The sequence below is a fragment of the Dryas octopetala genome, chromosome 7 (assembly GCF_963921425.1).
Source record: "Dryas octopetala chromosome 7, drDryOcto1.1, whole genome shotgun sequence".
Lineage (NCBI taxonomy): Eukaryota > Viridiplantae > Streptophyta > Magnoliopsida > Rosales > Rosaceae > Dryas > Dryas octopetala.
Window position 1 is genome coordinate 14,435,119 of NC_141372.1, and position 119,537 is coordinate 14,554,655.

The 119,537-nt window shown below is 35.8% G+C and overlaps 4 protein-coding genes and 4 pseudogenes across 23 annotated transcripts; 7 read left to right on the plus strand and 1 right to left on the minus strand.

Annotated features, from left to right (window-relative positions):
- Positions 1 to 5,200: 5,200 nt before the first annotated feature.
- Positions 5,201 to 10,116, plus strand: LOC147279939 (RNA demethylase ALKBH9B-like). Its single transcript, XM_086251572.1, has 6 exons — positions 5,201 to 5,530; positions 6,011 to 6,376; positions 7,688 to 7,773; positions 7,864 to 8,174; positions 9,441 to 9,516; positions 9,625 to 10,116. Exons 1-6 carry the CDS (start codon positions 5,347 to 5,349, stop codon positions 9,652 to 9,654), a joined length of 1,053 nt encoding a protein of 350 aa, XP_086107698.1. The 5' UTR covers positions 5,201 to 5,346; the 3' UTR covers positions 9,655 to 10,116.
- Positions 10,117 to 23,315: 13,199 nt separating this feature from the next.
- Positions 23,316 to 26,774, plus strand: LOC147279940 (uncharacterized; annotated as a pseudogene).
- A 6,013-nt stretch (positions 26,775 to 32,787) lies between these two features.
- LOC147279941 (uncharacterized) lies at positions 32,788 to 36,453 on the plus strand. 6 transcript variants are annotated; one of them, XM_086249892.1, is made up of 3 exons: positions 32,788 to 33,703; positions 33,848 to 35,611; positions 35,863 to 36,453. In XM_086249892.1, exons 1-3 carry the CDS (start codon positions 32,788 to 32,790, stop codon positions 36,264 to 36,266), a joined length of 3,084 nt encoding a protein of 1,027 aa, XP_086106018.1. In that variant the 3' UTR covers positions 36,267 to 36,453. The 6 variants fall into 6 exon arrangements, with proteins under 6 accessions (XP_086106018.1, XP_086106016.1, XP_086106019.1 ...); XM_086249890.1 differs by having other exon boundaries at positions 32,788 to 33,641; positions 33,714 to 35,611; XM_086249893.1 differs by having other exon boundaries at positions 32,788 to 33,559.
- An 8,311-nt stretch (positions 36,454 to 44,764) lies between these two features.
- LOC147279942 (uncharacterized) lies at positions 44,765 to 51,356 on the plus strand. Of its 4 annotated transcripts, none has more exons than XM_086252657.1 (9): positions 44,765 to 44,925; positions 45,607 to 45,689; positions 45,796 to 46,184; positions 46,412 to 47,712; positions 48,013 to 48,081; positions 48,262 to 48,390; positions 48,679 to 48,729; positions 49,165 to 49,305; positions 49,499 to 51,356. In XM_086252657.1, exons 3-9 carry the CDS (start codon positions 46,004 to 46,006, stop codon positions 50,765 to 50,767), a joined length of 3,141 nt encoding a protein of 1,046 aa, XP_086108783.1. In that variant the 5' UTR covers positions 44,765 to 44,925; positions 45,607 to 45,689; positions 45,796 to 46,003; the 3' UTR covers positions 50,768 to 51,356. The 4 variants fall into 4 exon arrangements, with proteins under 4 accessions (XP_086108783.1, XP_086108785.1, XP_086108784.1 ...); XM_086252659.1 differs by having other exon boundaries at positions 45,807 to 46,184; XM_086252658.1 differs by having other exon boundaries at positions 45,812 to 46,184.
- Positions 51,357 to 65,068: 13,712 nt separating this feature from the next.
- Positions 65,069 to 77,208, plus strand: LOC147279943 (phosphatidylinositol 4-phosphate 5-kinase 8-like; annotated as a pseudogene). Its single transcript, XR_015123457.1, has 8 exons — positions 65,069 to 65,229; positions 65,337 to 65,402; positions 66,648 to 67,251; positions 68,408 to 68,551; positions 68,661 to 69,728; positions 70,445 to 70,613; positions 71,921 to 72,086; positions 77,143 to 77,208. The product of XR_015123457.1 is annotated as a phosphatidylinositol 4-phosphate 5-kinase 8-like (transcript).
- On the plus strand, positions 77,201 to 97,040 carry LOC147279944 (putative 2-oxoglutarate-dependent dioxygenase AOP1; annotated as a pseudogene).
- A 3,893-nt stretch (positions 97,041 to 100,933) lies between these two features.
- On the plus strand, positions 100,934 to 102,550 carry LOC147279945 (3-ketoacyl-CoA synthase 7 pseudogene; annotated as a pseudogene).
- Positions 102,551 to 103,338: 788 nt separating this feature from the next.
- On the minus strand, positions 103,339 to 110,348 carry LOC147279946 (pentatricopeptide repeat-containing protein At3g13150-like). 11 transcript variants are annotated; one of them, XM_086252614.1, is made up of 11 exons: positions 110,021 to 110,348; positions 109,608 to 109,863; positions 108,395 to 108,499; positions 107,509 to 107,524; positions 106,885 to 107,038; positions 106,709 to 106,775; positions 105,658 to 105,784; positions 105,382 to 105,547; positions 104,726 to 104,838; positions 103,772 to 103,862; positions 103,339 to 103,623 (listed from the first exon to the last, which is right to left on the minus strand). In XM_086252614.1, the coding sequence occupies exons 2-5, from the start codon at positions 109,725 to 109,727 to the stop codon at positions 106,959 to 106,961; spliced, it is 321 nt and encodes a 106-aa protein (XP_086108740.1). In that variant the 5' UTR covers positions 109,728 to 109,863; positions 110,021 to 110,348; the 3' UTR covers positions 103,339 to 103,623; positions 103,772 to 103,862; positions 104,726 to 104,838; positions 105,382 to 105,547; positions 105,658 to 105,784; positions 106,709 to 106,775; positions 106,885 to 106,958. The 11 variants fall into 11 exon arrangements, 6 of the variants coding, with proteins under 6 accessions (XP_086108740.1, XP_086108738.1, XP_086108739.1 ...); XR_015123630.1 differs by having other exon boundaries at positions 106,709 to 107,038; positions 107,509 to 107,610; positions 108,395 to 108,552; XR_015123632.1 differs by having other exon boundaries at positions 106,709 to 107,038; positions 107,509 to 107,572; positions 110,021 to 110,347.
- Positions 110,349 to 119,537: the final 9,189 nt, after the last annotated feature.

The window sequence follows — 119,537 nt, forward strand, 5'->3', positions numbered from 1 at the left end:
ACAATGACTATTCTCACTGTGCAAAAAAAAAAACCTAGAAACAACATACATATACAAATCTATGTATTTTTCTAACATAAACACATAAAAAACAAAAAAACTTAAACAAAAATCTTTGCTCTTCTTTTTTTCTTTTTGGCCAATGTGACTGCAATTCCGAAGCATTGAAGGTGTCCTATAGCCAATAATGACAGCCAACAACATGCATTTCTAAAACTCAAACCTGAAGAACAATACACATAGTAAATTCAGTAGGCAAATACACACAGTTTAATTCCACTGCACTTGGAATTAAACTAAATTCATAAAGTTATTACTCAATTCCTTATGCAACTAAATTAAAATAGTGATTAAACCCCAGTGGCCAATTAATCAATCAGACAATCATTAACTCAACCATAACATATGTCACCTAAAAAAAAACACCCTAATCTATACATACTTTAGACAAAAGATCTAAACTTTAGAAGAAAAAAGCTGACCCGCCTCTGAAATCTTGAGCACAAGTCTGTAAAATTAACCCGAAGATCTAAAACAAAAGTGAAAGAATCAAACGAAAAAAAAAAAAAGGAGAAATGGATGGCGGTCTTACTGATTGTTGTGGAGCGATTTCAAAGCTCTATGTTATCCAAGTGGATCTGCTTAAAGCCGATGACAACGACGTCAAGTAGAGAACAAAAAGGGATAGAGCAATTAAGCACGATGGCACCCATGGCCGTGCCCTCGCAGCGTCGTCGAGGTCTCTACAACATGCTTGGTGTTAAGAAATGGGTTTTGGCTTTTTGGTCTTTGTAGATCTGCTGCAGAACGGGGAGAGAAATGGAGAGATAGATGGAGATGGAAACGAGCAGAGAGAGACAGATAGAGAAGGAGGGAGACAGAGAGTGAGAGACAGAAGGAGGGAGACAGAGAAGGCAAGATAGAGAGAGAGAGACGGAGTGCAGACGGAGAATGATAAAAGACGGAAGAAAGGACCGGTTTGGTATAAACTGGGTCTCCTTCAAAAACCAAAAAAAGACTTGGGTTTTAAAAGTAGTGAAAGCTCAAAATTGGGTGTTATAATCATTAACTTAAAAAAATTTACAATTTATTTGCATATGGCATTGGCAAAGAGACACGTACCTTGAATTAATATATTAGAAGCATAACCAAATATATATGTGTTTAATAGAACAACAAAGCATTAAAACCAACAAGTTTTGTGCAAATTAATGGGTTTGAAAGGGCTAATATCATCAAATAATAAGTCCACACATCTAACAGAGAGCACCATTAATAATAAGCTTCAACTCAAATGCATATATTCAATTTCATGCAACCAATTATTTAGGTGAGGGGATAACCTCATCAACAAAAGCATGGTAGCTAGGGTCAGAAAGCCAGAGCTTAGCCAGATGAATGTGAGAAGTGAAACCTCTATGGATTGCTTCAACATCCCAGATGGTACTCTCAGCTTTCCTTGAGTGAATAAAGTTGTTCATTGGCTTCTCTTCATCCATAGTGCCAATTCTTAACTAATTAATCCCACTGCTTCACAAGAACATGAGTCATATAGTGCAATGGTTGATTATAAAATTGCTCCATGGACTTGACTAATGTATGCCAAGTGATGAAGATAGCCTTCAACCTGCGAAGCGATGGGACTGAAATCTGGTGCATGTGTTCTTGATAATCTTGTGCAAGATTCAGTACAACTTCTACATCAAAAAATCATTCTTGTTGTAAATTTCGTAGTAATGGAAGAACTAAAATTTGATAAAAGTTAAATGCATATATTTGGTTGCATTTGGAGGGAATTGAACACCAAACCTATCCTAATCCATTATCGTAGTTACATGTATTGCTTTGAGTTTGAGATATATATGGTTCATGTACTGTCTAATTTCCAATTTCCAATTTCCAAATCAATATAGTACTATTCCCTAGTCATAGTGCCTATTTCGAGTACTATACTGTGAGTCAACTAGTGAGATTCAATTGCATTATCAATTATTCAAGTTAATTTAAGTTGATTTCTAATCAATAGTATAGTTTGTGGGCTTCACAATCATCATTTCAAATAGACTTATTAGCGGCAATGTTTCTTGAAAATAATTTCGATTTTCACTTTGTTCCCTGAAACTTCATTAATTCCTCTCATTTTTCCCCACCCCAGCGAACTTTACAAACCCTTTCAATACATTCACCCTATTCCATCAAGTCCGTTATGAGCTTCGTAAAAAAAGATGACGTGATGCTTAGGTGGATGTGCATTTTGGTATATAAGACGCCAAGTGTACAAAAAATTAATGAAAAATGATTTTAAAACTTAAGACAAAAAAACAACCCAGATCCCCCACCTGCGAATCCTCTTCAGGGCCAACCACCCCACCCCACCAACCCAGCCACCAATCTGCCTCCCCGCTCTCTCTCTCTCTCTCTCTCTCTCTCTCTCTCTCTCTCTCTCTCTCTCTCTCGCTCCTTAAGACAAAAATTAAAACTTAATTTTTAATCAAATTAAAAAACAACCCAGATCCCCCACCCCAAACCCAGCCAGCTAGCGGCTCCCCACTGGCGAATCCTCTTCCGGGCCAACCACCGCACCCCATCAACCCAGCCACCAATCTGCCTCCCCGCTCTCTCTCTCCTTCCCTCTCTCCCTCCCTCTCCTTCCCTCTCTCCTTCTCTCTCTCATCTCTGCCCATATCAGAGTCGCCTACTGGAGGCCGGCGACTTACCCGAAGGTCAGCGCGCGACTTTGGGTTTCGACTTGGTATGGATATGCGCAAAGACGACAGAGAAAGAGAAGGAGAGAGGGGAAGAGAGAGAAGGAAGGAGAGGGAGAGAAGGAAAGAGAGAGGAAGGTGGCTGGGTGGGGTGGGGTGCTGCGCCGGAAAGAGGAGCCGCCGGCGGTGGGGCCAGCGGCCAAGTGGCCAGGTGGGGTGGGGTTTTCTTGTTTTTTTTTTTTTTTCTTTTTTTTGTATTTCCTTTTTTTTAGAAAGTATTTCTTTTTTCTTTTTAAATTTTAGTTTTTTAATTTAAGTGTAAAATATTTTTTTTAAGGGTTAATATATTTTTTAATTTATCTCATGGGCCGGCAAAATAGGAATCTACATTTTTTAATTAACTATTTATCCACATGGTATCTTTTTTTTTTTTTTTTTTGCCACTATCCTTATGACATCTTAAATAATATTAAAATGGCTCATCCATGCCCTTTAGGCGGCCACATTAGCTTTTTTACCTGAGCTATTGACGAACTTGACAGAATAGGGTGAATTGAAAGGGTTTGTAAAGTTCTTGGAACAAAGTGGGAGGAATGAAGTTTCAAGGGACAAAGTGAAAATCGAAGATACTTTCAGGGAGCATTGGCACTAATAAGCCTTTCAATGTATCATTTTGAAAAGAAGTATTTTCATGCTGCTTTCAAGACAAAAGTAAAGAATAAACTCTAGAATTGACTATTGATTGACCTGATGTAGTCATCATATATTTCACTTCTTTTTTTTTGTGCTTTTATTAAAATTTTATCATGTGTTAAAATCATATGAAATGAATGATATTGTATATGTAAAACTAAAGAGACAACAATTTGAGAAGTACTAGATACCAAATGAAAATTAGCATTTTCGAACTTGGATCTTCCTTCAATGCCTTTGCACTCCCACTATCATCTTCTTTGCTTTTTATCTTATTATTCCTCTCTTTTTTTTTTTTTTTTTTTTCTACTTTCCTTTACAACTAGCTTTCCCCGTTTATTGATACACCGAGTCTAAGCATGATAAATTTCACTCAAATCATCTGAATCGGTCTCTGAATCTAATACAAATAGATGTTGGTAGGTTAAAGAAGAGCGCCGCCGTAACATCTTATTAATCAGGGTAGGAGAACTTAAGGTGGGTAAAAGCTAGGGTACGTTTTACTTATATAGGATGTTAGTGATTGGTTTCAATAGCATTCAATAAACTAACAAAAAAAATTAGGAATGGGCAGTCCACATATATATATGCCCGGCCTTTCACATGATGTTCACGTGATGGGGTGATTATGAAAGGAGAAATGACATACACATTTTTTCTTTGAAAGACTTTCGCTTAGGGTCAATTTATCTATGCCCAGTTTTTGCAATGTTTTATTACTATTTATTTTTTTTTTTAATTTTTTTTTTTATAGAATTGTATTACTATTATTTCATATAGAATAATAATTGTGCAAAACATTAAATTGCATCTAACTCCTTCAAGTTTAGGCTTTTCGTTTTATAACACACAACTCTTTTTTATAATGTAAAAAATCTCCTAAATCCTCGTTGATTCACATCGTTAATAATAATTAGTTGTGTCCAGTAGAAAATTATATTCCAATTAAAAGACCATATTTGATCCTGGTCATTAGGCAAACTGCAAACATCACTTGAAGAGCCGTACAATAAAACTGTATAAAATTAAAAGATTACATGTCATTTAAACCAAAAAGCCTATTCATATATCAGTGCAAATGGTTTATGAATCAACCTCAAACAAAACCTTATTAGAAACGGGTAATAAGAGCAAATGGTGATTCTTTTTTTTTTTTTTCTTTCTTTCTATTTCAATCCCCAAAAAATTTCCCAAATAAAACCCAAAGAATAATGATAAAATTACTTTTTGACACAATCATAATCATAAACAAAAATCTTTCACCTTTTAGACACAATTAAAAAGAAACAGTTGATGATGAATAAGGTTGCTCTATATCTTTATTCTTTCTGATCATATCTATGTATATTTTCTACGATATGTAGATAACATATTATATGTTATTCATATGGCCAGCTAGTCTTGGCGCTTTATTAATCTTTTCATCTTTGAAAGCAAAATTGGTCTCTAGATAAGATTGAGAAGAAAGAAAGACTTGACAAGAACAAGATTTAATATGAGGCATCCAAGGCCCAGGGGTATTGTAGTCATATTACTTTTCTTACCAAAAAGAGAGAGAGACTTGAGTTTAACAAGTCTTGCAGAACACTGATAAGCCCATCAAAGGCCCAGACCCAGAGGCGCCCAAGTAACCACCTTGATGGCCTGACTAACTGATTGATTGAAAGACTTAAGACAGTTACTAAAGAAAGAAAGAGTTGACAAGAACAACTGAACAAAGATTTAATAGGAGGCATCCAAGGCCCAGGGGCATTGTAGTCAAATTATTTTTCTGACCAAAAAGAGAAAGACTTAATAAGTCTTGCAGAACACTGACAAGAACAACCTCAACTTCCCCAATTCCCAAGTCAATCCATCAGTCAACCATTCACTCATTCTGTCTTCCAAAACTGAAAACTGGCAAACATCTCATAAATGTCAACTCATCTCATGTAATTGTGAATTTGTAATGATGATGACTGGAGAGCATGGCAAGGAGGAGTACTTGCCGGAGTCCAGTGGCGGCGGCGGCGGCGGCTGGATGAGTTTGCTGAGGACTTTAGAACGTGACGAAATTTTGCAAGTTTTGTCAAATGGGTTTTGTCAGTGCTGCCAAGTCGTTTTGGAGGATCGAATTCACAGCTTCATGAACAGTAAGAAATCGATATACCATCTCTGCATTTTTTGTTTTGAATTTCGCATTAATTCCTGTGAGTGAGAATAACAGAATTATTGGTTGTTTTTCTTTTCTTAATTATTATTTCTTATGAACAAATTATGTTTTAAGTTTATTCCTTTCTTCAAGTAGCTGATATATTTTACTTTTTTTGCTTTTGCTGTGGCCTGTGGGGTTTTTACTGTTTGTTTCATACCTTACCTTTTAGTATAAAAATAGAAAAAACAAAAGAATGTTTTATATGCCCAATTCAGTATTTTTGGGTTTTCTAGCTAGCTGTCCCTTTTTCTCCAATTAGGGAAATGTTAAGGTGGTTAGTTACGTTAGTATATTTCATAAACTACTTTGTGTTTGTTATTGCACAGATATATATATATATATATATGTTATCATTAACCATTAATGCATTCTATCCTTTCCTTTTCTTTGTTTTTATTTTTTTTTTCCTTATAAGCAGAGAAAGTGGATGAGGTATCCTTTTCTAGTGATAACCACACAAGATATACACAAAAGATATCCTACCCATCAACACAAAGAGGACACAGAGGCAATTCATTTGAGCATTCAGGTTCTCAAAGATCACTCAATGGAAATTCCTCATCCATTCATGATGGGTTATCGGAGGATCCGAATGAGCATAACCGATTATTAGAAGTTCGCAGAAAGAAGGACTTCATTCACATTGAGAATATAAGTGGAAGAGCAACAAATGTGCTATTGGGCCTAGAGCTACATACTCGGGTTTTTAACTCGGGTGAGCAGAAGAAAATTGTTGAATGCATCTATAGTTTACAACGTATGGGGCAAAAGGGACAGCTGAGAGGTATAATTTATTTTGACAGCGCGCTATAGTAAATTCCACACATGTTTAATTTCCATTCAACTGTTTGGGTTCCTGGCCGGGTTGTGCTTAAGTGTGCAAAAAATGAGATAACACATCATTCAGATGTAAAAACAACCTATCTGCAAAGAGTAGAAGAAATGGAAGAGTTCTCTAGCAGTTGATAATGCTATAAATGATTAATTCGATATCTTCAACAAAACATTCTAGGAGGATCTTGGTTAGTCTGATCTATCTAGATTGGGAAGGAGTTTTGTTTTCATTTTGGGGGTTTTTTTTTTTGGTTTCTGTTCGGGTTCTTTAATGGTCATCTATTGTTTGTCATTTATCTTAGGCTTTATTGCATTTTACCGACTGGACTTTGAGGCCAATCTCACTTTATAACTTAATAAAATTAAAAACTGTGCTAATTTATCACCTTAATTAAAATTTTTTGCAATGTCAGACCTCGGGCAGATTTCGTCATACTTTCCGTCAAACATAAGCACGTGCGTCGTACGTGATCTCCTTTTAAGGGGGTTTATGGTCTTTTTATGTCTAATTTGAAGTGTATTTAGAAGTTTTTCATTGTAAAAAAAGAGGTTGTATGTAAAAGAAGCAAATCATCCTTATAGCTATTGCACTACTAATACTCCTAAATACAATAAAAATCTTTCGTACGCACTTCAAATTTGACATACAAAGACCAAAAAGCCCGGCCCCCTTAAAAGTGGGTCATGTGTGACGACACATGATTATTTTTAACGGAACTGTTATGAAATTTACCTGAGTTATGATATTGCAAAAAAAATTTAAATTTAGTAAATTGGTACAATTTGTTTATTAGGTGATAAAGTGAAATCGATCTCAAAACAAGGTAGATAAAGTGTTAAAAAGCCAATAATTTATGGTGGCTTGTTTACTGTAGATTGCTTGTAGTTCTTAAGATTTTGTGGACTGCTGGTCCACATTGATTGTTCTTCCCCTTTGTATACCATTAATATAAGCACTATGTTTCTTTTTTTAAAAAAGAAAATGTCCTGGGAATAATATGCATGGCTATTACAAATCATATTTCCTTAGTATAGGCCTCTATCTGATTAGACAATGTAAACTCTAACTTGCTATTTTGTTAGTAGCTATCGTTATAAAGATATCATGAAAACAATCATTAATTTATGGGTGGACTTCTTTCCGTCTCCTCATTTCCAAGCATGTGGGTTTGCCGTTTGCATAACATATATGTGAAATAAAATGAATCAGATATTTGTCGTTCCTTATTCCATTTGTAACTTTTGCTTGCATATCTTACAGAACGTACATATACTGAACCTAGAAAATGGATGCGTGGCAAAGGACGTGTAACAATACAGTTTGGTTGTTGCTACAATTATGCAGTGGTACCTCTATGTATTCTCTCTATGTACTATTAGTATTTAATTCAAATTACAATGTATATTAGCTTTATGTTATTTTGTGTGACATTACAGGATAAGAATGGGAACCCACCAGGTATAGTTAGAGATGAAGAAGTTGATGTGCTACCTCCTTTGTTCAAGCAAATGATAAGGAGAATGGTAAAGTGGCACGTATTACCTCCAACATGCATCCCTGACAGCTGCATTGTGAATATATATGATGAAGGAGATTGTATTCCTCCTCACATCGACCACCATGATTTTGTTAGACCTTTTTGCACAGTTTCCCTTTTGGCAGAGTGCAATATACTTTTTGGTTCAAATCTAAAGATTGTGGGTCCAGGAGAATTTTTAGGACCTGTTTCTATACCTTTGCCTCTCGGGTATGCTTTTTGGTCTGCTTCTCTTCTCAATTGATCACTTCTGTTTTAATTGTTTGATCACTACTTACCACTTACTTGAGCATTTCTTTAAAAACTGGTAACACAAAATCAAGTTTGTGATAACTTACTACATTCTTGATCGCTAGTTACCGCATTCTTGATTGTTTATTCAAGAACTGGTAATTCGAGATCAATTAAGTTTGTGGTAACTTACTACATTCTTGATCGCTAGTTACCATATTCTTGAGCGTTTATTCAAAAACTGGTAACTCCGAATCAAGTTTGTGGTAACTCTTCAAAAAAAGCATAACTAGATGAGTTACCATTTTCTTGATATCTCGCTCAAGTAATTGGTAATTTCGGATCAAGTTTTGGGTAACATACCATATTCTTGATCACTAGTTACCACATTTTTGAGCGTTTATTCAAGAACTGGTAACTTACAATATTCTTGAGCGTTAATTCAAGAACTAGTAACTCCGGATCAAATTTTTGGTAACTCTTAAAAAATGGGTCTATCTAGATGAGTTACCACTTCTTGATATCTCGCTCAAGAAATTAGTAATTCTGGATCAAGTTTTGGGTAACTTACCACATTCTTGATTGCTAGTTACCACATTCTTGAACGTTTATTCAAGAACTGGTAACTCCAGATCAAATTTTTGGTAACTTACCACATTCTTGATCGCTAGTTACCACTTACTTGAGCTGGTAAGTTACCACTATCTTGATCGTCAGTTACCACATTCTTGATCGTCAGTTACCACATTCTTGATCATTAGTTACCATATTCTTGATCGCTAGTTACCACATTCTTGATCGCTAGTTACCACATTCTTGGAGGCATTATATGCCCGCAGTCATTGTAGACGCTGTCTTTCTATTGTTTACAGTTGATATAATCAGCTCCTTATTATTGAAATGCATCCTCATTTTTCAATCAAATAGCGCATTCATGTTAGAGCTAGATAAAAATTTTATATAGAGTGTCAATGTATACCAAAGTGGCATTTCTTTTGAATGCTCTCTCTCTCTTTCGCATTTTCTTTTCCTACATTAATTATGTTCTAATAGAAAATGTTTAGCTATAACTAATAAATCAAATATTTCCTAGTTAACTCATAGCACTACTATTGGCCAAAAAAAACTCATAGCACTACTAAGATATATATATTTTTTTTTTTTCCTTCAAGAAAAAATATATGAGGAATGTATGCTGGATTTTGTAGTTAATTAATTGTTAATTGCTATACATATGATTTGCAGATCAGTGCTTATTCTAAATGGTAATGCAGCAGACATTGCTAAGCATTGTGTTCCTGGTGTTCGATCGAGCAAGAAGGTATCCTATATATCATGTTCCCCTTCAATACAATCACTTTTTCTTTTCGTCTTTTTAATTATTTTTTATTTTTATGTATTTCCTGAATATTTTCTGCAAGCACTGTAGGATTTCGATTACTTTTCGAAAAATGGATAATAGCAAACAACCATACCATTATTTTCCCGATCCCGAGCTTCAGGGAATTAGATCTGTCGCGTGTTCCCCCTTTGCCAAATTTCAAGTCCAGCAAGAACAACAAGAGAAGCCCTTTTCTCCTTTCAAGTCACATGTCCAAAAGAACCTCCATCAACGTGACAAATTTGACCGCGATAAATCCAACAATGTTAAGAAGAGGAATAGCAACTCTTTTCTTCTTGAGAAAGATGATTTCCCTCCAGGTTTAAATTATGAGAACAGCCGCATGGTCAAGAAAAGGTGAGTTATAATTTGATTTTTTTTTTTTTCTTTCTCTTAGTTGCATGTATCTGTAGGATTTGGTTTATTGTATCCTAAAACAATTGGCTGTTTTCATAAAGTCATTCTTCTGTATCCTTTAATAAACTCTTTGTATTTTTAGTGTTAATTTAATAAAAGTTTGTACTTAATCAGAGTGATGCATAGGAGAGTGGGGATAGACCTAAACTTGCATATCTGCTTTCTTTGTATAATGGCATGGTTTGACATCTTATGTTGTGTTCTGTTCTAGCCACAGTTAAACAAGTAAGTCGACCAATGAGAGAATTTTCTTTGGCCAGGTTTGTGAGAGAGCTAGATGTGAAAGTTTTTGGGTTTTGGTTATGGGAATCAAAACTACTCTTCATTGTTTCTTGTACGCATTATTCATTTGAAGGATAAGGTACGTACGTGTTAACCATAAGTAGATATTTGTGAAATCACCTCCAATCTGGCATAAACTGCTAACAATATACCCAAGTGTCATATACACAAAGGCTACAGAAGGATACAGCAACATATACAAACAAGAATTTGAGTTTGTATTACTCTTATAATATTTTGATTATGGGTTCTCAAAACCATGACCATATATGAAAGGCTTTTTATCATGTTACCCACCTGAACTTTAATCTGTTTTTCACTTTACCACATAATAAATTTTTTGACTCGGTGTATCACCTGAATTTTAAAAAATTTTCAATGTGAAACCTCCTTCCAATTCTGTCACATTTTCTGTTAAAAATAAGGCTATTTTGGTCTTTTTATCTTAATTTACTGTTCATCATCTTCAACCTCAAGCCTCATGTTTTTCAATTTTTATCTCAACTTCACCCCTACTTTTGACTCATCAAATTTCCACCAAATTCAACAAACTTATACTCATTTTAAAGCTATGCAACTCCTCTTTATAACCATACAAAGATCACTCAAAATAGACGGGTAAAATGCAAGATAATTGTTCTCAAAGGTAGGTACCCGAAATTGTCCAAAATTTGCAGATTTCCCAAAATTCATCCAAATTCAATTCTTTTTGATTCTCAACATCCAATTCGGTTCCTAAGGCTAAGGAATGATAAATTATAACTTATAGTTCAATTAAAATCATAGAAAACTCGATCAAAAGGAATGAAAATCAAAAACCCAAAACTGAAAATTTACTCTCTACACCCCAACTCGAAAATCACTTCAATTCTCCTTCAAACTCTAGGTTGTTTGTGATCCTATAAACATCTCTAACAATTATATAAACCTCACCAAAACAGATTTCATCACCAAATTCGAAATCAAAGAAAAACAGAGTGTATGCAATTGGAGTTTACCTCTTCTCCTTTCCAGCTTTCTCCTTTCTCTTTCTCTGTATTCCTCTCTTTGTCCCTTTCTCTCCTTCTTCTCCTCTCTCTCTGGTTTTTCCTTTCTTCTTCCTTTTTCTTTCTTTCTCTCGAGTTCTCTTTGGTTCTGCTAGGTTTGATGTTCTAAGTTGTGTTTAAAACCCCAGCCTTATACCACCAACACCACACCACACCACCACAAACACACACCTCACTTAAACCACCACCCAGCCACCTCTTAGAATAACCAATCAAAACTATACTCTAAAACAACAAAAGAAAATAGAGAAGTGTAGAAGCTACTATCTTCTACACGTCCAAATTTTTTTTTAAACATAAATATAAAAATAATTGCAACTAATTAGACAAAATTATTAGCTAATTTAATAAAAACTGAGTTATTTCATTTTACTTCTCTTGATTTTGACTTCTAAGTTTTGAGGTTTATGTTTTTTATGGGGATTTTGAAGGAAATTGAAGGAATTTGGAGTTGGGTGAAATTTGGGGTGATGAATTTGAAAGAAATTGAAGTTCGGTGAAATTTGAAAAATCTGCAATTTTTTTTAGATAATTTGGCAGTTTCGGGTAGCCTAGTTTGTGACCCATTATCTCGAGTTTCATAGCTTCTTTTTGAATTATTTTTATATGGTTGTAAAGAGGAGTTTCATGGTTTCAAAATCAGTATAAGATTGTTGATTTTGATGGAGATTTGATGAGTCAAAAGTAGGAGTGAAGTTGAGATAAAAATTAGAAAACATGAGGCTTGAGGTTGAAGATGATGAACAGTAAATTAACATAGAAAGACCAAAATAACCTTATTTTTAACAGAAAATGTGACGGAATTAGACGAAAGGTCTCACATTGAAAATATTTTAAAATTCAGGTGGCACATCGAGTCAAAAAATTTATTAAGTGGTGAAGTAAAAATCGGGTCAAAGTTCAGGTGAGTAACATGATAAAAAGCCTATATGAAAATTTCACATTGTCTTCTTAAATTTGGCTGATGCACACCAAATAAGAAAAAAAGAAAAGAGAAAGGGTCAAACAGGGAAACAAACCAATAGTCAAGAATGCTAAGCAAATGACTTATGAATCAATGAGTAGCCAAATTGAATGAACAGTTACACAAAATCAAACAGCCATATACAGGAGCATTTGATGAAGAACATGTCCATAAATTGATGACTCAATAAGAAATTATTGGGTATAACAGAAACATTGCCACGTAATATAACCAACTTATGTGTTATACATTGCCATGTCGTCCAACAATACCCTTACACGTTGGATTGGTTACACTACGTACGTGGTGGTGTATCAGTTATACTGTTACCCTAAAAAATCACGGCAGACTTAGCCGAGAAAATTGATTCACTGGTAGTCCTTATACTTTGTGCGCAGGCGTGCCACTGCATGGCCAGATGGGCGGATACAGAATGTATTATGATGCCTAGTTTGTTGTATTACACCGTGATTCAAACTCCCAATCAAACGAACGTGCGGCAGGATAAGGAACAAAAACCTCGCCTAGATTCAATCGCCTTGATCCTCAAGGATTTCTAATTACTTGGTGTGACTATAACAGTGTGCTCGAAAGTAAAGATGCGATTAATGGGTGCTTGAGTAATTGGATGCAACGATAAATTATGAACTTTGATGTAAAAAGTATAGACAATCTGATTGTCTTGAAACGAGTAACAATTGTAGTTCTAATAACAAATCTCATGATGAAAAGACATGAAAACCCAGGATTAAGACAAAAGAAATCGATACTAAGAACAATGAGATCCTAGTAGAGCTAAAACAAAAGGAACAATTTGCTTGAGAGCTTAAAGAACTTGAAAAATCGAGATGCTTGATCTGAGATTTGAGTTGAGTTGTGTTGAATGTGTTGGAGAGAGCTCTTCTTCTTGTCAATGCTTCATTTATATAGTGATCAATCCTTTAGGGTTTTAGGAAACCCTTTCCTATACAAACTCTATTTCCTCTTTCCTTCACGCTCAAGACGTACTTACCATTCTGGATTGATTTAAATCTCCTAATTCACCAAGGACTCTCGACGCAACTAGGTTTCTTCATAAAAACACATTCTGATTTGGATTTTGGTTTTGGAGCATCCTTGCCGTGGACTTGGGCTTTAACTGTCATCAAGCTTAAACTCTTCTTATGAATTTTTGGGCTTAATTGGTCGTGCTTTCGGCCCAATTCTGAAATAGGGTGTAAACATATACCCAATAATTTTCCACACACATGGGCTAGTAGTGATGTCATGACTCATGTATAGCCACTACTCCACCAAACACCTGGGCTTTAACTGTCAGTGGGCTTAAACTCTCCTTATGAATTTTTGGGCTTAGCCGTGCTTTCGGTCCAACTCTGAAATAGGGTGTAAACATATACCTAATAATTTTTCCACACACCTGGGTCAGTAGTGATGTCATAACTCATAGCCACTACTCCACCAGACACCTCATCCCTTATTACTTTATGAACATGCTCAAACCCCGGTTATGCGACAGAGGCACCCTTCCTGAGTATCCCAAGAGATTAATGTCAAACCACTGACCTTAATCCCCCAAGACACTCGGGGACGATCAGAGTACTCATTACACAATAGGATCTTTAAAGGAATAATAAAATCAAAATAAATAGTAATCAAAATAAAGATTAACCAACCCGTTAGGGTGAAATAGTTAAATCAGCACCCCAAAAAGAGAATTACCAAAGTATAAGTAAAACCCAAAAGTTACAAAATGAGTAAACAAAATAACATTGTTTCAAAATGGGTTCCCAATATAAAACACACATGGGAAAGCAAGATCCGCTACTATAGCAAAAGACATGATAACAGAGACCTTGAGACACCCGACAAGAGAATCCAAGCTACGCACCCTTTCAGTCAAGATCTCCTCCAAGAGGTAAATCTGCATAAGCAATGGGGTAGAAACAAAACAAACAAACAAAGTAGGGTAAGCATCTCATACGATCATAGCTTCCCTCAAGGGACCCTGCTAGGTTTGAAAAACCTTTAAAACCATTTCCTTGTGAAAGATTGATTCCAAAATCCCAAAACATTTCCACAAAATCGATTTAACACCTCAGCTGCTGCAGTATATGGTAAACATGCATAAAAACCCATAAATAACAATAACTCAGATGATCGATACACATTAGGTACAACTATGGCCAGCTATAATAAAAAAAAAAAAAATAGCATTCATAGCGAGAGTGCTCTGTAAACAGAAAATAGGAACTTATAATTGAGAAACCGTATCACTGCCACTTAATCAATCATGGGTCTCCGTTTCGCACAAACACACGTAGCCACGTGTTAGCCTGGCTAAACTCCCCATAATGTACAGATCAATTCTTCTAGAAGGTTTAAGAATTTGAACCCAAGGTCCCATACTAAGCTACCCAAACTCTCAGACCAAACACAATAATAATAATAGCATATTATCATAGTTTAAAAATTACATATACACACACAAAGTCCATAGTTAGGAATGTAGGATAAATCTCCCTACCTGGAATCCAATGCTTTACACGTATTCTCTTCCATAAGCCTTCCATGTTCGCGCACGGTTCTATCTTGGCAAATCTGTCGTAACTAGACAATACTGCAACCTTAACCTCTTAATAACTCGGCAACTGGGTAACTTGGTAATTCGATAGAAACAAAAACGACAAAAGAAAACAAAGTCTAAGTTAGGGATGATTAACAATAAGGGAAGACGATATGACCTTTCCTTTAGTCATACGTCGCTCGTTTCTGGTCCTAAGTGGACTAAACTCCTCTCTTTAGAGTTTACTTAAGCGTTCACAAGTTTCAAGTTTTATCTTGACGTCGAACCAATTGACTATTTGCTTAAACTCAAACCAAATCCTTAAAATAATTTAGATTGATCCAATTTAATCGCTATAATTGAAACTTGATAATTCTAGCATGCTAATTACTCTTAAACAAACAAATAAGTCTCCAAAAATAAGGCTGTGTATGCTTAATTAATAAATAAATCCTATTTAATTAATCTAAGCATGCATCCTAATATTAAAGCCTAAAAATAAATAAATAAAGTAGAAATAATAAAATACTTATCCAGTTATAGACCTCCAAAGTTAGACCCACTCCTAGGGACTCCTCCTTTCACTCCCAAAACTTTAAACTATGAGAAGTTTATTCCCTTTTAGTATGTCTCTTCTTAGAGATCGAGACTCCAAAATAACCAAGGAGTGAGTAACTCTAACTTCACTTGGTGGTGTAAGTGAAAATAAGGGACTGAGTCTCTAGTTATAAGCACTAGAGGGTTGGAAGAATTTGTAAATCTCTAATATGAGACAAATTGCACTAAAATCCTCAAAAGAAGGCTGAAATTCGAATTGGGTCAAGAAAACCCATCACAAAACTCATTTATACTAACAAAAAAATTGCGGGTCGACCCGGTTGGTGGCGCGCGGGTCGCGCGACCCGGCTGCACAGTGATCGGTTCTCTCTCTCGGATCAACAGCCCAGATCTCGCTCAATTAATGAGTTTGGACGGTCGCGACTAGATCGCGAGTCTGGCTCCGGTGTGACGCGCGTAGGACAGCTCCCGTGAGCTTGGCATGTCAACGCCTGCTGGTGCCTCGTCAGTGCGAGTGGACCAGTCACGTTGCGACACGTGTCACGTGTCAGTCTAGTCTGCAAAACAAATTAATTTCTTTCTTTTCCTATTTTTCTAATTTCTCCAAATTTTTTTAAATCACCAAAAATAGCTCGGGGCTCCAAATAATTCTCCGAAAAATCCTACGGACTTGTAGTGATTAATCCTAATTTCCTGTAACCTAAAACACTAAATTGATCTCCATAAAAGTTAAAGAAAATTCAACTTCAATGAATTTAATTTTCAAAAATTAATTCCAACTTGATAATCACCAAAATGATATCACACTCAAGGATACTGGAGCTCAACTCTAAACCTCTATTGGTACAAGTTAGTTACTCAAAAGATAAAGGAAATCTCTTTCCTTTAAGAAATCTTAAGTTTCTAAGTACAAAAGAAATTCGAAAACAGGTGTCAAAACACAATAGGATTGCAAAAAAATCCAGGGTGTTACACAAGGCAACCCATAAATTGCACAAAGTGTATAATTCTCAGGTGTTTTCAAATTAAACTGCACATTCTTATATATATATATAGACAGCTTAGTTGGCCCTTTTTTTAAAGCTTTTCATTTGTCTAATTAGGTCAGAGTAGGTCTACAACAAACATGGATTGTGTTCATATCTCTAGTCTTAGATGGAGGACGAGTGTGAGTGACTTCAGTAGCCCTGATACTGAAAGGGAACATTAGCATTGTCTCACAACATCTAATTAAATTATTGTTTCCACAATTGTGTCAAATTAATAGTCATTTACATTGTTTTCCTCATAGGGCAATTATCTTCTTCACCGTCCTTCTCCTTTATTATTCTCATTATGTAGTATATTTTCATGATCGGAATTGTTTATTTTTTAGATCATTCTTTGAAGATCGTCTCTGTAAAAAATCAATTCAATCAGAAATCATTTGGTCATATAATCGTTATCAAATAAACAAATTGTGAATCGAACTGTTACAAAAACCGTCTATTTATTTGATCACATTTATGCAATTAAACGATTTCGGATTCGGTAGATTTTTTTTAGAGATGATCTTCATTGAATAATCTAAGAAACAAATGGTTTTGATCATAAAAATACATTGCGGAATAAGACTAATAAAAGATAAGGTTGGTAGAGAAGGTAGATTGAAGAAGGTGAATTGCATTTCAATTCCCATTGTTGATATACTACTTATGCAATATGTTACTAGCTAATTGACAATTAGAAAAACATTCTAATGCGAAAAATGGACCGGAATGAATAAATTTTAAAAATAGATATTTTTAAAATATTTACTATAAAGATTATAACTATAAAATGATCATGTAAACATAAATTACATAAATAATTTAAAAAATAGTTTGGCCTTTTTTTTTTATTTGAAAATTTCGTTGGTTTATCTAATATTAGACCAACTAGCTATTGGATTCTTGATAATAAAAAATTCCCAAAAATAAATTGTACGTACCAAAAAAATTAACCAACATAGGGGTTATTTGTAAATTTCAAGGCAATAGAACCTTAGACACGACTATTAAATTGAGCCCAAATCCAATCTCTTGACTCTCTCGGTAAGAACAACATGTAGGAAATAGAAAAAATTGATGAATGATTGGTGGCACCAATCCCTTGCAGTCAATTCCAGATGAATCAAGTCCCTGGACCAAAGAAAAACATTTTCGAAAAACCCCCAGGTATGGGCACATCAAATAACACTCTCACTACTGCTATCATTTTCATTTCATTAACCATGTCTAGAATGTGATTTTGATGAGTGCTAATTAGAATGTGACATATATGTTGAATTATGAGTTACTGTTAGAAATTTAGAGGGTGTTTAGGACACTTGTAGCTAATGGCTTGTGTAAGCTTCTATTAGCTATCTATGCTTGATATGAGAAGTGTTTGAACTATAAAACAAAGTATCTTTTATTGATGAACAAAGGAGGATACAAGTGGAGATGTAGATGTCTAGGACAATAGGACTTTAGGACTAGTGGCTTTTAGTATTGCCTCTTGCTTGCCCTTAGATATGGGTACATCCTATATATATAGAGAGTAGATGAACCCTCTTGACTTCTCTAGAACATCTATTAGCCACATGCTACTAGTAGGTTCTAGAGTATACTACACTTTTAATTATATTCTAGTACATTCTTATATAAGCTTAATATTCTAGACTCTTCTTTTATGTAGAATTATGTAGACTTCTCTAGTTAAGATAGTTACTAATAGATTTATCTAGAATACTCTTTCTTCTTATCAAGCTATCTTCTAAACTTCTAGAATTATGTAGAACTATGTGAAATATTCTAGCTTTAATTTGTATGGGCTTTGAGGAAGTCTCTAGAATTTTGTAGTATTTTCCAATTATGTGCATTAATTTTCAACACTCCTCCTTAATGCACATTTGGGATACTCCAAGCATGCTTCGTAGCATTTCAAATCTTGGTCTTGGAAGTGCCTTGGTGAAGATGTCTGCTATTTGCTCCTCCATCTTGCAATACTTGAGTTCTATCTCCTTGTTTGCTGAGACTTCACGTAGAAAGTGATGCTTGATGGCAATATGTTTTGTCCTACCATGAAACACTGGATTTTTTGCCATCGCTATAGCAGACTTGTTGTCACAAAATATTTTAGTAGCTTCATTTTGTTGTTCTCCCATGTCTTCAAATATTCTTCTCAGCCATATAGCTTGGCAGGCCGAACTTGACGCTGACACATACTCCGCTTCGGCTGATGATTGTGCCACTGTCTCTTGTTTTCTTGAAGACCATGAGAATATGCCAGACCCAATTGTGAATGCATAGCCTGATGTACTTTTGAAGTCGTCCGCTCCAGCCCAGTCGCTATCTGTGAATCCGAAGAGGCTTGTTTCTGTAGAAGGTCTATACCATATGCCATAGTCAATAGTTCCTTGCAAGTACCTTAATATTCTTTTTGCTGCTCCATAGTGTATCTGACTTGGAGTTTGCATAAACCTTGAAAGTAGGCTGGTCGCGTACATAATGTCTGGTCGAGTTGTTGTTAGATAAAGTAGGCTTCCAATGAGACTTCTGTACGTTGATGCCTCCGCTTTTCCGGATCCATCGTCATTTCTTAGCTTTTCATTGGTGATGAGTGGTGTAGCCACGGTCTTGCACCCAGACATCTTGAACTTCTTCAAGAGATTTTCAGTATACTTCTTTTGACATACAAAGATTCCATTTTCTTCTTGGCTTATCTCAATGCCAAGAAAATAGTGCAATTTACCGAGGTCACTCATCTCAAATGTCTTCATCATATCTTCTTTAAATTTTTGAATTAATTTTTCATTGTCTCCTGTATAGATAAGATCATCAACATATAGAGAGACAATAAGAATGGAGTTACCTTGAGTTTTGGTATAGAGTGTTGGCTCGCTTTTGCTGCTCTTGAATCCAGCATTGATGAAGTATTTGTCGATGCGGCTGTTCCACGCTCTTGGTGCTTGTTTAAGTCCATATAAGGCTTTCTTTAGTCTTAGGACTTTGTCTTCTCCTCCTTCCTCGATGAATCCTTGTGGTTGCTCCACATAGATTTCTTCTTCGAGCTCTCCATTTAGAAATGCTGATTTTACATCCAGTTGGTAGAGTTTCCACTTCTTTTGAGCTGCAAGAGCTATAAGTGCTCTTATTGTATCAAGTCTTGCCACTAGCGCAAAAGTTTCATTATAGTCTATTCCTGGCTGTTGTGAGTAGCCTTTAGCTACTAATCTTGCTTTATGTTTTTGTATTGAGCCATCAGGATTAATTTTGGTCTTATAGACCTATTTTACGCCAATGACTTCTTTATTTGGTGGGCATTCTACAAGCTCCCATGTTTTATTTTTCTTAATTGTTTTAATTTCTTCTTCCATAGCCTTCCTCCATACTTCTTGTTTTACTGCAACTTCAAAACTTTCAGGTTCTAAAGTTATGAAATTGCATGTTTCATATATATCTCTGAGTGATTTTACTCTTCTAGGTGATGACTCAAAGGAAGATTCATCTTCTATTGATGGAGGAGTTAAAGAAGATGCAGGAGGCGTACCTGGCGTTTCTGAAATTTCTCTTTCATGTGCGTCTTCTTCAGGCTGTTGTGTTGGGGTTGTCTCTGGTTCTCCTGACAGGACAGCACCTTTCTTCTCTATTTTTCCTTCATCCCAATTCCAAGATGCAGATTCATCAAACTCGACATCTCGGCTGATCACGAGCTTCTTAGTTCTTGGATTGTAGACTCGATAGCCTTTAGATTGAGAACTATATCCCATAAATATGCCAATTTCTGATTTTTCTTCTAGCTTATGTCTTTTTGGAGCTGGAATGTGCACATAGCATACACATCCAAAGACTTTGAGATGCTTTGCTGATGGCTTCTGGTTACTCCACACCTCAATAGGAGTCTTGTCTTGTAGAGTTTTTGTTGGACATCTATTTAGCAAGTATACTGCTGTGTATACTGCTTCTGCCCAAAATATCTTTGGTAGTCCTTTTTCAAATAGCATTGATCTAGCCATCTCCATTATAGTTCTATTTTTCCTTTCCGAGACTCCATTTTGTTCAGGAGCATAGCCCACTGTCAATTGGTGCTCTACTCCTTCATCTTCACAAAACTTGTTGAATTCTTTTGAGGTGTACTCTTTACCTCTATCGCTTCTAAGAGCTTTGATGTATTGGCCACTTTGTTTTTCGACATGAGCCTTGAACTTCTTAAAGACTTTGAAGACTTCTGATCTTTCACGTAGAAAATAAACCCATGTCATTCTAGAATAGTCATCAATGAAAAGAATGAAGTACCTGCTTTGATCGAGAGATGGGGTCCTCATTGGTCCACAGACGTCTGTATGCACGAGCTCCAACATTGCTTTTGCTCTCCAAGCCTTTCCGGATGGAAATGCTTGTCGATGTTGTTTGCCAAGTTGACAGCCTTTGCAGACATCACCACTCTCCTTTATGCTTGGCAAATCTCTCATCATATTTTTCTGGTGAAGTAATTGTAGTCCATGAAAGTTGAAGTGGCCAAATCTTTTATGCCAAAGCCATGAATCTTCTAGTTCTACTTTCATGGCCATATTTTTGACATATTGCCAATGGATGGGAAAATTTCTATTTTCCATCCTTACTTTAGCTATAATATGATTTTTATCTTTTTTATCATATATTATGCAGGAGTCTCTAGAAAAGTGTAGAGAATATCCATTTTCAATCATTTGGCCAACACTCAATAGATTATGCTCCAAGCTAGGAACTAAAAGAACATCATGAATTAATTTAGTTCCTTTGTTTGTATGGATAGAGATCGTACCTTTTCCTTTCGTCTCCACCAGTGCGCCATTTCCCAATTTAACTTGGGATTTTATGGATGTATCTATTTCAGAGAAGATGCTTTCGTCTCCTGTCATGTGGTTGCTGCAGCCACTGTCGATGTACCATTTCATGTTGTTCACTTCAGTTGCTGCTTGACAAGCATAGAAAAGCTCTTCATCCTGCTCCTTTTCTTCTGTATAATTTGCTTGATAATTCTTCTTAAGCCGACAGTCTTTTTCCATATGTCCAAACTTTTTGCAGTTTCGACATTTTGGTTTTCCTCGAAACCAACAATCTTTTTCTAGGTGACTTGTCTTTTTACATGTTCCACATGGAGGGAAGTTTTTCTTCTCCTTGTTTTCATTTTTATTTTCCCAGTTATTGGGTTTATCTCCTCCTCTAGAATTTTCTTTTGATTTCCAGTTTCCTCTAGATTTCTGAGACCTTAAATTGACTTTTGACTGGAAGGCACTTTCTAGTGAACTTTCATTTCGCCTACTCAGTCTTTGTTCGTATGCTTCTAGAGAACCCATTAGTTCTGTTACTGAAAGAGCCGTTATATCTTTTGACTCTTCAATGGCAGTGACTATAGGGTCATACTTATCAGTAAGACTAATAAGTATTTTTTCTACAATTTTTGTATCAGTTATCTTTTCACCATAAGCTCTCAATTGATTTACTATTTCATTTACTTTGGAATAGTAATCTTTAGCGGTCTCAGAATCTTTCATTTTAAGATTTTCTAAATCTCTCCTTAGAGTTTGTAGTTTGACACTACGTACCTTTTCATTTCCTTGAAACTCTTCTTTCAAAGTATCCCAAGCCTCCTTTGAAGTTGTAGCTCCCATGATCCTTGGAAATATGGTGTCATCCAAAGCTTGTTGTAGAGCGTAAAGAGCCTTTGCGTCTCTCTGCTCGTCCTTCTTCGCCTGCTTTCGTTGCTCAGCAGTGGGTCTTTCTGGAACAGAGAACCCACTAGTAACAATGTCCCATAAGTCTTGAGACATAAAATAGGTTCTCATCTTGATGCTCCAAAAATCATAGTTTTCACCAGAGAATATTGGAAGAGGGACAGAGTTTTGGCTAGAGTTATTAGACATGGTGGTAAATTAGGATGACCCTACGCCCAATAAGAAAGCTCTGATACCACTGTTAGAAATTTAGAGGGTGTTTAGGACACTTGTAGCTAATGGCTTGTGTAAGCTTCTATTAGCTATCTATGCTTGATATGAGAAGTGTTTGAACTATAAAACAAAGTATCTTTTATTGATGAACAAAGGAGGATACAAGTGGAGATGTAGATGTCTAGGACAATAGGACTTTAGGACTAGTGGCTTTTAGTATTGCCTCTTGCTTGCCCTTAGATATGGGTACATCCTATATATATAGAGAGTAGATGAACCCTCTTGACTTCTCTAGAACATCTATTAGCCACATGCTACTAGTAGGTTCTAGAGTATACTACACTTTTAATTATATTCTAGTACATTCTTATATAAGCTTAATATTCTAGACTCTTCTTTTATGTAGAATTATGTAGACTTCTCTAGTTAAGATAGTTACTAATAGATTTATCTAGAATACTCTTTCTTCTTATCAAGCTATCTTCTAAACTTCTAGAATTATGTAGAACTATGTGAAATATTCTAGCTTTAATTTGTATGGGCTTTGAGGAAGTCTCTAGAATTTTGTAGTATTTTCCAATTATGTGCATTAATTTTCAACAGTTACATATGAGGAAAAGTCTATGAGAATTGGGAAGCTTCCCCACAACCCCCACTTGCAAGTTGCAATTGAATCTTTAGTCATGCATGTGCATCATGAGCCTGAAGATTACATTTTGTTGTCAATTCTTTAATCAATAAACCCAACGCACGCTCAGAGCAGATGATGCACGATCTTTTAGTGTTTCCTGTTCAAGTGGATGAGCTCATCCACTAAATATTTTCTTTGCCAATCCACGAGTAACATCCAATAAAACTCTCTCTTCAATGAATAAATCATTTTCATTTCATTAAGTTCAAGGCATGTGGCAGGGCAGCTGGCACTATAAATAAGTCTCGGAAGTAGTATAAACATTATATACACCAAAACGAAAAACCATGACATCTTCAATAGTGTCATGCTCTGTTGCTTTTTGCCTTATTATCTTGTGTGTTCAGCTGATTTCATCATCAAACTTTGCTATTGCTTCTGCTGCTCCTACTGAAGCAGAGGCTCTTCTCAAATGGAAAGCCAGCTTTCAAAATCAAATCCAGTTCAATAATCTCACCTCATGGACTTACCTTCCCAGTAACAATGCCACCAATTCTTCCACCAATCATAAACCAAATACAAGCCCATGCATTTGGGCTGGGATTTCATGCGACTCTGCTGAAAGTGTCACTAGGATAAACCTTACCAACTCTGGTGGGATTCTCACCAGAAATCGGTCTCCTAACAAATCTTACCAGTCTAAGTCTCGCTGCAAATAATCTTTCTGGTTCAATCCTTGCATCGTTAAGTGATCTGAGAAATCTGACCCTTCTCTATCTCTATAAAAATAAGCTTTCTGGAACTATTCCTGAACAGATAGGGAACTTGAAATCTATTGTGGATATAGAGTTAAGCCTCAACAATTTAACAGGCTCTATCCCTCCAAATTTTGGAAACTTGAAAAAGCTAAAAGTCTTATACTTGACCAACAATCAACTGTTTGGTCCTATCCCACCGGAGATAGGAAATTTGAAGTCCCTAGAGCAATTAAAACTTTATACAAACAATCTTTCTGGTTCAATCCCAGAATCCATAGGTGATTTGAGAAATCTTACCCATCTATATTTGTATACAAACAAGTTTTCTGGAACTATTCCTAAAGAGATAGGGAACTTGAAGTCTCTTGTGAGTTTAGCCCTTAATAACAACACTGTTTCTGGTTCAATCCCTGCATCGTTAGGTCATCTGAGAAATCTTACCCTTATGTATCTCTTTATAAATAAACTTTCTGATACAATTCCTAAAGAGATAGGGAACTTAAAATCTATGGTGGATCTACAGTTGGGCTACAACTATTTAAGAGAGCCTATCCTTCCAAATTTTGGAAACTTGAAAAAGCTAACCGTGTTAGACTTGGCAAACAATTGACTTTCTGGCACTATTCCTAAAGAGATAGGGAACTTGAAGTCTCTTGTGCACCTAGATTTGAGGGAGAACCAATATATTCACTGGTTCAGTTCCTACTTTATTAGGTGATTTGAGAAATCTTGCCCATCTCCATCTCTCTACAAATAAGCTTTCTGGTTCTATCCCATCAGAAATAGGAAGTCTCACGAGGTTGACAAACTTGGAGTTACATAATAATCAATTAGTTGGTTATTTGCCCCAAAACCTTTGCCAAGGTGGATCACTAGCAAACTTATCAGTAAGCAACAACCATTTGACAGGTCCAATCCCCAAAAGCTTGAAAACATGCATGAGCTTATTCAGATTGTGGCTTGATGGGAACCAATTGATAGGCAATATATTTGAAGATTTTGGTGTCTATGAAAATCTTCATTTTATAGATATAAGTGACAATAAATTTTATGGTGAAATCTCACAAAAGTGGGTACAGTGCCCATAGCTAACAACCTTACGAATTGGGGAAAACAACCTTACTAGTAGTATACCACCTGAGATTGGCAACGCAATCCAAATTCAAGAACTCAATGTTTCTTCAAATCGTTTAGTTGGGATTATCCCAAAGGAGTTTGGGAGATTGACTTCTTTACAGAGGTTGATGTTGGATAGAAATCAACTGTCTGGTCGTGTACCATCAGAATTTGGATCACTTACTAATATTAAGTATCTCGACTTGTCCACAAACAAATTCAATGATTCAATTCCTAGCTTTCTGAGTGATCGACTTGGCCAAATTATTCTACTTGAATTTGGGCAACAACCAGTTCAAACAAGGAATTCCAATTCAATTGGGGGAGTTACTTCACTTGACCCAACTTGATTTAAGTGCTAACTTGCTTGGAGGTAAGTACCATCAGCAATGGGCAATTTGGAGAGTTTGGAGAAGTTGAATCTTTCCCACAATAATCTTTCTGGTTTCATTCCAACAAGTTTTGGAGGTATGCATGGCTTGTTGAATATTGACATATCCTACAATGACTTGGAAGGGCCCCTTCCCAACATCAGTGCATTTCAAGATGCTCCCCCAAAAGCATTACAACAAATGATTGTGTGGATACGTTGGAGCTTTGCAACCCTGCGAACATGGCAGTACTTTTACTTCTTTCTTCTATATTTTCAATTGCCTTTGTAGTAGAAAGGAAAAAGAAGCATCAGCATCCAGAAGAAACCATTGCGCATGAAATAGTTTCTTTTTCAGTATTAAATTTTGATGGAAAAACCATGTATGAGGAAATCATAACGGCAACCGAGGATTTTGATTCTAAATATTGCATTGGGAAAGGAGGATATGGAAGCGTCTTCAGAGTAAATTTGCGATCCGCCAACATAGTTGCAATGAAGAAACTTCATTTCCTATGCAATGGTGAGAAGAATTTTCAAAAGGCGTTCTTGAATGAAATAAGGGCACTAACAGAGATACCCAAATATTGTGAAGCTTTATGGTTTTTGTTCCCATAAACAGCACCCATTTTTGGTGTATGAGTATCTAGAAAGGGGTAGCTTGGCCACAATGCTAAGAAAGGATGATGAAGCTAAAGAATTGGGGTGGAGTAAAAGAGTGAATATTGTTAAAGGTGTAGCTTATGCCTTGTGCTACATGCACCACAAATGCTTGCCACCAATTGTGCATCGGGACATATCAACCAAGAACATTTTGGTGGATTTTGAATATGAGGGCTTTGTTTCAGACTTCGGCACTGCTAAGTTCTTAAACCCAGACTCAACTAATTGGACTGCCCTTGCGGACAAATACGGAAATGTGACACTAGGTAATATTGTGGTTTTATGTCTTTGATATTATTGTATATTTAACATGTTTTATGGTTTTATTTTTAGACCAATGATTCGTTTTCAGGGTTAGGATGAGGTTAATTACGGATAAAAATGTTACACTTCTAATTAATCATTGATTGCATGATACACTTTATGCAAACTTTCATTGAATAGTTATACCTACATACTAACAATGCCATTGGTATGAGCTTTTTCTTTAAGCAAAGCTTGCTTATACAATGGAAGTGAATGAGAAATGCGATGTGTATAGCTTCAGAGTAGTAACACTAGAAATAATTTTGGGAAGACATCCAGGTGATCTTCTCTCATCTTTATCTTTAGGGTCGTCATCATGATCATCCTCTTCATCTTCATCTGCATTACCAGCCCATCAAATTCCAATTGTGGAGTTTTTGGACAAACGCATTTCCCCTCCTACACATCAAGAAGCAGGGGAAGTGCTCTCTCTTGTGAAGACAGCGTTTACCTGCTTGAATGCCCGTCCACAATCCCGTACAACAATGAAACAAGTTTCTCAATACCTCTTTGCTCAAAGTCTGCATTTGTCAAAGCCATTGGGTTTGATAACCTGTGGTGAATTGCTTTCTCTCCATGGTTTCACTACTTGAGGAAGTTTCTTATTTCCTATACATATTTGACTTTGTGTGAGCTTTCTTTTTAGAAGAAAGATTCTTCTTCGATTGTACCTTATTGTAATCTATTTCACGTACTTGCATGTGTACTGTGGCTCTTATATACTCCATGTGGTGTGCCTCAATGTTAAAAGTTTGTTGTTTTCCATGTGAGAAATTTAAGAGAATAAAGCAATGGTTTCTATTTGTATAATGGTTTGATATATTTATATACAGTGCATTCTTATATGCCTATATGTTATATGCAATACGACTAGACAATGCAGGCTATGCAGCAACACATACAGACCAATCTGAGTTTGTATATCACCCCAACAGAGAAGAAAAGACCCCCACAAAGCTAAAAATCAATTAAATTTTCAAAATTAGTCAACAAAATCTATCAACAATTTAATCAGAAAAATAGGTAAGCTGAATTTGACGTGGCAGTGATTGCAATGGCGACACTATATATGAAACAAAGGGTCATAAAATCATATACAAACACAGCCATTCTCAGTTTCAATTTTCTTACAAAGACCAAGAATCAGAAAACAAAAGTGACGATGTCCCTAATCAAGTTCCTTTTGCATCCAAAGACTGAGCAACTCAAAAAGGCCTTCAAAGGTTCCTTCTTTTATTTTCTGATCGTTTTATCCTTTGCAGCATTTCTTGTTCCGATCATCAATTCATCACATGCCCCATCTTTTGTAATTCGCTTCAAGATTGATTCTGAACCAACCCCATTTCACCGATCCGATTGTTAACGTTATGTTTAACGTAAATGATCTAATAATGGAAAATGAGCTGTCTTTTAATTCATCTTCATTCACTCTTTCAGTGATCAATGGTCAGATCGGTGTTTTATGTATGTGGGGTCTCATGGGTTGGTGCAAGAAAGGTCCATGTGAATGTGATTGCCTGCCTTTTGTAAACGATGATCTGTTAAGCATGTTTTACATGTTGGTCACTTCACTCTGCTCCAAAACTCTGTTTGTATTAGAAGAAGATTATGTATTTGGGCTAATTCTACTGGAAAAAAAAAGAAAGAAATAATTGGTATACATACATTATAGCATGTTTGTAGATGATCTGATTTTATATGAAAATGGTTTTGACATGAAATGTTTAAGAGTGATGGATGTAATGATCAAAAACCTTGGAGGAAGACAAGACTATTTAGTTCTTACGGTAAGAAAACGTGTCATTTGGTAGAAGAAACAAAAATTTTCCCAACATAAATTTACTGTGAGAAAACGTGTCACTTGACTGCATAAATTTTCCCAGGACATTCTATGTACCTTCTATGATTTGATGAATTTTCCCAGCATGATAATAATTATTTCACCGTTAATAGTTTAGACCAATTCATGTTCATGTTCTGGTTGTTAGGTTTTATGTAATCTTAATTTTTTTGTCGATATCATTGCAGGATGGGGGACCAATGAGGATTTGATCGTATCCATCTTAGGCCATAGAAATGCTGCTCAAAGAAAGGCTATCCGAAAAAGTTATGTTGAAGCTTAAGGGGAAGATCTCCTCAAGGAATTGGACAAAGAACTTTCAAGTGACTTTGAGGTCAGTTTTGCAATGCAGTTTCTTTTGCCTCAGTTTTACATGGACTGATACCATGTTCTTCCAAGACAAGGCAGGATATATGTTATCATTGTTGATAGGCTGACATATTTGGTTTTCTGAATTTCTCTTAATAAAAGGGTGGTACTGCTTTGCACACTTGATCCTGCTGAACCCGATGCGCATTTGGCCAATGAGGCAACAAAGATGTGGACTAAAAGCAATCAGGTTCTTGTGGAAATAGCCTGCTTTAGGCCTTCACATGATCTACTTTTGTCAAGGCAGGCTTATCATTCTCGCTATAAGAGGTCCCTTGAAGAGGATGTTGAACATCACACAACTTGGGATTTTGCAACCTAGGTACAGCTTCTTGATTATAGCTTTCTCAGTTTAGAAGGAACATAGATTATCTTCTAATAAAATACTTTTCTACTTGAGTTATCTAGGTGGTTAATATATTTGAATTTACTTTTCTATTTTTCTGGAAACAAAAAACAATGTAGTTTTATGCATTCTTTTCCCACTCCAAGAAGGCTGTATGACATTCATACTGTGATTGTTTTAGCAACCATTTGTTTGGACATGTGCAGTGAATGATGAGGGCTGTCTTTCGCTTTTGAACTCATGAAAATGCTTTCTTAAAATTAAAGGAAAATAGACTTTCTAGTTTCTAGACAAGTAGACTATAATATGTTTGTAATTCCTAAACTGGTTCTAAGCTTCCCACAAACGTGTATGGCTAGTGGCAATGGAACAAAATTAGATGTTGTGTTATTGTACCCTGTCACATCTCCACTTGTGTTTTTTGGCTTACACTTTAAGTAGGGTGCTTTGTACGTAGTTAGAAATGTTTTTCAATGTGAGAAAATGAGTAAAACAAAGATTTCTTTGTATAATGGCATGGTTTGACATTTTATGTAGTGTTCTGTTCTAGCCACAGTTAAGCAAGTAAGTGAGAGAATTTTGTTGGCTTTGTGAGAGAGATGTGAAAGCTTTTGGGTTTTGGTTATGAAAACCAATTTCTTCGTTGTTCTTGTAATTAAACAATTCAATTTCAAATATGACAATAGTCAAGACCATATATGACAATTTCGAATTTCATTCCTAATTAAATTTGTCTGATACTCAAAGAACAGGATAAAAAAATAGTCAAGAAAGCTATAGTCAAGTTGAGGATGAACCAATAACCATTAATTAAACCATTCCAAGGCTACCAATTATATTGCATTGTCACAATCCCATCAACAATTTAGCCCAAAACTGTAAATGGTTTCTCAGGTGCTATCTCACAAGCTGCAATCTGCATAGTCTCAGGATCCGTAAGGTTTGGTTTAGTGATTGTCTAACACTTAGACAATGCAAGCTTTTTTCTAACACTTAGATTTCCAAAGGCAACATATAATTCAGACAAACGATGAGATAACATGTAATTAGCAATAGGATACTCAATGGTGTTACTAATACATAACAAATTCAATCTATATGCTGAAATGCGAATGTTAGTTAATTTCAAGATTAACATCAGATTCAAGAGAAAACGAGAAGGAGAAGTAGGTGGAGGAAATTACCTCATGATGATCTTCAGGAATATTCTCGGAAGTAGCAGGCCATTGGTCAATTGTTTGTTAATCATCCCTAAATCACGCCTTTAGAATATTCTAATTTACAAATTATATTAATTTCTTCTAGTTAATTAGAAGCTTATTATTTGAATACATATATATCTAGCCACTGAATTAAACTATCTAAATCAATTCTATGCATCAAACCAGATTTAAAGAATAAGGTGTTAACCATAAGTAGATATCACCTTGGTATTTTCTCTCTCTGTTGGGATTCTATGTTCGGTCTGCAGTAATCATTCGAAAATCAACTTATATCTGGCATAAACTTCAAAATTGATGCCAAACAATAATTCAGTTTTCAAAATTAATAAAATCAGTAAGACAATACAACAATAGTGACCATACATATACAAGAGCATCTCCAGTTCTTTTTCTATATTTTACTCCAATTTGATGATAAGTTAGAGAAAAAAGTTAGATTTGGGGAAGGGCACTCCAATGCTAAAGTTGAAATTTGTCCTAAATCTTTATTTTTTTTTTTTTCTGACTATTAGAGGTTTAGGGAGAGTTTGAAGAGCCCTTTCCCCTGGCCAAAAAAAAAAAAAAAAGAGCCCTTTCCATTTAACTTGCTTTGGGGAAAATTTTAGGGGAATCTTAAATTTGGAGAGATTAATTTTAGAGAATGATTGAAGCTGTGTTTTATATTATTTTATTCCAAATTTAAATTTGGGGAAAGGCTTAAGAAATGACTGAAGTTGCTCTAAACGCCAAAAGAAAAGCACTGTCAAGCATCCATTGGGTGTTGGTGTGTGTCTTCGTTGGTTATACCGGTAATATAGGTAAAGAGCATGAATGGAGGTGTTGTTGGGTTTATTATTCTCAGTAGTCGTATGGGCAAATAATGTAAACAAGTTCTAAACAAGTTCAAAGCCTTCGCCCAGATGATGCCTTTTAGTTTAAAATAAAAACAGGATCCCAAAATGTACAATTATTCATCCTAATAACAAAAGTTAAAAAATAACCAAAGTTCAACAATAACCATTAATCTTCCTCGCCCCCCTAACTTTTATTTGTTTAATCCACATAGGTATTTATTTTCAAATTTCAAAGCAATGACATTTTTAAATCGTTATATCATCGATGCCACATAGGCACTACATCATCAAAACTAATGGATTACTTAATGAACTTCACGGAGAATAGTAAAGTGCGACACACAAATAAATTGCAAATGGTTAGTTAGAGGAGAAAAAATTTCGGATAGTAATGTGAGATTCACGTGATACTTTGGGTTGCAAGATTATGCCTTCATTTTTTAATGGGTTTAGATTATAACGTTCATTATATGTTAAAGAAAAAAAAAAGAGAAAATGAAAGACAGCTAGAGAAAAAGAAAAGAAAGAGACAAAAAGAACGAAAAAGCTAGAAAGAAAAGAAAGTGGAAGTAGAAGAAAGAGAAAAAGAGGAAGGGAGGGAAAGACTGACAAAAAAGAAAAAAAAAATCAATAAGACAATACACCAATAGTGACCATATATAAGAGCACCTCCGGTTCTTTTTCTATATTTTACTCCAATTTGATAATAAATTAGAAAAAAAAAAAAAAAAAAAAAAAAAAAAACTAGATTTGAGGAAGGGCACTCTACTGCTAAAGTTGAAATCTTCTCTAAATTTTTTTTTTTTTTTTTTTTTTTATTGTATGAGTTTCTAGTATAATATCTGACTATTGAATGTTTAGGTAGTGTAAAAGAAAGAGAAAAAGAGGAAGGGAGGGAATGACTGACAGAAAAAAAAAACAAAAAAAGAGGGAGGGAGTCTGAAACCACGACATCAACCAAATAAATTGAGCCAAATCCAATCTCATAGTATGAGGTACGCACAACATTCTACCAAACAAAAGAAATTGACTGATTTTGGCAGTGATGTGCACTAATTTTATGGTCCCTTCAGACAAGGTCTTCGATCAAGTCTTCTTCATCAGTCTAGCACTATCAATCTTTCAGGTAGGAGTAGGACCCATCTCAAGTCTCAACCCCCTCTGTCAAACATCCAATAAAATGCAAAAGTTGCATTTAACTTTAAAGAGAAAAGACACAAAGACTTAAGATTGAGAAACAAAAGTGAAGGAGAAAGTTGGAAACACCTTCCAAGTCTTTAACCTGAAGACTTGTGAATTTATTTATTTAATTTTTTTTTTTTGGTGACTGCGAGCCAAAGGCCCAAAACAGAAAACAATTTGCACCTAACTTTATTGAGGAACATAAGTTAATTTACAGTAAATATAAGAGACGAAGACTTTGACACTGTTATGGGCAATATTTCCTATTAGACACTTATTTACTTTCCCTTTCCTATATATAGGAGATACCCAATATGTAATCATTATGAGAGAAAATATATTTTACTTTTGTATTGCTAATTTTAGCTTTAGCCCATCACTATTATGGACATCTTCAACTTATTCTGATAAAATATGCTCTCTGGCTTATTTTCTTATATTGCATGAATTGTGGCTTATTTTCATATATTGCATGAATTCTCACTCTTTGCAATTCACCTGTTAATACATGCTTGCCGTGCTGTCACTCTTCTCCTGTTCCTAGTCTTTTTCTACTCATATGGATGAGCTGTTCTTAATTAGTCTTTAAAGATCACAGACAAAGACTTTGACTCAGGCGTATGAAAAACTCCAAAGAAAAGAAATAAAAGTGAAAGAAATATTGGAAAGACTTCTGAACCCTGGAATACTTACCAACTTATTACAGAAGAGAGAACAGGGCCCTTAGAATAATTATAGCTAATGCAGGGCAGTTGGCACTATAAATAAGTCCCCGAAGTAGTATAAACATTATATAAACCAAAAAGAAAAACCATGAAATCTTCAAAAGTACCTTGTTTTGTTGCTTTTTGCCTTATTATCTTGTGTGTTCAGCTGATTTCATCATCAAACTTTGCTTTTGCTTCTGCTGCTCCTACTGAAGCAGAGGCTCTTCTCAAATGGAAAGCCAGCTTTCATAATCAAACCCAGTTCAATAATCTCACCTCATGGACTTACCTTCCTAGTAACAATGCCACCAATTCTTCCACCAATCATAAACTAAATGCAAGCCCATGCATTTGGGCTGGTATTTCATGCAACGCTGCTGGAAGTGTCACCAGGATAAACCTTACCAACTCTGGTTTACAAGGTACGCTACATGAATTTTATTTCCTGTCCTTCCCTAATCTTGAATATCTTGACCTTAATATCAATCAACTCTTTGATCCCATCCCACCTCAGATCAGTTCCCTCTCCAAACTCATCCATCTTGATCTCTCTGAAAATCAGTTGTCTGGGAAAATTCCACCAGAAATCGGTCTACTAACAAATCTTACCATTCTCTATCTTTGGAGAAATAAGTTTTCTGGAACTATTCCTAAAGAGATAGGGAACTTGAAGTCTATGGTGGATCTAGAGTTGAGCGAGAACCAATTCACTGGTTCAATTCCTACTTCATTAGGTGATTTGAGAAATCTTACCATTCTCTATCTTTGGGGAAATAAGTTTTCTGGAACTATTCCTAAAGAGATAGGGAACTTGAAGTCTCTGCTGGAGCTACAGCTGAGCATGAACCAATTCACTGGTTCAATTCCTACTTCTTTAGGTGATTTGAGAAATCTTACCATTCTCTATCTTTGGGGAAATAAGTTTTCTGGCACTATTCCTAAAGACATAGGGAACTTGAAGTCTCTGGTGGAGCTAGCTTTGAACGAGAACCAATTCACTGGTTCAATTCCTACTTCATTAGGTGATTTGAGAAATCTTACCCATCTCTTTCTATATTCAAATGAGTTTTCTGGAACTATTCCTAAAGAGATAGGGAACTTGAAGTCTCTGGAGCACCTAGATTTGAGCGACAACCAATTCACTGGTTCAATTTCTACTTCATTAGGTGATTTGAGAAATCTTACCCATCTCTATCTCAGTATAAATAAGCTTTCTGGAACTATCCCACCAGAAATAGGAAATCTCACGAGGTTGGTAGAATTGCAGTTGTTTTATAATCAATTGGTTGGTTATTTCCCCCAAAACCTTTGCCAAGGTGGATCACTCGCAAACTTGTCAGTAAACAACAACCATTTGACTGGTCCAATCCCCAAAAGCATCAAAACCTGCATGAGCTTATTTAGATTGCGGCTTAATGGGAACCAATTGACAGGCAATATGTCTGAAGATTTTGGTGTCTATCCAAATCTTCATTTTATAGATATAAGTGAAAATAAATTTTATGGTGAAATCTCACACAATTGGGGGCAGTGCCCACAGTTAACAGCCTTACGAATAGGGGGAAACAACCTTACTGGTAATATATCACCTGAAATTGGCAACGCAATCCAACTTCAAGAACTCAATCTTTCTTCAAATAGTTTAGTTGGGATTATCCCAAAGGAGTTTAGGAGATTGACTTCTTTGCAGAGGCTGATGTTGGATAGAAATCAATTGTCTGGTCGTGTACCCTCAGAATTTGGATCACTGACTAATCTTGAGTATCTCGACTTGTCCACAAACAAATTCAATGATTCAATTCCTAGCCTTTTGGGTGACTTGGTCAAATTATTCTACTTGAATTTGAGCAACAACCAGTTCAATCAAGGAATTCCAGTTCGATTGGGGCAGTTAGTTCACTTGACCAAACTTGATTTAAGTGCTAACTCGTTTGGAGGTAAGATACCATCAGCAATGGGCAATTTGGAGAGTTTGGAGAAGCTGAATCTTTCCCACAATAATCTTTCTGGTTTCATTCCGACAAGTTTTGGAGGTATGCACGGCTTGTTGAATATTGACATATCCTACAATCACTTGGAAGGTCCCCTTCCCAACATCAGCGCATTTCAAGATGCTTCCCCAGAAGCGTTACAAGGCAACAAAGGATTATGTGGCAACGTTGGAGCTTTGCAACCCTGCAAACATGGCTCAAAAAAGGAAAAGGACCACAAACTCATATTTGTAATCACATTTTCTCTTGTGGCAGCACTTTTCCTTCTTTCTTCTATATTTACAATTGTCTTTGTAGTAAAAAGGAAAAAGAAGCATCAGCATCTAGAAGAAACCATTGTGCATGAAGAGGTTTCTTTTTCAGTGTTAAACTTTGATGGAAAAACCATGTATGAGGAAATCGTAAGGGCAACTGAGGATTTTGATTCTAAATATTGCATTGGGAAAGGAGGACATGGAAGCGTCTTCAGAGCAAATTTGCGATCCGCCAATATAGTTGCCGTAAAGAAACTCCACCCTCTATGCAATGGTGAGAAGAATTTTCAAAAGGAGTTCTTGAATGAAATAAGGGCACTAACAGAGATACGGCACCGAAATATTGTGAAGCTTTATGGTTTTTGTTCCCATAAACGGCACTCATTTTTGGTGTATGAGTATCTAGAAAGGGGTAGCTTGGCCACAATTTTGAGCAAGGATGATGAAGCTAAAGAATTGGGGTGGAGAAAAAGAGTGAATATTGTTAAAGGTGTAGCTCATGCCTTGTGCTACATGCACCACGATTGCTTGCCACCAATTGTGCATCGAGACATATCAACCAAGAACATTTTGGTGGATTCTGAATATGAGGGTTGTGTTTCAGACTTCGGCACTGCTAAGTTCTTAAACCCAGACTCAACTAATTGGACTGCCCTTGCGGGCACATACGGATATGTGGCACCAGGTAATATTGTGGTTTTATGTCTTTTATATTATTGTATATTTAACATATTTTATGGTTTTATTTTTAGACCAATGATTCGTTTTCATGGTTAGGATGAGGTTAATTAAGGATAAACATGTTACACTTTTAATTAATCCGTGATAGCATGATACAATTTATGCAAGATATGATTAATTTTTTAAAACTTTCATTGAATAGTTATTCCTACATACTAACAATGCCATTGTTATATGAGCTTTTTCTTTAAGCAGAGCTTGCTTATACAATGGAAGTGAATGAGAAATGTGACGTGTATAGCTTCGGAATAGTAACACTGGAAATAATTTTGGGAAGGCATCCGGGAGATCTTCTCTCATCTGTAGCATCAGGGTCATCGTCATCATCATCCTCGTCGTCTTCATCTCCATTACCAGCCAATCAGATCCCTATTCTAGAGTTTTTGGACCAACGCATTTCCCCTCCTACACATCAAGAAGCAGGGGAAGTGCTCACTCTTGTGAAGACAGCGTTTGGCTGCTTGAATGCTAGTCCGCAATCTCGTCCAACAATGAAACAAGTTTCTCAACACTTCTCAGCTCAAAGGCTGCATTTGTCAAAGCCATTGCGTATGATAACCTTTGGTGAATTGCTGGAACTCCATGGTTTGACTACCTGAGGAATTTGCTTCTTTCCTATACATATTTTACTTTGTGCGAGTCTTCTTTGTAGAAGAAAGGTTCTTCCTAGATGTTTTCTTATTGTAATCTATTTCATGTACTTGTGTGCTATGCTTCTTGTTTAATGCATGTTGGATGCCTCAATGTTAAAAGTGTGGCTTTTCCTTGTGAGAAATTATAGAGAATAAAACAATGGCTTCTTATATGCCTATACTTTATATGCAAAATGACTAGCTACAATACAATAAATATAAACATGACCAATACATAGCTACAAAGACTACCAGGTACGTTGAAACGTGGCAGTAATTACAGTGGCATTACTATATATGGAATATGGAGAGCTACAAAGAAAAAAAGGGCCACGTACAGACTCATATACAAACAGAGCCATTCTCGTTTTCAATTTTCTTATACAGAGAGAGAATCAGAAAGCAAAAGTGACAATGTCGACCCTTCAAGTCCCTAATTAGTTAGTCTTGAGTTGCTCACATTCATTGGATGCAGAAGGAACTTGATCCTGCATCCGAAGACTGTGAGCAACTCAAGTTCCTTTATCTTTCTGATCATTTTCTCCTTCGCACTATTTCTTTTTCCGATCATAATCCACCACCCCATTTTTAATTGGCTTCAAGATTGATTCTCGACCAAGTTGACCAACCCTATTTCACTGGTTCGATTGTTAACGTTAAATATGACGTAAATGATCTGATAATGGAAAACGAGCCGCCTTGTTATTCATTTTTATTCTTCTAATTCTATACGACTCTGTTGTTAAGCTTGTATGTGGGGTCTTCTAGGTTGGTGAATGGTCCATGTGAATGTAAACGATGATCTGTTAAGCTTGTTTTACATGTTGATCACTTCACACCAAAGCTTTTTTTTTTTATCAGAGGAAGATAATGTATTTGGGATAATTCATCTGAAACAAAAAAAAAAAAAAAAAGATTGCTATATACAGATATATATAACAGGTTTGTAAATAATCTGATTTGACATGAAAATGGTTTTGACATGGACTGTTTAAGAGGGATGGATGAGTATTTGTTAATGATGAAAATCCTTAGAGGAAGAAAATTAAGGCTATTCAGTTCTTACCGTTAGAAAGCGTGTCCTTTGATTGAAGAAGCTAATTATTAGATCTGGTTGATTCTTGAAAATGTAGTATTAATTTTCTAAATATTACACCTGGCTTTGCAAATGATTTGAAATACATTTGAATCATTGTCTGATGTGCAATTTATAGTCACTTTTAACAGCATAAATTTTCCTTTGATTTGATAAATTTTCCCAGCTAATAGTTTAGACCAGAGTTGTTATCAATCACTTTCATGTTCAGGTTGTTTGGATTTATGTAATCATAAATTTTTTATCAATATGATTGCAGGAAGGGGGACCAATGAGGTTGAACATATCCATTTTGGGGCATAGAAATGCTGCTCAAAGAAAGGTTATTCGAAAAACGTATGCTGAAGCTTATGGTGAAGCTTATGCTGAAGGCCACTTCTGGAAGGTACTTTGTTTTACATTAGTTGTGTTCATTTAACTGCATATGTTTTACATAGACTGATACCATGATTCTTCCAAGACAAGGCAGCGCATATGCTATCAATATTTGCAGCTTTCTTTTTTTCTTAATTGGATACGAATCCATGATACTAGTTTTCACAAGCTTAATCTTTGGGCTAATTAACTTATGGGAGGAAGTAAACACATCCGTTGATAGAGCTAACATATTTGGTTTTCTGAATTTCTCTAAATCAGAAGGGCCGGGGTACAGCTGAACGCGATGCACTTTTGGCCAATGAAGCAACAAAGAAGAGGACTAAAAGCAGTCAGGTTCTTGCAGAAATAGCCTGCTCTTGGTCTTCACATGATCTACTTTTGGCAAGGCAGGCTTATCATTCTCTTGGTCCCTTGAAGAGGATGTTGCACATCACACAACTGGGGACATCTTCAAGGTACAACTTTTTGAGTATAGTTCTTTAGTCTAAAAGGAATATAGATTATCTAGGTATTAACTGGATATGAAGTTCCTTTTTCTATTGTTTTGAAGAGGGCCCTTGTTAACTTTAATAGGCTGATATGAATTAGATCACTTACCTGAATTCACCATAGCAGCATCCATGTTGCAAATCAGTAATTGGTCTAGATCTTCTTTGCACTCACAGCAGCCTTAACACTTTCTACTATATGGGGAGTAGCCTTAGTTGTGTGTATTCTCTGCGTGCAAAGGGATCTAGTATATATATATATATATATGTCTTTACTGTCCTCAAGAGTTTGAATCCCATAACCAAACTCTTTAAGATATCCTAATTAGTATAGCATACTAATTCATTGTCCTTTAATGATTAGGAATCCCTTTAGCCTTTTATAACTTTGTGAACACTTAATCTTATTAAGGCTGCAAGGTTCAATCCATATGGAACTCGGTTAATGCTTAGGCTGCAGGTTTCCTGATGCAACTAGGTGACCAAAACCAGAATGGGGTTGAACATCAACTCCAACATTCTCCCACTTGGTCAAATAGATGCTTATGCAGCTAAGCACAACCCTTTAGTGCGCACAGGATTCCATTGAATTCTAATTCCCAACAAGCCTCTGTCAGAAATGAGTTCTTACATAGAGCTCCAAAAACTTTTCGGATTAAATATTTCATCCTGAGCTTTAGTAACTACATATGCAAGCACTCATATCCACATGAGACACCAACAAGACAATGTAAAACCAGAATAACCAATGTGTTTCCTAAAGTGTTACTCAAATGCATATCAAAATGCACAACAAACACAATTATTCTGTTAGATCCTCTCTTTATCAGATTTTTACAAATCTGCCTTATGTTTCTAATGAAACATCCATATGCATAATGCAACTTATATGCCTTTAAGCAAATTGTCATTCAATAACATAAACCAGATAAGACAGAGGCATGCTAACCAAAATTGGATGCCAATCTGTTTCTATAAATTTTTAAAAGTGAATAACAATTTGCAAGTCTTTAAAAAATTATCCAAAACATCCAAAACAAACTTTAATGACCAATTAAAACAAATGAGAAGGAAAATAACAGGAAAAACATTGCTCCCACTAACTCTGCAGATCCAAAACAGAAGACAACCCCATACTTGCCACATGCCTATGAAACGTTGAATTAGGCAATCCTTTGTTGAGTGGATCTGCAATCATCAAGTTAGTGCTAATGTGATCAATCTTAATGTATCCTGACTTGACCTTCTCCCTTACCAACAGAAATTTTAAATCTAAATGCTTAGTGCCAGACGATCTTTTATTGTTCTTGGTGTAATCCACTGCAGCACTGTTATCACACCATATTTGTATAGGTTTCTCTATGTTTTCTAAAACCCTCATGCTAGAAATGAAGTTCCTTAACCATATTGCCTGAATGGTAGCCTCATAACATGCCACAAACTCAGCATGCATGGTCGAAGATGCCACTGTGGACTGCTTAACACTTTTCCATGAGACTGCTCCACCTGCAAATAAGAAAACATGACTGCTAGTTGACTTTTTAGAGTCTGGACATCCTGCAAAGTCAGAGTCAGTGTATCCAATTAACTCTAACACATTGCTCCTTCTATAACACAACTTGTAATCTTTAGTTCTTTGCAAATATCTCATGACTCTCTTAGCTGCCACCCAATGAGGAATACCTGGATTCGATTGAAATCTGCCAAGTACAGAAATTGCAAAGGCTATATCAGGCCTTGTGCAGACTTGTGCATACATTAAACTTCCCACAAGTGAAGCATAGGGTCTTGACTGCATTTCTAGCTTATCTTGGTCAGTAATTGGAGCTTGTTTCTTACTTAATTTGTCACCCTTTCCTAAAGGTAAATCTGTACCAGTGCAAGAACTCATATTAAATCTTTTCAGTACCTTCTCTATGTAGCCTTTTTGAGATAAACCTAGTATCCCTTTCTCCCTATCTCGAGTAATCTCTATGCCTAACACATATGCAGCCTCTCCCATGTCCTTCATATCAAAACTTTTAGATAGGAAAGTTTTAGTGTGATTCAGCATAGTCAAATTAGTACTAGCTAGCAGAATGTCATCTACATATAATACTAAAATCACAAAATGTCTCCCACTGTCCTTAACATAAATACACTCATCCACTTGATTCTCAAAGAAACCAAAACCTTGATTCACTTCATCAAATTTAAGGTACCACTGCCTAGATGCTTGTTTCAAACCATAGATTGACTTCTTGAGTTTGCAAACTAAACTTTCTCTCCCTTCTTGAATGAAACCTTCTGGCTGCTTCATATAGATTTCCTCATATAGGTCTCCATTCAAGAATGCAGTTTTAACATCCATTTGATGTAGAAACAAGTCAAAATGTGCAACCATAGCCATAATCACCCTAAAGGAATCTTTTGTGGAGACTGGTGAGAAGGTTTCTGTGAAATCCACACCTTCTTGTTGAGTGAATCCTTTAGCAACTAGTCTGGCCTTATATCTTTCAACCTGCCCCTTCGAGTCTCTTTTGGTTTTGAAAACCCATTTGCATCCTATAGGCTTAACTCCTTTTGGCAAATCGACTAAGTCCCATACTCCATTCTGCTTCATTGAATCCATTTCAGATTTCATAGCCCCTAGCCAATGTTCATTTTCCTCACTTGTCATTGCTGCTTTGAATGTGTAAGGATCAGTGTTAGTGCCTTCATCAGGTTGCTCAGATTCCTGCAAGTTAACTACATAGTCATTGGATAATGCAGGTTTCCTAACTCTAGTTGATCTTCTTATGACTGCATTCCTGGTTTGCATTGGAGTTACATCATCAGAAACATGATTATCTACGATTTTTGGATCATTAATTGTTTCTAATGGTTGGTTTGGTATAGGTTCCTTGTTGATGCTTAAATCAGAGATTGCTATATCAACAGGTTTTTCTGATTCTCTTTCTCTTGCAGTATGCATGGCTATAGGCTCTTCTAACTCATCAAAAACAAAATCATTATTCTCAGATATAGCAGCAGGGTCTTCTAGGAACTTAGCTCTCCCTGTTTCAACAAACCTTGTACTGTGGTTAGGACAATAGAACCTAAAACCCTTAGTTCTATCTGGATAGCCAACAAAATAACAACTCACAGTCTTAGAATCAAGCTTCTTCTCTGCAGGATTATACACTTTTGCTTCTGCCTTGCATCCCCAAATTTTAAAATGGTTAAAACTTGGTTTTCTTTTGAACCACAACTCATATGGAGTCAAGTTTACAGCTTTAGAGGGTACTCTATTTAGAATATAGTTTGCAGTCCTAAGTGCTTCTCCCCACAGAAAATCAGGCAAGCCACTAGTGCATGTCATACATCTTACCATCTCTATTAGTGTTCGATTTCTCCTTTCAGATACCCCATTCTGCTGGGGTGTGCCTGGGTTGGTATATTGTGCAACTATGCCATTTTGTTGCAGAAATTTGGCAAAGGGTCCAGGGTTCCTACCTTCCTCAGTATATCTTCCATAGTACTCACCCCCTCTGTCAGATCTCACCACTTTAATTTTCAAATCTAATTGGTTTTCCACTTCAGCCTTGTATATTTTAAAAGCTTCTAGTGCACTTGACTTCTCTGTCAAGAGATAAATGTAACCAAAACGTGAGAAGTCATCAGTGAATGTAATAAAATATCGAAAACCATCATGTGTGGGCTTAGGGAATGGACCACAAATATCTGTATGAATGAGTTCAAGCAGGTTTTCACTTCTAATTGCACCTTTCTTTCTGTTATTTACCATTTTTCCTTTTATACATTCAATACAGAATTCATCAACTTGACTGTCCAGTGTAGGTAAGGCTTCATTCTTTACTAGTTTTTGTATCCTTTCATGTCCAATGTGTCCTAACCTTTTATGCCAAAGCTTAGATGAGGTTTCTTTAGGCAAAATTCTGTTAATGATAGTTGTATTGCAGACAATATTTTCAGATTCTTTTAAGCAAAGACTAAATAAATTATCACAAACCAAACCTTTTCCAACTAAATCATCATCCTTATAGATAGAAATTCCAAATCTGTCAAAAACAAACTTAAAATTGGATCTAATCAACTTGCTAATAGAAACTAAATTCCTTCTCATAGAAGGTACATAAACTACATCAACTAAGTCCAAAATAAATCCTGATTCCAGCTTCAATCTGACAACTCCAATGTACTCTACTTCCACCTTGACTCCATTGCCTACGAACACAGCAACCTCATCCTTGCTTGGCACCCTCTTGCTTATGAATCCCTGCAAGGTATTGGACACATGAATAGTAGCACCACTGTCAAGCCACCACAAATCACTAGCAACATTAACCAAATTAGATTCAAAGCATACTAAAGCATGTTTCAAGTTACCTTTAGTCTTTCTCTTATCTAGCCACTTCTTATACTTGATACAATTTCTCTTAAGGTGACCAAATTTTCTGCAAAAATAGCATTGCAGTCCATTTGGTTTGGTAGCCTGAGAGTTGTTAGGTCGATGTGGAGGATTGGAGGAGTTTTGATGATTGGGAAGGTTTGCTGCTGCAGCCTTAGCATTGTTTCTATAGCCATTCCTAGAGCTTGATGCCTTAGAATCTTGCACAAAATTCACAACTCTTTCAGCCTTATTTTTCTTAATCTCCTTTTCTTCATTTACACAAAAGCCTATCAATTCATCTAAACTCCATTTCTCCCTCTGAGTATTGTAACTACTCCTCAACTGTGTGTACTCACTTGGCAGTGAATTCAAGGCCAAGTGAACCAGATAAGCATCACTCATAGGCACTTCTAATTCTGTCAGTTTGGTTCCTGCTTCAATAATGCTCATTATATGCTCTCTAACACTCTTTTCTCCATCATGTTTAGCTAGTGACAAGGTGTTCATAAGATTAGAAATTTCAGCTTTTTCAGACTCTTTAAACTTAGCTTCAATCGATGCAAGATAAGTCTTTGCATTTTCTGACTCTGGTATGCCTCCTTTTACAGAATCAGACATAGATCTCTTCATGATCAGAATTGACATTCTGTTAGCCTTAGTCCATTTTTCATATTTTGCCCTTGTTGATGGATCAATCCATTCATCTCCATTCTCAATTGGCTTTGGTGGTGCCTCCTCCCTTAATGCCAAGTCCAAATCCATCAGTCCAAGAACAATCTCTAAATCAGCTTTCCACTTCTTGAAGTTGGTACCAGTCAAGGTTTGGATGGAATTGAAATTCAAAGAAGAATTTACAACTGAGAATTTAAAAAACTAAGTGTTAAACTTAATCCCCAAGAAAAACTTTACTAACACAGTCGACTCACACCTATGGGCTGAGAGTAAACCATGCTATAGCACTTAGATTATGAATATACATGTACTGCCTTATAAAGAACTTCCCACATCGATGGACAGAAGGAAATCCTTTAATAGTCCATGTAAATTCATCTTCTATGCTAGCCATCACCACACTGACCACAGTGAAGTATTTATCACTTATGAGCAGATAAGTACTTCACCTGTCATGTGTTGGTCATGCAATTTGATCAACAACCTGTTGTTTTGGAGACTTCTCAAGTTAACTAGGCTGCGAGTTGCTTGCTTAATTAGTTCAAGAACCCTCCAAAACATTGATCATGCCTGAGTTTACATATATATACAATATCTCAGATAATACAATAAGATAAATAATCATTCTTCATAGGTTTTGATTTTAGGAGATATTACTTGCAACACTATAAGTTACAAACATAATAAAACTGCTGCATAAAACTGTTAGTGCAGAAAAAATATGATTTTCATGGCAATACAGATTGAACAGAGAAATTCGATTTCAAAAATATGCATACAGTGGTCTTTAACATATAATTTCTCACATATAATCAGATTGTCAATTTTCTTTAAGGTTTCTAAACATACAGCCAAGCTCTGATACCACATGTTAACTTTAATAGGCTGATATGAATTAGATCACTTACCTGAATTCACCATAGCAGCATCCATGTTGCAAATCAGTAATTGGTCTAGATCTTCTTTGCACTCACAGCAGCCTTAACACTTTCTACTATATGGGGAGTAGCCTTAGTTGTGTGTATTCTCTGCGTGCAAAGGGATCTAGTATATATATATATATATATGTCTTTACTGTCCTCAAGAGTTTGAATCCCATAACCAAACTCTTTAAGATATCCTAATTAGTATAGCATACTAATTCATTGTCCTTTAATGATTAGGAATCCCTTTAGCCTTTTATAACTTTGTGAACACTTAATCTTATTAAGGCTGCAAGGTTCAATCCATATGGAACTCGGTTAATGCTTAGGCTGCAGGTTTCCTGATGCAACTAGGTGACCAAAACCAGAATGGGGTTGAACATCAACTCCAACAGCCCTGGCATGAAGAAAAAAGATGAGAGAGAGAGAGAGAGAGAGAGAGAGTCCATTTTAAGCTTGAAGAGGACCCATGCATGAAGAAAAAATGATTAGGACATGAGAGAGAGAGTGTGTGTGTTATAAATCACTTTTAAACAAAACTAAGCCCAGCCCACCTTGAAAAACAAAACGACACCACCCTTCGTTCTCTCTCTGGTCTCTCGTTCTGTCTCAACTCTCAGTCTCAGCTCTCACTCTCTCTCACCACTCACCAGACATCTAAATCATCGCCTTCAATCTTTATTTTCAGCATGGGCAGGTATTTCCCTTGAATCTCTTCTCTTCTTTTTTGTTTCTAATTTAATTTAGGTTTTAAATGTTTGAGGCTGAATTTAGGGATTCTAATTGTGTGTGAATTTAGCTATTTAGGGTTTATATTTGAGTATTAAGGTTAGGTTTAAATGTGAGAACTGAGAACCCCATTTGATTTTAGGGATTAAATTTAGGAATTTTTTATTTTGTTGGATTTTATGCCCCAATGACCAGGCCGGCTGGCCCATACCCATTTCAATATCACCCGAATTCTTAACAAATCACATTTGTTTTTTTTTAAAACATATAGGTTTTTGTTCTCCATTGCCAACGATCAGCTTCTAGACTTGCGTTGTATATGTGTATGGGCTGGGGGAGCTGACTGACTGGTGACGAGCAGGAAGAAAGAGCAAGTCCATTAGTCCAGTTGACTTGTATTGTATATTTATATGCCTTCTTGTTACTTAGTAAAGTATAACTTGTATCTGTATAGTCTCCAGTTGCTGAATAGCACAAGCCATGGGCCAATGGCCATAAAAGCAATCATAGAATTCTAGTAAAAAGAAGATGAAGTTTGGTCCCGTACAGTGTGAGAGAGTATATGATGTCCGAGCATATGGATACATATTTCATTAGTAAATGCATATGTGATCAACTTGATTGATGTGGGATTGCTTGTAAATTTCAGGTGCCAAGTTCAGTAAGCTCAATCTTAAGTGTTGGAAGTGGAAGTTTGGAAACCAAGTTGTATATTTCATTATTGCTGGTTTGGTAAGCTTCAAATTTCAATCTTAAATTCTTAGTTGCATATTGCTAGAAGTAAGGTTGCTAGGTGTATATTTTCTGTTTATTAATGAAATTTCCTCATACCATCAAGGTTTTTTTTAGCCCAGCCATCTGTATTTGATCAATTAGCACCCAGCCATCTCCACCCAAGCAGCAGGCACTACACGTGTTTGACGAATTGCTCCAACCAAGTGAATTGTCTCAAATGCCACCCAATGCACTTTAACACAAAAAATTACTCCGGTTGGTAACAAATTTAAGCCCAAACAGTTTCTGAAGAGAAGGAACCTCTTGCAACAATGGAGGAAAACCAAATTGAAACCGCCAAACCGTCCCAAACTCTAAACTCTTTCCCTCCTCACCATCGAAGACACCTCAGGAGTGAAACTTACCGTACCTTGGTTCGCATACTATCTCACTGCTACAACGAGTCACAACATTCAATTCCATCTCAATATGTACCTCAGGAGCTTAATCAAGGTAGTCGAATTTGCATAGCTCAGTTTTTTATTTTTTATACTGTTTGGTTATTGAGAAATCGAATTTAACTTAGTGAAACTGATTTCTTTATTACTTCAGTAGCTTAGTGATTTGGAATCTTTAGTTTAAAGTTTTAGATTAGAATTTTGGTTTTTATATTTTTATAGCTAATTTGAGGTTTAATTGTGTTGTTTTACTGATTTTTATATTCTTTATTTTGTATTAAGATAATGGCAGCAATGAGTCAGGGCAAGCAACTGAAAAGGAAGTGTATGAGAATGTTGAATTGGTTGCTCCTGAGAGTGTTAAGCCTGATAATTCGGCAGCTCAACAAGTCACGACGGTTGATGAGAGTTGTGATCCTAATGTTTTCCGAGAAACAATAGAGCAGATAGAAGATTTAATGATATCGGAAGAGAATGAGTATCGGTCGAAGCAAAAGGACACGATGGACATTGAAAATATCTTTGGAATTGGTTTTCAAGATTTGGGGTTTGGTCCTGAACAAATGCTGATGGATGAGCTTGAGCAGATTGTGAACGGAAATGAAGACAGCACTCCTAAACCCTCAACCACATCATTGGATCAGAACCCGAGTGGGAACAATAAAGTTGAATTGTTGAATAACCAAGAACGTGATGACATTCAACGCGGTGTTGCAGTGAGACCTGACAATGTGGATCAAAAGGTTTGTGACGCCTTTGATTCATCTTTAAATAATGCTGTGGTTTTTGAAACTTCAAATCAAAAGGAGTCTAATGAACACAACGATTCCTTGAGGCCTAAGACATTGGTTGTAGAGCCTATAATGCAACATAAAGGAATGGAGACTTCTGTATCTGCTGGGGGTGATACAGAAGCCTTTGATTTCTCTTTAAACAAAGACATGGTTGTTGAAGCTTCAAAGCCTAGTGAGTGTAACAAAGACAAAAGTTCGACACAGAAAACTAATTATTTGGAAGTAGAGCATGAAATACAGCCGAAGGATAAGGAACTGGAGAAAATAGCTTGCACCAGAAATGGGATGACTTCTCCCAACCATATGAATGATAGAGATATTGAAGAGGGCGAAATTTCTGGTGATGACGGTACGGATGACCGATCAATAGATATGATTTTGCATGATACAGTAATGTTTGAGGAAAAGAAGGTCAACGAGGTGCAAATATGTAAAGATGTAATTGGTAGAAAAGAGCACCCTTGTAACGAAGCAAATGGAATATATTTTGACTATGATTCCTTTCTGGTTGATGCTGCTGACAACGTAAAAAATGGAGGAGTGGAACTCAGAGAAAGTAAAAGAACTGAAAACATTTGTAGACCAGGAGTTGTTAGGGGTAAATATATGAAAGCTATAAAGGCAGATGACTTTGATCCTTTGGTAGAGAGTGGAAGAATTGAAAAGAAAAATAGCCAAGTTAGGGAGGTTATTGGCTGTCCAGCGTTTTGTGCTAATAATCTACCATTGCATGAACAAATCTCAGAGAAAAATACAGATGGAACCCATGGAATCGCATCTGAAGAAAAGGTATTTTTTTCACTTGTGTATTCTCTTTTCCTTAGATGCATGTCCATATATTGTGTTTTCTTTTTGTAAATTCTGTTTACTCGTACCAATGTAGCTGTTGGCATGGTACATTTTGTGATGTATCAATATGCCACCTTCATTCTTTAGAGTTGCTGCTCAATTCATTGAGCAGAAACTCTACCACATACATACACATTGCTCTTTTGCCAGAGAGTCTTGAGTTTGAGTTAATTTTTAGTTTGACACATTGCTCTTTTGGTCCATATGTAACCAGTATGGTTTATTGGTGGTCATGTGCAGTGGGATGCCGTTGCCTGTAATAAGAAAAAGCGTGGTCTTCCTTCAAAGGAATCAAAAGAAAGGAAAAAGGTATTTCATATTAGTTATTACTTACATTGCAAAGAGATCTTATTGCAAATCTCTTTGGAACTCCCATTTGGAAAAGTAATTGAAAAGTTTCTCAATATGTTCAGTGCTTAAGGGCAACATATTGTAGCTGCTTGTAAATGTACATTGATATTTATTTTTCATGAACAATGCACCTTGCAGGCAAAAGACCGAAAGAAACGAGCAGAAAAGAACAGGAAACTTGGTGTTAAAAGGCTGAAGCTGCTTCCAATACAGAAACCAAAAACTGTAAATTATTGCCGCCATTATCTAAAGGGAAGGTGCTACGAGGTTGAGCTTTCAATTCTATCAATCTTGTTGATCTATATTGATTTTTTAACTTTACTTTATATTTGTCCTAAAGCAGCGTGCCTTGATATTGCTTATTGCAAAAGTACTTGATTTTTGACCATACTCGGAACCTTTTTCCTCATAATTATTTCTTTGTAGAGTTGCCAAAGCAATGTCTTTTCTTTTATTTCTTTTTAAAACAATTTTGGGGTGTCAATGATCTATCATCATTTGATTTCCTTCCCTTAGCTCTCTCCTCATTTATCATGTTTTGTTTTTGTTTCACAGGGTGCAAAATGCAAATTTTCACATGATATGGTGCCTCTAACAAAATCCAAGGTATGTCAATTGACTGGATTCTTAATGCTTTCTCGTGGTGCTAGTTGCTTTAATTGAAGGATTTTTTTTTAAGATCGCTTCTTTTACCACCCCCAAATTTTTCATCCCACCTCTTTGTAAAATTTTCAATTACACTTTTATCCTTCTATGAATTGCCTAAAATGACAAACATTAAACAAAAATGAAAAATGGAACTGGAGGCTGGCATGGCCGCCATCATCCATAACTAACTATAAAACATTAAAAAAAAAGGGTGGGCTGGGTATTTTGCAAATATTGGTGGGTGTGTTAAGCAATATGATTTTTAAAATTTTAATAGGAGGGTTAGCAAAACAGATAGGTGGGATGAGCAGAGTGGGGGGTGGTAATAGAAGTACTCTATAAATGGTACCTAAACTCTATGAACTTTCCTTGTCTTGTATTCTGGTGTTGCAGCCCTGCAGTTTTTTTGCACGTGGGTTATGCATGAAAGGGGATGACTGCCCGTATGATCATCAGCTTATCAAGTATCCCTGTGACAAATTTATTGCCAATGGTTTCTGCAGCAGAGGTGATCATTGTTTGTATTCGCACAAGGTACATTCTTGCCTGTATAAGATGCTACTTTGAGCCACTTATAATGTAAAGCCTGCTTGGCGAGTTCTATCACAGTATTTTGCATGTGTAAATTAACTGACTTATCTGCCCTGAGTTATCATTAGCTCTTACCTAATTCAGTTACTACTAAAATAAGTTATATTTTGCTGATCAAATTTACAATTTTTCTAAGATGACATCCAAGGAAGACAGTGCAACTGCTGCTTGCAAACCTGAATTGATGCTTTCCTCGGTGCAAGGTAATTCTGGATCTGCACAAGTGAAAATCGGCTCTGCCTCCCACAAGAATGCCCATACTCTCAGTAATTCTGAACTGAATGCGGCAAGGGCTCTGTTGAAACAACCTATTCTGGCTACCAAAGGAATTTGCTTCTTCTCTACTGGGAAACCATCATTGGTTCAGTCTAGCATGTATAAACAAGGAGCCTTGACCCTGGATAGGAATACTGGTACCAAAAATGACATTTTGATGAGAACACCACCAGTAGTCACTCCTAAAGGAATAAATTTCTTATCATTTGGAAAAGCTTCACCAGATGATGCCAGTGGTACAAACCAAGTCTGTCATCAGACAAGCCCAAGTGTGCTAGAGACTGTTCAAAACTCGAATGGGATGCTACAAGTTAATCAACCTGCAGCAGCACCACAGGGACTAAACTTTTTTTCTTTTGGGGAAACTTCCGTAGCCAACTCTAGTAGTGGAAAACTGGTCAGCTTGGCTTCCGGTTGTGGTAATAATGGGAATCAGACAAGACAAAGTGTGTCCGGGACTGTTCAAAACTCGAATGGGATGCTAAAAGTTAATCAACCTGCAGCAGCACCACAGGAACTAAACTGTCCTTCATTTGGGAAAGCTTCCATAGCTAACTCTAGTAGTGAAAAACCAGTTAGCTTGGCTTCTGGTTGTGGTAACAATGGGGATCTTACAAGCCCAAGTGTGTCCAGGACTGTTCAAAACTCAATTGGGGTGCTTAAAGTTAATCAGCCTGCAGCAGCACCACAGGGACTAAAATTTTTTTCTTTCGGGAAATTTTCTGTAGCTAACTCCAGAAGTGAAAAACCTGTTAGCTTGGCTGCCGATTGTGGTAACAATGGGGGTTTTCATGAGAATCAAAATAGAGTTGATAACTCTCAAAACTCAAGTGCAATCTCACTGAAGCTGCCACATTCTCCACTTACTTCGGGTCAATCTTCGGATCACATAGCATCCAGGTTTCATAAAGACATAGACAAATCATCTCAGAGGGCATTCTTTTCGACACTTGCATTTGCAGCAAAGTATGAAACCAAAAGGATGAATCAGTCAATTGGTTCTACCAGTACTCAGGTTGATAGGGACACTAAGAATAGCAGTGTGAGTGAAGGTTTGCAGAATGACACTGCAAAAGCTTTTAAAATTTTGGATTTCTTGTCCGGTATTGGTAGTAAAACCAAGCAGTAGATGCATTTGCATGGTGTTTAACAGAACTGAGACCTACACAGGATTGGATGGCAAGAAGGGGCTCCTCCTGCAGCCAGAGTTAAGATTTTTGTTTCTTCAGTTTCGTAAAATATACCAGAAAAATTACAAGGCTAACAAGTAGCATCTCGCTTGCCCTTCTATTTTCAGCAGCTTTTGACAAGGTACAGTTTGGATTTTTTTACCTGTGAACAGTATTTTCTTATATGCTGAGGCAACCGCGCGGATAATAGGTCAAGGCTAACTTGGATATAACAGCTAGCGTTTGAACTTTGAACACCCATCACCCTATAGTTACTGACAATTGATTATGTTAAAATTATAGTTATATACTTATATATACGGCATTTGTCATATTTTACTTGTAAAATTTTAATACACTAATATAATAAATTCATACACACAAATTTTAAGAAAAAACAATCTTAAACTCTAAAAATATGATATTACTGCTAAAAAAATTCTCTTATAAGCAAGAGAATCTTATTAATAGCATAGTACTAATTAACATTTACATGAGCCCAAAGTTGGATTGAAAGGTAAGAATTTAAACACTTGGAACTATTTTGCCAATGAAATTCTTGTGGAGGAGCTTTTTTATCATTTTCGTCCATTATTATGGTTAACATGGATAAGTTCAGCCTTTTAAAATCACCAATAATGTGAGTAAACTTTTTATGTTCGTTTGGATAAAGTACTTTGAAACTATTAAGGAATTCACAAATAATAGAATTTAAAATGATGTGCTTTAAAATTCTATAATATGTAAATTCTCTTGTTTGGATAATATGTAAACATAATTGAATTTAAATATGAAATTAATAGTAGTTTTATTTTTTGATGCATCAATTATAAAAGAATAATGATGATGGTAGCAACAATAAAAATGATGTTTGTGGTGAGTTGATGATAGTGGTAGGGGTGATGGTCCATGGGCGGTGGGAGAAATGGTGATGGCGAAAATTGGGGTGTTGGCGGTGACGGCGGTGGCAGTGACAACGATGGTGGTGATGGTGGTGGCAGTGGCAATGTTGATGGTGATGGTGATGGTGGCGTGCGGCGACAATAGTGGTGGCAGCAGTGTGTGGTGGTGGCGGTGTCGGTGGTGGTGGCAGCAGCGGGGTGGTGTCAGTGGTGGTGGTAGCGACGGTATGGTGATAGTGGTGGTGGTATTGTGATTAATTGTAAAAGTAAAGGGTGGACACGACTTATTATTCTTTTATAAAAATTAAAATTTTGAAAATGACATCAATTTGGGTGGAATTTAAAGTTGAAATTTAGAGCCTTCAAATCTCAAGTTTTCCACATATAATTTACAAAATTTTGTATTTATGGACTCAAACAAAGAAATTAGAGCATGTAATTTCTTAAATGTTGAATTATGCTCAAATTTCAAGTTTTTTTTTTTTCATCCAAACACACCAACGAGTGTATACACTCATTTGTTATATTTATTTATTGGCTTTTTATCACAAATAGTCTCTCAATTTTAACAAAAATATCAATTTGGTCCTTAAAATGGGGTTGAGATCTCTTGTCTCCAATTATCATGTCCCTCCATGTCCCCTTTCTCAGCTTTTATGGATCCTTTCTTAATTCTTGTTTTGTTTAAAAAAAATATTTATTTTTTCAAAAAATTTTAAGAAAGGGAACAGGGAAGGACATGGGGAATTGAGGACAGAAGATCTCTACCCCTTAAAGTGCATTTTTACTTAATGTGGTCTTTCATATTTACAACTGCTCATCAATGTTGTTTTTTTGTTTAATTTTGTTTGAGTTGCCATAGAAAATCTCACACGTAAAGAGGTCCAGTGGGCCTCACCCAACCCAGATGGTGGACCTGTGTTGGAGCCTTATTAGTACTTACAGCAATCTATATAATAGGAGTTCCAATTATATACAATTGTACGTTCACCCTAAAAAATATTATGCATAAGAATTCACAAATTAGTAAAATTACCGAAATTAATTAGGAATAGATATCCTTCCATAAATAGACAAATACCAAATTAGATTTTGGTTGTTCTTCTCTGCATATAGGCTTTCACAATTTTTTACGTCCGGATAGAATAGAGAACCGTTTAAATTTACTTTTTGTCGACAAAGGCCGTTTAATTAGTTACTAATTTAGGAGAAGTCAAATAAGGGAGCCAAACTGGTTACCAACTTACCAATCAATAAGGTCTAATAAACCATTTGGACCACATTTCATGTATCATATCACTCTAATAGTGAGATTCACTTTTCCAAAAATTTATCTTGGGTAGTCATATATAACACCGTCATATAGTATATAATAAATCTACGGTTATATATAAGATGAGTGAAGGATGAGTTCACCCATATTATAACGGGTGCATTGATTACACCATGTGATAACAATGTTACGTTATACATAATAATTTGTCCTCTTATACAAATTAATCTCATCTTTATTAGTGATATGACACACAAAATGATAAATGAGTCCCACTTATATTAGTAACATAACGCACCATTGTGGTACATATATATATTATATGGTCTAACCATCCAAAATTCCAGAAAAAAAATTTACAATTTATTTGCATATGGCCACCTACCTTGAATTAACATATTAGAAGAATAACCAAATATATATGTGATTAATAGAACAACAAAGCATTAAAACCAACAAGTTTTGTGCAAATTAATGGGTTTGAAGGGGCTAATATCATCAAATAATAAGTCCACACATCTAACAGAGAGGACCATTAATAATAAGCTTCAACTCAAATGCATATATTCAATTTCATGCAACCAAATATTTAGATGAGGGGATAACCTCGATCATCAACAAAAGCATGGTAGGCAGGGTCAGAAAGCCAGAGCTTAGCCAGATGAATGTGAGAAGTGAAACCTCTATGGATTGCTTCAACATCCCAGATGGTACTTTCAGCTTTCCTTGAATGAATAAAGTTGTTCATTGGCTTCTCTTCATCCATAGTGTCAATTCTTGACTGATCCCACTGCTTCACAAGAACATGAGTCATATAGTGCAATGGTTGATTATAAAATTGCTCCATGGACTTGACTAATGCATGCCAAGTGATGAAGATAGCCTTCGACCTGCAAAGCGATGGGACTGAAATCTGGTGCATGTGTTCTTGATAATCTTGTGCAAGATTCAGTACAACTTCTACATCAAAAAATCATTCTTGTTGTAAATTTCATAGTAATGGAAGAACTAAAATTTGATAAAAGTTAAATGCATATATTTGGTTGCATTCGGATGGAATTGAACACCAAACCTATCCTAATCCATTATCGTAGTTACATGTATTGCTTTGAGTTTGAGATATATATGGTTCATGTACTGTCTAATTTCCAATTTCCAAATCAATATAGTACTATTCCCTAGTCATAGTGCCTATTTCGAGTACTATACTGTGAGTCAACTAGTGAGATTCAATTGCATTATCAATTATTCAAGTTAATTTAAGTTTGATTTCTGATCAATGGTATAGTTTGTGGGCTTCACAATCATCATTTCAAATAGGCTTATTAGCGCCAATATCTCCTGAAAGTAACTTCGATTTTCACTTTATCCCCTGAAACTTCATTCTTCTCACTTTGCCTCCCCCCCCCCCCCCCCCCCCCGAACTTTACAAACTCTTTCACTACGTTCACCCTATTCCATCAAGTTCGTCATGAGCTTCATGAAAAAAGATGGCGTGGAGCTTACGTGGATGTGCATTTTGGTAGGTAAGACGCAAAGTGTACAAAAAATTAAGGGAGACTTAGAGTCTAGTCTATTTTATGCGTCTTTCTTATACTAAGACCGGTAGTGATTTAGGGTTTTTAATTAAGTCTTTTTATTTTTCTTCTTTAACAGCTTTATATTAGGTTTTAACTCCGAGATTTTGGGAGGATTTTACACCCTAGGAGGGGAAATACCCTTCAAATCGGGGAATGACTTTATTATGAATTAAAAGGATTTTCTTATAAATTATTATGAATTAAAAGAATTTTCTTATAAATTTTAAAACACATCCAATTTCCATCTAAAAACTGTTTTTTTTTTTTAAAGAACCTAAGCTTAATTATCTCAAAAATTAATGAAAAATGATTTTAAAACTTAAGACAAAAATTAAAATTCAATTAAAACTTAATTTTTAATCAAATTAAAAAATAACCCAGATCCCCCACCCCAAACCCAGCCGCCGGCCCCCCACCTGCAAATCCTCTTTCGGGCCAATCACCGCACCCCACCAACCCAGCCACCAATCTGCCTCTCTCTCTCTCTCCCTCCCTCCCTCCCTCCTTCCCTCTCCTTCCTTCTTTCCTTCTCTCTCTCGTCTCTGCCTAGATCAGATCGCCTACTGGAGGCCGGCGACTTACCCGAAGGTCAGTGACTTTGGGTTTCGACTTGGTCTGGATATGCGCAAAGACGACAGAGAAAGAGAAGGAGAGAGAGGAAGAAAGGGAAAGAAAGAGAGACAAACAGACAAAGGAAGGTGGGTAGGTGGGGTGGGGTGGGGTGGGGTGGGGTGGGGTGCTGCGCCGAAAAGAGGAGCCGCAGGCGGTGGGGTCGGCGGGCAAGTGGCCGGGTGGGGTGGGGTTTTCTTGTTTTTTTTTTTTTTTGTGTGTATATATTTCCTTTTTTTTAGAAAGTATTCCTTTTTTCTTTTTAAATTTTAGTTTTTTAATTTAAGTGTAAAATTTTTTTTGTAAGGATTAATATATTTTTTAATTTATCTCATGGGCAAAATAGGAATCTACATTTTTTAATTAACTGTTTATCCACATGGTATCTTCTTTTTTTTTTTTGCCACTATCCACATGACATCTTAAATAATATTAAAAGGGCTCATCCATGTCATTTAGGCGGCCACATAAGCTTTTTTGTTGGAGCTATTGACGAACTTGACAGAATAAGGTGAACTGAAAGGGTTTGTAAAGTTCTAGGAACAAAGTGGGACGAATGAAATTTCAAGGTGCAAAATGAAAATCGAAGTTACTTTCAGGGGACATTGGCGCTAATAAGCCTTCAAATGTATTATTTTGAAAAGAAGTATTTTCATGCTGCTTCGAGACATAAGTAAATAATAAACCTCTAGAATTGACTATTGATTGACTAGATGTAGTCATCATATATTTCACTTTTTTTTTTTTGTGCTTTTATTAAAATTTTAGAGGAAATTACAGATTTAGTCCAGTTATTTTATACCTAGTTCAATTTTGGTCCACGATCTTTTTTAAGTTCTGTTTTGGTCCACTAAATGTTCCACTTGTTCAGTAAAGGTCCATATTTGTTTTCTCAAATTTGGCATGCTTTTTATCCTATCAAATCTCACTCAAATTCAGCGAACATATACTTGTTTTAAAGCTATGTATTTCTTCTTTACAACCATATAAAAATCATTCAAATTGGAATTCTAAAACTCAAGATAATTGACCCCAAAGTAGGGTACCCGAAACTGCCAATTTTTCAAACTTCACCCAATCTCAATTCTTTTAGATTATAATACTCCAAATTTGTTTTTATGACTAAGAAATGATGAAATATAACTTATAGTTCAATTATAATTGAAGAAAACACAACCCAAAGGATTTAAAGTCACAAATCTGGACCTTTACTGAACAAATGAAACAATTAGTGGACCAAAACAGAACTTAAAAAAGATTATGGACCAAAATTGAACTAGGTATAAAATAAGTAGACCAAATCTGTAATTTCCTCAAAATTTTATTATGTGTTAAAATCATATGAAATGAATGATATTGTATATGTAAAACTAAAGAGACAACAACTTTGAGAAGCACTAGATACCAAATGAAAATTAGCATTTTCGAACCTGGATCTTCCTTCAATGCCTTTGCACTCCCACTATCATCTTCTTTGCTTTTTATCTTATTATTCCTCTTTCTTTTTCTACTTTCCTTTGCAACTAGCTTTCCCCGTTTATTGATACACCGAGTCTGAGCATGATAGATTTCACTCAAATCATCTGAATCGGTCTCTGAATCTGATACAAATAGATGTTGGTAGGTTAAAGAAGAACGCCGCCGTAACATCTTATTAATCGGGGTAGGAGAAATTAAGGTGGGTAAAAGCTAGGGTACGTTTTACTTATATAGGATGTTAGTGATTGGTTTCAATAGCATTCAATAAACTAACCAAAAAAATTAGGAATGGGCAGTCCACATATATATATGCCCTATATGCCCGGCCTTTCACATGATGTTCACATGATGGGGTGATTATGAAAGGAGAAACGACATACACATTTTTTCTTTGAAAGACTTTCGCTTAGGGTCAATTTATATATGCCAAGTTTTTGCGATGTTTTATTATTATTTCTTTTTTTCTTTTTTTTTTATAGAATTGTATTACTATTATTTCATATAGAATAATAATTGTGCAAAACATTAAATTGCATCTAACTCCTTCAAGTTTAGGCTTTTCGTTTTATAACACACAACTCTTTTTTATAATGTAAAAAATCTCCTAAATCCTCGTTGATTCACATCGTTAATAATAATGAGGGCTGCTATTTGCACACCCTTTTTTTTTTTCTTTTTGCACACCCCTAAAAAAAATAAAAATAAAAACCCTTAGAAAAAGACTTTATACCCCATTTCTTTTTCTTTTTGCACACCCCTCCTAAACAAAAGAAAAGAAAAAAAACAAACACCCCATCCCGACCACGCCGAGCAGCCCACCACCGTCGAAGCCCACCACCGTCGGCGACCACCCCACCCCCTCTTTGCCCCTCTCTCCTCTCTCCCCTTCTCTCTCTTTCTCTCCTTCCCCCTCTGCTCTCTCTCTTTCTCTATGTCTGTCCAGCCCCTGCAATTTTTTTTTGAAGATTTTGGCTATCTGCGGGGCGAGAAGAGAGAGGGAAGGAGAGAAAGAGGAGGGGCTGGCTCGGGGGGAGGCGGCAGGGAGAGAGGAGTCGGATAGGAGGGGAGGGCTAAGGGTGAGGTGGTCGGGGTGGGGGGAAGAAGAAGAGAAAGGTGCAGGTGGGGGTGGGGGGAAAAAGAAGAAGAGAAATGGTGCAGGTAGGGGTGGGGGGAAGAAGAAGAAGAAATGGTGCAGGTGGGGGTGGGGGAAGAAGAAGAAGAAGAAAAAAAAAAAAAAAGATGGGGATGGGGTGTGTGGGTGAAGGAAGGAGAAAGAGAGGAAATTAAAGAGGGGCAAGGTGGTATTTTTCTTTGGATTTTTTTTTTTAAAAGGGTGTGCAAAAAAAAAAAAAGGTGTATAAATAGCAGCCCTCATAATAATTAGTTGTGTCCAGTAGAAAATTATATTCCAATTAAAGACCATATTTGATCCTGGTTATTAGGCAAACTGCAAACATCACTTGAAGAGCCGTACGATAAAACTGTATAAAATTAAAAGATTACATGTCATTTAAACCAAAAAGCCTATTCATATATCAGTCCAAATGGTTTATGAATCAACCTCAAACAAAACCTTATTAGAAACGGGTAATAAGAGCAAATGGTGATTCTTTTTTTATTTTTTATTTTTTTCTATTTCAACCCCCCAAAAATTTCCCAAAAAATTAAAACCCAAAGAATAATGATAAAATTACTTTTTGACACAATCATAATCATAAACAAAATTCTTTCACCTTTTAGACACAATTAAAAAGAAACAGTTGATGATGAATAAGGTTGCTCTATATCTTTATTCTTTCTCATCATATCTATGTATATTTTCTAGGATATGTAGATAACATATTATATGTTATTCATATGGCTAGCTAGTCTTGGCTCTTTATTAATCTTTTCATCTTTGAAAGCAAAATTGGTCTCTACATAAGATTGAGAACTTGTCGTTTAGATCTGTATTGTTTTCCTGAGGATCATAGTAGATCTGCACATGCAACATACAACATTATGCAACATACAACATTATGTATATTATGTAAATGGACGAACATAAGTTTTTCAATAAAATATGAAATGATTGTAATGATAATCGAATGGCTAAATAATTTCTGATTTGATTGATTTTTTGTAAGGTTAATCTTTGAATGGAGACCTAAAATATGAACGGTTTGAATATGAGATTACATTGTGTAGTGAGCCCAAAATAGTGGTTAATATTGTATTATTTTACTAACTAGTTAGCTCTAAAGCATTTTTGTATATATATATATATATATATATATATATGCATTTGTATACAAGCTAGCTTAGCAAAGTGTGTATACACATTGTTGATGCACAAATTTCCTAAAATCATCAACGACAATTACACAAGCGAACACAAAGATATATAGTGATTCACCTGATCTCAATGAGATCCACGTTACGTCCGCTTGGTTGTGATTAGAGTTTCACTATGAACAATTAAAGAATATAGAGAGATATTAGAGCCCTAAAGGAGGCGTTATAAGTCTCTCCCAAACTAAAAAGGTGGAGGCCCTTATTTATGATAGATGATAAGACCCTCACCTTTACAATTACTCTAAATGGGTTATAACACATCTAAGGCCCAATTATGATACAAACAATAAGGCTCTATATAATTCTAGGACTCAACATGACACAAAATAGGTATCAACACACACTAATACTTAGGATTCATAATTGAGCTTGATTTAGTATTGCCAACAAGAAAGTCACATTAAACACTCATAATTAATAAAATAGTAAGTCTAATGAGTAGTTATATATTAAAAAGTATATAAATAACCAACATCTATATGCATGTACATATATAACAACCGTCACAATGTCAACCAATGTCAATTTGACAATAAATAAATGATAACAACGACTACTCCAAAAATCGTTGTTATATATTTGTGTATAAATTAAAATATCATTTGCCACATAAAAGTGTCGGTATGATCATAAATATAACAAGTAATACTCATTGTTTTCCTAATCAACTTTAGACTACACCCACCTAGTTTTATCCTTACAATACGATGGCAATATAATCTCTTTAAAATACAAAAGTGGAAGAGTTTAGTTCCAGACTTAAAGTACATGAGAATCCAAAAGCCCACTGACCCAAAAAAAAAACAAAAAAAAGAACCTAGAAGCCCATCTATTAGTAAGAGTGAGGCTATGCAGACCACCTCAGTTGTTGAGTTGACCACCCTAACATATTTTGTCCAACTTTTTTCCTATTTTACCCTTTATTGCAAAAAACATGATGAAATCACCCAGATCTATTCAGTGGTTATCTACCCAAACATTCACCAATATTCGGCAGATAGGTATCAAATAAACACAAATATTTTGGCAAATAACTGTCGAATACATTTTTCATTTCCATTTGGTGGTTATCCACCGAATAATCTACCAATGTTCAGCAGATAACTGTCGAATAACTATAAATATTTCGGTAGATAACTGTCAAATGACCTGACGAACAAAATTAAAATTTTTTGTTTTAAGGGTAAAATTGAAATTTTAAAATAAGGTGGTTAACTCAACAGTTTAAGATAGTCAGAATAGCACTGGCCTATTAGTAATTAGCATAGTTGGGCCGTACTATAGTCCAACCCATCCTTCCTCTGCCATATATTATGGAGTCCTTTTTTCTGGTGAGCATTACCATTATCATAGATGGGTGACACGTGTCTCATCATCTATGATTATCACACATCCATGATTTTCACACATCCATAATGGTGGTAATGTTCACCGTGGTGAGCAAAAATGAATCCTATATTATGTCCAATCCCACCCATCATTCTCCTATTTCTTTTCCCCTTTCATGATTAATGGTGGTGATATCCACACTCCTTACAGAAGGTTATCCATGAGTGCAAAATAGCATTGTTATATATTTGTATTCTCCCAAAGAAGTGCAAGAAGCTTTTTATAAGATAATGCAAATAACACTTCCTTTCATAAAATATTTATTCCAAAATCTCTCAATTATGGTCGATCTACATCTAAAATGGCCTTTTTGGTCCATTTTTAGTATTTATTTTCAATCAATAAGTTTAACATCTTATGAGAGTAGATAAAACATATATTATTAAATCTCTTTCATGATTGTTATAGATCGCTAGCTAGAAGAGTAAAAGAGGGGCCATGCCTTATGCCTTGGTTAATTAGGTTTGTGTCTCATTCAATATTTCAATTACTTGCATAAAGGGGAAATTCCAACGTTTCCATCCCGGACACTAAAGAGTGAGCAGGGTGTCTCCAGCCCTGGCCATGAATGGAAATGTTAGCAATATTTAAATACATAGACACCATTTTTTTGTAAGTTGATTTTCAAGTATGAATTCCCTCCATGAATGTAACACGTGACAAAACTCATGAAAATTGATGACAAAGAAACTTTTTGAAAAAAAAAAAATGGTATATGATACACATAAGGATGAAAATATTCAGAAGTTATCTTGACCATTTAAAAGACAATTAGAATAAATGAAATTGCAAGAAGTTTTAGATTTGAAATGGAATCAAAGTATGTGTATCATTGTGGTGGGTTAGGTTTGTGTCTCATGCCTTGTGTGGAAAGGGAAAACAGAAAACTGAGTGTTTCCAACCTTGGTTGTAAAGGGGATTAGTGACTTTATCAGAGTGATCCCATTCTAGTGCGAAATGTTAGTGTTAGCAGGCTCTCACATCCCTTACATATATACTTTTGGGATATGCAATATTTGAACATAGACACCATCTATTTGTAAGTCGGTTTTCAAGAATGAGTTCCACCCATATGGACTTAAAACCCATAAATTAACACAAGATCGACTTGAGAGATTTGATGACAACCAATCAGGAAATTTTGAGATGTACGTATGATACACATAGGGAGAAGAAAATTAAAAGAGTTTATATATCATGACCATTTGATCATCACATGGATGAAAAATTACAATAAATGATTGCAAGTTGGCTTTTAAAGATGAGTTTACCCAACAATTGTTAGAGTAGCCCAGTTGGAAGTCTGATTATCAAACGGGTAAATTGTTTTTGATTTAGCTAATTTTTTGCAAGGATAATCTTTCAATAAAGATCTAAAATATAGATGGTTTCGATCATTGAAATATAATATGGATTGGGCCACAAGAGAAATCCCTTAAAAAAAAGGGATATTAGCATATTAGTCCTTTAAACTAATTTTTTATAGAGTCTAACACCATTACTTTTTTCTTAATAGCTAAAGCCCCATATTTAAAATCCTACGCCACATAGGATAACAACAATTCATTAGTTTCCTATTATTTACAAGTTTTGCGATTATGCAATTAATGTTAATTTCAGATTTCTCTCCTTGACAAATCACTAAATTAGAGCGAATCATTAAATTATTAGAATTATGATTGTTCGTATTTAAATATAGAAAGTAATAAATATGTGAGTTGTTTTTTTTATTAGAGATATGTTAGTTTTTTATTTTTTATTGGAGATATGTGAGTTTTTATGTTGTAGGTGTATGAGGTATTGTATTTTCATAAAATGTACGTTCCTTATTAAATAATTCTTATGTAGGTTTCCTTATTATATAATTCTCATGTAGGTTACTTATTAAAAAAATTCTAATGTAGGTTTCTTATGAATGATTTTGATGTAGGGTTTTTATAGTATATTTATTAAAGAGGAAATTACTGATTTGGTCCACTTATTTTATACCTAGTTTAATTTTGATCCACAATTTTTTTTAGTTATGTTTTGGTCCACTAATTGTTTCACTTGTTCAATAAATGTCCAGATTTGTGACTTTAAATCCTTTGGGTTGTGTTTTCTTCAATTATTATTGAAGTTATATTTCATCATTTCTTAGTCATAGGAACCAATTTGGAGTATTAGAATATAAGAGAATTGAGATTGGGTAAAATTTGAAAAATTAGCAGTTTCGGGTACTCTACTTTGGGGTCAATTATCTTAAGTTTTAGAACTTCAATTTGAATGATCTTTATATGGTTGTAAAGAAGAAATGCATAGCTTTTAAACAAGTTTATGCTTGCTGAATTTGAGTGAGATTTGATAAGGTAAAAGGTAGACAAAATTTGAGAAAACAAATCTGGACCTTTATTGAATAAGTGGAACAATTAGTGGATCAAAATAGAACTTAAAAAAAATTGTGGACTAAAATTGAACTAGGTATAAAATAAGTTGACTAAATCTGTAATTTCCTCTTTATTAAATGTAGGTTCCTTATTAAATTATATGGTAATGTAAGTTCTTATTTGAGTAATTCATGTAGGTTCCTTAGTTTTTTTTTTATACAAATGTTTGTTCCTTTGTTGTTGTAGGTCATTTGTTTATGAGAATTGTATGTAGCTAGGTTTATTATATTTTTTTGTTACTGTAGGATGAACACAAAGATGAAGGGCTTAATTATGAAATTGGATGATTTATATAAAAACCCAAAACAATCAATTAAATATGGAAAGATCAATCATAAGGGATTTGGTTGAAACAACACGGGCCTTCGTGCTTGAAATTAGACCAATACGTCAAATGAAATGAATAATGAGCATTAAAGCACCCAAATTTTAGGAAGAACAACAGCCGTTACAAAAGAATAGAGTCAAACATTTAAAAACAAAGTCAAACATGAGGATAAGGGTAAAAAAGACATTAAAAAAATCTTAATTTTGTAAAATATTGACTGAGAAATCTAAATATGGAAAATGGGTGAGTTGGCAGCTAGTCAAAGGGGTTAACTTGAATAAAAAAAAAAAAGCCATGGCTTTAAGTTAGAAAAATATGAGTTTAAAGGGGATTTTATGAATTTTCTATAAATAAAATAATTTGAAGAATCCCTAAATGAATGGCTTCTATAACAAATTAAGCACAAGAAACACTACAAGTTAATCTAATCTAACTGCAATACCAATAGGCAATAAGTTAGGCTTTCAAAAGGCATGCTGTTTTTTTTTTTTTTGAAAAAAGATAAAACTTTGGTTGAAAAAGTGCATTATGCTTCATCAGGCTTTGTGCAAATCTTGATGATTAGAATCTCATTCCCACACTAGACATCACTATTAATTATCTATTTGAAAACATGCACCACCATAAGAATGAAAAATGTATGTGCTTGAAGCCTTGAATTCTTATTCTAATCTCCTTGGTGGGAATCAGTTTACTTCACTCATTTTCAGTTGTGAAGTTGAGGCAGCATCTCAATTTGCTACTTTCAACTTGTTTCTCTTCCTATTTGATACCCGTTTAGTGGCATTGTTCTATTTCTAATTTTCTAGACAATGGCTTTTGTCTTATTCTTTTCCTTTTAAAAGATTGTTTATTTTTTTTCTTGTATGATTGAATATTTTTTTTTCTTTGGTAGTCTAATTTTTTATACAGTCAAACTATTAATCTGGGTAAACTTGCACTTGTTGTATGAATTATTCATTTAAGAGGTTACACATTTAATCCAATTGTGATTATCCATGGTGTCTCACAATTGTTTAAAATTTGTCCTTTAGGAGAATCTTTTATTCGTTTTAGTCCTGTCCACCTAAGGATAAAATTGTGGGAGTCAATAATTTATCTATTTAAAAAATTACACATATAAGGTGACGGTGATTATCCACGGACACATTTATCAAATTTGTTAATTAGAAGAACATATTTGTATTTGTATTTTGATCAAATTTTGTCATCAAAGTATGGTATATGTATACACATGTAAGTATCTAACTAGTTAAAAATATATCAGATTTAAAATTGATCTAAAGTTGAATAAATAAAATATAGTCACTTCATCTCTCTTTGATTCTAATATTTCAAATTAGTTTCTATTACTAAGGAATAATGAAATATAACTTATATTTTATTTATAATTGAAAAAAATACAATTAAAATGATTTAAAATCATCACTTAAAAAAGATCGTGGACCAAAATTAAACTAAATATAAAATAAGTGGACTAAAATTGAAATTAAAAAATATCATGAATTAAAATTAAATTAACTATGAAATAAGTGAGCCAAATTTGTAATTTCTAATATCAATAAAAAAAAAAAAAAACAGAGAATAAATTGAATAATATAGTAGTCGCTGTGGCTTCTCTCTTTACTTTGACATGGAGGAAGAATCTGGTGAGTTGCAACTTGCACGTACCTACACAAGTCACATGGGCTACGGAAGACGACCAAAAGGAATCGAATCCCCACGTGAAGGGTTTGGTGCACCGCGACACACCCAATCTTAGCCCAGCCAGTATGCTTTTCGTGGCGGCAGACATTTATGCTTAATGCTTGATGAAGAGGGTGTGGATCCCGCGTGACAGATGTGTGACACGTGTCTAGATTCGAACAGCGGAATCAAGGGTCTCTGTCTGTCTGTCTGTTCACTGTTGTTGCCCTTTTTCCATTTCTCAGGTGGAAAAAAGGGAAAACCAAGTTCAAACCGAATGATCAGTTTTTAGAGAGGGAGAGAGGAGAGAGTGGTCAAGAAGTGTCAATTCAAGTCGGTTTCCACTTTTCTTTTTTTGTCAAAAATGAATTTTTAGCTTGTTTTTGACTTTCTTTTGTCAAAATTTTGGGGCAAAGGTCGGTTTGAATTTCGGAATTTTTCGTGCTCTTTATTGCTTTTTTTGGCTCTGAAATTTTTTGGGATTCTTTTATTTATTATTCATTTTTTTTTTCTTGAAACTCAGTTCATTGAGAGTTTTGGGGTCTCTTTGGAGAGAGGGATTGGCTTCAACTTTTAAATCTAAGCCCAGGTGAGCTTATGTTATTCCCCATTTAAATCACTAATTTTTTTTTAATTCATTTTGTTGATTTTAGTATCAAAATTCATTACTGTATATAAAGAGCTTTAATTTCTCAGGTTTCTGCAGTGGGGCTTTAATGCTTTCCTAATGTTATTAGGAATAGGAGTTTCACTGAAATGGGTACTCAATTATTGTCAAGACATTTGATATGTGTTAAGCAGTAACCCATAAAGCTGAAAATTCCCTCTTTGCTTGAAGTTGATTATTGCATTTGCATACCATTTGAAAAACTTCAAAACTATGATCTGGTTAAGTACAGGATCATTTTCTTGTTGTAAGATTACTGTCAACGAGAAATGGTTAGCTGTATAATATGAATTATCAGATTACTTGGAAGCTTTGCATATAACTAGAATATTAGGAATTCAAGTTCTATGTTTTTTGTAAAAACTGTTTGTGTACAATTAAAGCATGCTGCTATTAGTATTCGTTTGGAAACTTTGGAAAATTTGGGGGTGGAAACTACCTTTCAAATAAGAAGGTGCATTTTATTGGTAGTTTTTATCATTCAAATGATGCCATATGGTGATGTTAAGCTGGATATAGATCAATGATTTTAATTTGGAAGTAGATGATTAGGATAGCAGGTCAATGTTGGATTTTTAAGTTTATCTTGATTTTTGAAATTACAAAAAATTCTTTTACATTAATGTTTTAGGGCTTTTTGGTTAAAATATATTGGAATTGGATGTGTTGTTGATTTAGCAATTGGTTGATTGAGTTTCTGCCAGCTCCAAGCCATCAAAGTTTTTATAGATGAGCATGTTAATCTTTTAAAACATATCTCATAATTTAAGACAAAGAAACGAATTAGAGAAACTCAAAAAAGATGCTTAACTTTTCCTTAACCAGAAGCCAGGATGCAAAAGAACAGGCATAAGAAAAATGATGCTGCCTTTTTTGCTTTAAACGAATAGAAAAAAGAGCATCATTTGAAAATAATATCCTGCATATATAAACAAATGTGTTATCGCCTTTATTTGATGGATATGTTTTATGTTCAGAGTCACAAAACCTGCTTGCTGCTTTTATATAGATGATGAAGGTGATTGAAGAGTCTATTTGTTATTCTACTTATGGATCTGCCTAGAGTTAGAAAGCCTGTATGAGATGAAGTTTGTGAACAATATCCAGGACGAATGAATTAGTTATTATAGGCTGTTATGGAGAACACTGAAAGGTAATAATTCTCAGGTCACATGGGCTACGGGCTACGGAAGACGACCAAAAGGAATCGAATCCCCACGTGAAGGGTTTGGTGCACCGCGACACACCCAATCTTAGCCCAGCCAGTATGCTTTTCGTGGCGGCAGACATTTATGCTTGATGCTTGAAGAAGAGGGTGTGGATCCCGCGTGACAGATGTGTGACACGTGTCTAGATTCGAACAGCGGAATCAAGGGTCTCTCTCTGTCTGTCTGTTCACTGTTGTTGCCCTTTTTCCATTTCTCAGGTGGAAAAAAGGGAAAACCAAGTTCAAACCGAATGATCAGTTTTTAGAGAGGGAGAGAGGAGAGAGTGGTCAAGAAGTGTCAATTCAAGTCGGTTTCCACTTTTCTTTTTTTGTCAAAAATGAATTTTTAGCTTGTTTTTGACTTTCTTTTGTCAAAATTTTGGGGCACAGGTCGGTTTGAATTTCGGAATTTTTCGTGCTCTTTATTGCTTTTTTTGGCTCTGAAATTTTTTGGGATTCTTTTATTTATTATTCTTTTTTTTTTTTCTTGAAACTCAGTTCATTGAGAGTTTTGGGGTCTCTTTGGAGAGAGGGATTGGCTTCAACTTTTAAATCTAAGCCCAGGTGAGCTTTTGTTATTCCCCATTTAAATCACTAATTTTTTTTTTTTAAATTCATTTTGTTGATATTAGTATCAAAATTCATTACTGTATATAAAGAGCTTTAATTTCTCAGGTTTCTGTAGTGGGGCTTTAATGGTTTCCTAATGTTATTAGGAATAGGAGTTTCATTGAAATGGGTACTCAATTATTGTCAAGAGCATTTGATATGTGTTAAGCAGTAACCCATAAAGCTGAAAATTCCCTCTTTTCTTGAAGTTGATTATTGCATTTGCATACCATTTGAAAAACTTCAAAACTATGATCTGGTTAACTACAGGATCATGTTCTTGTTGTAAGATTACCGTCAACGAGAAAATGGTTAGCTGTATAATTTATAGTTTGGGCAAGTAGCAGTTGGCATGCAGTGCTACATCTTTGGAATATGAATTATCAGATTACTTGGAAGCTTTGCATATAACTAGAATATTAGGAATTCAAGTTCTATGTTTTTTGTAAAAACTGTGTTTGTACAATTAAAGCATGCTGCTATTAGTATTCGTTTGGAAACTTTGGAAAATTTGGGGGTGGAAACTACCTTTCAAATAAGAAGGTGCATTTTATTGGTAGTTTGTTTGGATTTTTCTTTTTATCATTCAAATGATGCCATATGGTGATGTTAAGCAGGATATAGATCAATGATTTTAATTTGGAAGTAGATGATTAGGATAGCAGGTCAATGTTGGATTTTTAAGTTTATCTTGATTTTTGAAATTACAAAAAATTCTTTTACACTAATGTTTTAGGGCTTTTTGGTTAAAATATATTGGAATTGGATGTGTTGTTGATTTAGCAATTGGTTGATTGAGTTTCTGCCAGCTCCAAGCCATCAAAGTTTTTATAGATGAGCATGTAATCTTTTAAAACATATCTCATAATTTATGACAAAGAAACGAATTAGAGAAACTCAAAAAAGATGCTTAACTTTTCCTTTACCAGAAGCCAGGATGCAAAAGCACAGGCATAAGAAAAATGATGCTCTCTTTTTTTCTTTAAACAAATAGAAAAAAGAGCATCATTTGAATATAATATCTGGCATATAAACAATTGTGTTATCGCCTTTATTTGATGGATATGTTTTATGTTCAGAGTCACAAAACCTGCTTGCTGCTTTTATATAGATGATGAAGGTGATTGAAGAGTCTATTTGTTATTCTACTTATGGATCTGCCTACAGTTAGAAAGCCTGTATGAGATGAAGTTTGTGAACAATATCCAGGATGAATGAATTAGTTATTATAGGCTGTTATGGAGGACACTGAAAGGTAATAATTCTCAGGTTATCTGTTTCTCTCCTCCCTTCATTTTCCAATGTAATCAGGTTCCATAAATAATATCTTTTTTTTTTTTTTTTTTTTTTCTTCAGTGGTTTAGTGAGAAAGCCTTCTCAAATAGAGACATCTATGTTGGAAATTTTAAGGGAATTCTGCCACATGGTAAGGGTAAATACACATGGTCTGATGGAACAGTCTATGAGGGTGACTGGGAAGAAGGAAAAATGACAGGTAAAGGGCAGATAGTTTGGACATCAGGAGCACAATATGTGGGTGATTTCTCTGGTGGTTACCTTCATGGTTATGGCATCTTTACTGGATCTGATGGTACCTTTTACCGGGGTTCCTGGAGGATGAATATTCAGCATGGGACTGGAAAAAAGCATTATTGTAATTCAGATACTTATGAAGGATCATGGAAGGAAGGAGTACATGAAGGTAGTGGTAGGTATTCTTGGAGTAGTGGGAATACATATATTGGGTGTTGGAAAGCTGGGAAAATGTGTGGTAGAGGGGTCATGAAATGGGCCAATGGTGATCTTTTAAATGGTTTCTGGTTAAATGGGTTAAGAGATGGGTCTGGAATTTATAGGTTCTCAGATGGGGGATATTATTTTGGAACGTGGAGTCGGGGCCTAAAAGATGGAAAAGGAACATTCTATCCAGCTGGAACTAAACATCCGCCCTTAAAGAAGTGGTGCAGCTCTCTGGGATATGATGATGGAAAGAGTTTGCTGTCTGGATCATTGGTAAATTCAGAAGAAAGCAAGGCTAGACCAAGTGTTAAGCGCAGTTTTTCTGAGAAAATCTCCATTGGTGGAATTTTAAGAAATTCAAGTCGTATATCACACAAATCTATGTCATTAGATAAAAACTGGGCCCATTTGGATCCTGCTAGAGAATTTAGATGTTACGACTCTTTACGCACATTGTCCCATACCTCCGAGGAAAGTCATCATGAGACACAAGATAACAACAATTTTGTTTACGAGAGAGAATACATGCAAGGGGTGTTGATTAAAGAGAGAGTTAGGAATTATACAGAGATGTCAAAGAAAAGTAAACAACAGAATAAAATTTCAGTGAAGGAAGGAAAGAAGTCATGTATTGACATTTTTGGAGGCCATAGAAGCTATTATTTGATGCTTAATCTGCAACTTGGTATCAGGTAAATCGCTTGACCCACACCTTTGTAGTCTCAAACTATTAATACTTATGTGCACAAAAATGACCATTTAATCTTCAATATCCTCTTTAGTTTGCATTCTTTAAAAAAAAAAAAAAAAAAAAAAATTCTCTTTTAGTTTGCATGTTCACATGTGTGTTTGATGTTTCTTATTCCATGTGTATTCACTGGCACAGAGCCCTCAATATTTTACCTGATGTTTGAAAATTGAAAATTGAAATTATTGACTTGGTGGAACATTGGATTGCATAAGCATTTGGCTGCCAGTAATGTGTTAACTTAATTTAATGATCCCCAGGTGGCTGGATTATGCCATATGTTATCCTCTTTGGTTATATGTTTTTGGAATTGCTAAGTTTTGGTCATGATGATGAAGGTACAGGCTAAATCTCTGGTTGGTCACCTTTAAAAAAATGGAAGTAGAAGGAAATGGATTTTCAGGAAGTCCATTTGTGCGATTTTTATTTTTCTGATTTTTATAAGTTAACAATTTAGACCTATATAACATAAACTGTCACTTTGAGCTATATTTTTTTTTAACAATAAGAATAACTTTCAAGCAATATATATGATGATTAAATAAATTTGAACTCCCAGATGAAATCTCAGTTTAATTGGGCAGATCCATTCTCTGCCAAAGTATTATAATTTTGATAGGAATTTTTACACTTACTAAATATTCTGTTTGAAGTTCACAGGTACACTGTTGGGAAGATCACACCAGTTCCTGTACGTGAAGTTCGATCTTCTGATTTTTGGAGACCGAGCCAGAATAAGGATGTATTTTCCTAGAAAGGGATCTCAGTTTACACCTCCGCATTATTCAATTGATTTCTATTGGAAAGATTATTGCCCTATGGTCTTCAGGTAATAGTTGCCTTATGCACATTGCCTAACCTATGAAAGTGAGTGAGATAAAGCTTTCTGCATTTGGATTGTTTGGTTTCTAATGAGAGCATATTTGTCTGCATAGGTCTCAATGAATGGAAATCCTAAACTGTGGATTATTATCTTTCATCATAATAATAGATAAAGTCAATCCCCAGTTCCGGTTTTGGTTGATCTGTCAGACTTTGTTTTTTGTTTTGTTTATGGAAAAGAACTAATCTATGAAACCTCACTTATGAAATTTTTTGGTGATAAATGATAAGGGTAAATTGGTAAAATACACATATGTCAATTGCAACAGTTGTTGTCTCGACATTTCTCCCTCTACACATGTAACTACCTGCTGCGCTGCTACTAAATTTTTTTTTTTTTTTCTGTAGTGTCCTAACAACTATCAGCCACTTGATCACTATTAAAGTCATTTGAGTAAATTACATTGATTTCCAGGTACAGAGACTTCCCTCCATTTTTTGAAAATAACACTAACCTTTTCTGTCAGTGGATTTCTGCAGAGCTTTTAGTACTGATTATATATTAATGAGGTAAGCATGTGATACCTATCTACACCTAAAGATTCCCTGACCTGTGGAGTCACAAGTAGCCCTTAGGTCAATGCCCAACTGTAGTCTGTTAAAATATAAAGTAATTGTTGGGTGTTGACTGAAGCCTAAATAGCTTAAGTTTTTGGGGATAGTGGTAAACTCACAGAATCAAATATTGTATCAAAGATAGGGGTCTTATTTTCAAATCTCTGCTTCATTGCACTGCCTCCCTATTTAAGTCAACTATATCACATGTTGTGCCCCACAATCAGGGGGAACTTGGGTTCACACATGAGGGAGAGTGTTAGAAAATAAACTATTATTGGCCCACGTCCTAATAAAGCTTTTGTTAACACTAAAAGATTGGCAGATAATGGCTCTTTCACAAGAAGGCATAATGGTTCTTTTTCCTTTGTGTTGTTCTGAGCCTCTGACCGTGAAATGTTTTTCCTTATGTGTCTGACTACGGGCTTTGGTGCTTTGAAGCATATAATAGTTCTCATTACCTAGTATCATCAAAATCATAAGCGTTCTCAACGTTCTCAATAGTTAATTTTCTCAATTTGATTCATTCTTATGTTTTTGTTTACTTGGTGTAATATGCAGTATATGCTTCTTCTTTATGTATTATATTTGTCTTTATCATATACACCTTGTAACCTCACAAGAATATGTTTCTGCTATATCCTATGCAAATAAGCATGTTTGAATCTCTTTCTGCCTAATTAAAGAGTTGCATTTCAGGAATTTAAGGGAGATGTTTAAATTAGATGCAGCAGAGTACATGATGTCCATTTGTGGTGATGATGGCTTAAGAGAGCTTTCTTCCCCAGGGAAAAGTGGCAGTACCTTCTATCTTTCTCATGATGATAGATTTGTGATTAAGACTCTAAGGAAAACTGAACTCAAGGTTTGAACATTGCAAACCTCTATGCTAAATTATATAAAATGAGTTCTTTATACTCGAAGTTCCACGCACCCCAAACAGTTTACTTTTCGTATTGAATGAACTTAGCAGTTGGCTAACGATTATCAACATGCTCCATTTTTATTTTTTCTTAATAAAACCTTTTGTAGTCTGAATTTATTTTTTAAACGGTAAAAGTGGATTCTCAGTATATTTTTATCAACTTTATAGGGTTTACATTGTCTGTTCTCTAGCTCCCTTTCTTGACCTTTCGGATAGTTAAAAATCATAAAATATGATAAATTGATGTTTACACATGTCTGTACTCTGTAATGTATATGCATTTATATTTGTACGCTTGCTGGAGAACATATCCTTAAAAATTATTTTACTGTCGAACAGACACACCGAATGAAAATTTAGTCCTATTTCCATCCATTCAAAAGCATGCTGATCTTCCCAATCTGAGTACCTCTAGTAGAAAACAATAACAATGTGTTAATAATTAAACTCGGTATATGGGAAAATGTTGGAATTTTGGAAATGACAATCTCTAATTTCCTTCTTTGGTATCATCAAGAAGGAAATCTTGAAATTCAATGTTTAAAAAATGTGGAATTTAGAGGTTATAAATTAAATAGGTGTCATTTCCAAAATCCCAGTATAACGATATTTTAAGAAAAAAAAAAAAGTGATCCATCACCACTCCGCCACCCCACCACAACCACAAATACCACCATCTCGCTTCCCCTTCTGCCACAACCACCATCGCCGTCGTCGTCGTCACCACCATCTTGTCACTAGCTTCCCCATCGTTGTCACCCCCACCCCACCCAACTACCCCTGCCTTGCTTCAGTTGCTTGCCCCCTCCCCCACTGTAACTACCACCACACCCCCTCCATTGCTGGCATCACCACTTCAATTCTGCATCAACCACCGCCACCACCACCATTGTTGCAGCCACCGGAACTGGCCCCACTACTATGATCTTGCTCCCATAACGCTCACCTTTGCAATCACTGTTGCCGCAACCACCTCACCATCTTCCTTCCACTAGCCCTGCCTCTGTCCCAGCCTCTATCACCTCACTCCCACTACCACCCCAACCGTTGACACCACCACCTTGCCCCCTTCACCACCAACTCCACCTCCATCGTCAGTTTTGTCACCACCAACATCACTGTTAGCATTTCCACCCCCACCTCTACCACTAACATTGCATTTAAATTCCATCATGCTTAATAAGTTGGCCAAACAAGATCTTTTACAAGTTCCAGGACTTTAAACTCCATTCTTTCAATTTCGCAATTTTGAAATTCGCTCGTACTTTCAAACTTCCTCATTCAAACGCACCATAAGAAGCAACCTGCAGAAAATTGGAAAAATCCGTAAGCAATCCTTTTCTTTTTACTTTTCTATAAAATTATTATATTATTTTTGTTTGTTCAGTTTACTAATAATTTATATCTTGTGAGATGTAAATTTATCCTTGAACTATAATACATCATGACTTGACCAACTCAAGTTGGTTAGAGAAGAGAGATCTTATTCTGCATATTAAAGTACCTTTGTGAACTTTTACTTGTTTATTTTGGGTAACGAGGAAAACCCTCATGATTCGCCCCTTATCGGGTCCAAGATCTTACGTAAATCTTGGATATGTAGGAGTTATATATGGGTGTTGCGCTGATGGGGGGGGGTTCTACCTAGGATGTTCGAGTTTACATCTCGCCCTATGCATACCTTTTACCACTGGGCCACCTGTGCTGGTTGAGAATTTGCACATTTTACTTGCCGAAAATCGTAGATTTGTTGGATCGGAAAACACATGCTAGGAGTTTTAACGACTAGTTTGAAAATATTCTTCTTTGTGGGGCTAAATTAGATTTTTGTTCTTTTAGGTCAGTTTTCAATGATTTGAAGGGATCGTCTCCAATGCATATTCATAGCTACGTTAGCAATTGTGTCCACTGAATCATAGGATCCACTAACTGTTTCTTTGATGCCTCAAATTGATGTGGATGAGATTGTAAAAGGAAAATCATGAAAGGAAGGTTTTCATTTACCATATGTCTGGTGGTCAAAGGGTGCTATTGATGTGGAATTGCTAGTTTCCTTTATGTTTTCAAGGGCTTTAACTCTATATAATAATTTCAGATAGGTCAGATTGGAGGGGTACTCCTTCGTAATCTTTGTAGGAAACAAATGGAGCTTTGCTGAAATGATCACATAATTGAACATGAATGGACTGGTTCTTGGCATGCTAGTTTTAATTGGACCTCTTGATTCCAGAATTTTTTGTCTGATTCTTGGCAAGCCAATGATTACATGTAGCTCAGGTCAAAGGGAACTGCAATCCCACCATTCCAGTCAGAAGGTTTTTGTTGGTTTTTTGTATCATCTTCTGTTTCTTTATCCCTTTAAAATTGAATGTGAAGATTGTAGCTGTGAAGATATTGAAATTGATGGGTTGGGAAATGCTGTGAAGATATTGAAATTGATGGGTTGGGAAATGCTAATATTTTTAAAAAAGAATGCATTTGTTGGAAGCTGCTGGGGAGAGATTGTGGGAAGTCAGGATGAATGCTTTTCCTGTGTTTTTAGATCGTTAGTTACACTATGTAATGATTGTATTTGTGAAGGCCATAGCCCATTGATTGAGGAGGTGAAAGAAAAATGAGTGGTCAAGTTAAGGCTTCTGCGACCTGAGTTATCGGTGTTGCATTTATTTGATATTTTAATATCATTATATCCCTTTTGCTTCTTACTTGAACAAAATGATCCATCAATTCCATATGTGTTTGTACACTGTCCAGTAGCTGTCCGTTTATGGCAGAATTCTTTTAGGGAGGCAGGGGTAAGCTGGGTGATTCCAGCAGATTGCTTTGCAATGCTAAGCGAAGGCTATAGTTCTGCGACAGTGCTGTGTTCTGGCTGTATTGTGGGCCATTTGGATGGAGAGGAATAGAATGATCTTTGAGGACTGCATAAGGGGTGGTGTGGAGGAACATTGGGAAAGAGATCTATTCTGGACTTCTTAGTGGGAGTGTATCAGTTGAATATAAGGATTTCTACTATTCTTTTAGATTGGAGAGTCGCTGTTTGTTAGCTATGATTTAGCCTAACTTTTCTTTGATTTGTGTGTCTTTTTGGTTGTAGTGTAGTTCTGCATGTAATTTTGGGGTTGCTGTTTGGATTTGGGGAGCCCAAATCCAAGTACTGTACATTTGTTTGGATTTAATTTAAAGAAGTGATTTGGATTTGACCCAAATCCATGAATTTCAGATACCATATGTAACTAGGTATTTGAAATCTCACAATCTCACTCTCTCTCCCTCACCTCCGGTGACCACCACCTCCGACGACCACTACCAGCCACCCCCTCCGTTGAATTTTTCGGCCACCCCTCCGGCGACTTTTCCGACGTCTTTTTCGGCTGCACCTTTTGCATCTTTTTTGGCCACCACTTACTCGAGCGACTTTTCCGTCCACCGACGATGACGACTTTTCTGGATGCATCTCCGGCAACCTTTCCGGTCACCCCCTCCAGCGACTTTTCTTGTCGCACCTTCGGTGACTTTTTCGGCCACCACCTTCGGAGACTTTTCTGTCCGCTTCTTCGTCCACTTCCAGTGACTTTTTTGGCCACCCCCTCTGATGACTTTTCTGACCACCACCTCGACGACCATCAACCAACTAAACTAAACCTATATTTATGTTTGCTTGTATATTTTAAATATTTATCACATATTGCTAAATATATAAAAATTAAAATCATATTTCTTATTTTTTTTTCTTAATCATATGTTTAAATTATTAAATTGTCAAAAAAAATTCTTACATTGAAATCTTCACCTTTAAATTTTGTATCCAAACAATAGAATTTCAAATCTAGGGATTTCTAATACATGGATTTCAAATGCATAGATTTAAAATCCAAAACCAAATCCAAATTCATGGTGGATGGAGGGGATCAAACGGTGGTGGTGGTCGGTGGCAAAGGTGATGGCCGGCAGGGAGAGGGAGAGTGGTCGTGAGATTTCAAATTCGTTGTAGGAGTGATTTCATATCCATGGATTTGGGCCTCTAAAATCCACCCTTGATTTGGATTTGATCCCTTCTCTAAATAGAAAGAAATTGGAAATTCATAGAAATCTATGTGTATTTAATTCAGAATTTTAGGTATATTCAATTAATTCAGAATTTTATAGATTCCATAGAAATATAGGTATATTAGAAAACTCTGATCGATTTTAAATGATTTCCTTAAGTGGTGGATTTTGTTGGATTTTGATGGATTTTGTTAAAAAAGCAAAAGCTATGAGAATTCCACCTTTCTCCCTTAAATTTTGATGGATTTTATGAAAATCAATAAGAATATCCATATATAGAATGCATAAAATCTGCAGAAATTTATAACTCCTTTAAAATTCATATGCCAATTCAAACGACTAAACAGATGGCTAGTATATATATATGCACCACCTTTTCCATAGCTTTTAATCACCTTGGGAGATCTCTCTTCTCCAACAATTCTTTCTCCATCTTTTACTTAGCTTGTGAGCAGAAAAAGAACACCATGAGCACTCAAACAGTGACCAAAATTCCGGTGGTAGATTTCTCCAAATCAGAGGACTTCTGGAAGCCAGGGACAAGTTCATGGCATTCAGCTCGCAGAGAAGTTTGTCATGCACTCGAAGAGTTTGGTTGTTTCATTGCAATCCTGTCCAACAAAGTCTCTTTGGAGCTTCACAACACTTTGTTTGGTACATTGAGAGAGATGTTTGATTTCCCCACAGAAATCAAAGCCCAGCATACTTACCAAGACAAGCCTTTTGCCGGCTATTTTACTAAGAACCCTTCCTATGAAGCCATGTTCCTTGATAATGTTTCAAACCCTGGAGAACTTCAGAGATTCTCACATATTTTTTGGCCCAACGGAAACTATCAGTTTCGGTATACTTTTCAAAACATATGTTCTTGGATTGTTCATTTCAATTCTTGTCTAGCTAATTCTTGTTTTTTTTTTTTTTTTTTTTTTTTTTTTTGTGCCTACAGTGACAGTGTTGATATGCATATGAAAGTGGTGGCAGAACTAAATGAAGTTGTGACGAGAATGGTATTCGAGAACTATGGTGTAGAGAAGTATCATGATGATCACATTCAATCGACTTTTTACGCTCTCAAATTATTAAAATACAAAGAACCCCAGAAAGGTGAAAGTGTGAGTCTAGTTAGTCATACAGACAAGAGCTTTTCCACCATTCTCTGTCAAAATCATGTCAATGGTTTGGAGGTAAATACAAAGGATGATCAATGGATATGTGTTGATCTCCCACCTTCATCTTTCGTATTTCTAGCAAGTGATGTATTTCAGGTACATATGTTTATGCCATAATTTTTCATTTAATATAACTATATGTATATTTGTACTGCATTCACCACTATATATATCACATGTCTCACATACATACGTAATACAAGTGAGTTGCAACTTTGAAAATCCCACTTAATTATAATTAAGCCCACACTCCTCTTTTTATTTAATAGATGAAAAATCAATTTGCTAGTTTTTTTTTTTTTTTTTTTTTTTTTTTTTTTGAGTTGGAGGGAAGGGGATCAAACTTGGGTGAATTGTGGGTAATTGTACGGCCCTTTCAACTAGTCTACCCAACAACTACATTAATTCTCTAGCTTGATGATGAAATTCACCATGTGAAACCAATTTAATTGATCGGCATCCCTTGTAGATCAGCTGAGGTGATTATTAATTTATAGTGTGAATTACGTATTATTTAACAAGCTAGGATAGTGTTATTGGCACTCCAAAAGGTCATCCTAGCCTGCACTTCAATATGTACAAATTTTATCTTATGTTTTTTTAAAAAATTGGACTGCATGCTGGATGACCTTTTTGTAGTGCCAATAACACTATCCTTTAACAATTATCAATTAGCTATTTGTCTACTTTATAGAAGAGTTTCCAAGTTCTAATCTCTCATTCTCATAAAACACAAATATTTTTAATTACTAAAAATTTTGAAAGAAATTTTTTGTCCCACCAGTGTTTATCCATCCTTCGATCTTCTTCTATTTTTTTCAACACCAAGCACTCCATGATTGTGATACTTTTTTTTCTTTCACATTTTTCTACCTGAGTAAGAGGTGATGAAAGCATTGGTATATATACCTCAAAAGGAGGTTGGTATTTATATATACGTACCTCAAAAGGAGGTTGGTGATATTACATTTGGTGATATTTCTCTCAAAGTGAAGGCTTACTTTGTTTAAATTTTTTTTGTATTTGAGTGTTTATATGTTGATATTCATAATTGGTAACAATTTTTTTTTTTAAATTGAATGTATGAATCATGAAATTTCATCAATTAAAACATTCAAAATTAGAAGTAATAAATGCCTCAAATCATGGATCTTTAAATATTGCTCAAATTGGAGCAATGACATCTTTTGTAAATATCTACATATTTATGCCTAAGCTATTATCTGACGTGAAAAAAAAAAATTCACACACATTATTTACCTATTGGGCCTACTATAAAATAGGGTATTCAAAATGGTCTTATATCTAAAAAACCTTATATGTATATATATATATATATATATATATCATTGGGGGTGTATCTGTGACATTCTATTTTTGACACAAGTTTTCAATAAGGCACACTCCATATATGATTTCAACGATCCAAACCGTCTAATTTTTAGGTCTACATTAAAAGATCATTCTTACAAAAAATTAGGTAAATCATAAATCATTTACCTACAAAGATTAAGTGATCAACAAAATAAACAATTGAAATGTTGACCATTTAATCTTATATGGTAAATGATTTCTGATTTATCTAATTTTTTACCAGGATGATCCATTAATGAAGACCTAAAAAATAGACGGTTCGGATCGTTGAAATTCTTTATGGAGTGGGCCCCATTGAAAATTTGTGTCAAAACTTGTTTCAAAAATATGATGTCATGGATCCTTCTCCTATATCATTAATTAATTAGTTTTTTGTTTTTTATTTATTTATTTGTAGTTCTATTGTCATTAATTCCAAGTTTTATTTGATTTTTCATACTAGGTTTGGAGCAATGATAGAATACGGTCTTGTATACATAGAGTCGTTGTGAAGGAAAATAAGGTTAGATACTCATTCGGGCTTTCTTCACTCAAAAAAGGGGTAACACACATACCGAAGGAGCTTGTGGACAAGGACAATCCCTTAAGATATAAGCCACTTGATCAGTCAGAATATATTAAAGCACAACTCATGGGCACTTCACCCCTTACCGTCAAGGCATATTGTGGCATTTGATATATATTTTTTTAAATCAATAAAGAAGTAGGATTTTTATATTAATTTCAGAATAAAACAAACATGGCTGGAATAATATATTTTCTTTGTTTTTTTTTTTTTTCCAATTAATAAAAACGTCATGTATGCATGCTTTCGATCTTAAGTATTGTGTTGATGTCACATTGTACTTGGTTTCTTATTATATATACATTCCAATTGTAGTTGCATGGCCTTTTATATATTTAAGAGCTGATCACTCTCCTTTTATATATCCCCTCAAGTGAGAATTCTATAAGGATCTTACACATAATGTCAAAAAAGAATCTAGAAGATAGATTAACTGTTGTGGGAAATACATGAACTACCGTCTGAAGAAAATGTTGATGATGCTGCAAAAACTGTGCTTGTTTTTCTTCCTCATCTTATCCAATTTTGCTCCGAGTCCTCAACTAAAATGTTGCTCCTCTAATCCTAATTGAAGTCCTCAAATCCTTCTTTTTGGCTCAGTTAAATCTGAGCCACACGAACAGCCATTAAAAGATTCCCATATGTCACATAAAAGAAAAAGCACACGTATTATGAGAATCTTTTTAAAAGTGGCCATTGGGGATGATTATAAAACTTGTAAATCAGACTTGTCTTTCCCACGCAGCATCCCATTTTCCTGATCAGCATTGTCTTAGTTTATGTACAATTTGAATTAATGGGTTCCAATGCCTTGACTTGAGAGATTAAGCCACATGCCGTATGTGTACCATTCCCAGCTCAATTGAGCATGAATCCAATACTGAAATTAGTTAAAACATCAATACAAAGGCTTCCACATAATTTTTGTGAACACAGAGTTTATCCACAAGTGAACAAGTGCTTGTGGCTTCATGGGCTACCTTCAGTATCGGCCTCTCATTGAAAAGGGCTTCATTCCTCTTATAGTCGTACTATTGTATTAATCAATCAAAATGAGGAATTGACATCAAATTTCAGAGTGGTCATTTGGAAAATTGGAAACCACTGACTTTGTACTAATTATTTTCTTTGATCGATTTGCAGATGCTAGTTATTTGACAAACGGGTATTTGGATACTGTAATAGATGGGATACCAGGCATGAAGGGTATCCGATTGAGGGACCTCCCCATCTATGTATCCAACTAATGTAGCTTGTGGTCCTACAATTATCTGTTGTAAAATGTGGTCTAACGATTAAGACATGCAGGATGTCAAATAATCAAATAAAGGACATGGATTTTTCGTTTCTTTTTACTATTGCAAACTGTACGTCCCTCATAAGGCAAAGCTATGCATGTTTATATAGTCCACTGGAACGAACTCACAACTCAATGGGATAATTTTCTTATAGCAACTAGAACTCGACTCGAAGAGTTGAGTCACTACAAGAAATGTAAGCAAAGCCCACCCTCATTGGTGTCATAAAATGGGGTGACAATTGGGCTAACAGAAGAAGGGACAGAGATACCGATAACTGGAAGAGGCCGGTACCTCTAGTTGAAGAAGGGAGTTAGCCGGCTGGCTGAGGTAACTCTGCTTGCCGAGGGGAAAACGCTCTTATTTTATAGTTCTTTCAAAGATTGTTCCTTCCAAAAAACAGGACCTATTCTCTATCTCGTAGTGGAAGTACGTGCTCCTCCCTAATTCCTATTCCCTTACTCTAACAAGTAAGCAAGTAAACTCCCTAGCCTCTCCCTACGTGTTATATAATCAAATTGAGGACATGAAAATATGAAATAAGATTAGCATAGAATAGAGCTTAGTATCCTATGGTCCAAGGTAGTAATTACAATGGGATGGCCTAAGGGTGTATTCAATTGGGATGTAAATGATAAATAGGTCAATTTTTACGTCTCTACATATTACATCGATCAATCCACCTAATCTTTGAAATGTGAAAAATGTCAAGTGGGCCACGTATTGATTTCTCTTCCATGTACTTACCAAACGTGGAAATAGGGGATCGATGTAAATGATAAATAGGTCAATTTTTAGGTCTCTAAATATTACATCAATCCACCTAATCTTTGAAATGTGAAAAACGTTGAGTGGACCAGGAATTGATTTCTTTTCCCTGTACTTACCAAACATGAGAATGAGATTTCTTATTCTCAGGCCTCCAAGACTTGAACCAAATGACCCATAAGGGTGAAGTGGATCCCCATCTATGTATCAAACCAATGTAGCTTGGGGTCCTACAATTATCTGTTGTAAAATGTGGTCTATCGATTAAGACAGGATGTCAAATAATCAAATAAAGGACATGGATTTTTCGTTTCTTTTTACTATTGCAAACTGTGTTATATAATCAAATAAAGGACATGGAAATTAATATGAAATAAGATTAGCATAGAATAAAGATTAGTATCCTATGGTCCAAGGTAGTAATTACAATGGGCTGGCTTAAGGGGGGTGTATTCAATTGGGATTCTAGGGCCCATTTGGATTCTTGAATTTGAATTTGAATTTCAAATACATATATGCACATTTGATATCTATATATTTAAAATCTTTAGATTTGAAATTATGATCTTTGGATAAAAATTTTAAATATGAGGATTTCATATTTTTTTTTTTTCAAATATTTAGCAATTTTGGATAAATATATAAAAATAGACAATAGAACACAAATACAAGTTTGGCTTAGTTGGTTGAGATATTACTTGTATGTACAAGGTTGAGGGCTCAAACCCCAACAACCACACTTTGTCTCTATTTTTTAGAAAACAAATCATGGATCCAAACATGAGGATTTGTTTTTGGGGAGCCCAATCCCCCAATGAAATAACTCCATCCAAACGGATCCTAATGGATTTTAAGAGAATTTGAAAATTCATATAAAAATATAGGTGTATTTAATTCAGAATTTTAAATATTTGTATTTGATTTTAAAGGATTTCATTAAGTACATGTGGTGGATTTTGTTCAAAAAACAAAGGCTGTGAGAATTTCAACCTTTCCCCCTCAAATTTTGATGGATTTTATGAAAATAAAAAAGAATCTATAGAATCCATAAATTCTGCAAAAATTTATAACTCCTTTAAAATTCATGCGCCAAACGACTAAACAGATGGCTAGCATGGACCACTTTTTCCATATAATTTAATCACCTTGCGAGATCTCTCTTCTCCTGTTCTCCAACAATTCTTTCTCTATCTTTTCCTTTGCTTGTGAGCAGAAAAAGAACACCATGAGCACCAAAATTCCGGTGGTAGATTTCTCCAAATCAGAGGACTTCTGGAAGCCAGGGACAAGTTCTTGGCATTCAGCTCGCAGAGAAGTTTGCCATGCACTCGAAGAGTTTGGTTGTTTCATTGCAATCCTGTCCAACAAAGTCTCTTTGGAGCTTCACAACACTTTGTTTGGTACATTGAGAGAGATGTTTGATTTCCCACAGAAATCAAAGCCCAACATACTTACCAAGACAAGCCTTTTGCTGGCTATTTTACTAAGAACCCTGCTATGAAGCCATGTTCCTTGATAATGTTTCAAACCCAGAGGAACTTCAGAGATTCTCACATATTTTTTGGCCCAACGGAATCCATCAGTTTCGGTATACTTTTCAAAACATATGTTCTTGGATTGTTCATTTCAATTCTTGTTGTTGTTTTTTTTTTGGGCCTACAGTGACAGTGTTGATATGCATATGAAAGTGGTGGCAGAACTAAATGAAGTTGTGACGAGAATGGTATTCGAGAACTATGGTGTAGAGAAGTATCATGATGATCACATTCAATCGACTTTTTACGCTCTCAAATTATTAAAATACAGAGAACCCAAGAAAGGTGAAAGTGTGAGTCTAGTTAGTCATACAGACGAGCTTTTCCACCATTCTTGATCTGACCATTCTTTTTCTTGGATTATTGTTATGTTTTTGAGTGTTTTTAGTTCGTTTTAATTCAGTTTTGTATTTTTATAGGTTTGAAGAGTAAAGAGGAGAAAACAAAGCAAAAGGGATATTTTCAGAGTAGAAATTACTGGGCAAATCAGTCAACTTCGCAGAATAAACTGCACCTCCTCAGAGCAAACCAGATGTAGTGTCTTATACCGTTGGAAAGATATGGATGTTAGCTTTCCGAGGAATTTTACGGTTTGTGATTTACATTTTTCTAGGAGAAGTTATGGCTATTTGAGGGAAGGCAGTTCAGGCAGAAAAGTTTGTGCGAAAATGCAAAGTAATTCTTTTTTGTTGTAAATATATTGTTATATGTGGCTATTCCTGTAATTAGTTGTAGGGGCATACTAGTAAATATTCTAAACCTAGTAAACCCTACCTCTATATAAGGATATTTATAAGATGAATAAGATGACGACTGATATTTCTCTCTGCCTCCTCTTTTCCACAAACCCTAATCTCTACAAATTTTACAACACGTTATCAGCACGAGAAGCTCTTTGGATTGTGGATCGCCAAACAAAAGAGGATCATCATTCAATCTGTTCTTCAACCAAGTAAGTTTTATAAAATAATTTTATGTTCATGGTTATTTAACCTTGATTGATTGAAAAATCCCCATGAAGCATGAACCCTAAATCTATGTGATTGATTTATTTGGGATTATATATTTTATTCATGTATTTGAGTTGAATGATTAAAATAAAAAGAAGAAATTTATTTGGGTGATCGGAAACCACCCCACGCGGGCAGCAGCCCCCCCTCACCCGTGCGCCTCGCTGCTTGCAGCAGCCCCCTCGCGCGCCTCGCTGCCAGCAGCAGTCCCCCTCGGGCTTCCAGCAGCAGCGCAGCAGCAGCAGTCCTCCTCGCTGCCAGCAGCAGCGCAGCAGCACATTGCAGCTCTCATTCGCTGCCTTCCAGCCTTGCTGCAGCCCAGCAGTGCAGCCCAGCAGCGCAGCCCAGCCGTGCACCCCAGGCCAGCAGCCCAGCCGTGCAGCGCGGGCCAGCAGGCCCACTCCCACGCTGCCAGCCCAGCAGGCCCGCCACGCAGGCAGCCCAGCAGGCCCACCATGCCGCTGCCACGTCAGCTGCCACATGGACGCCACGCAGGCAGCCACCAAACTGCCACGTCAGCTCCACGCATGCGCCACTCTCACGCTGACACATGGCAAGCCTCCTGAAACTTTGTAAAAAAGAGATGTTAATTCTTGTCATGCCTGGGGTTTGAACCCAGGACCTCTTGGGTACCAAGAGTGCACCTTAACCACTGTGCTGCTGATAGTTTATTGTTAGTATGCAAACCGTTTAATATATATACCTTAAATGTCAGAAACTTTTATTCAAATAATTTTGTGATATTTTTCTGTTCTACTTGGGTATATGAATATTTTACTTGTTTAAATTTTTGCACTAGAATATATGTGTAGAAATTGCAGGTAATTAATGAACCAGTAGTTCATACATAAATATTGAACCTGTAGCTTCAATAATGCCGTATAAGGAACCTGAAGTTTCCTTCATAAATTCACCATACATAATAAAACCAGTAGATTTTACATGTCTATACCATGTTATAGAACTTGAAGTTCTTATTTATTGTTTATGGATATTATTGCCCGAAGCACTAATCATAATTATTTGTTCCTTTCAACCAAAGAATGTCAAATCTCAACAAGCTTGATTTTGTCGCTTTGGAAGTTTCCGGAAGAAACTATCTAAAGTGGACTCAAGATGTTAAGCTTCATTTGACTGCCAAGAAGATGAGATCGACAATCAATGCAGACAATGTTGTCGCAGAATCTCTTAAGGCAAGTGCCATGATCTTCATTAGGAAGCATATGGAGGAAGCACTTCAAGTTGAGTACCTCGCTGAAGAGGATCCACGAGCTCTTTGGGTTGCTCTGGAAGAGCGGTTTGACCATCAAAAGACCATTTTCTTGCCTGAAGCAAGACATGATTGGCAGAACATTCGTTTCCAGGATTTCAAATCCGTGAATGAGTATAATTCGGAGATCTGCTGGATCCGGTCGCTCCTCAAATTTTGTGGGGAGGAGCTCACCGAAGCTGACCTATTGGAGAAGACTTTCTCCACCTTCCCTGCCTTATGTTTGGTCCTGTAGCAACAATACAGGGAGAGGAATTTTACCAAGTTCTCGGCATTGATCACCACTCTGTTGCTCGCTGAAAAGAACAACAACTTATTAATGAGAAATGATCAAGCCCGACCTGTCGGTACTAAAGCAGCACCATTGCCTGAAGCAAACGCTATTGCTTATCGCGATTCAAACCGCGAAAGAGGATACCGAGGTCATGGAAAAGGCACAAAGTCTGACCGCCCGAGATATGGAAGGAAAGGTTCTCAGAGGAATGGCCTGTATGACGGAGGCCAACGTGGCCATGGCCCACGTGGTAGGAACCACGGTCCCTTGGCCCTAAGAACTCGAAATTAGAGGAACACTGGTCCGGCCCGTCGCCACCAGAATTAGAATCAGAATGATCTCTGTTACCGATGTGGAGGAACTGATCACTGGTCCCGCACCTGCCGTGCATCAGCGCAAGCTGTAAATGAGTATCACGCCAGTCGCGGAACTCGAGAGACCAATCTCGTTGAGGGATCATTTCCTATGGATACCACCTTAGAGGTCACTGATTTCCAGACTGCTACTGGACACTTCGAGGACTAGAAACTCGATGACATGGATATGATCGGCGCTTGTGCCGTATTTATTTTCTGAATAATGTTTTTCTTATTCGGATTATTTTGGTGATTTATGATTTGGATTATTTGTTTTGGAAATTTGGTTATGCTCGAATATTATTTAATTCAATTAAGTTATTTTCATACATGTGATCTATTGAATTAAATTTATGAATAAGCATGTTTAGTGGGGAAGTTTGTTGTCTGGCAGACAGTGCTACTACGCACACCATACTTCAAGATCGAAAGTATTTTTCAAACTTATTGCTTACTCATACCTCTGTGACAACCATATCAGGCCAATCCAACCTGATAGAGGGCCATGGCAAAGCCCATTTTTATGTTGTCCAATGGTACTGAATTACCATTAATGAGGCCTTATATTCTCCAAGTTCCAGAAGAACGTTGTTGAGTTATAAGGATATTCGAGCCAACGGTTATCACGTTGAAACCACTGAGGAAAATGGAGTGGAATATCTTTGCATAACCTCCAATTTGTATGGCCAGAAGCGTACATTGGAGAAATTGAAATGCCTATCGAGCGGTCTTTATATGACCACCATTAGATCGATTGAGGCCAATCACATAGTTAACCAAAAGTTAACCAATTCGAGCAGTTTCTTTCTATGGCATGACCGGTTGGGATACCCAGGTCAAAGTATGATGCGCCGTATCCTCAATTCATCTTGTGTTTAGTGACACACTATGCCAAACTTGCTCACTCAGAAAGTTGAATACTAGACCATCATATGCAAAGACTAGTAAAGACTCCATCCTTTTCCTGTAAAGGATACAAGGGAATATTTGTGGACTTATCCAACCACCATGCGGACCATTTAAATATTTTATGGTTTTGGTTGATGCATCGACAAAGTGATCACATGTTACACTATTGTCCACAAGAAACGCTGCTTTTGCTAAACTTCTCGCCCAGAAGGCTCACCACACGGATTATCCTATAAAGTCCAGAAGATTTGATAATGCTGGAGAGTTTACATCGAAAACTTTCGATGATTATTGCATGTCCCTTGGGATTGATGTTGAACATCGAGTTCCCCATGTTCACACCCAGAATGGTCTCACAGAAGTGTTCATTAAAAGATTACAAATGATCGCACGAACCTTGGTTATGCGCACCAAGCTTCCAATTTCTGCGTGGGGCTATGCAATCTTGCATGCAGCCATGTTGGTCCGGTTGAGGCCCACTGCTACCCAACCTTACTCCGCGTTACAGCTGGTGACTGGGTACGAACCTGACGTTTCGTACTTACGCGTATTTGGGTATGCAGTTTATGTGCCAGTTGCGCCGCTACAACGTACCAAAATGGGTCCTCAACGAACGATGGGCATATATGTCGATTATGAATCCCCATCCATTATACGCTTTTTAGAGCCCTTGACAGGCGATCTCTTTACCGCTAGATTTGCGGATTGTCACTTTGATGAGACAGTCTTCCCGCCGTTAGGGGGAGATAAGAACGTCACCGTTCCTGAAGAACGACGTGAATTGACCTGGAATGTCCCCACTATGTCTCATCTCGATCCCCGAACCGCACAATGTGATAGTGAAGTGCGGAGAATTCTAGATCTATAGAGTATAACTCATAATATGCCAGACGCATTCTCTGATCTAGTTAAAGTGACGAGATCACATATACCTGCTGCAAATGTGCCTGTAAGGATATCCGTCCCCGAAGGACGTGTCGTCCCAGGAGGACGTGTCGTCCCAGATGGACGAGGTACAACAATAGTGGCTAACCAGTCATATGTCCCTGCCCAGAAGTGAGGTTGACCACTAGGTTCGATGGACTCTTATCCCTGGAAGAGGATACATTTGGCACAAACGAGTCCCCTTGACATCGCGATCTCAATCGATCCATCTCACAAAATAGTTCCAGATTATGGGTCCGTCCCAGAAGAGACGGCGTTGGGGGACGCTCCAACGTTTGAACCCACTCCCGAAAACATAGAGATCTCTATAAATTATGCATGCTTAAGTGAGCTCTGGAATCGAAACGAGATTATCATCGATGATATATTTGTATTCGCGGTAGCTACCGAAATCATAACTAGCGATGACATCGAACCTCACTCCGTTGATGAATGTCAATGTCGAGACGACTGGCCAAAATGGAAAGAAGCAATCCAGGTCGAATTAGATTCCTTGACAAAGAGAAAAGTGTTTGGGCCTGTCGTTCCTACACCTTCCCCATGTTAAACCTGTAGAATTTAAATGGGTATTTGTAAGGAAGCGTAATGAGAAAAACGAGATTGTGAGATACAAGGCTCGTCTAGTGGCGCAAAGATTTTCTCAACGCCCTGTGATTGATTACGAGGAAGTGTTTCTCCCGTAATGGACATCATAACGTTCCGCTACCTTATCAGTTTGGTAGTTCTGAAAAACTGAGTATGCAGCTTATGGATGTGGTCACTGCTTATCTCATGGGGATCTTGATACAGAGATATATATGAAAGTTCCCGAAGGACTTAAGACACCCGATGCAAATAGTTCCAGACCACGGAACACGCTCTCTATTAGTTTGAGGCGTTCACTTTATGGATTGAAACAATCTGGACGGAGGTGGTATAACCGTCTAAGTGAGTATTTGATCGGGATGGGATATGTGAATAATGTTCTATGCCCTTGAGTGTTTATTAAGAACAAGTTCCGGCTTTGCTATTATAGTTGTTTATGTCGATGACATGAATCTAATTGGTACTCCTGAAGAGATCAAGGAAACAACTAAACACCTGAAGTTGAAATTCGAGATGAAAGATCTTGGGAGAACGAATTTCTGTCTCGGCCTGGAGCTCGAGCACCGTGTAGATGGAATTCTAGTCCATCAATCGAATTACATCCAGAAGATGTTAAGGCGCTTTAATGAGGATAAAGCGAAGCCTTCTAGCACGCCCATGATCGTCCGTAGTCTAGATCGTAAGGAGGATCCGTTTCGTCCCGCAGATGATAACGAAGAGTTATTGGCACCAGAAGTCCCATATCTAAGTGCAATAGGCGCATTATTGTACTTGTCTCAATGTACTAGACCGGACATCTCATTCGCTGTGAACTTGTTAGCTAGATGTAACTCTGCGCCAACACGCCGCCATTGGAATGGCATAAAAGACTTTTTCCGCTACCTTAAAGGTACGACGGATATGGGCTTATTCTATCCCTAGCTACGCATCAAGGAATGGATCGAACCCCCTCGATCCTCGGAATGATGCCCACCTTTTGGATATGCTGACGCAGGGTATCTATCAGACCCGCATAAGGCGCGTTCTCAAACTGGTTATGTCTTTACCATTGAGAATACAACAATATCTTGGAGGTCTACGAAACAGACCTTTGTTGCTACCTCTTCGAATCATGCTGAGATTTTAGCCCTTCACGAAGCAGTTCGTGAATGTATATGGCTAAGAGCAGTTTCCAAGCATGTTCGAACTACGTGTGGGCTGAATTCCACCACTGATGAACCAACGATTATCTATGAGGATAATGCCGCTTGCATCCAGCAGATGAAGACAGATTTCATCAAAGGAGACAACACCAAGCATATTGTACCGAAGTTCTTCTTCAATCAACAGCAACAAGAGCATCAGATGATTGAAGTCAAGCAGATCCGATCTCAAGACAACCATGCAGACCTCTTTACCAAGTCACTGCCAAAGTCCACGTTCTTGATGCATGTTCGAGGTATTAGTATGTAGTCTTCAGGGGGAGTCGACATCAGGGGGAGTATCCCGAAGCATACTCGCTTAACCATCGTGTACTCTTTTGTCCTTCGTCCAGGGTTATTTTGTCCCACTGGGTTTTGTTACCTGGCAAGGTTTTAATGAGGCACATCTTGGCATGGTCACCCTACTCATACTACATCCTGAAGATGTGTTAATGATATGATGTATATGCATTTGCTCATCTTTTCCCTTCGACCACGGGTTTTTCCCATTGGGTTTACCGGGCAAGGTTTTGGTGTAGCAACTCTAATGCACCCCGCTCCCATTGACATACTATCTGCTTATGATCCAGAAGATATTACTTCACCTACTTTCGAGGTTCTGATGCGACTACTTCACACTCACGCGCGTTGCACTCTTTTTCCTTCGACCAAGGTTGTTTTTGTTCCCACAGGGTTTTTATTACTTGGCAAGGTTTTAACGAGGCAACTTAGAAGCGCATAGCAGAGACAACACTAATGACATGGAATATCCAAGGGGGAGTGTTGTAAATATATTGTTATATGTGGCTATTCCTGTAATTAGTTGTAGGGGCATACTAGTAAATATTCTAAACCTAGTAAACCCTACCTCTATATAAGGATATTTATAAGATGAATAAGATGACGACTGATATTTCTCTCTGCCTCCTCTTTTCCACAAACCCTAATCTCTACAAATTTTACAACATTTTTAGATTTCTTTCTTGGAGACCAATTGATGTCAGTACTACAAAATCCTTCATCAGGCACACCCACCAAACAATGCCAATTAGTCTCAATGGGCACACTTTGCAGTGCCTATTGTTGTTATATTCATGGTTTGTGCGGTGGTGTGATTGGGAGGGGTATCTATTGTGACAATGTCACGGTTTAACTAACTGTGAATCCATTCAGACTAGGTCCCACGCCATTCTCATTAGCATACTTGAGCCAAGCTGATATACAAGTGGCTTTAAAGGAAAGAAGTCGCTGGTGTTCATGAAGCCACTCCTTTTCATGCTCTCATGGTTGTGTAACCGTGAAACACTAAATAATATTAAAATATGGCATAACATTGACATGATAAACATATAAATATTGTATACGAATTATTCATGTATTTTTTTTATTAAATGACCTTTGCCTTTCACCTTCAGGTATCCGTGCCATACTTCCATTAAATATATAAAACTAATATATATACAATTGCTCATATATTGTTTCATATACAATAATATCAAATAATATATATACTTATAATAATGCTTATGTATTGAACAATTAGTTATTAATAAACTGTAATTTTTGCCATAAAAAAAGTTTAAATTGCCATGATAAATAAAACATTCAACTTTCACACATTTGCTTCACAATACTGATGAGTCTATAATTATATTAGTTTGTTCAACAAAATAACTTGCCTATTTACATCCAAAATATACCCGATCTAAGTTCACTGATATGATTCCAACCCCTTCCTTACAAGCAATTGACAATCTAACTATCATGAAAGGGTTGGAGTCCAAAGCATCATCTGCCACATATCAATTCCAAAATAACATTTTTACCCAATATCTAAGCCAGTAAGTTCCTAAACCCATCATATCAGTACGTTCTAGCAATATAAACTATACTTAAGTCCCCACCATCATTTTCACAAAAGGGGCTATAATTCACCTGTCTATACCAAAATGCTACCAACACTTACCAAAAAAATTATAACCATACTTGGATCCAATCATGGGCTGGGAAACTCATCATTTGCTGTGTTCTCATTGTCCACGGCCATATCAAAGACATCGGAACCTATCATCAACATTGGATTGGCACCAACTGGTGGGGTTGCTTGAGCTTCTTTGGTGGCTGAAGCTTTTGACAACATCTGTACCAAAGCCTGCACATCCAGCCCTTGGAGTGCTTGTACCCCTGCACCTGAATAGCAGCAACTAAAGGATTGTTCAAACGGGCTTCAAATTCAGCCATCTTGTTTCGAAAATATTCATCTCTCTCTCTTGCTTCTTGTTCCTTCCTAGCTACATCAACTTTGATTCTTTCAACTTCTGCACGCGCTTCTTTTGCTGCTTTACGTGCTTCTTCTGCAGCAATTCGTTGTTGATCACATTGAGCTTGTAGGCAATAAACCAGCATTTAGGAAAACTATCTTACTAGAGATATTATCAAGCTAATGAGAGAGAGAGAGAGAATACCTGGAGTGGCCTCCCACTTTCTTCTTGGCGTTTGAATCCAGTAGCAGTTAGAGTTATACTGACCTGAATGAAAAGTCAAGACAAGTAACATGGCATTTTTAGATGTATCCAGACTAAAACACCACCAGATGCAAGAATAGCCACAAATATATATATTTTGTCTTCTAATTACTTATACCCAGTCATAAGAAAAAAGTAGTTACAAATATGCCTATAGATGTAGATATGCAATTCTTCTACTTAGTACAAGACCTAGCAATTACCGCTTTGCTGGCAAGCAGAATTGCAGAAAGAAGGGGCCAAGTAAAAGTATACATCAATTGATTAATTTTTTTTTCCTTCATTTATTGCATTAATGGTAAAGTATATTGATATTGGCCAAATTATTGCAGGCATGATGATGATATCATGTACGCAGGTTGGGATTCCAGATGCTAAAAACTTTACCATATTCACTTTAGAGAAGCACAAAAACTTACTTGACCGCTAAGTGATGGATCGATCTGTCACTGCTCCAAAAATTAAATTTGATGTCGGATCAACAAGATCATATATATATATATAACCTCGACAGCAACATTTCCCTAACCCGTGAGTCATTGAATCCCCAAATCAAAACCCTAACCCTAAATCCCAAATTTGAAATTTCAGAGATGAGACATACCTTTTGATTTTGGGAAAGATGAGAGTGAGAGATGAGATCGAGAGTGAGATCGATCCTCGTGGGTGTGGGTGTGGGTGGTCTCGAGACTGGGATAGAGGCGAGATTGAGACTTCGAGAGTGAGATCGAGAGAGATCGCGACTGGGTACTGGCTGGGTGTTTCTGGAAATGGGAGATCGCGACTCGCGAGTGACTAAGTGAGAACTGAGAGTGAGAGTCTTTGACTTGACTCATATATGCTGTGATGATGAGAGAGAGAAGGGAGAGAGGAAGCTTTTGGGAGTGGTCCTGTCGCCATCGGCCACCGGACGAGAGAGTTCTCGCCGGAGAAGATGATCGGTGCTGGGAGAGGGAAGAGAAAGACCGCGGACAGAGCTAGATCGAGAAGAGAGAAATGTGAGAGTCAGGAGAGAGGAAAAATTTAAGTAGGAAAAAAAAACATATCATGTGTGTTACTGGAGGTCCAGTCCTCAAAGGAGAGAACCGGTTCTTAAGCCCATAAATTTCAAAGCGAGTTACTAGAGGTTCGGTCCTCAACTGGTGAAGTTCAGTCCTTAAGCATTAAAAACAAACACGAGTTTACTGGAGGACCGGTCCTCAAGAGTGAGAACCGATCCTCAATCCTAGTTTTCTCAAACACCAATATTTTTGAATTTTTATAAAATGTCCTAGACTCCTAGTCAATCTGTATTATCTATTTGGCGTGGTAAATTGGAGAGGGAAGGAGGAGGGGGTATTACTTTTGGTCATGACACAGTATGCAAACAATGAGTGATAGTTAAAATATAAAGGACATATTCAAAACCGTGAGAGTTTAGAAAATTGCCAACGGCAACTTATATAAAATTTGAACAATCCTTATACTAGTACATGACACGGTTTGTTCATCTGTGAATTACTACATGGCACAGTTTGCTCATATGTGAAGTTATTCATTAATTTCTTAGTTGGCTTTCAGCGGCTCCACGCAGCCCAATACGATGATTTTTAATAATACTCACAGTTTACCATGAATATTATTAAATTACTCACTCTTTCTCCATGTCAACTAATTTGGAGTTACTGATTACTCCAAACCATGTGTTAAAATGTTCTAATCTCATCCTTAGCTAATTGTGAGTCAAAGTTCAGTGCCTATTGTCCATTTTTCCAGTAGTGTGTTATGTGCATTTGGGAAGTATCTAGAGAGATCCAGGTTTATTTTTTAAGGTCTAATCCTATTTTTTGTTGAGATTTTGGGTGCCAAATCATCAATGACAACTCATCATAAGAATAATCCAAGTCCAACAAGGAAAGTCTTTACCAAATAAGAAAAGGATTTGTTTCTTATTTAAAGGGAGGAGATCATCATCTTAAAGGAATTTTTTTTCGAAGAGGGAGAGACAAGAAGTGGCTGCCATCATTGTTTTCTTCCATCCGTTGTCATAATTTATAAGTTGTTAATGCTTTCTAAATTTTTAATTATGTTTTCTTTAAACATGAGTAACTAAACTCTTTTTCTAGGGATAGGGTGATGCCCTAGCATGAATGTTTATGGTTTTTAATTTTTTATTCAATGGATTTCTAGTTTCTTTTAGATGAATGCTTAATCACTGTTTTAATTGTTGCTATTTGTTAAGTTCTTTGACTGTGCACCTTAGGGCTTTGCATCTAGTAAATTTGAAGTTGAATTTGAGGCTGAGAGACAATATAATTTGAATTAGATTCTTGTGGTTGAGTGTGGTAAATTACCTTGTTGCTCGAGAGAGAATAATAATTTGCTTGGTTATCTTGTTTTCTAGAGCGTAATGAATCTTACTTGTTAAATTTATGTCTGAGAAGGATAAATTGCATGTTAGGGTATACGACCTTTGCCTGAGAAGGAAAGAATCATGCACTTAAGGAAAACTATGGTCTAAGTGTCTGAGAGGAACTTAGATACGAGAATTATCATCTAAAGAATCAAAGGAATTTGTTGAATGTATTAAAACCTAAACTGGATTGCTTGTGGTTAATTGATTCTGAATCTAGTTTTTCCAATTGACTGTTAAACCATAATCTTTTATTTTCATTAGTTTACTTATTGTTCGTGCTCCTTGTTTTTAATTGTTGCGTTTTCATTTGCTCTTATCATAAATCATCACAATAATTTTCTCAAAGTCATTTTTAATTTTCAAGTTGTGTTTATTTTTATTAGATCTAAATAAGGAATTTAAGTTTTTGAATTAAATTAAAAATCCTTGTGGGTACGACAATCTTTTTTTCCATATACTATATTACATCCACCCTGTATACTTGCAGGATATCCACCAATTCTCTGTCAAAATCATCTCAATGGTTTGGAGGTAAATACAAAGGATGATCAATGGATATGTGTTGATCTTCCACCTTCATCTTCCGTATTCCTAGCAAGTGATGTATTTCAGATACGTATGTTTATGCCATAATTTTTCATTTAATATAATTACAGTCCTTCTCTAGAGTGGATGTCCGTATTTTTTGAAATTTGCGGATGCCGACACAATGCAGACATAAGGTAGGAAGTGTGTCGACACAAAATTCCAAAACTTGCTACAGCACATTATCTGTGTTAACACACTGTCTACCCCATGTCGGCACTGTGTCGGCATCCGCAAAATTTGAACAATGCGGACATCCTCTCTAGAGAGAAATTCAATACCAGTCCTTCTCTAGAGAAGATGTCTGTATTTTTCAAAATTTGAGGATGCTGACACAGTGTTGACATGGAGTAGGCGGTGTGACGACACGAAATTCAAAAACTTGCTGCAGCATATCATCTGTGTCGACACACTGTCTACCCCATGTCAGCACTATGTCGGCATCCGCAAATTTTAAAAACTGCAGACATCCTCTCTAGAGAAAAATTCTATATGTATATATCACATGTCTCACATACATACGTAATATAAGTGAGTTGCAACTTTGAAAATCCCACTTAATTATAAGCCCAGCCACACTCGTCTTTTTATTTAATAGATGAAAAATCAATTTTTTAGCTTTTTTTTTTTTTTTTTGAGTTGGCAGAAGAGAGATCAAACTTGGGTGCATTGTGGGTAATTCTACTCTAGCTTGATGATGAAATTCACATGTGAAACCAATTTAATTGATTGGCATCCCTTGTAGATCAATTGACATGATTATTTATAGTATGAATTACGAATTATTTAACAAGCTAGGATAGTGTTATTGGCACTCCAAAAAGGTCATCCTGCAGTACTTCAACATGTAAAAATTAATCTTATGTTTTTTTTAAATTGGAGTGCATGCAGGATGACTTTTTTGGAGTGTCAATAACATTATCCTTTAACAATTATCAATTTGCTATTTGTCTAATAATATTTCTGTCTACTTTATGGAAGAGTTTTCAAGTTCCAATCTCTCATTCTCATAAAACACAAATATTTTTAATTACTAAAAATTTTGAAAGAACTTTTTTGTCCCACCAGTGTTTATCCATACTATGGTATATATATCATTGGGGGCGGATCCGTGACATTTTACTTGAAATGTTGACCATTTAATCTTATATGGTAAATGATTTTCGATTTACTTAATTTTTTGCAAGGATGATCCCTTAAGGGAGACCTTAAAAATAGACTGTTCGGATCGTTGAAATCCTATATGGTGTGGACCCCATTGAAAATTTGTGTAAAAAATATGATGTCATGGATCCTTCTCCTATATCATTAATTAATTAGTTCTTTGTTTTTTTTTTTTGTTCTAGTGTCATTAATTCCAAGTTTTATTTTATTTAGGTTTGTTGACTTTAGTTATCAAATTGCAATGTTTTTTCATTTTAACTACTAAAACATTAATGTCATTTCATTTTAGATACTAAGCTTCAGTTTAGGTACCAACTTTAAAAAATATGGTTATACCGAGCTGTGACTGTCTAACAATCATAACTTTTTTATCCAATTTGTTGTTTTTTTCAATATTTGCAAAACTTAAACTTTAATATTTAGTCTCTGAGTTATAGGACTTCATCCCCCAAGTCTAAATCAAAAGCATTAAATCCTTATAAATTTTAAATTTTTATGAATTTGAAACAGTCACAACTGTGACTGTCGAACAGTCACAACTGTACAGCAAACCGATTTGTGACCTAATTCAAAATGTCTTACTCTAGGTTAGTACCTAAACTATAAAAAATAAAAAATTAGTGTATTGCTGCTTTACTGAAAAACTATTGATATTTGATATTTAATCCTAATTTTTTATTTTATTTTCCATACTAGGTTTGGAGCAATGATAGAATACGGTCTTGTATACATAGAGTCTTTGTGAAGGAAAATAAGGTCAGATACTCATTCTAGCTTTCTTCACTCAAAAAAGGGATAACATATGCACCGAAGGAGCTTGTGGACAAGGACAATCCCTTAAGATATAAGCCACTTGATCGGTCAGAATATACTAAAGCACAACTCATTGGCACTTTTGCACCATCCCTTACCGTCAAGGCATATTGTGGCATTTGATTTTTTTTAATTTTATCAAATCAATAAAGAAGTAGGATTTTTATATTGATTTCAGAAAAAAACAAACATCGCAGGAATATAATATATTTTCTTTGTTTTTTTCCCCAATTAATAAAATCGTCATATATTGTGTTGATGTCATATTGTACTTGGTTTCTTATTATACTTCCCAATTGTAGTTGCATGGACTTTTATACATTGCAAATTTCATTTAAATTAATAAAATATTTCAAAATTATATAATGGTCAATGTAAAAAAAAAAAAAAAAAAATTTCATAAAGGTTAATAAGTTTTGAAATTATATCACACTTTAGTCACTAATTTGTCATAAAGCTCAATCTACTTGATCATGTCATGTATTTTGGTGTATTGAAAAATATCAATTTGTCTATTCCTTTTTTTCATTATTTATGAGCATAAAATTACGACGTTGCTCTTAATTTAATTTAGGGTATAGAAATGAGATTTAGGGTATATAAATAAGATTTAGAGTATATAAATCGGGTTTAGAGTTTAAGCCCGGTTTAGAATTAGGGCTTATGCCTTAGGGTTTAGGTCTCGAGTTTTGGGCAGAGGGTTTAGAGCTCAAAACCCGGGGAGCTAAATCCTAAGCCATTTTGCTGTGTTGCAGTTAAACACGAACCTAATAAAAATCTAAATATTAATAGTAATATATGTTTATTAATCTATTGTAATTTATATTTTTTCATTTTTGTCAATAGTGACTAAAATAAACTTATGAAAAAGTGCATTGATTAATATGTAATTGTGAAAAAGTTTATTAATTTATTTGTAATCGGCCCTTTTATATATTGGTTGTATTCCTTAAAGATATGGGCAACCACAATTTGTTTGAAGAAAAACCGCAAAGACAAAGTGTAAACTAATTCTCATTTCTCCAAGAAGAAGCCCACTTTGAGAGCTGATCACTCTCTGATGTTGAACAAATGGCAGAACGGTTCATGCAATAACTCGACCGCCAGAAAGCCAAGAAAAAGAACAAGTTTCAGCCCGGCCCAGTGTCAGAAATGGGCCCATGATATACCGATTCGAAGGGAACAATGAGACAAATCCAAATCATCGCCATAGGCGATGATTGAGGGCCTATTTTGGCTAAATTCCTTCGTTTAGGGCTTCAAATAAACAATTTAGTGTTTTTGAATAAGTTTTCTAAATTGCACTTTATTTCCATTTTGAATTTCGAACGTCTAAGATTGTGAAAATATTTAAACAACCTTTTTGGCTGCTTGTATTATTATTATTATTTTAATCAGAAAACTTTGAGATTTCTCTCATTTCTCTGGTAGACTCTAGATTCTTTTTTAGGATTAGCGCTGGTTTTCCCTATTCTCTTTTACTTGCGTGCTACGTTGCGTCACTCTCCTTTTATATACAGTGACAATTCTATAAGGATCTTACACATAAAGTCAAAAAAGAATCTAGAAGATAGATTAATTGTTATGGGAAATACATGAACTACCTAAATAGACGTCCTAAAGATAGCACAAACCGTCTGAAGAAAATGTTGATGATGCTGCAAAAACTGTGCTTGTTTTTCTTCCTCCTATCCTATTTTGCTCCGAGTCCTCAACTAAAATGTTGGTCCTCTAATCCTAATTGAAGTCCTAAAATCCTTCTTTTTGGCTCAGTTAAATCTGAGCCACACACAAATAACCAAACGAACGGCCATTAAAAGATTCCCGTATCTCACATAAAAGAAAAGGCACAGGTATTATATGGGAATCTATATATACGGATTAAGTGGCTCACATTATGATAAACTTTTCAAAAGTGGCCGTTGGGGATGATTATAAATCAAAATGAGGAATTGACATCAAATTTCTGAGTGATCATTTGGAATATTGGAAACCACTGACTTTTTACTAATTATTTCTTTGGATTTGCAGATGCTAGGTATTTGATAAAAGGGTATTTGGATACTGTAATAGATTGGATACCAGGCATGAAGGGTATCCGATTGAGGGACCTCCCTAGCTTCATTAGAACAACAGACCTAGATGACCCAATTATGGATTTATTTTGTTTTGGGAAGACTAGTGAGTGTTTGAGTTGATATCAAAGGAATAAGAATAATGAGAGGTGGGAAAAATGTTTTTATATTTTGTTAAATTTTAATGATGGGTATAAAATTAAGGTAGGTGGCCCGAAAAATAGGACAAAGAGGTAGAAATATAAGTACTCATTTTTAATTGGCCCTCTTGTAGGCGAGTGCTTGAACATTGGCTTGGAGTGTTTAATAGAGCAAATTAATGTCAAGAGGCATTATGATGCTTCCTCAATTTAGTGGACCCTGTCTTGAGGGCAGTTTATTCCGGGGTACTAGTGCTTGCTTGCTTTGTTTCATGCAAGTTGGAGGTTCTCAAGTTTAAGAGGCTTCATAATATTCGTCTGCACATGAAAACTTCATGATTAAACAAACTAGAGGTTGCCTTTACCCATGGAATGCAACCATCTATTTAATTCCCAATAAAAGAAACTGCTACTACAATAATAGAAAACGAAATATTTACACTCAAAAGTAAAAAGAAACCATGCATGCCCATTTTACTACACTGCTAAAAACCCAATTTTTCTTTATGAAAATTGTAGTTCTTTTTTTCTTACCAAACAAAAACCTCTAAGAGAAAAACTTATATATCACCCCATGTGATATTACATAGTATCCCCGGCCACCCTCTCTCATTGGCTCTCTCTTTATTCTCACTCTCTCTCTCTTTTTTTCTCATCTCTTGTCTCTATCTCTCTCTTCAAGAGATGCGTCACTACAACATGGGAATATGTATGTTTTTTCCGAACTTCTAATGAGGCCACAACTAAGTAAATGGGTCTCAATGTGGACAGCCGAAGGACAAAAAATGTTGAAGCCTGACCAATTAATAATTATCGATATTAACGAACTGATTGATTTGGAGGTGTACGTAATGCATTTGCTATAAGCCTATAAGCATGGAGTCAAATAACTTGAGCAAAGGAACAATTAATCAAGATATGGTCTACATAAGGGATTGATAGTTGGTATGGAATGACGCCCTAGTCTTTTTAACAACCATATATACAACATATCAAAAATATGGGACTTTCAAATAAAAAACATCAATAATACTAAAGGCACCAATTATTTCTCAAATTTGTAGTTACCAATATGATACATGATAACGTAATTTCTTATTTATTATAAATAAATGAGGTACAAAATGGACTCAAATATAGAAAAATAAAATATTAACATTACTTAAGGTAACAATTGATGCCTCTATTAATAATTGATTTGGGCAGATTATGTAAAATTTGACAGTTATGAACATTCCATTGATATTATCTATAGGTTAATGTTTGCATCATATACCACGTATGTGTTTGTGGTATGTCTGTGCGAGTAAGCATGTACCTGCTCATCTTCTCCAAAGAGATTGTTGTTTTGGTGTCTTTATTTATAAATCCCAATCCTCCGATTTGAAAAAAGCATGTATTTGAGTACATGTATATTTTGTGTAATGTTTATGAAGTACAAGAAGGACTTATAGAAGAAAAAAAAGAGTCTACCGTACTTAAAACTAGGAAAAAAAACCCTAGTAACTTTTAGCTGTGAAAAGAAAAAATCATGTCATAGTAATTTGGATGAATCTTTGTAGTCGTGCTCTTTCATACCTAAAATCTCAGCCTTGGATAGCTATGAGTGCAAAACCATACTCTTTAACTCATAAAAAGTAAGAAAATATGCAAACGTAATAGATAAAAGGTTGTTGAGGTTGGGTTTTCATGTTCTGACCGTTTCTTTCCTCATATTGCGTGTGTGTGTATGAGAGAGAGAGAGAGAGAGAGAGAGAGAGAGAGAGAGAGAGAGAGAGAGAGAACTCTGGAATTGTTTGATTGAACATCAGAAAAATAATTTACTAACTTCCTCATTGCCTGCTAAGATATATATAAGCAAAAATATCAGAACAAGCTCCTAGTTAACCCCGTCCAACAAGTCATTATGGAGACTACATTGGTTAGAAGATCCTTTTCATCTATCATTTCAGAATTTCCAATCTCCCTCACCCATTTCTTAGCTGCAACTGTTTTGATCATTGCAGTTCTCTATTTGCTTTTCAGATCCAAGAGTACATACCTTATCGATTTCACCTGCTATCTGCCTCCTGATACCTTGCGGGTTTCAAAATCGAGCTTCATTGAACACCTCGAAAGATCTGGATTTTATGACACAGAATGTGTCAGTTTCCAAGCAAAGGTATTGGAAAGATCAGGCATTGGAGAAGAGACTTGCATGCCTATTTCACTACATGAGCTGCCGCCTTGTCTTTCTTCAGTCGGTGCTAGAAAAGAAATTGAAATTGTTCTCTTCACTGTTGTCAAAGACCTGCTTTCCAAGCACAAAATAAATCCTAAAAGCATCGACATTCTTGTGTCAAATTGTAGCCTTTTCTGCCCTACACCTTCCATTACATCTACAGTCATAAACAAGTTTGGATTCCGAAGCAACATAAAGAGCATCAACCTCAGTGGAATGGGTTGCGGTGCTGGAATCTTGTCAATAAGTTTGGCTAAAGATCTTCTAAAAGTTCACAAGAATTCCTTGGCTTTAGTTCTCAGCATGGAAGCTGTAACTCCCAGTGGGTACAAGGGTACAAAAAAATCCATGCTTCTTCCCAACATTTTGTTTCGGATGGGGGGAGCTGCTATTCTACTATCCAATAGGAAGCAAGACAAGCGAAGAGCTAAGTATAAGCTCTGGCATCTTGTCCGAACGCACATTGGTTCGGATGATCAAGCATACCAATCTGTTTTCCAGAAACCCGACGAAGCTGGGATTGTTGGGGTCTCACTATCACGGGATCTTGTACATGTAGCAGCAAAAGCCCTTAAAATTAACATCTCAAAGTTAGGCCCACTTGTGCTACCATATTCGGAGCAGCTCCGATTTGGATGGTCAGTGATTCGCAGGAAACTTTGGACTTTACCAAGCCAGGAGGGAATCTATGTACCAAATTTCAACAAGGCTCTTCAGCATTTCTGTATACATGCTGGTGGAAGAGCAGTGATTGATGGCATAGAAGAGAGTCTCGGACTGAACAAGGAAGATGGGGAAGCTTCCAGGATGACATTATATAGATTTGGAAATACTTCATCTTCTTCAGTTTGGTATGAGCTCTGCTATTTGGAGGCAAAAGGAAAGATGAAGAAAGGAAACCATGTGTGGCAAATTGCCTTTGGAAGTGGCTTCAAGTGTAACAGTGCAATTTGGAAATGCATTTCGGATATTGATCCAACAGAAAGAAATGCGTGGTCAGACAGAATCCATTTGTACCCTATTGAAGAGTTCACAAATGTAACCTAATGATATCTAATGTGTTGTAGTAACCATTGATCAGAATTGAAACCTTTATTATTTATTTATTTTCCCTTTTAAATAAGCAATAAGATTTTACAGAAGAAGAACACTTTGTGTCTAGAGAGAATGATGATTTTCAAGAATTAATACTTTCATTCAATGAATAATAATAAATCAATGTAGATATTTATACATAACGTTCTAAAAGAAACATTAGCTAGACAATAAGTAGGTGCATGTGACAATTCGTGTTAGTGGATCGTGTTTGTGTCCTGTCATTTTGTGTTCGTGCTATAGACAAGTCAACTCTAGCCTAACCTATTTAATTAATTGTGTCAAATTACTCGACACTAACCCAACCCATTAATTAATCATGTCATATTGGGGTTAACCAATGTATTTTTTGAACTAACAGCAAAAAAACTAAGTTCCCCTTATTTCTAAAGCAAACCTATCACTTGTACATTTCTCATAAAATTAGCCTATTCCAATTTATAATGACACAAACTCCTTGATCGAGTTTGGCAACAACATTTCTATTCTTAAAAGGGGACAGCCTGCTTTAAGTTAAATGGTAAAGTCCTTAGCACCCAACTTTTTCTTCAAAAAATTTGGGAGAGAGGAGCCTGTGAAAGCAAAATCGTGACCAAAATTATCGCTAAGACTGCCATCAGAACCAACAGACATGGTTTCTAGGTATGTTGATTCTTTTTTTTTTTTTTTTGTCAGAAGGTACGTTGATTCATTTATTACATTAAGTACTCTAAATACATTACAGCTGCATGACTGATGCTAGAATCTAGAGCAATCATGCGACAAATCTTAGCCATGCAAATGCCTATTGCGTCAGAAAAAGAAGTTAAGTGAAGAAAAAGAAAAGAGAAAAACATATTCATGCACCACCTGAGTTTATGATACTCACTATGTAGCCCATTCAGTAGTCAAAGATTCACTAACTGTCACCACGAAAAAGTAGGTCAATTTACATAGCAAAAGAATTAGAACAGAATTCCAAAATCTGATTACATGCACTCAAGGTTATACAATTAGCATAATTCAATTATTGCACTACATATTGGGATCAGTTAAAACCAGTCAAAGATGGAAGCATTCCGATACAACAAACAACTGACTCATAAATGTGAAAGACATGTTATACGTACTAGCACTGTCATCCTTCAGTATTAAATTGCACTTCTCGCATATAGTAAGGCCACGATGGAAGGTACCTGAAATTCCACAGTTTTCACTCAGTTATCCTTCTTAGAAGATTTTGTTTTGAGATCATATGCTGCTTTGACAGTATCTGCGCAATGTGTTGGCGACCAAATAAGTTAAATTTTTTAGAATTAGATTTCTCGTTGATGAATCACTAACCCCGTCTCAGCATCCACTGTAGCATTTGAAGAAGCAATTCCTTCTTCTCAGGGTGTGAAATATAGCGTGATATGGCCATCTCACATAATCCCTGTAGAATGCAGGAAGGATGCTGAGCTATGATTTCTGAAAGTCAAAGCTAGAGATAGATGACAAGCTTCTATTGAGGATTTTACATCCATTCAGGATTTCATTGCTTATTAAGATTTTCTCCACTAGTTTCTACAAGGTGTCTCTCTTGTATATCCCCCAGCAATAAACAAATAAATCAAAGAAGAGGTAGATAAAAAGCTTCCATTGCATATAATCCACCATAAAGACTGGAAAGATAAGATATAGAACCCAAAAAATGAACAAACATGAATAAATAGCTCCAAGACAACCCCCTCACAAATCAATATGTTCACTCGAATTTTCTGGGTTCCAAGAAGGGAACAGATATGAATAATTATGTATGATGACCTGGAGTGTGAACACAAGTTCATTTAATCAAGTGGAATATAAGAAAACCATGAACAATTGGCATTTGGGGATCCTACAAGCTGGGTGGTAACTTAAATTGAGATTTCATATCATGTTACTTTTTCAATATCTGTTTATTAGCTTCACTTTGTAAGCACGCATGAGTGTGCGCATATACATGTGTGAGTAGTTATGAAGGTGCCCTAGGGACCACATGCAAATGACTGTGAGGTATATGCCCAACCCTATATTGCGGTTAGGTGATGTTTGGTTGCTAGAATGAAATGGAAAGGGATGGGGGTGGCCATGTAACCAAGCATGGAGTGGAATTGATTTCAATGTTTGGTTGACAATGGAAATCAAGATTGGAATCAACGATGGATGCTTAGAAATAAACCCTGCATTGTCCTGACCAGAAAAACAAAAACAAAAAAGGAATAGTTAAGATAAATAGTTGTAAGCTACGAAAATCTTTAAAACAATATAGCTAACCTTGACTACTACATAAGCATCTTTAAGAAGCCGTCCCGCTAGTAGAATATGCAGAACCTTCTCAGGTATGGGTATTTTAGTCATTTCATGTAAGATCCTTGATTGCTGGGTCGCTTCCACATTATCAAATGGTCAAAAAAAATTAACAGAGTTACGAATCTGATCTTATTTGCAAAAAACAGAAGAGAAGAAGAGGAGGGAGAGTTGGAGAATGAATAAGCGAGAAACTTGTTTTGTGAGTTATTAATAGAGAGGTGGGTATCTTTACACAACAATTCAGTTGCTAAATGATATGGGAAGATTAAACTGCAGGAAGTTGAATCCGACTGAGCACCTAGCTTTGTTGTTTAGTATTTACAGTTTAATTTTGCAACCTTATTAGCTTTGTGATCTATGGTAGTTTTTTTCCTTAAATGGGAATATAAGGGTGCTACCTTTCCTCTCCCAAGCTTCATGTTCGAGTACTCATAAAAACAATGTAATTTCCAAGTTAACCAAAAAACATCAATGCGGTTTCAATGCATATGAAATTATAAACTTAAAGGTAATAGAACAATGTAAAAAATGTATCAAACTGCAGATAATAGATATTAATTTAAGAAATAAGCACAATCATGAGAACTCCAGCAATTAACCAAAAGCAGTGTATCACCTACCAAGAATGGCAAAATATTAAGCTTCTCGAGGTCAGGAGCCATGCTTAACACCTTTTTTCCATGATCATCAGGGCCATATAAATCCCTCTTCTTTGTTGGGTGTCCCATACCAGCAGGATCCCTCTTCATTCGTGTTTTGGCATGCCACACTGTACCTCAGTTGGTCCTGCATAGTGCATTGGAATGAAAATGCTGTCACACATTTTCAACATCTAACATTGGAATGATTTTAATGCATTTGTGGCTCAATGCACAAGTGAAAATATGGATCATCACCGAAATGAAAATAGATAGCTGGAAGGCACATTGTCCGCTTGCTATATCTCAGCATATTGTAAACAGAGTATGCTTCTGAATATGCTCTTATCTTACCCACAAGAAACATTAAGGAGGAACAAAGTTCCTGCAATACAGCAGTGTTAAATTGCAACTTAAATATTTTAGGATTAATCTGAAAAATAAAACTAAAGTATAATCTCAAAGGCAAGAAATAGAGCTAAAAAGGTATTAATCATATCACTCATCCCCAACCCAAAGACTCAGGGATCCTGTTTAAAGAACTGTATTCAACGGCCAAACTTTTACAAACTAATAAAATTATAGGCATAAACAAATATTAAGAAAATATAATCTATTCAGTCCATGGCGTCACATATTCCTGCCCAAAAACCTAATATTGAAGCCAACATTTACTTTAACTTAAGAAAGAGATTCTGTCATTAAATAGATCAGAAAATCATCGGTAAGTCAAATTTTAATCTTTGTTGGCAAACATTTATGCAAGTGACTTGTACCATTCATTATTCAAGTAAGAGAGCAACTAACAATTAAGCCCAAAAGCGCTGCAGCTTTTGTAATGTAAAAGTTCCAACAGCCAGCATTCCCTTTGTTTTTTTACTTCTTTTTCTTCTGTCTATTAGAGGCCCAGTGCGCCTATGCAATAAACAATACAAGGGTAGCGTTCACCCATCCCATTAAAAATCCCCATTTATGTTCAGGTGGGATTCAATCCCAAGTCCTTAGGAAATTCTGACTTTATCAACTAAGATAGCTGCCTAACTGTACCTCTCTCAGGGAGCTTTCTATGTTTCCTAACAGCATAAACAACAATACACACCATATTTTTCCCTTCACTAATACAACATATAGGCAAGTAAATTGACAAAGGACAGCTTGAAAAGAATCCCTACAGTCATATTAATGTTCAAATTTGGAAGCCAGTTCTTTGTTTACTTTTTTTTTTTTTTTTCTTTTGAAGAGAATGAAAGGAAAATGGCAGTGTTCAACAAGTATACTCAGGATGATGCATCCTGTAAGAACATAATACCTCATCTGGTTGGTAGGCTTTGTTGTGCATTTCCTCCATGGTCTGATACGCAAGCAAGCAAGTATAGCTTCTCCTTGCAGAAATATTTTATGAAGATATGAAAGGTATTATATAATCAGGAGTGATTTTTAATTCATCCATTTTTCTCAGCATTTCTATTACACTATCCATTTCACCTGCTCTGCAATATGCACAGATCATTGTATTCAACATAACCAAGTCGTATCTGTCATGATTTCCTTCAAAATCCTTAGCCAACTGCTTTGCATCTTCCAGAAGCCCACCTCGGCAGAAAGCTGAAATCATGATACTGTATGATCGAATAGTCATCTGCAAGTGGGAAAAAATCATAAATTTTCAGGACTAAACACAGAAAATTAGATTTCTGCATAGGAAGCAAAATTCTTCAAAAAAGACAAATTCAAAGGAAGTATCTCTCAAAGCTCCAAAAATATGTATACTGCTTGCAGACATCACTTATTTTTACAGAATAGGGATTCATGCACAAGTTTTTTGTTCCTATGTCAGAGCAAGTATTTTGCTGATATAATTGATGAAGACCTTATTTAAATACAAAGATTTACTCTTCAAATTGTGAGCGGAAATTTATAAGGGGAATAAAGGAAGAACAATAAATGGCATCAACAGAGAGATGTTCATAACCTATAAATACTATTGAAGACACAAAAATGCATAATTCAGTTTGGCCTAAGTCTTTTAGTGTGTGTCACAAGTAATAATATGCATATTCAAAATAACAGGAAAGCTTTCTTTGAGGATTTGTTTATAACAAAACATACCTGATCGGATGGATTTCTACTTCATTTCATCAAAAACCAATTTAGCATCATGTATACACCCAACCTTAGCAAGGGCATCCATCAATAAATAGTATATGTCAACTACAAATAGACTTAATTCGATGAGCTAAACAAGAACATAACAAAAAAATAATAATTTAAGAGAGACAACTAAGAAAATGCAGTAACTGAAGCATAAAACTTTGTATCAACTTTCCAAGAAAAAACACACATACAAAAGCCATAGGAGCAAATCTTACAGAGCCAAAAATTAAATAAAGGAAGTTCCCAGAAGTTAATACACAAGAGCTGCATTGTCAAATTATGGTGGTCCAATATTTGACAAGCAAGCGTTGCATTAGTGTAAACCAAACAAAGATTACTTGGTAGTGTCACTAATTAAGAAAGCACAAGATGTTTGAAAGGTAAGATACAGAGAGATTTTTTGAAAAGGAGACAAATTTTATTGAGATAAGGCACAGAAAGATCATTGCAAAGAATACCACAATAGCATTTTAAAAGTTATTTTTGTAAATGACTGAAGGGAATAAAGTTATAGGCAATGAGACCAAAGTTAATACCATCTGTGCAAGCAAGCAAACAAAGGTTTTAAAGGGAACAGGAATCAAACCCTTACAAATGGTTCTAAAAAAGAGAATATTCATAGCATTTAAACATCAAAACTTTTTTCGGCCTAAATTTCTTCTTGTCAGTTTCTTATATAACTTATTAGATGATCTCGTGAAGATTACATACTTTTGTGATTTCATAAGCTGCCCTATTTGGCGCTGAAGCACTCTTTACAAAGAGAAAATCATACCAATGACAAGAAAGGTAAATCTTGGATTTTTAAACTAACAATTCAGAGGTAAAGATCTTAGTGTACCTCATCTTTAGCATAGTCCAAAGCTTCAAGTTCAGCTAATAATTCTCTTGATTTTTCAAACAACCCTCCTCTGACATAAACCTCCAATAAAGTTGTCAAAATAACCTGCAAGCTTTTGCAGCATGATCAGGAGGATACATTATCACTTAGTCATGAAGCTGCATCAAAATTTGGCAAAGAATAAATAGGTTGACAAGATCAGGATATTAGTAGGTACAAGGCTGCCCATTGCATGTACTCATAAAATAAGCCACACTTATGTTACCGTTTGTGAACCAGATACTATAAAAGCATCTAAGCAAAATTTTAACCACACTGGTTGATTCCTCTACAATGATATTTAGGCCTAAAACATAAGCAAAATTGTATGGACCAAAAGAATGAACTGATAAACGCTACTCCGAGATTGCAGGTATTGGGGATCGTTAGAATGTAATTTAATTGTTGGCCCACACATCTTAATAGTTTAAGCTATTGGGAATAGTGATAAACCAACAAACTTTATTATGGCATCAAACCAGAAGATACTGAGTTCAAACCACTGCAGTTGCAACCTCTAAATATAAGTTGAACTGCACATGTTGGGTTCTAGTGGTGGAGAGAGGCCAACATGTGAGGGGGAGTGTTAGAATATACGATAATTGTCGGTGCACATCCAAATAGCCTAAGCTTTTGGGATATTGGTAAACCAACAAATTTTATCATTAATGTATATTACCTTAATATAATACTTAAAAACTACATCAACATTAATTCCAGGATATGTTGTTTGCTCAAACCTAATTAATTCGGAAGTCTTGTTAATTAGTTACAACACTTAAGGGAAAGAGGATCTGAAATTTAGAACATCCTTTCTAGAGGAGAAACGTAGGTACCAACTAGGCCAACAATGCAAACCTATTTAGAAAATGTAGGCATTGACATCTTGTTTATAATAATTAATAAAACAAGACTAAACAAAGATTCTCAGGGGAAGTACTCTCTTTATCTTACTGACCAAAATATATACAAGGTACAGTTTTGAAGCTTGGATATCCACGCAGTTCTTACCTCAAGAAGCAGAGACAGTAATTTTGATTTTGATTTTTTTTTTCTTAAAGAACATACTTCTATTAATAGAAAATAAATGTACATCACAGTGGATAAGCTACCCACTATCGCAGAAGCTAAAAACTTGTAAACAGCAATTAAACAAAACAGCAGCAGAACATACCATCAAGAATCTAGACACTACAGCCTTCCAATCCAGCATAATGATAGCAAAAGAAAAGTCTCTAAGCTCCGAAGAAACCGAAACCCATAGGAAAGGCCAGATTCGGACTCTTTCCCACATAATTTCAATGGTCCCCAATAACACACCCCTCTTCTTCCCTCCAAAACAATGATACCTCTTGGAACAGCACTAGAGGCTTGGATTTCCCACTTCAGATCAGTCTCCTTAGAGAGTCGCGACCAAAAGGACGTTGCAACTGGACAATGCAAAAACAAATGATCAGCACTCTCGGCTTCCTTCTTGCACATCACACAACAATGTGGAGAAAGACAAAACGAAGGTCTTCCTTTGAACCATATCACAAGTATTAACTTTCCCATGAGCAATAATCCAAGCTAACATAACACCCTTACCTTTGAAGGTCTTCCTTCTAACAAGTGGCTGAGAGTTACCAAGCAACCTTGGCCTCTTGGCAGGAGGTTCGCTGCCCAAGAGCGCCAGAGCTAGAAGCGGCAGCCATTAAGTGGAGAATTTCTACAGTGTCCACCTCCTCCTATCCTGCCGGGCAGATGGAACAATAGTTGAAGATAACAAATGAAATCCCTGATTCTAATTTTGAAAGTATAATATATTTCCTAGGTAGCAATTATTGGTAGATGGGTCCAAATTCTTTAAATATGGTTTCTTTGGTCTTGTAGCAAATTCTTCAGTTTTTTACTGACTTGGGCTACTAATAAATAGGCATTTGCTTACTTTTGGTTTCTTTATCACTTTAAAGTCTGTTGGTTCTTGTTAGCCACAAAGGTTGTCAATTTCCTTGGATTTGGTTGATTCTTATCTTTTTTAACAAGTTCTATAAAACTTGTATGGTCACGCGGCGTTTGGGTCAGGTGAGCCGAGTAAAGGATCTGGTGGTTTGGTGATGCTTACACCTACACAAATTTTCATGTAGAGGGACATGGTGATCATTGAGGTTCTATCTGACAACGAGACCCCTTCGACCTCGACCACTATTGGATATCTGAGCTGCAATAGTTTCATGATGAGCGAATGAGGATTGGACTAAGTAGATTTGTTATTTTCGTCATTTTTAAGATTTGTTTGTTGGCTCATTAAATTTTTAGTAAACTATTAAGCTTGTGCTTTTCAATCGATATGAGGTAGAGGCGTCAGAGGTGGCGATCAAATCCATGTTAATAGAAATATATGGAATTTAATAAAATGAACTAAATCAATACATTCTTATTGAAGAAATTCAGGCATTCATCTCAAAACCAATTGATAATAGAAGGCGTAACCTAAACCCGTATAAACCACTATGCAAGATTATAATATTCCAATGTGAGATAACACTTCACATTCTCACACGCCCCCGCACGTGTAGCGTCACTTTAAGCCAAACACGTAAACAACTCATACTTATATTGAGTGATGTGGAGCAAGTGTGGCTAAGGCTGGCATTTTATACTGAAATACCAAAAACAAAACTGCCTACCAAGCCGATCTGAACCGATTGGTTCGATTTTGTTGTTGTCTTTTCGGTTTCAGTTGGTGAACTGTTCCGAACCGCCACGATCGAGGTCGGAAACTGCATGGAAAACACCCCCCGTAGAACACCAAAAACCCTGATCGACCCCTCCAATACCACTGACTGGTCCCTACCAATCCCGAAAAATCAGTTACAGACCTCAATCGGTTCGGCACGCGGCAGGTCTTTTTTGTTGGCACTTGTGTTTCAGTAGTCGGTAGTCGGCATCGGTGTTTCGGTTCAATTACCAACCGTGATTCCACCGTTACGTGTGGCCACTCGACCTAACATACGTAGGTGAACCTACTCTGATACCATGAAAATATCTAAGCATCCATCTTAAAACCAATTGACAATATGAGAAGTAGACCAAGACCCTTATATGGTACAATACAATGTTATAATTTTTCAATGTAGGACACACGCCTCCGCAAGTGTGGCGTCACTAAAGCCAAACACGTGAACAACTCATACTTAAATTGGGTGATGTGGAGTATGTGTGGTCATTCAACCTAACACACGTGGGTGAACCTACTCTGATTGCATGAAGGAATCAAGGCATTCATTCCAAAACCAATTGGCAATAAGAGAAGTAGCTCAAACCCTTATAAGCCACTGTAAGGTTATAATTACAAATAAGCCAATAAAAAAATTCAAAATTACAAAAAGGTCAATACCAAAGTTTCTATCCCATTTTAGTCAATCATATAATTTCAGAAATTACGTTTTGATTAATAGCCCTACGGGCCCCAGCTCATTATTAGTTTTTTTTTTAGTTTGTTTTACCCTTTTGCCCCAGCTTATTGTTTTTATTTTAATAATTTAGTTAGTTTATTACCTTTAATTTTTACACGTGTTAGCTTATGGTTAATTTTGACCTTTTTGTAATTTTTTGAAATTTCCATGGTAATAGCAGTGACTGTAATTTCTAGTATTTGTTATGTCTTCTTTTGTATAATGCATAATTTCATTTAATTCATTTTAGTCAATGGTGACTATTTTGGAATTTAGGAAATGTTCATTGATCTATTTGTAATTATAAAATGTACGTTTTACTGACTTTTTTGTAAATAGCCCTATATAATATTCCAATGTGGGACAACACTTCACATTCTCACACTTATGTTATTTGATTGAGCTATTCTTCATGGTCATCTAGTTCAATGGTTCATGCACCACAAATGTCGTGTCTCAAAGAAATGTCCACAAAGAAGTCGACCTAAACAAGATTATAACGGAGGGGTTGAAATGTGCTATCAAGAGGCAATATTCGACAATCTTCCCTTGCTATCCCTACGTGGCCGGCGGCAATGAGGTGGGTTCTTTTCTCTCTTGAACTCTCAGAAAAACTCTCAAAACATACTCTCTATCTTATGTCTCAGGACTAATACTTACCTAGGATCTTAATATTTCTCATCGATGAGGATAACTCTCATATTTATAATAGGAGTATTAAAATCAACTCCCATAATCCTAGGGAGTGCCGACCATGTTGAGGGATTGGGTTGTTGGAATTTTATCCACTTTTCATATTCAATAAATAAATACATAAAATCCAAAAAGCCTATAATAATCCTAGCCAAAATAATAATCTGATAAATATACTTTTGGCCTAATTGAACTTCTAAACTCCTCAGTTAGCCTAATAAATAGAAGGGAAAAGATTTTGTGCCCTATTAAAGACACAAGATCTATATAGGTGCCATAATCTATGACAAAATTATTTTGCGGAGAGTGTTCTAATAATTTGTGCCCTAATCGTGTCCTAATTATATGTCATAGCCACATAAGCTTCTCTAAAGACTCTTTTAACCTCTTTTAAAAAATTTTAAAACCTAAATGGAATTGGATATTCTATCTTCTACTTCTAATCTCAGTTGTCCAACTTCATTAAACTAGATCCAATGGCCATAAATAAACTTTTTTTTTTTTAAGAAATACTTTTTTAATTCTTCATCTTCTTCAGACGGAGGCTTTTGGCTTATGGCTCATGGCTACATCATTCATAAGTTACAACTATCAATGTTTTGCAGTATAGAAAAACAATTCATCAGCTGAAAAGTATCACATTTGTACAAATGATCAATTCATCTGCTTCTTCCTTCTAATAGAAAAACAATTAATGAAGTATAGCTGAAAAGCATGGGATACTGCTAATTTAGTTTAATGAAGTATAGCTGAGTAGATTGCAGTCATTAGATTGAAATCAAACGGAGGTGATGTTTTGATGAAAGACACTAAAAGTAAATTGTTACTGGAGAATCAACCCAGGAGAAAATAGATGTGGGATTCGATTGGTCTATAAAATTGAAGGTTTTTAAGTCAATCTCTTCTACTAAATCACCTAATGATCCAATTTTCTTTTACTTTCCCATTCAAAAGAAAAAAAAAAATGGAGTAATAGAGCCGGCCACCTGTTATGTCTTCATGGATTGGAGTCTACCCATTCATTGTTCTTGATGCTTATAAGAAGGAAGAAGCAGATGAAATTGTAGACGTCAAATTCTTTGGAGACGTCAACAAGATTGAGTCATGAAGAAAAAATTGTTTCCCAATAAAATCATTCAATAAACTAGTTGAAGGTTTCTCTAATTCTCTAATTGTTAGATTAAGTTGGATGATTCAGAACTAATGGAAGAGAAAAGAAGAAGAAAAAGTATTGGTGATGATCTAGGTCTTTGAAGATGATGTCTTTAAATCATAGAGAAAATACAATACATATTTATATTAATTAATTAAATAGAAATTTTAGCTACTAATTAAATTTGAGTCGAGTAAGATAGTTTTTTAACAATAATCATATTGATCTAATGTAGCAAATAATGTGTGCAAAATATTTTTGCCACATCAGATTAGGGCACATAGATCTTGTGCCCTATTAGGGCCCAAAATCTTTTCCCTTATTTTGCATACATTAGTATATATTTGTCAAATCATATTAATATTATATTTAGTGAAAGACCATCTTATCCATATAAAATTCAATGATTCTCTTTTTTTTATTCTATATGTTTGATTTATCATATCTATCATAGTTCATCATCACATCTGTTGATCGATCATCATTCTCATCAATATAGTTAGAGTAATCTTACCACCATGAAAACTATATATTCATGATTTTTTTTTCTTGATAGACTATTCATGGGAATATTTTTCTAACTAAAACTAGATGTAGATTCAAAAATCATTATAGGCGAATAAAGCCAATAAATTGAGATACCAGAGAAGGATAAAGCTCACTTGAATTAAACTTTTGATTCACTTAAATTGAAATGCCTTATAAAAATTGAACTTTTGCTCTTATTCGTCCAAAAAATAGATTCTACTATGAACACATCATTGTTCTAGCCTTCACAGAAATAACCCAGGCAGAAGCCCAAAGGGGGCAACAACCCAACAACAACAAACAAAAACAAAAGAATTGTGTCGATAAAACTAATGTCGTTGGAAAAGAATATATATTGGCTAAACTCTTTTCGAGACCATAGAAGATTTATAATATTTATTAATCAAGTATTTTTATTTTGTGATTTTTCGCACATTCTTAAGTTTTGCTTAGATTGCTCATCGTCACTATAAATTTTTCGGGCCAAAAGCTGTTTTTGGTCCTTGTACTATGGATGAGTTGCACTTTGGTCCTATAATTTCAATTTGAAGTTTTTAAGGATCATGTTTCCATTAATGTCGCAATCAGGTCCAATCTGTCAAAATCGTCTACTTTAGAGCCAATCAAGTAATGCCACGCCGGCATTTTTTGTCTCGATTTTGACGAATTGGACCTGATTGCGACACTAATGGAAACACGGTCCTACAAATGTGCAAATTGAAATGACTGGACCAAAGTGTGACTTACCCCAAAGTACAGGAACCAAAAGTGACTTTATGACAATTTTTCGTGCAAATGACGCTCTGGAAAATTTTTGGTTTCTGTTCTGTTAGGTGGACCAATACCGAACACAATAACAAATTTAGATGGGTGTCAATCGAATGAGTCATTCGACAGGCAGTCATCAAACAACATACTCTCACTCGATTGACATCCATCGAATGGACATATGAAGTATTCATGTTTGGATTCATTAATTCAGTGGGAGTGTTTTGAAAATACTAAACTAATTTGGTGGTTGGCTACTGAATACTGTCATCGTATTCAGCATACCAGTACCGAATGAACCTCTCTGACATGAATACCCATAAACCTCATTTACCTGCAAAAAACTCCAATTAATTCATATAAAAACATCATATTTATCAACAAATATGAAAAATCAATCCAAAAAACTTAGAAATGTTATAAACTAAGAGTGTTTCTCAAAAAGCTTGTGTATTCCATCTTTGGTATAGGTGCCTATTTATAGGCTTACGTACAATGATAGGATGGTTAATACAAATCATTAACCACCCATAAATTTGTAGGTTATAAATCACTAATTACCACCATTAGTACATAGGCTACAAGAATGTCATTAAGGCATCGGTTACACAATAATGATGATATGATAATGGTGGTCATCCACACATTAATCCTTATGATTTATAACACTCCCCCTTGGATGTCCATCATACAATGATAGTTGCCTCATTAAAACCTTGCTTAGAAAACCCAGTGGGAAAAAACCAAAGTGAAGGAAAAAGAGTACAACATTATGTGTAGAGATTTGGTGAAAAGGTCCGCTAGATTATCATTGGATCGAATTTACTTGACTTTAATTTGCTGACCTTTTTGAAGTTCATGTGTATAAAAGAATTTTGGTGATATATGTTTGGTCATGTCACCCTTGATATATCCTTCCTATATTTGAGCAATACAAGCAGCATTGTCTTCATACATAACAGTTGGAGTGTTTGTTGGAGGTAGATCATATGTGCTTCGGATATGACAAATTACTGATCTTAATCAAACACATTCTTGGCTAGCTTCATGGAGAGCAAGTATTTCTGAATGGTTAGAGGAAGTAACAACCAATGTTTGCTTTGTAGACCTTCATGAGATTGCTGTATTTCTACAAGTAAAAACATATTCGGTTTGGGAGCAGCCCTTGTGCAAATCAGAGAGATATCCAGAATTTGCATATCCAACAAGACTTAAGCCATTGGAAGATTCACTTGAATAAAATAGACCCATATTTGTTGTTCCACGAAGGTAACGTAAGATATGTTTGACACCATTCCAATGCCTATGTGTTGGAGCAAAGCTATATCTGGCTAACAAATTCACTGAGAATGATATATCTGGTCTAATACATTGTGCTAAGTATAATAAAGCACTTATTGCACTAAGATATGGCACTTCTAGGCCAAGGATCTTTTCATTATCCTTTTTAGGTTGAAACGGATCCTTTTATTGTCAAGAGATTGGACAACCATTGAAGTGCTTAACGGATGGACTTTATCCATACTAAAACGTTTTAAAACCTTTTCGATATAGGCTGACTGATGGAAAAGAATTTCGTTTGCACAATGCTCGATCTACAGGCTGAGACAATATTTTGTTTTCCCCATATCCTTCATTTGAAATTCATTTTTCAAATAATCGGCAATTTTTACAGTCTCTTCAGGAGTTCCAATTAAATTCATGTCATCGACATATACTGCCGCTATTGCAAATCCAAAACTTGATTTCTTTATAAAAACACAAGGGCATATAGGATTATTAATATAACCATTTTTTGTTAAATATTCACTAAGACGATTATACCACATTCACCCAGATTGTTTTAACTCATACAATGATCGTCTCAATTTGATTGAGTACATATTTCGGGGTTTTGCTTCAGGCAACTTAAATCCTTCTGGGACTTTCATATATATATTGGCATCTAACTCTCCATATAAATATGTTGTAACAACATCCATAAGTCTCATATCAAGCTTTTCTGAAACTGCGAGACAATTAAATATCGAAATGTAATTGAGTCCATAACAGGAGAGTATGTTTCCTCATAATCAATTTCAGGCCTTTGTGAGAAACCTTGTGCAACGAGACGGGCTTTATATCTTGCAATCTCATTTTCTCATTTCTCTTTCTTGTAAAAAACCATTTGTAACCTACAGGGTTAACATTTTCTGGTGTTTGAACTACAGGTCCAAATACACCACGTTTTTCCAAAGAACTTAATTCTGCCTGGATTGCATCCATCCATAAAGGCCAATCTTGCCTTTGTCTGCATTCATTAATAGATCTTGGTTCAATATTATCATCAGTTTTTATAATATCACTAGTTACTGCAAATGAGAATATATCATCAATAATAATCTCATTGTGATCCCACAATTCATTAGTGCATGCATAATTTACTGAGATTTCTTTATTGTTAAGTACATGTGCCTCTTCATGGGCTTGTGTTTCTTCAAGGATATTTTCCCTTTCAGAATTTTAGAAATCATGAAGTGTTGGTTCATTGGTTGTTTCTCTTTCAAGAACCTCTTATGGAGCATTCTCTCTCGGATTTGAATGCACTTTTAATTTCCTCTTACGAGGGGCTGAATCCTTTGAACCTAAAGGTCTGCCACGCTTTAGGCGTGCAACAGAAGATTCATTTACTGCCACATTAGTTTTTCCAATTGGAACATTAATTCTTGCAAGTGCATTTGCGGCCGGTATATGTGATTTTGTCATTTTTGCTATATCAGTAAATGCTTTTGGCATTTGATTAGCAATCCTCTAAAGATGTATTATCCTTTGTACCTCATTTTCACACTGAGTTGTACAAGGATCAAGATGAGACATGGTGGATACATTCCACGACAATTCACGTTGTTCTTTAGGAACAACCTTTTCTCCCCCTAATGGTGAGAAGTAGGGGTGGGCACGGTGTGGTTCGGCTCAGTTCACCCCGAGAACCATGCACCGCGCCAAAAATGTTTTCTCGGTGTGGTTCGGTGTTGTGAACCGAACAAAGTAGAGAAAAACCAAACCCTTGCAGAGACGGTTTGGTTCGGTGCAACATGCACAGTTTTAAAATAAATACAACCTACTTAAAACAAAGTTTAAAACCTACTTAAAAGTTAAAACAAATACAACCTGCTTAACACTTAAAAGTTACTAGTTTACTACAACCAGAAAAATAACTACAAGTCTACAACCAAACAAAGTTAAGAACCTGCTTTCTTAGTTTCTTTAGGTATTACAGGCCAACCAAAAAAATAACAAGTTAAATTACACTAAGTCATTAGTCATCATATTAATATCTAATTAATTATCTATGTCAGGCTACCAGCAGCTCTAAGCCTTGCACCATGACCTGCACTGCACCATGACCTGCACTGCACCATAACCTGCACCATGACCTGCACCTTGTCTGCACCATGACCTGCACCATGACCTACACCATGAGTCCATGACATGCACCATCTGCCATCAGCCAAGACAGCCAAGGTTCATACATTCCAAAATCCAAGTTCATAATGCCCCTAGTTTCACATACAAAAAATAAAAAAACAAGAAAATCAGATCACATACAAAAGTAACAAAACAACATCATATTCACATAAAAATCAGATCACATACAAAATAGATAAAGACCACATACAAAATCAAATTTTGGTATTTCACTTACACTTTAAGTTCTTTAACACTGAGTCATTGAAATGTTGTAGGGGCAGTTTTATTGGAAGTGGCTGAGCTCATGAATTATGTTAAAAAAAAAAAAAAAAACCAAGCGCACAAGTTCAGCCAAAATGGAAGTGGCTAGGGACTTCTGATTGGGGTTCCATAACTGCCTAAACCCTAAAAAAAAAACAAGTTGATGTTAACTAAATTACAAATTCAGACCCAATTCACATCATAAATGCCATAAACTAAATTACAAATTTACAATTACATGTCCAATTAACATTGCATCTCCAATTAACATGCCCATTGGTTCTAACATTGGAAGTTTGGAACAAGAAAAAATACAATAAATGCCCAAGAAATTCATTCAAATGCGAAATGCCCACTGGTATCAACTATCAAGTTTCTATTTAACAATAAACATTAATCTTATCAAAGTACTCAAATCTAATAAACTCTTAAATTAAACTCAATAACTCATTATCAAATGCACAATTAACATTTAACACTTTAACACTTTTAACCCGTAAATCCCAAATGAAAAACCCTAATTCGAAACCAGTGAATCCCCAAATCAATTGATTCAATTCATGCTAACCAGTAACCAGTGAGAGATGAGAGATAGAAATGAGAGACGAGAGATGAGAGTGTGAGAGGACATACCTTGAAGCTGCGACCTTTGATACTGAGAGAGTGAGAGATGAGATCATGAAAGGTGAGAGACTGAGAGAGTGTAAGACTGAGAGATAGAGGGCGACCTTCGATACTGAGACTGAGAAATAGATGAGCGTGAGACTGAGAGATAAATGAGCGTGAGACCTTCGATACCTTGAAGCTGCGACCT

Bases quoted from the DNA above. Each gene is read 5' to 3' on its own strand.
- LOC147279939 (XM_086251572.1), top strand. From the start codon at position 5,347: ATGATGATGACTGGAGAGCATGGCAAGGAGGAGTACTTGCCGGAGTCC. The intron at 5,531-6,010 runs GTAAGAAATCGA...CCTTATAAGCAG, and splicing joins AATTCACAGCTTCATGAACA to AGAAAGTGGATGAGGTATCC. The intron at 6,377-7,687 runs GTATAATTTATT...CATATCTTACAG, and splicing joins GCAAAAGGGACAGCTGAGAG to AACGTACATATACTGAACCT.
- LOC147279941 (XM_086249889.1), top strand. From the start codon at position 32,788: ATGAAATCTTCAAAAGTACCTTGTTTTGTTGCTTTTTGCCTTATTATC. The intron at 35,612-35,862 runs GTAATATTGTGG...TTCTTTAAGCAG, and splicing joins ATACGGATATGTGGCACCAG to AGCTTGCTTATACAATGGAA.
- LOC147279942 (XM_086252657.1), top strand. From the start codon at position 46,004: ATGGAGGAAAACCAAATTGAAACCGCCAAACCGTCCCAAACTCTAAAC. The intron at 46,185-46,411 runs GTAGTCGAATTT...TTTTGTATTAAG, and splicing joins ACCTCAGGAGCTTAATCAAG to ATAATGGCAGCAATGAGTCA. The intron at 48,730-49,164 runs GTATGTCAATTG...CTGGTGTTGCAG, and splicing joins TGCCTCTAACAAAATCCAAG to CCCTGCAGTTTTTTTGCACG.
- LOC147279946 (XM_086252610.1), bottom strand. From the start codon at position 109,727: ATGTGGGAAAGAGTCCGAATCTGGCCTTTCCTATGGGTTTCGGTTTCT. The intron at 108,500-109,607 runs GTATGTTCTGCT...AAAAGCTTGCAG, and splicing joins TAGTGTCTAGATTCTTGATG to GTTATTTTGACAACTTTATT. The intron at 107,039-108,394 runs GTACACTAAGAT...TCCCACTTGCAG, and splicing joins TGGACTATGCTAAAGATGAG to ATGACTATTCGATCATACAG.